At 36.2% G+C, this 131,993-nt stretch overlaps 2 protein-coding genes across 3 annotated transcripts; both read right to left on the bottom strand.

Moving 5' to 3' along the window:
- Positions 1–20,789: 20,789 nt before the first annotated feature.
- LOC150100994 (uncharacterized) lies at positions 20,790–101,330 on the bottom strand. 2 transcript variants are annotated; one of them, XM_090401573.1, is made up of 43 exons: positions 101,243–101,330; positions 101,008–101,113; positions 100,598–100,761; positions 97,701–97,832; positions 97,511–97,607; positions 96,211–96,362; positions 93,781–93,873; positions 93,173–93,250; positions 90,310–90,433; positions 88,854–88,963; positions 85,717–85,783; positions 80,138–80,244; positions 77,230–77,272; positions 76,787–76,990; positions 76,425–76,555; positions 76,186–76,291; positions 75,822–75,985; positions 72,730–72,861; positions 72,548–72,644; positions 71,376–71,527; positions 70,082–70,174; positions 69,523–69,600; positions 67,364–67,487; positions 63,125–63,234; positions 61,426–61,492; positions 60,436–60,542; positions 59,330–59,369; positions 57,416–57,619; positions 57,073–57,203; positions 56,834–56,939; positions 56,468–56,631; positions 53,392–53,523; positions 53,203–53,299; positions 48,014–48,165; positions 44,026–44,118; positions 43,493–43,570; positions 42,796–42,919; positions 39,900–40,009; positions 34,688–34,754; positions 32,927–33,033; positions 32,556–32,604; positions 27,696–27,743; positions 20,790–21,277 (listed from the first exon to the last, which is right to left on the bottom strand). In XM_090401573.1, exons 1-43 carry the CDS (start codon positions 101,324–101,326, stop codon positions 21,147–21,149), a joined length of 4,755 nt encoding a protein of 1,584 aa, XP_090257699.1. In that variant the 5' UTR covers positions 101,327–101,330; the 3' UTR covers positions 20,790–21,146. The 2 variants fall into 2 exon arrangements, with proteins under 2 accessions (XP_090257699.1, XP_090257700.1); XM_090401574.1 differs by lacking the exon at positions 27,696–27,743.
- Positions 101,331–101,593: 263 nt separating this feature from the next.
- LOC150100993 (uncharacterized) lies at positions 101,594–129,775 on the bottom strand. The gene is made up of 9 exons (XM_090401958.1): positions 129,707–129,775; positions 127,408–127,501; positions 121,610–121,758; positions 119,780–119,863; positions 118,157–118,222; positions 116,718–116,835; positions 111,747–111,871; positions 111,417–111,480; positions 101,594–101,808 (listed from the first exon to the last, which is right to left on the bottom strand). The coding sequence occupies exons 1-9, from the start codon at positions 129,773–129,775 to the stop codon at positions 101,594–101,596; spliced, it is 984 nt and encodes a 327-aa protein (XP_090258084.1).
- Between the last annotated feature and the right edge of the window lie 2,218 nt (positions 129,776–131,993).

Here is a 131,993-nt window from a genome sequence, read left to right as displayed (position 1 = left end):
TCTCTCTTATTCCATATGAATTTATTCAGTTGACTTCCTACCATACCAGCTTTGTTTATTCTGTTGTCTATTTCCATATTTAATTTACCATCTTCACTAAAAATTGTGCCTAAGTAGCTGAAATGTTTTACTTGTTCCACAGGTTCTCCATTCACAATGCAGTTGACATTTTCAACGATTCTGCCTATTTTCATTGTCTTTGTCTTTTTATTGCTGACCTTTATACCATATCTATTACAACAGTTATTCAATTTAGTCAGGGAATCTTGCAGACTTGTAGCAGATTTACTTAGAAGTATAACATCGTCTGCATAAAGCAAAGAGCTGACATTAACATCTCCAATTTTGATATCAGGTTTAATACCACTTTCCTTCATAACATGATCCATATAGATAATGAATAACAGAGGATAATGTACATCCTTGTCTCACACCAGTTTTATTAAACCATCTTCCTCTACTTCCTTCAATCGTAACTGCTGATTTACAACTCAAATAAAGACTAAGTATTGCTTGATATAATGCCTCATTGACACCATATAACTGTAGCCTATTGAATAGCTTCTCTCTTGGCACCTTGTCATATGCCTTTTCAGGATCGACAAAACTTAAATACAGATCTTTGTTATATTCCCATGATTTCTTGACTATTTGTCGTAAAGTGAAGATCTGATTCTGACAGTCTCTATCTGGCCTGAATCCAGCTTGTTCTTCACCAAGCTTTTCTTCCACAATTCTTCTCAACTGTTTCTCAAGTATACTAGCATAAATCTTACCAGGAACACTCAGTAGGGAAATACCTCTTTAATTTTCACATTCAGTTTTATTTCCCTTTTTATATATGTGTACTATGAGAGCACTACTCCAATCATTGGGAATTCATCCCTTTGTCCAGACTTTCTGAACTATGCAGTGCAGCCACTGTAAGACTTTTATACCACCATTCTTCAGCATTTCTGGTCAAATATCATCTACTCCTGCTGCCTTTCCACATTTCAAGCCTTTGACGGCTTTTTCTACTTCAAGTATGGATATGTATTCCTGACTGTATGTCTGTTGAGTGTTTTTTACCACTGTGCTATCACTTTTTATTTAATTTAGCAATTTTTTGAAGTAATTAATCCATACTTCAAGGATATCTTTTTCTCCTGTTTTCATGTCATCTTTATCGTCTCTAACTCCTTTTATAGCACTCTTTCCTCTATTTCAAAGCTTCTTCAACAACCTCCAGAATATCTTACCACCTTCTTGATATTTATTTTCTATGTTCTTACGAAAGTCCTCCCATGACTTTTGTTTAGCTAATTTTACACAGTGTTTAGCTTTCTTACATTTGTCTCTGTATTCTCTAAGAGCACAAGCTGACTTATTTGCCAGGAATTTTTGATATGCTTTCTTCTTTTCCTTCACTTTTACTGCCTCTTTTACTTCCTGTGTCCACCTTGGAGTTCTGATTTTTCTATCCTTGCAGACAACCTCACAACATGCCACTCTGGCTGAATCAATCAAGGTTTTCTTCAAGGTTTTGTTCCTGTTCTCAAACTCTTTCATTTTTCCTTCAATAATCTTTGTGTATTTTAGTCTACAGTTCACATCTGAGAGCTGCTCAACTTTTATTCGCTTTAAAACTTTCTTACATGTTATTCTTTTCACTATGAAATTCAATTTTATCCTGCTGAAGACTAAATAGTGATCACTTCCAACTTCAAATCCTCTGTACACTCTGGTGTCCTGCACCAATGAGAAAACATCACTATCAACAATAACATAGTCAGTGAGACTTTTCTTATTCCTTGCCTCTTCTCTCCATGTGAATTTGTGCACATTTTTATATTGGAACATGGTGTTATTAATAACCAGTCCATGTCCTGAGCAGAAATCCAACAGGTATTTGCCATTATTATTAGCTTTGCTCTTTTCTCCAAATTTTCCCAAAATATTTTTGTATGTCTGACAATCACTTCCTACTCTGCTATTTAGATCCCCAACAAGGACCAACTTTTCCTTTTTCATTGTATCAGTAGGTTTCTCTAGAGCCTCAAAAAATTTTCCCACTTCTACCGTAGTAGAGCCTTCTGTGGGACCATAGGCACAAATAAGTCTCATTGTCCAGTTTCCCATTCTGATATTTGCCCACATCACTCTACTTGAGATTGCCTGCCATTCAAGAAGATTAGCCTCGTATTTAGTGTTGAATACTATGGCTGCTACTCCTTTTCCTTGATTGTCATTGCCTGAATATAACATTTTGTATTTATTGCTCAGAAAGATCTCACCAGTTTTTGTCTTTTTTGTTTCAGTCACCCCTATTATGTCGATCTGGTATTTATCTGATTCCTCAGCTAGCTCCATTTGTTTGCCATTCAGGTTTCTTATATTGATAGTACCGATCTTCAACTCTGGTGATATTGAGTTGGGGTGTGTTTTAGGGTTTGTTCCAGTAGCTTACTTTTCGCTGTTCGCCCTGGTTCCCTGGCAAAAACAACGGGGGCCTTGTTTAACCGGGTGGTGCCCCAGCTGACTTGAAATCTTGTCATGTTGTACCATCATTTTGTATTTTGGTTTAAGTCAATAAGAATACAATTTGGTCGTCTAAATCCCAAATTGCCAGCTTATCCTCGTTCGTTCAATATCCAGGTAGATACCCAACAGGGTGCATCACTGCCGTTCTTAGACATCATAATTAAGAAACAAATTAATGGCCATATAAACCTATCAGTTTACAGGAAACCTACAAATACAGTTCGCTATCTACATTTCAGCTTCTCAAATTTTTCAATAACTCGGCGTAGTTCACATGTTAAAGAAAATAGCTGACATCACAACAGATAACAAGGACCTTCAAGACGAGTTAACATTGATATCTAATAATCTGTACTTGAACTGCTACCCACGAAGACTCGTCAACAAAATCCTTTTCTATGAACCACCACAAAAGAGCAAGAGGATACTCAATATATCAAAACTATCACAATTCCGTATGTGAGTGGCATCTCCAACAAGCTTGCTAGTCTCCTCAAACCACACAAAATAAGAGTGACATTCAAACCTATAGAAACAATTCGTAAACTACTAAGATCTCCTAAAGATAACCACCCTTTCTATAAATATGCTGGAGTTTACAATATTCCATGCTCATGTGGTTCAAGTTACATCAGGCAGACATCAAGAAACCTCGAAATTAGATAGAAGGAGCACATTTGTTACGTCAAAAACAACAGACAAGACATATCAGGCCTGTCATCTCATTTTTCTATAACTAACCATGTCATTGAGTGGGATAAAAGCTGTTCCTCTTACATAGAAGAAGACTATCACTCCCGAATGTTTAAAGAATCAGCTACAGTTGCTCGCTCTGTTCACCTTAACAGGAACCAGGGTTTAATACTCCCAGAGATATGGAAAACCCTAATTAGATCTCTAAACACACAGGAAATGAACTTCAATGCAAACTACAGAATGTTCCTTAGCAACAACTAGTTGATCATGTACACGCAATATGTGTATCATTCACGTTCAATGCTATTTTAGTTTGTAACTATAATCATTAGAATTTTACAGTTATTCATATTTGTGTAATGTTTTTTAACCTAAGTGCTTGTACCCTGAAGATGCCAACAACTAAAGTTTGGTGAAACTAGTAGGTTTAATAAATATTTATTAGTTAACACTTGATCTATTGTCCAAATAATTACTCTAGTTAGATTATCAAGAAAATAAACTTCATTAGTGATATGATAATGTTAAATAATGGTTATCTTACATTTTAAATATAACACACACAACTTGAGAAATGTAAGGTATATTTTCTTATGTTCTTATCTTATTGTCTATGTAAATTTCAGTCTTAATGCACTGACATTGTCACTCATTGCTTATAGCCACAGATAGCACATAGTACAAGTGATCAGTATTCTCAAATATTCTGATTACTTGCAATTAAGGATGCTTAGAGAGATTCTTACTTAAAGATTCTCTTGATACCTAGGGGGCTTGGGGAGAGATCAAACATAGAACTTTTTCCAAGCCACATGGCTTCCAATAAGCAGGGAAGTGGTCTCACACTGGGAAATGAAATTCATCTCTCACTTATTGTGAATGCATATATATATATATATATATATATATATATGCATTCACAACATTACTGTCATTAAAATATATATGAAAAATAAAAGGAAACTTATGGGTGGGGGACTGAAAAGTTCTGATAAACACCTGGAACAAAAATGATATTAAAGCAACTGATATAACCACAAGAAAAAACATATCTTAAAACTCTTTGACCTCCATGTTTCATCAAATTGTAATAATTTGTTCTTTTTCTTTTAGGATAATAAGAAGACGTCAGAGGTTTTGAAGAAATTTGAAAACACAAAGGTGTGGGCTGTCATCAAGTTTTTCATGCTGCAAGAAAAGTCTGTAACTGAGATTCACCAAACTTTGTGTGAGACTTTAGGGGACTGTACCCCCTCAAATTCAACAGTTGCCAGATGGGTGGCCAAGTTTAAAACTGGGCATCCTGAGACAACAGATGCCCCAGGTCAGGAAGATCTTCCACAGCAGTCACACCTGAAAACATCAATATAGTGCATGCCTTGATGATAGATGAATACCAGCCAGAAACATTGCAAAGACTCTGAAGATATTCAGGGAATGAGTTGAGGTCATTATCCACCAACATCCGGACATGCAGAAGCTCTCATTGAAGTGGATCCCCAGTTTGAATGCTGACCAAAAGAGAGAATGTGTGCTGTTATCTTAAGGGATTTTGGGTCATTTTGAGAAATCAGGTACAAATATTTTGGCTTGTATTGTAACTATTGATGAAACATGGCTTCATCATCATGATCTAGAGACCAAAGAACAGTCGATGGAGTTGAGACACAAAGGTTCCCCACTGCCAAAGAGGTTCTGAACCCAAAAGTCAGCAGTGAAGGTTCTTGCCATTGTCTTTTGGGATATGGTTTGTGTAATCCTTACCAAGTACCTTAGAAAAGGTGCAACTGTTACAGCAGCAGTTTATTCAACAGCTCTGAAGGAAAAATGCTGTTGGAACTGAGCAGAGGCGTGTTTATTTTGCAGACAATGCACCTGCTCACACTGCTCGTGAAACCCAACAGACAGTACACAACTTGGGCTTTCAATATCTGCCTCACCTACCATACTTGCTAGACCTGGCCCCATCTGACTATTTCCTATTCCCAAATTTAAAGAAACACTTGAAAGGAACAAAATTTACCACAGATGATGAAGTCATACCTGTGAGGACTGCTTTGTGCAACAAGGAAAATACTTTTTTTTCAGAGGATTGCAAATGATGTCATACACTTGTTACAATGCAGCAACATTGTAACAAGTGTATGACACTTTGTGGAGAATATGTAAAATAATGTGTAAGTTACATGGTTCTGCCTCAATTCCTTCATGGTGATTATCATAACTTTTCAGCACATCCTCATATATAAAATAATGAGTTACTCCACACACTCTTCCATGCCTTAAAACTATTTGAGTCAATAAATTCTTGGTAGCAGTGTTATTAAATTATCAGTTTTTATCGTTGGTTGTCTGAATCTTTGGAGCACCACAGAGATTCAGATAACCAAATCCGTAGATATTTTAGAACGGTTAACTATTAACTGTTCTTACAAATTTAGTTTTTTTTTCTGCAAAATGCAAATTTGACAAAGTTTGTACTAGACTAATTTCAAGAATGTCAAGAAAAAGGAAAAATTCTTTCAAGGCTCTGTACTCTGAAGTCATCTTGAGCATCCAATTAACAGTTTTTCTAGGTGAAAAAAAAGCAGGTGTACTCCTGCACAAAGTAAAGAAGAATAAAATTCCATACCTCAGATATAGAGCATCATTGAATGGAATCGCATCCCCATTATTGAAGCAACTTACATTGTGGCTTCATCATTGAATGGCAGTAACTTTAGAGTTTGTTTAGTCATATACACGTCTTTCTAATGTATTTGTATGTATATATATATATATATACACACACACATATACATTAAGAATACCAAGTAATTTTATAAACTTGGTTTTTTTACTCCTTCTCCCAAGTAAGCAAAACAGTTAAACTTGTGCCTGAACATAGTTCAAGTCTAAAGGTAGTGCAACACTAGGGAAACTCGTTGTAAAGGTGGGTAAAGCTCTGATCACTATTCTTAGTATTTCCCATAATGTAAAACACATCTCACTAAGAGATGTAAAGGTGGGTTAAGCTCTGATCACTATTAGTATTAGTATTTCCCATAATGTAAAACACATCTCACTAAGAGATATTCTTAGTATTTCCCATAATGTAAAACACATCTCACTAAGAGATGTATATATATATATATACTGTTATACATTATGGGTGTGTGTGTGTGGGGGGGGGGGTCACTACCCAGACCGGTTTCAACCTTTTTTGAGGTCTCCTCAGTGAGTAGCTAGACCCTGAAATACAAGGTTTTTAGATACAGTAGAGCCTTATCAACTTTACCTATACAAGTTTTTATAAGGTGCTTTTACTTTGAATAAGAAACTCTGGATGAGATAAAGATGTGAAAAGTTTTTCACCTTGGGGATAATATATATTAAGGATACCAAGTAATTTTATAAACTTGTTTTTTTTACTCCTTCTCCCAAGTAAGCAAAACAGTTAAGTTTGTGCCTGAACGTAGTTCAAGTCTAAAGGTAGTGCAACACCAGGGCAACTCGTTGTAAAGGTGGGTAAAGCTCTGATCACTATTCTTAGTATTTCTGATAATCATTATTCTTAGTATTTCCCACTACCTTTAGACTTGAACTATGTTCAGGTGCAAACTTAACTGTTTTGCTTACTTGGGAGAAGGAGTAAAAAAACCAAGTTTATAAAATTACTTGGTGTCCTTAATATATATTATCCTCAAGGTAAAAAACTTTTCACATCTTTATCTCATCCAGAGTTTCTTATTAAAAGTAAAAGCACCTTATAGCAACTTGTATAGGTAAAGTTGACAAGGCTCTGTATTACTAAAAACCTTGGTATTTCAGGATCTAGCTATTAACTGAGGAGACCTCAAAAAAGGTTGAAACCAGTCTGGGTAGTGACCCCCCACCCATAATGTATAACAGTATACATCTCTTAGTGAGATGTGTTTTATATTATGGGAAATACTAGGAATAGTGATCAGAGCTTTACCCACCTTTACAATGAGTTGCCCTGATGTTGCACCACCTTTAGACTTGAACTACGTTCAGGCACAAACTTAACTGTTTTGCTTACTTGGGAGAAGGTGTGAAAAAAAAACAAGTTTATAAAATTGCTTGGTATCCTTAATAAATATATATTATCCCCAAGGTAAAAAACTTTTCACATATATATATACACACAGGGTGATTCCACTCTCCTATAATAAACTTTTAAGGCATATCTACACCTCTAAACTAGTGAAAAGGTCTCAATAAATATAGGTCTGTGAACTTTTCCCAACATTACTGCATTTCCAAGATACAGCCCTTTCTAGTGGCAGCATAAAGGCTAACCACCACAACAACAACCTGCAGTACAGTTGGAAAGCAAAATGTCAAGAAATAAATATAAATAGTATGGCAACCAGAAAAGAAGCATTGTAGGATGAACTTACCTCATAGCAGTTGTGCAAAATAACCTCTAAATCTAGTCACGCAGCCATCAAGGCATCTCACCTTTGAAAGTTTCACATGCTTGAAAGTTTGTCTCATATCTGATGGCAGTGCTTGTGTGTGTTCAACACATTCCTACAGTTCATCAATATTTTCCAGTGGGATAAAGCACACCAGTGATTTCAAGTGGTCCTACAAATATAAAATTGCAGGATTTAAGTCAAGTGATCAAGGAAGCCATGTAATTAGTCTTCCTCTACCAGTCCATCTTTCAGGAAACTTTCGATCAAGATACTCTTAGGAGTTCTATCATTATGAACCGGGTTTTTCCTTCACTAAGGGAAATCATTGAGCACGCCATGGAAGATGTTTTCAATCCAAATTTTCAAGAAGTCATGATACAAAGGTTCTGTAAAACTGTGTATTAAGGCTTAGGTGCTGGTTTAAATTCATAATTAGGTTTAGTGGAATGAAAATGCACAATAAGTTAGACATTAGACTAAAAGTCCTAATAGTAGTACCCTCTGTGGATGCTGGGAGCTAGCCTTGGCTGTTTATGGGAGATCTAAGAATTAATGTTTTCCAAATCTCAGGAAGTTGAACACATATTTATTTAGATTTAGTAGTTTATTTTTATTTTTTCTATTCGGTTCTCTGCAAGGTATTTAAGTCATAGTCACCTAATCTTGATTGATCATAGTTGTGGCAATTAGATGCATTTCTTCTTCTTCAAGGCAGATGTTTGTAGTTAACACAAGTTCCATTAATAAGGAACATTGTAATCTGAAACAGAGAGGGAAGGATTTGATGTTTAGGAGAGTGGTTAAGGGCAGCAGCAAGCTTCATGTGGGATTTGAAAGCAATGCAGAGATTATATTTCTTTAAAGTTCTGGTTATTTTTTTGAGGCGTCCCAGATATTGGGAATAATAATAGCAGTACTATAATCTGTATGTTGACAGGGATGTGAGTGATGGAAGGAACAACTATATCAATTTTTTTGGCATTGTAGCCATTGAACAGGAAGGCACAGATAATGAAGAGAGTTCAACTGTGAGGAACACCTGTTTAGAACAGAGGTTGGAGGCTCTGTTAACAAGAATTTTTATGATAGAATATTGTTGGGATGAAGGATGATGGGAAAGTTTGCATATTTTGTGTGTTTGCTGTCCTGGTTAACCAAGTGGTCAGCATACCCAATCCAAGGCTGTGGGTTTGAATCCCATCATGAGCACAGATTTTCTGATTGTCTTTATGTGGGAGTTGAATTTCATCATCTGGTGTGAGACCACTGCTCTGCTTATTGGAAGTCTGAAGTGGCTTGAAAAAAGTTCCGTGTTTGGTCTCTAGAGTAGGTTTTTGGACTATGTAAAAATAAGCAAAAATAAAAAAATAAAAAAAGTTGAAAAAAAAAAACCCTTAACCCACCCGCAGTACAAAATGTACTATAGGTTTGAAAATAACCTTTTGTGGGTGGGAGTAACATTAAAATAAATATGGGTAGGCTTTCTATAAACTGAAAGAGAAAGAAAGCTGTTGGGAAGATGTGTGATTATGTGTCTAGAAAAAACAGATTATTGTTATTTTCTTTTTCTGTGAACTGAATTCTGGAGTGCTTGCTGTTGAAGTGGAAGAGGAAAGAGCAATATGTCTGAAGTAGATGGCCAAATGGAGAGCACATCAAGATATCTGAGCCAGATAGAAGATTTGATAAAACAGCAGTATCAAGAGCATGTTTTTTAAAATGCTCCATATAGAAATTGTTAGAGGAGAGGGGGGGGGGGTAGAACCCATGGCTGTATCTACGTGAAGTAACTGGTATGGATGGCAAAATTGAAGGGATCAGTTATATGGTTGGGGGGGGGGGCATTTTAAAGTACAGTGTCAGAAAAGGGTTTAAAACCAGAACTGGTTAAAACAGAATTTTGAATTCAAGATTTGAAGTGGATGGAATTTTTTATATAAGATGAAGTATGGCCAGTAAATGAGGGGGGAGAGAGTTAAAGATTTTAACTAACCATTTGGCGAGTTTAAATGAGGGGGGGAGAGGGGTCAGTATCCTCTATTAGAGGACAAGAGAGGGTATTGGATTTATGAATTTTAGGTAAACCATATATCTATGTGTGAACTAAAATGTTTGAGTTGAGTTTTTTAATTGATTTAGTGGGCTAAGATATGACCTTTTAAGAAGTCTTTCTCTCAGTAACATTGCCCTTATCAGCTCTAGTAATTATTATATTTTTGTCTTTGCATAATTTATAGAGAGTATAGAGTTGGTTGGTGCCAGCAAAGGTTGGTCAATTGGTAGAGTCTCTGCTACTAATGGCTCACGCAAGTTAAGCAAGTCTGAGCACGGTTAGTAGTTGGAAGGGGTCCAATTGTTTGATGCTGTTGGCACTGTGCTGAGAACTGGCCATTCTCACAGGGTTAACTTCGGCCTGTAAACTGATGTATGTCAGACCTCTGTACCCTTGAGGGCATGTGGAGATATGACAAATAGAGTTGGCTGGTGGAGAGTTTTATTTTAGATTTATTAAAGCAATGCTTGCTTTTTAAGGATGTTAGCCACATTGAGCTTGATGTTGGGAATATTTGGAGGTAGATTGCATATCGTACGTTCTCTATGCAACATGAGGTCTAATGTTGGAACTTGATGAGGCTGTTGGAAAGTTGTGGCTGAGGCTAAGGACATTGATGGTTCTTGTGTTAAGTCTTTATGACAGAAAGTTGATAACTTGAAGAGGCTCACTCTGAAGTGAAAAGATCTTCATAGGTTGGCATATTTTTTTGTCTGTATCCTTTATATTTTGAACTTCTTTACTAGCAGATTTATCTGAAATATCAAAGAGATTATTCCCAAGTTCTTGGTTTGAGAATAAAAGAGTTCAGTTTGAAGATTGATAACCTGTAGCATAGTTAGCTTATCTGTAGATTTGGAAGGCTTTAGATGAGTGAAATTTGATTTTAAACTTCATACAGATAGGTATAATTCTTGTGTTCCTTTATATTTTAAAGAAGGCTAGCAGGTTAAGATCCCTAGATAAACAGAGTTTACTTACTCTACTGTTTTAACTTTGCATACTATGCTTACTCCATGAATAATTAGCAAACGTATGATGTATGGATGTGAAAGTTGGACCCCGAGAAAGAGTGAAAGAAGGAAAATAGATGCATTTGAATTATGGGTTTGGAGATGCTTACTATGAATACCATGGACTGCAAAGCAAACCAATAAATCAGTGATAGACAGAATAAAGCCAGATTGCTCCTTCAAAGCTATGATCATCAAGCAAATGACAGTCTGGAGAAGATTGCTAAAGTTGATGGAAGCAGGAGAAGAGAAAGACCAAGAATTAGATGGGTGGATGGAGTTAAAGAAGCAACTGGAGTGCACTTGGAAATTCTGAAAGACATAGGGACAGATCTGAATGGAGAATGTATGTTCATAGGATCACCAGGAGTCAAAAATGACTCGATGGAACATAACAAAAAAAAAATGAAGGATTAGGTACTTGTTTAAGGGAGAAGGAGGCTCCTGTAAACCTGTTGGCCAAAACATACAGTTCTGTTAATCTGTTCCAAATGTACCTGTTCATACTTCAATGGAGCATAGCTGCTGATGTCAATTAAATAATTACATGTCAACATTGCCTCATCTGTGAGGAACACATAAGAGAAAAATTGTTGGTCCTGCACATGCTGTGATAGAAACTGCTGACAGAATACCAATCTACAATGATACTACCTTAGTAAAAATGCTTGAATCTACTGGAAATGGCAGTACACATAAAAACTGATTTTCTCTGTCCTCACTTTTCAGTATCCTCATTGTGCTTGCCCCCCCCCCCCCCCCATTGTGCTACTCTCACAAAGGCAGTAATGAAAGTGAGTGAATTTGAGAGCATGGAATTTGACAACCAAGGAAAGCCTCTTGATAAAGCCAATGTGTTTTGTGTGCATTTCTTTTGGAACATTCATAATAAAAGTACATATCAGCCAGTTTATAAATGTAACCTTCCTCCATTGCAAAATATCAGCATATGACTTAGTTTAAAAAAAAATATGACAATTGCTACTTGCTCAATTGAATGTATTAGACTGAATCAATTCCAGGCACATATCTGATTCTAATTGTTTACAATCAACGTGATTCGTCAATTGCAGCTATCTGTTTTCTATGTTGTTTGCATTCGTAAAACATCTGCTAGTTTCTTAAAGTTGTATGGCATACTTCATTAGGAATATGGTTTTCTCAACATTCGAAAACATATAAAAGTGGAATGATTTTTAAGATGTAAGACAAAGCAGTGTCAATGGAATTGTTAAAATGATAGTTTATATTGTGTTATGTTACATGTATGCTTCGTAATGTTCATCATAACCTAGTTCATTGAATTTCAAGAAATCTTATGTAGGCCAGCAAAGGTTGATTTAGGATAATGCCTTGATATTTATTGCATTGTGTTGGACACAGTGAATAGCACCTATGCCTAGAGAAGAAACATTATTAGTACTAGAAAAGTCATTTCCACAGATTCCATCACACTATTTTCAGACATTGTCTATCCTTCTTTCAATTGTAAGTTAATTACTATTAGCAGAGGTATGATCTAGCCATAGGCTTATCAGCTTTACCTCATTTAGATGAATCTTTTACCTCACAAAAATCACACTGAGCCAAAAATATGCCTACATTATGCCAATGTTTTCCTTGTCTAGCCAAGTTGTGTCTAAATTAAACTCACTAATAGGTTGGTATGATCAAAATGGAGTGTTTTACTGACATGAGTTGTTAGAAATTTTGTTAAATATTTAACAAGTTATGTGTGAAGAACATCTCACATCCACAATTGGTCATAACAAAATATACTCTTTGTGGAGTTTGGGCGCTTTCGCTCTATAGATTCTTGTGACAGCAGGATATTTTAATATTTGATCTTTCATTTCTTTAGGCCAGTTGCAAAGGGTCTTGATCAAGTTGTTCATTTTATTGAGTGCTCCAAGTTGAGTTAGCACCTACAGATGTCTAGAAGTTATCTTTTAGTAGGTCTGTCAACTTGTTGCATTGCCTTTGTTAGCCTTCAGCAATAAAATGTCATTATTATTATTATGAGCATTACCCTCAGCGTTTCTTGTTGGTGGCTTGGAATTGATTAAAATCATAGCTGTTATACATATCCACTGTACATCAATCTGTATATTAATGACATTGGGAAGGATTTGACAGGTGGCATACCTTGCTGATGATGCCAAGATAGGCAAGGTAATCAGGAATGTGGCTGATATGCAGTACATGCAGAATGATTTGAATAAGGTAGAATTGTGGCCATGTGAAAATGGCTATCAGTTCAATGTCAGTAAATGTAAAGTCATGTGCTTTGGTGTGATTAGATATCTAGTGTCATATTATATTGATGGGATTATGCTAGAAGAAACTGATCAGGTTAGGGATCTTGAAGTGTCAATTAATAGGAAATTTAAGTTCAGGATCCATGTAACAAAGATTGCAAATACAACTCAAAAGATAATTGCAATGCTGAAATGAACTTTCACATTTAAAGGATAAGGATGTTTTTTGCTTCTTTACAAAGCCTTGATAAGACCCAACCTGGACTATTGTATGTATGTGGTCTCCTGGTTTCTGTTGTGATTCTGATACACTAGAGACAGAGAGTGCAAAGGAGTGTGTTAAAATGAAGATAGATTGAGAATTTGTATGCTGTAGACACTAGCAAACAGGAGAAAGAACAGTGATATGATTGAGACTTATAAACTTCTGAAAGGGTCGTACAGGATTTCAGTTGATGGAATTTTTCATTTTATGGAGGGTGAGGAAAGGACGAGAGGGCATCCATGGAAGCTGAGTATGAATGCCATCAAGAAAGGGTGAGATCTAGATTTTTCTCTCATAGAGTGGTGTATGATTGGAATGGATTGCCATCGGATGTGGTGTGTGTAAGTAGTGTGAATGAATTCAAGAACAAGTATGACAGCTGGTGTGTGTAGTATATGGTCTACCTCAATGAGTCCCTAACTCCCTGGAGGTCTTTTAATAATAATAGTATTACCTCAGCTAGTTTCTTGGAATTCTGTGAAGATTTTTTCTATATTTGGCATTGTTTACCTTGGGTGTGTTGTTGCACGTTATATGAAGCCTTTTAACAAAATACTCCATTTAGCTTGTGAGAGGTGTCATTTGATGGACTCATCAGTTTCACCTCATCCTGGCTAATATGTATATCGAATCTTTTGAAAAGGTGGCCATTGAAAAATATCACACTGAGTCAAAAATATGGTTATGTGAATGATATTTTCCTCATCTGGCTGGGCTCCAAATAAACACTCACTAGTTTCAGCAGTTTCCAGAACAACTTAAATCCTAATATTCATTTTATAGTAGAAATCAAAGAAAACAAAAAACTTCATTCTTGATATGCATGTTTCAGTTAATGAACAAAGCAGAATAATATCCTCAGTGTACAGAAAAGAAAGATTCAGTACTGATAGTACATGCTGCTTCTCACCATCACCTTGCTCAGTAGTGAGGTGTCATAAAATCCCTTAAAGACAGAGTGTATACTGTATCTAGCAACACTCTGATCATAACAACAAATAAAAGGGAAGAGGGAGAATAGAAATGAATTATCTCAGAGAATTTCTAGTAAAAAATGGCTGCAGTCTAAAAACTATAAATATCATCCTACAGAAGTCACATAATGACTCTGCAAACATGCATGATTAAATTATAAGGGTGTAGCCACTTCACTGTACATTGAGAACATCACAGATAAAATAACTGGTGTGTTGAAAGGATGATTTCAAAGTAACCCTCACACCTGTGAAAATAGTAATCTCTATGATTTTGATTGTCTGTGTGTGTCTGTGAAAATACTAGTGGTTGTTGTCAGTGGTAGATAGCATTGGTGTAGTTGATGAAGGTAGTTGCTGTTGGTGAAATGAGTTGGTGGAGACAGAGAGTTGTAGAGTAGGTGACATCCCTCGATGAGCCTTTGGACTCCCTAGAGGTGTTACGTAATAATAATAATAATGATGATGCTTACATCGCCCAAACAACTTCAAATGTCTCTTGTGTATGTATCATATGTTATGTTGGACATATGGCATATTCTGAAGGGATTCACATGAAAGAACATATTAAGTATGTTGAGAAGAAAAGACCACATGAATCAGGCTTGCTTTATCATACTACAAAAGAAAAACTTTGAGAACGATATGTTGTCCAACACAGTCCAATAAAATTCTAAAATAAAATTTAACTCAAGCCATCTTTGGTTGGCCTACATAAAAGATCTGAAATTCATGCAGGTTATGGATGTTACACAGTATAGCTCAATAAGGTGCAATGGTGACATTCTCATAACATGATATACACTATTATTTTAACAACAATTCCATTATGGTGTATGTTTTATTAATCATTCTGCTATTATATGTTTCAAATTTGAGAAATAACTATATTTTTGATGATGTATGCAATAGAACTAGATAGTAAGAAACTAGTAGAATAAATACTATATTTGTACAGTATTATGATTATACTGGGTGTATTTCAAATTGATAAAATTCCACAGAAAAGTCTGATATCCTTAATTTCATTTCCATTGCAGAAATGGTTATTATTTTTCAGATTTCAGCAATGTTATGAGATAAGTATGCTGATTTTTTTTTTCCACATAAAATCAGATAAGTATGCTGATTTTATGTGGAAAAATTTGTTCTTTTATCAACAACTCAGGCTACCTACACGGCACAATTAGGTTTATTGTCCTTGTTGGTTTGCTGCTGATGTAAAAAATAAAAAATCCCCTTTAAACGATTCTATTTACTTTTGCAGTAGAACAAAATTTGGTGCTAACACAACAGTTCTACAACATTATGGAAATAATGAATTATTATACTTTTTTTTGTTTCAGTAAATGGTCAATATAATGATGAAATTTGTCTCATTATTATGTAAATTATGTAAAGGTGTATTTACTAAAATAATGAGACAAAAGGCTTCAGTTCGGTGATGCAAAATTGTATAAGTAAAGTGGATATTGGATCCAGCATTATTTCAAAGCAAATGTAGAACCTATGAAAGTTTTGTAAAAATAAGTTGACTAGAGAGCTTACAGGAATACACTGCCGGCATTCATGAGTTGCCTTAGTGCAGAACACTATTAGTCCATTTTGATAAGATTTCACTGGCCTGACAGCTGTTTTGAACTGGTTGGTTCTCCTCAGAGATCAGGCCAAAACCTTAAGAGAGCAAAAATTCTCATTAAGTACTAAGAAACTTGAAATGTTGGAGAGGTGTATTTATTGTAAGTGAACTCTCAGTCAGTGTGTAAAAGTATTTACTAAAATAAAGACCTAAAAGGCTTCAGTTTGGCGATGCAAAATTACATAGCAAAGTGGATATTAAATCCAGCATTATTTCAAAGCCGAATGTAGAAACTATGGAAGTTTTTTTATGTAAAGATGTTTAAATGAATTTAGGCATAGGCATCTCTTTTGTCAGATTTAGTCATCTATCAAATTTTGACCCCCTAACTAAAGCAGATAATACCTCATTGAGTGGAAATCCTATCAATTTTGTATTCCAATGTAAATGTATTATATACATGAGTCATCTGGGACTGCAGCTGTGGAAAGAATGTGCTGAGGTATTTGTAAAAAATTACTGTTATTACATGACACCTCATTGAAATCCAAGGACTCATTGTGAAAGACACTACCAGGGCTATCCCTAGGAATTTTGTCTCTCCTTCTCCCTTATTGTTCATATAGTTTATGCCAACTTTGCCGTCCCCAAAAAACTTACCGCCCCGTGCAAATGCACGTCTTGCATCATCGGTAGAGCCAGCCCTGGACACTACATGATACAATCCATCATCTGTGCTACTTAAGCTACTTAATCCTCATCTGTGTATGCTACATAATCTTCCGTGCCCAATTATGGTATTTTTTTGTCTGTTAATAGCATGTGTTGCCTGGCTGATTTGCCTATATGTGGGATGGAAAAACCCAAGTTTACAGGAGTTAAAAATAACTGCTCTCTCCATATGAGATCAGCTAACTCACCTTCATTTGAAAAGAATCCATGTAAAAATTTCTCTCTCATCATGACCAGAATCGAACTCTGGTCTTTTCCAATCAAAGGGCATATTGCCTTGTTGTTCAATCTGCACTATGCAGGTACTTTAAAAATAAGGAATACAAATCTGTTATATCAAAGTTATTTATAATAACAAATTAATGAATATTTTCAGCCAAATTCTCATAGCAATGATGTTAATTTAAGGAAAATTCAATATCATAAATTTTCCACTGCGACAGGCTACTCCTCTGACTTATAAGTTTCCTGTAATGAAAGCATTGTACTGAAAAACAGTTGTACAGAAAAAGAAAACATCTTCACATTAATTTGCTTAAAATAATATATACCAAAAATTACAACACCCTTTTTCCAAAAAAAAAAAATGTTATGCTACCCATGGTATTAATATGCTGTAGGTTTGAGATGTATCCCCATTAATATTATGTATAGTGTATTTCTCGTATAAAGGCTTAGACTTTGGTTAAACATGCTTATTAAATTATTAATTATATAAAGAGCCAAAGGCTTCAATTTGGCGACATATAAACTTATTTAAGTTAAGGGATATTACATCCCATATTGTTTCATAGCCGAATAAGAAACTCAAAGAGTTTCATGCCGAATATAGTAAATATTGGTCTGGGTAGTGACCTTCTTTCACTCATAATGTAGAACAGTAATACAGCTCCTAGGAGCTGGGATTCTGTTCTACAAAAATATGGGGAAATATCAAGAATAGTGATCGGAGCTGGCTCCACCCTTACCATAAGTTGCCTCAGTGTTGCACTCCCTAAAGGGACAGTTGTAACACTATCCAGGTATTTGCTTACGCTTGGACTCGCCGAACTTTATATATTTACTATATTCGGCATGAAACTCTTTGAGTTTCTTATTCGGCTATGAAACAATATGGGATGTAATATCCCTTAACTTAAATATGCTTATTAAATAATTTAAGGAATTTACAATGTACACAGGATATAAATTAAATTAAACTTTAATCTATATTTCCAATATATTTCCTATATTGCCATCTTCACAGGAACTTAAAATAAATACACGTGCACTACACACAATAAATGAGGATGAAGCAGGAAGCTATTGTTTCTCCTAAAAGTCCTGATGGTGCCCCCTAGCAGGCTATGTAGGTATTCTTGGCCGTTGGGCCAAGAAGACCTTCAGTCTTCTGATGTAAGTCCCAAATTTGGGGCAGTTTCAGGTAACCAAATTTGTTGAGGTTTGGAGAGTTTCTTAGGGCTGAGACTGATTCCATGAATAGCCTTTAATCAGCCTCAGCCCTAAGGAACAGTCCAAACCTCAACAAATTTGGTTGCCTGAGACTGCCCCAAATTTGGGAGACTTACATCAGAAGACCTTCCCAATGGCCAAGAATACCTACATATCCCGCTAGGGGGCACCATCAGGATTTTTAGGAGAAACAATAGCTTCCTACTTCGTCCTCATTTACTGTGTGTAGTGCCTGCGTGCATATGTCTTTATTTTAAGTTCCTGTGAAGATGGCAATATAGGAAATATAGATTAAAGTTTAATTTAATTTATATCCTGTGTACGTTGTAAATTCCTTAAATTATTTAATAAGTATGTATAGTGTAAGCAGTGAATAATTCAGAATTTTTGTTTTTAGAGATCAAAAGTGATACTTTTCAAGCTACTTTAGGACTAATAGAAAAGTGATGGTGCCACATTGGATAATGAAAATCATTTACCACCTAAGGGCTGTGCAAACTGAAGATGCTCTCCCCTGCTCATCTGTGCTATCTGGGGGATAGTATCTTGATGTAAATTTTATTTTGGCATGTGGAAGAATCTGTACAGTTTATGGTTAGGGTCACTGTAAGATTATATGATATCTCAAATTTTGTTCTGTTTCATATGCTATTTCATTTGCTCAGTTTTGTTTCTCCTTCCATTTCAGATTTCTAAATAAGTAAGAGTAATGGTGCCACAGATGTGAAAAATCATTTACCACCTGTTTGTTGATATAATGTAACAACTATTACACAACTGAAGATGAACAGAACTTTTGTTTTCTTTATACACTTAGGCTCCAATTAGTACAATGCATACAATACTCATACTCTTATCTCACATGCAAGCACACTTGTGGATTTTCTGCATGATAAGAAAGCTACCATTTGTGTTGCTAACAACTGCAGCTGATATATTCCTGGAGAGGTGAGTTCAAATTAATTATCTCAAATTATATCAGTTAATATGCTGAGTTTAAAGTGTACAGAGAACAGTGTTGGCTAATTCAAGTTTTCACAAGCTTGGAATGCCAGGAACATAAATGCTGGCTCACACGAACATTACTGATTAATATATTTATGCATTTGTATGGCAGTTGATTTTAATGTATACCAAGATACTTATATTAACTTATATCTGAAGCTATATAAGTATCATTAATCACTTAGACACCCTGTTTACTATAATAATTTTCATTATCTAGCTTTTCTATAATTGGAGACCTTTCTCTTTCAGTTGAAATCTCTATAACTGCTTTGAGCTGCAATACTGACATTAGTACTAATATGGTACTTATACCAGATGTGCAATTAATTCATAGAGTAGAGATAGTTATGCAGGACATTCATCTTGTGCTGGATGGATATTCTTATATCCTACACTACTAGCACTGAACGGTAAGTATTAAAGATGTACACTGATTTACAGATCATAGCAAATAAAGCAGAACTTCTTTGACGTATTTCATTGGCACTTTTATATAAAAAAATATTTCTATACACTTTATTAATATGTTTACAGAATGTCAATAGGATGTTACAAAGAAAAAAATTGTATGGTGCAGTATACCCATAGTGGCCACTAATTTGTATTTAATTATCTCTAAGTTGTTGCATGCATCTGCTTCTAATATATTAAAAAATGCTTCATTGTCTGCCTTAAGTTTAAATATATACACTTTCCAGTCAAAACATTATGACCACTGACCTAATAGTCTGTAGGCCATTCCTCTTACTATCAGAACTGCTGCTACACTGCTTGGTATAGACTATATAAGACTTTTGAACATTTCAGGGGTTATGCTGTACCATGCTATCAGGATTGCTTGTAGATCTGTGAGCATTCAGGCTGGAGGATTCAAACATTAGATCTTCTAATCTGCATAATCCCAAAGCTGTTCTGTGGGATTCATATCTGGGAAAATTTTGCAGTCATGGGAGCTATGTTCAGCAAACTACTGCTGAATGCTACTGATAATGAGGCATGGCTCATTATCCTTCTGGAATACACCTGTGCTATCTGAGAAGAGTGTCATTATGAAGGGGTGTACCTGATCAGCCATAGTGGATAGGTACTTTCCCAGGGAGATTCCCAGGGAAACATTCCCCATACCATAACACTGCTGCATTGTGTTCTGTTTCTACTGGACCATGATAACAGAATGACTCTCTCTTTCCAGGTTTGCCTAATCCTCTACCTATTGTCTATATAGCTAGAAATGCAATTCATCTAAACTCCCCCACCTCAGTCTTCAGTTGTTAAATAACATCTTTCAAGTGCAAACTGCAATAGTCATCGACAATTAGGGGTAAATGGGTATTTTTCCTTGACTGGGTGCTTACATCATAGGCTGATACTGAAGAGGATATGTTGGACATCATGGTCTGAAGACACCACATTAATCTCCTGACTTAAAGCCTTAACACACTAATGAGGTGTTGGGTGCTCTTTGTTGGTTCAGTGACTACTGTTCTACCTGGAATCCTTCTACTTTAACTACAGTTCTCCATTAACAGCCTACCCTTCAACCAGTATCCTACAATCATGCATTTTTTTAAATCTGTCAAATCGTATCCATTGCCTATATTGATCAGCACAGAATGAACAATGTCATACATTTCTAGTATCATGTATACTGTCTTTCATCATTATACAAGTGCCATCTGGCTGGTTGGAATGGCTGATGATGAAATAATGGGGATGGTCATAATATATTAACTGGAATGTGTATTCTCAACATGCAGCATAATATATTTGCATTATCATAGTGTGGAGAAAATGAAAAGACATCATGATGGCTCTATAATACCTGCCCTTTATTTTATTTATAGTGACATTGTTACAAAAATTTGAAAAAAAAATGATAAAACACTGTACATAAAATAAATACAGAGATCTAAACATTGTTTTTTGTTGATGACCCACAGTAAAATGAACTGACATATATTTTTAATGAAGCCAAGGAATTTAGATGTGAATCACTAGAGGCAAAATAAAACTTGTGGCATTCTGCAGTACTCAATATTTTTTGGAAGTCTTTCAGTACTTGAATTTGCCCTATGAGGGATTCCTCCTCATTAAAGTGGAGTACTTGCAGACAACATTATCACAGTGGTTTCATGCTTGCTGACTACATATCAGGTGTAGCTCATTGATCTACATCTCAAAAGTAATTCTTTCAGTATCATCTCTATATTTGGATTTTGTATTTGCATATAGAAAATGCATTGCTAGTGTCAATAGTATACCAAGAAATAGCATCCCAATAGCAAGTCCAGCCATTTCAGCTGAAAGAAAAATAGAAGTTATACAGCTTATAGTTACACAATTGGCCATATATCGTTAGTAAAGTAATTTTGCAGTTAACCATATATATGTATTTAGTGAAATGAGACATAAGTATTAGCATTCTTATGTTAATACATATAAAATGTCAAAAATGATTCTTTATCTTTCCACAATTTGAAAGAAATTTTTCAAGTATATAGCTGAGCTTAATATCTCCACTACATAATTTCCCCAAAGAAATCAATCTAGCTTTGTTGAAATGTTATCCTCATAATCAAATTCTTGAAATGTCTCTTTCTCTGCATCTTTTCCTGGCATGCATTGTGTGCACGCACACACAAAAAAACTTCTTTGCTAACCTTTCCTTTCACATTCTGTTTAAGTGACCGTTAGTCATCCTCACACATTCCTGAATGCTAACAGTGGCAAGTTCTTTCCTAATATCTCGTTTTTAATATGATATTGCTAGTAATGCCATCTGTTCATTCCTCTGATCTTTCTTATATCTGTGGTCTCCAGTCTTTGATCAAGAGTTTTATTTCTAACCTAGTTCCATATGCTAAAATTGGTTTGAACACTGTCTTATATACAGCTAGTTGAATGTTTTGACTGATTTCTCTTGTTCCATATAAATTTATTCAGCTGACTTCCTACCATAGGTAAACTTTACTAATTCTGTTGTCTATTTCCATATTTAATTTACCATCTTTACCAAAAATAACTGAAATGCTTTACTTGTTCTATAGGTTCTCAGGATACAGTTGATGTTTTCAATGTTTCTGCCTATTTTCATCGTCTTTTTATTGCTAATTTTCATACCAAATTTTTACAGCAGTTATTCAGTTACAGTGGAATTATAATCTGTATTCTTACCAAAGTTCTTTCCGTGACACTTGTATAGTTGGATTTAGACAGGGCTTTGATTTCTTATAATTTTCTCTGTCTGAAAGTACCAGCTTGCCAGGAACTTTTCTTCTTTTCACTGACAATCTTTAAATTCCCGAGTACCATAGAGTTCTGATTTTTCTATCCTTGCAGATAACCTCACCACATGTCCATCTAGTTGAATTGATCAATGTTTTCATCAGAGTTCGCCATTGAATCTCAGAGGTTTAGTTCACTGATGTCACCTGTTCACTCTACTGATCCTTCTCAGAGCTCTTTGATCAAGTTTTTTATTTCTAATCCAGCTTTCCAATTACAATTTCTAAATTCTTTCTTTTTCCTTGAATAATATTTATGTATTTTAGTATACAGTTCACCTCTGTAAGTTGCTGAACTTTGATTATTTTTAAATCTATCTTATACACTTTTCTGTAGGATGTTCAATATTATCCTGCTGAAAAGTAAATGATCACTTCTGATTTCTTGTTCTCGTAGAAAGGCTTGCATGTTGGTTGCACAGGATTGCTAAATAACGTAAGGAATTCACAACGTATACTGGAATATAAATTAAAATAAACTTTAATATATACTTCCTATATTTCGGCAACGTCACGTCGCCATCTTGATGGGAACATAAGATTATGACACGTGCATGCAGGCACTAAAAACAGCAAATGAGGTCAAAGCGAGGAAACTACTGTTTTTCCTAAAGTCCTGATGGTGTCCCCCTACCGGGCTATATTAGGTATTCTTGGCCGTTGGGCCGAAGTTCTCAAGATGTACGTCTTCCAAATTTGGGGCAGTCTCATGCATCCAAATTTATTGAGGTTTGGCATGTTTCTTGGGGCTGAGGCTGATTCTATGAATAGTCTTTCAAATTTACTTGCTGTGGTGTATTACTGTGGCTTTCTTCCACCGTATTCTGTGGCATGTATCCAGAGCATAGTCTGCAAGCCCAGAGTGGCTGTACTGGTGAAACCAGATGTAGTCCTTGTATTCCAAAATTCTGATACTCACTGTTCTGCCTGTTTGGCCAAAGTAGGACAGCTTACAGCTGCAAGGGACCTGGTATATGGCAAGTAGGTCTAGGGGAAGTGGTTGGTCTTTAGTGGAGCGGATAAGGGATGCCAATTTTCTATATGGTCTGTAACAAGAGGTCAGGGCATGTTTATTCAGGATTTTGGTAATTTTTCCTCAGGTGCCCCAGATGTAGGTAATGGTGATGGATTTAGAGTAATCTTTTTTGTGAAGGGGGAGGGGGGGGGAATGTGGTTTACTGGTTTTATTATTTTTTTTGAATTTTTTGGGGTTGTAGCCATTGGCTGAGAAAGTGTTAAGGATGTGATTTAGTTCAGTGGTTAGGGCATTGTCATTTGAACAGATTAGTTTAGCCCTGTTGTATAGTGTCTTAATAACTCCATATTGTTGTGAGGGGGGGGGGCGGGACTGTTGGTGAATGTACCTGCCTGTATGGATGGTTTTCTATAAACAGAAAACCAAGGTTCCATCAGGCTGGTGGGTGACTAGTGTGTGTCTAGGAAAGGGAGGCTGTTGTTTTCCTCTTTTTCCAGGGTGAACTTGATTCTGGGATGTTGGTTGTTTAAGTGTGTTAAGAAGGAGAGGAGTGTATTAGAGTCGTGACCAAATAGCGAACACATCATCAACGTAGCGAAGCCATATGGTAGGTTTTTGTGGGACAGAGTTTAAGGCTTTCTCTTCAAAAGTCTCCATAAAGAAGTCGGCCAAGGGTGGGGGAGAGTGGTGAACCCATGGCTGTCCCCTCTATCTGTTTGTAGAATTTTCCCTGACAATCGAAATAGCCAGAGTTCATTGTGAACTGAAATAGGACTGAGGTATCGGGGGGAAATTTGGCTTGGATGAGTTCTAAGGTTTCCTTGAGTGGGACATTTGTGAATAAGGAGGAGACGTCAAAACTGACCATTATGTCAGTATGTTGGAGTGTAAGGTTTTCTACACTGGCTTTGAAGTGCGCTGAGTTTTTTGTGTGTGATGGCAGGGCCGCCGTGACAAGTCTGTGGTCCGGGCCCCACTTAAAAAAGTTTTTGTTTAATAAAAAAAAGTCATATAAAACATTAAACATTTATTTAAAAAAAGTGTACAATAAATTTAAAATTCGATACATTACATACCATACAAAATACAAACATTAAATATAAAGAGAATTTTTAAATTTTTATTGCCTCATCCACTTCCTCACTTTATGGTTAGCGAAATCTTTAATCACCTCGTGATAATTAATTTTCATTGCCAGGTCATGTTCTGTTGATAGCAAAGCTAGGCCGTTTAATCTTTCCTGAAACATTGATGATCTACAGAAGCTCTTTATTGCTGAAAGTTTACTAAACGCCCTTTCACTTTCGGCAACTGTTACTGGTATTGTGCAAAAAATTCTGATTGAAGTACATATTTCGGGAAAAACACCGTGAAGTTGAAATTTATAAATGGTATTTAATAAATCTAGTCCTGGTATAACATCTTTAAACGTGGCGTTATAATTTTTTTTTTTTAATGTGATAGATTTCGTCTTTCAGAGATGATGTTAAGTCTTTCGAATATTTATTTATTAAATTATTGCACGAGTCAGAAATTTCTTGATGATTCATTGTTTGAAAATTTAATATTGGTGAAAATAAATTCTGAATGTTTTTTAAAGACGTGAAACGCATGTGAAGTTGGGAAATAATTGTATCCACTGGATACAATTATTTCCCGGGCTCGACCAGCGGGCCCTTTTCGATTTTCAGATGTTACCCGCTCTCGGCGGCCCTGTGTCATGGTGTGTTGCCAGTATAGTGTGTGAGCGCTTTGGCTAAATGTTTGGTTTGGCTAATTTGTACGTGGGAGAATCAATGCCATTCACTATGGGACGTAATGGCACATTTTTTTAATGTATTTTTGGGAGCCCATATATACAGGGGGGGGGGTCTAGAGTTAAAAGGTTTTAATTTGTCAGGCCAAGAAGTGACCTTCTTAAGGAGCCTATGCAGTTTTCTAATTTGTGAGTTGGTGGGATTGTATTCAATGGAGAGGTAAGTAGCCCGATCTAATAATAAAGCATTAAGCTTACCTGTGTAGTCAGTATGATTGAGCACCACGGTGGGGTTCCCCTTATCCGCTTTGGTGATTACTATTTCTTTGTCTTTCTTCATTTCCTGTAGAGCCTTATATTCACTATTGAATATGTTGGTTTCTTTTTGTTACTTTCTGATTTCTTCAATCAACATATATCTTCATTATCACTATTATCATTAACATAGTCAACGATATTTTTAATTTCGTGCATCTTCTTTCCATGTGAATTTGTGCACATCTTTGTTATGACAAGTGATCAATGTCCTGAACAGAAATCCATGAGATGCTTACTGTTATCATTAGTTTTGCTGTTTTCTCCAAATTTCCCAGAAACATTTCTATATTTAACTTGACGGATTGTAAGACATTATAATTAGTTAAACATAACATAATATGAGAGTCATACCAAAGATGCCGTTGTTACTGGGTCGAAAATTTTATGCTAATAAAATATTTACTTAAGTAAAATCCATATTATGTTTAACTAATTTCTATATGTCTGGTAATAGTTTCTTACTCTACTGTTTACGTCTTTTTCTTTGGGTCAGCTGCCTTCTCGCCTCGAAAAATTCCTCCACTTCTTTTATTATTATTATCTGTCACCTCCAGGGAGTCAAAGACTCATCGATGGAGGGCACCTTCTCTACAGCTCTGTCTCCACCACTCAATCCACCAACGAAGCGCAACTACACCAACGCCATCTACCGCCGATCACCACCACCACTAGTATTTTCACAGACAATCACATTCATGTCCACTGCGGGATTCGAACTGAACCTACAGCCTTTTGGCTGGAGAGCGGAAACACTAACCACTCGGCCAACCAGGCCAAGTGGTTAGCGTAGGTTCCTCCTTAGCAGAACCTTCTCTGGGACCATAGGCATATATAAGTCGTTCTGCATTCTGACATTTGCCCACATCACTCTACTTGATATTGCCTGCCTTTCAAGATTATCCTCATATTTAGTGTTGAATTCTATAGCTATTTCTCATCGTTATTGCCTGAATAATCTCACCTGTTTTCGGCTTCTTGCTGGCATTTATTGAATTCCTCTGCTGGTTCCTTTTCGTTTGCGTCTTTTATGGTACCAATCTTGATCTCGGCTGATGTTGAGTTGGGATTCGTTCTAGTATCTGACTTTTCGCTATTCGCCCTGACGAAAACAACGGGGCCCTTGTTTAACCAGGTAACTCCCCAGCCGGCAAGAAATCATATCATGTTGTACCATCATACTGTATTGGTTTTAAGCCAATAAGAATACAATTTGGTCTATTTCCAAATTGCCAGTCTATCCTTGTTCGTTCAGTATCCAGATACCTGCTAACAGGGATCACCACGAGAAGGTGAGATTATATATTATGGCAGAAGTGGTGGTTGATTTTCCGCATTCCTTAGAAGGCTACATGAAGGCTTCCTACTAATTATCTGGCTTTTGATCCTTTAGCACCCCTTGTCGAAACATAGGGAAACAAATACTCAACTATATACTTATATTTATATACAATAATATATAACATATATGTAGGAAATTGTATCACAGAACAGAAATAATGGACATTATTTATTACTCATTTATTTTTATAAGATTTTATCTAACATGCAGTTAGAAAGTTAATTTTTTTTTTTTTTTTTTTTAAACCAGGGAATGTGAATATTCATTGAGTTCCTATAGCCCAGTCGCTTTCGATGAAGTTCTTCGTTTAGAAGGATGTAGGTTGAATAATGTGTAGGACATGGAGATTTTCTCTCGCAACCGACAAACTAGATTGCATGAGGATAAGACTAACCATGTTATCGTAATATGGTTATGAAAACCAATCAGGAAAGGTTTGTAGATTGTGAAAGTACTGCTGATTGTTATTATTATGAGTATGTATTATTATTTTTTTTTAATGTTACTTGTACCCACGAAAGATTACTTGCAAATGTATAGTACATTTCCCACCGTTGGTGGGTTAAGGATTTAAAAAAATTTTTTTTATTAATTTTATATTATGAATGTATATATTTTCCATTTTTTCATTTATTTTTTACGTAGTCCGGAAATCTTGCTGTAGACATCAATCATAGAACTTTTTCAAGTCTCCAATAAGTGTGTGGGGGGGAGGGCGGTCTTACATCGGGCAATAAAATTCGTCACCCAAGTAATTTAGAAAAAAAAAAAATTAGAGGAAAGTATGAAATTCACGTATTGTTAAGGAGGAGAGATGGCAAAATCATTTATAGAAAAAACGCAACTAGGAAAAACTACGAAAATTAATTCCATGCTTTCTAATTTATTTTTTTAATATTATATCTGCATGTTTTATGTCAGGTGACTGAATAGTGAATAATATCCAAAATGAAGAGAAAAAGTGCCGAAAAAATTTAGCGAGTTTCTGGTTTGGTAAAAGGATGTAAAAAAAGAGACTTCAAAATGCTGTAAAATTAAAACTTACCGCTAGTGTAACCTTTACTGTCCTCATTGGTGATTTTCTCCTTGTTATCTGTGTGAAAAATACGCATCATTCAGTGACTCGAACGCAAGTTTTTTTAAATAGTTTAATTATTATATAAGAAAAAAAAATTCCAGTAAGATTCGGCTTCCAAAAAACAATTCCAGTTTTGCCATCTGGCGTGTGTTTATATCATCCTCAGTTTTAGCTGAGAACTCACATTCCAGATGACGCTTCATCTTTTTGAAAACCGGAACACCAGACACTGCTAAATTACAGAATAGCAATTTAGCAGTGTCTAAATAGCAGAATAGCGCTACTAAAATTCTCGCAATTTTAGCAATGCTATTATATCCCCGAAATTTTAGGTTCTTGCCTTTTATGTAAGAAAAATCGATCGTTGATATGTTTTTATACCTGGAAGGCAGTTTCGCTTCCAACGCCTTTAATTCTCTTAAACTTCTAAAAGGATGCCAAATCCTAAACTATAACATTCGCACCATCTGTAATAACGTGAATTCGCTATTGTTTTCTGAGATATCGGGTTAAAAAGGTGTTCCAGAGGAAACCCTATTCGCCTGTGTCAGAGATCGACCAATTCAGGGAACTAACTGACGAAACAGCCCAGGAAAAAAAAAAGTTCCTATAATTGACGACCTGATCGAATATATAACCCTTTCTTTCTTTGTTCTGGCATTTCAGTTTTTGGTACAATAAACGTTTCCAAAAGATGTCCGAGTGGCTATGCGTCTTGCAACCATATGCATAGGAAAGGAATGTCCTGGGTTCAGTTCCCGTCGCTGACGTGAGGCGCTTAGGATCTTTCTCAGACATAGCCAAGTTATCTGGTCTTGGGCGTGGACAGCAGGGTTTTTTTCCAGCAGTTTATCCTGGGGTTTTTCATCCCGCAAGCAGGCAAACCGGCATTGAGAACTCAACGCTTTTACAGACATAGGATACACCTGGAGGCATAGGGCTAACCACCTTATCCTCGAGATACGGTTGCGGTTAAATGAATAAAAAAAAACCTCGACACCGCAAGGTAAAAGACGGAAAAAGGAAGAAGAAATGTTTCTAGAAAACTACAGCAATTTTTGTTATATAAACATCGCCATCATAAAAAAAAAATTCCCAGAGGATATATATATATATATCCTCTGTTAATAAGTCTTTGTAACATGTACTCTTTTGCTCGAGTGTTCCAATACTTTTGCAGCACAGTGTAAATGTGGTTGGGTTATAAGGTTCGATAAAAATACTGCCAGAGGAATTTTTTTTTTTTTTTTTTTTCGAAAATATTTTTTCCTTTTTCATGTTTGAAAACTGTACATTGCATTATGCAAAATTTTAATTACATATACAACACAACACTTACATCGCTCATTTATCTTGATTGGTTTCTAAGTGCAACAATACAAACCCTTCATATGCACAGTTTACGAAGATATTGTCCATTTTCTGTTGAAGCTCAGAGTAAACAATTTTATCTGGAACATTAGATCTCCACGTACATCGTGTTCGAACTTTACTGCTGATAAACTAACAAAAGTTTGCTGATTGGCATCGTGAAATTCGAGTTAAAGTTGTTCATTAAAAGTTCTTCTGCTTTTAATGCACATTTGATGTTTCTTGATTGGAGATTTATGAGGATATGTTCAAACAGTATGCGCGTGATCTGTCTCATAACGAATGGTGAATCTATACACTTTAATTTCATAGCAGATGATAGCGATACATTTATGTTTAAGGCTAAGACGATAAAACCTTAAAGATAAACATAAACCGGCAGTAAAGAATATCTTTCAACTTCTTTCCACTTTTTTCTTTTTTTTAATAAGAAAGGAGAAATACATAATGGGATTCAGATTTAATTGAAGTTCAAACGAGCAAATACAGTACTAAATGAAACTCTGTTATGTCATGCATGTTACAGATATAGTAGAGGGCGATTAATTGACATTCCGTTTTAACCACGAACAATTAGAAAGAACAGTATTTCTTCTTCACTAGTTGCAGAGAATGATAGTATGCCAGATGCGTGATTTTTGGGCACGTTCCTATCATGCTTAATATACTGATACACACTCATTACGTTGTGGATCAGCAGAACAAATCTTAATTCTTTGTTTCTTCAATAATAAATTTTCTACTTTAACTTTTAGAACCACTTCATTCATAGCGAATTTGTATTTGAAATGAATGTACTTTCTGTTACTAATATACACTGCTTGGAAAGAAGTCAACAGACACCATAGTGTCTGTTGAAGACCTCCTTTGGCTACAGACATCGTAGCCAAAGGAGGTCTTCGATGACTGCAGCAATCCTACGGGACATACTTTCCACAAGCGTACGAAAGCGATCAATGGAGATTTGGGCCCATTCTTCCTGCAGTTGTGGAGCGGATGTCCCTTGACCTCACCTGACGCTCCAGTTCATCCCCCAGATGTTCAATAGGGTTGAGATCAGGGCTCCGTGGAGGCCAGTGTTTTGAATTATTTTTTCGTCTTGCGTTATCTTTAATAAATTCGAACAAGAATTCAGTGAAAATGCACTTTGCACGAGATTCTAATCGAATCCCGCCGTGGGCAGGGATGTTTGTGATTGTCTGTGAAGATACTAGTGATGATGGTAGGCAGTAGATGGCGTTGGTGTAATTGCGGTTCGTTGAGTTGTGAATTGAGTGGTGGAAACAGAGAGTTGTAGAGTAGGTGCCCTCCCTCGATGAGTCATTGCACTCCCTGGACGTGTCACGTAATAATAATAATTTCGCATGAGCATAAGTGTGTGTGTGTGTGTGTGTGTGTAGTGCGGCATGAATTGGAAATTTATTCCATTTGATTATAAAATGCAAATTAAGAATTGATATCCCAGACTAAAAGGTAACATGTCTCTATGGTTAGGAACCAAAAAGGTACCATAAGCGTTTGCTCTGCGAAGTTATATATGCGGAGGTTTTAGGAGAAATTAAAGGGCCAAAAATTCGAAAATCACGTCACAAATAAGTGTTGTTCAAATGCTGCTCTAAATAATAATAATAATAAATTTATTTTCATTGCTGTCTTTATGTTCGCATCTCATTGCAAGATCGAAAAAAAAAAAAAACTGATCGAAGGCTATGGCCGACGAAGGAGGGGAGAGAAGCGGTGCAGAAGGGAGGGTTGAGACCGATTGTGCACCATATGTTTTCACCATATGTTTTATATATATATATATATATATATATATATATATATATATATATATATATATATATATATATATATATATATATATTGGCATTATTAGCCTGTTTGCCTTTGTTGGGAGGACGAAAATAATTTTTCTCTCTTGGCCCCGATCCCCTATTTTCAGCCCTTCTAAGGCAGATTACCTTTCTGAGCAAGTTAAGAGTATTTAAAAGCCGACAAACCGATTTTGAAATTGGCTCACGGGAAATACACTTTTATGGTATACTTAAGTAACCGAATGACTACAACGAATATTATTGGTACGTAACGTAGAAAGATGTTTATAAGAATATTACGTATTGATGACTTCCAAATGTCAATAAAGAACATTATAGTTAAAAAGTATTAAATATAAAGAAATAAATCTTCTAACACCTTTTATTTTCCAAAGGGAGAGTAACCAGAGCACTTTTAGCCAGGGGTGTAGTCCTAAAAGAAATAGTGCCAGGGCTCTACCCTGGAAACAAAAATCCAGAGCACGAAGTGGGGCATTATTATTATTATTATTATTATTATTATTATTATTGCGACGGCCATATGGCAGAGAGATTGCCTTGTTTTCTGAAACGAAAATGACAAGAGTGGCAAGCTGCTATTTTTTGACGGAAAGCCGGAAATGCATTATAAGTCTCATTATTATAATTCTTATAATTTATTATAATGAATTTAAAAATTTTGATAGTTTTAAAAAAGTACCAGGGCGTCGCCCTGGCCCGACTACACCCCTGCTTTTAGCTATAAGTAACCTTATTAAAAGAAAAAAAAAAGGTACGCAGCCAGGCTTCAGCCTTCACTGAGTTCAAGCTGTTAATGAACCAAGGATTACGAGAGAGAGAGAGAGAAAGAGCGAGCACAGCAGGCAAACTGTCGCCATTTCGTAGTCCTAAATCTAACACTTGTATTATTGTCTGTATTATTGCGAGTTCTATGGTCGATTTTTAAATATAAATTATATAACATAAAATATGTTATCCTAAGCCATGTGTTGTCTGCAGGATATCGTAACCTACTGCTTGCGAGGTGGCCCCCGAGTTTTTTTCCCCTGCTACGCTAGTGTTTAGAATCGAGACCACAATCTATCCGAAATGCATTTACAAGTCAGTAGAAAGAGAGAACTTACGATAGTAAATCTACTTGTGGACATTTGTTACTTTTTTTATGGTAAAGAATCCAATGGCGCTGTCAAGAACAAATGCGACATCACGTGATCTGGTACGAGCTTAGCTAGTGAATGAGTCGTAATGAGTGTTACAAACATTGCTAATTAACGCTACAGAACGGTCGACTGTACTATTCCCACAACACTTTGAACTAAATGCATAAGGCAGAATGCTATATTTGTACTCTAAGGATAACTAACTCCCTTCCTTTACAAGAAGAGTTAATGAATTGGGTAGAGATTACTAAGAAAAAGAAAAAAAAAAGGAAATCGATTTTATTCCTTTTCCCCTCTCAGAGTTTTAATTACTTTAACCAAGTGAGTATAATATCCTGTGCTATTTTTTTTGCATCCCTGATGCGCAGTATGTGAAAAATAATGTCAATGCAAATATATTTCTACGCTTATAAAAGATAAACTTTTATTATTATTTTAAAGTTAACTTTCAACAAATGCTTACATGGTAATAACCTTACCTGGTAAAATGTGCTGAATACTCACAGCCAAATACTCCTTTGACTGCATCTGTATGAAGAAAAATTACTTCGTGTTACTGTTCCTATTAATATCATATTAATCATAAAGCACATACTCTTATTAATCATGTGTGGGTAAGGTTGTATAAATACTCGTAAACACAAAGACCTTGTGGTTATATCTCATTCTTTCCCTGTTATGCATTTCTGTTATGAGCATGAAGTAAAATATCAATCAAGGATGTTATAACTTTCAACTACAGTGATATTGTAGCCTTATGAAGCAATCAAACAATATTACAACAACCAATCAGCATTCTTGTTATAATAAATCGATACAAACGCCATTTGTTTGACTTTAGTCCACTTACCTCGGCTTCACCAGTAATAGTAAATTTTAATTCTCCGCTTGAAACGATTCTTTTCAGATTTTCGTAAGCCAAAGCTATCGTTGGTTCTTCGGATATTTCTCCATATCCTTGAGTAGGGGAAAAAAAAAGAAGACAATATAATCGATTCTTTAGAAACTCGTACAAATATACGTACATCTTTATGTTTTCTATTGTGCGCAAGCGCTATTATTCGCTTTATTCGTTCCTCCACCTGTAAACAATAGAATTTCTTCCGACTCGACAGATTTTGATGAAATACTACGCAATCCGTTATAATCGATCATGCGCACATTAGAAACAATATTAATTTTAATAAACTAATTAAAAGGTACTTCCCTCAGACCAAATTTCGTTCCAGACGACAAGCATCTCGCAATTCTGTTGTGTGAGATTCTTCTCATCCCACCTCTCTGTCTCTCTCTCTCTCCACCTTATTTTCACTTAGAATTATACTTGAATATTCTTTGTTGTCACGTTTGTAGTGACTACATATTAATTTTTAGGAGCCACGAATAATAAATGTGCTATGGATAATAATACACGTGGATTAATTTGACTCGGATTCCTAAAATGTTTCAGTGACGTGCTTATTTCTTGTTAATTAATTTGAAAATAGGCTACGTAGTTTTAAATATTCGTTGTAGCCGGAAATTAAATTACTTGACAAGATGGATTAATCGTCGATTGGAAGTATTTTTAAATTGTGACGGTTATTGAGGTACTGCGAGTTTTGAAGATTCACAAAGTTCAGTGCCTTAGTCGTCTCTCTGGGTTTTCCAGTCCTAGGGGTAGAGTCGAGTATCCCCTAAAGAGTACGGTACACAGTGAACTCAAACACAAAGTGGAGCAGATGAAGTGCGTGAGAAGCTTAAGTTTGCGCATGTGGGAAGGCCACTTCATGTTTGTCATTTGGGGCTGAAGATTTATTAAGGTTGTCTGTCGAATCTTGCTTACGATAAGACCATCTGCTTTTCTGAAAGTAATTCCAAGCTATCTAAAATAACAATAAAACAATATGAAATGCTAATATCAAGAAATTATTTTGACAAAATCTGTTACGTTCTCTCTCTCTCTGCGTGATGTTTTCTGGATGCTATACTGCATGGTCGAATCTTTCCAATTAGTCACTTTCTTTCTCGTGATTTTCTCCTCATCCTTATGACTTTTCTCATAGCTGTTTAACGAACGCTAGTTATTCTAACACATTCATCTATTATTATCCATTTCAGACCATCCCCAATTGATGCAATAATCTATAATGCTCTATTGTGTTAAAGTCACGATGTCACCACCTTGTAGGACTCAGTTGTCACATTACCAGTATAAATCTCCTTCAACAAAACCGTGCATCCCGTATAAAGTTTCGTGTCGTCTAACCACTGCGAAATTCATCCTATTTTGACCATTAAATCAGTTAATCAGGGCAGGTAACCGTGGTTTGTTTTACAGAATTAATCCCGGTTTATGAGAGGAAAACCCTCCTATTTACGTATAAGGCTAGCTAACTTATCCTCATATATAAAGTTACAAATTTTCAGTTTTCTTCGTAAACTGGATTCCAACCCAGGTCTTCCCAATCAAACGCAGTATCGTTACAGTGCTATGGAGGAGGTTCGCTTAGTTTTACATTTAGTCAAATAAAAAAAATAAAAATAAAAATAACTTTTTCAAAAAAATGCATTTCATAATGTTGTACCGTAATAGGACGCTGTAAGGTTACGTCTTTTTAATTACGCTTACCCAGAACTGTAGGATGCTCCAGTAACACCATGGACACTACAAGCTCTTCGGAGGATGCTTGAAACACCTTCAAAGTTAAAAGAAGCTTATTCAGTGATGGATAATTAGATAATATTAAAAATACTTTTCAAAAAAAGACAACACTTGAATCTGCGAAAAACACACGTAAATTATATCAATCTTCGTTTTTTTTGGCACGAATTGTTCGAGTGCTTATATTATTATGCTTAAACTTTAACCAGCATCTCTTTTTATTTAATTTTTATTTTTTTGAAGAAAACCTGTTGTCTTTTTAAATTCTGATATTAATCTACCATCATGTTGACATCTGTGTCCTTCACGTTTATATTATTTGTGAAAATTTTCACTATTTCTTCGTTCACAGTACCAACATTATCAGAGAAATACTGCGAACGAGAGTGCACGAAATTGCACTTTTAATATCCCATTCCGAATCGGACTTCGTACAAAAGTACAGACTATTTAATATACGAGGGGCTGTACAAAACTACTTCCTTCTATTTTTTTTTCTCAGAAAATGGAATTTATTTAATACTAACTTTCACATGTGTAGTCACAGATGACGGAATTATCCACGTTTCGCGAGCAACGTCATTTTTCAACCAAGTCTCGTCATTCAGTGAACACTTTTGACATTGCTGACGGACATTGTATGCCGACCTCATAGAAGTTTTTCCTGACGTTGAAGAAGCTTTTCTCGAGCAGCTTGGATCAGTTCCTTCCTGTCATCTACGAAATTCTGTCCTCGGAATGCACCCTTCAGAGGGCAAATCGGGTAGTAGTCAGATGCCGGATCCTGGCCATGGGCGAGATGGAGATCATTCCAGCCAAATATTGCATCCGTTGTACTTAAACTGGTGTGAGGCCGCAGTCATGAAGAAGGACGGCGTCGTTCATGTAATTTTAATGCCATTTCATCGACTGTCACTTCATTTTCAGAATTGTAATGCTGAATTGAATCCATATTTAATCGACCTGTGATTATGCGTCTCAGGAGCCTTTCTCCATTCTTGTAGTGCTAGAGAAGTTCCGTGCAGATGACCTATGACTGTCCTAGCTTCTTTGTTCTCATTGGCTGATCCTTTTTGATCAGCGCATCAATGCGACCCTTGTCCTTTGTCTTTGCTCACCAGCTTCTTGTCTCTGCAATCAGTTTCACCGCTCTTAAAGTAGTTGATCCGGAGGCTAACTGTCCTTCCGTCCACAGAATCGCCTGCATACACATTTTTCGGACGGTATGAATTTTCATGGGACTTGCATCTTCCATAGCAACGAATTGAATCACCACTCTCAGCTTGATACGTGAATCTATAACAGCCGCCATTTTGAATTACTTAGGTGTTGCGTTCATGTGAAAGATCGCAGCACCACTCGTCCTGGTGGAAGCAGATACTGTTTCTGTCCCCTCTTTGACGTGTAAATCTTACTGTCGCTCTCCAAGAACAACAAAAAACAGGAGGCATGACTTTCGTACCGCCGTCGTATTCTACCGTATTTAATTCTCGTTTAGTTTCGAATGCCCAATTTTTAGCATGTTAGATACTTTCACAATAAAATCAAAATATTTTACCGATCTTTATTCGAATTTATAAAAGAGCATAATCTTCTTCTTATTGTGCTATCTTCTATCGAAGGTCAGCGACCATCTTGGCGAACAAACTGCGCTCTTGTGCTAATCTGAGCAGTTGTGCACTGCTCTTTCCTGGCCACGTCTTGATGTTGTCAAACCATGATATTCTTTTTCTTCCTCTAGTTCCTTTGCCATCAATTCTTCCTACCAAAATATTTTTTAGAAGTTGGTATTTGCTATTTCTCATGATGTGTCCAAGATATGATGTTTTTCGTTTCTTGATTATTTGTACAAGATGTTTAGCTTTGCCAATGGATTTTAAGACATCTTCATTGGTAATTTTTTCTGTCCATGATATCTTTAGCATTCTTCTGTATATCCACATCTCAAAGGCTTCGATTTTCTTGATGGTTGTCGCCTTCAATGTCCATGTTTCAACTCCATAGAGCAGAATAGACCACACGTAGCATTTCAGCATTCGGCATCTGACTTCCATGTTTAGGTCTTTATTGCAGAATAGTGTTCTCATTTTCATGAAGGACTGCCGTGAAACTTCAATCCTTGTCTTTATATCTATTTCTGGATCCCACCGTTCATTAAGCCAGCAACCAAGATATTTATATCTTGACACTTGATCAATATTTTTCCCATTGAGTGTCAGTTTCATTGATGAGGCTGGATGTTTGCTGATGATCATGTATTTTGTCTTGTTGATGTTTATATTTATTCCCATTCTTTGGCTTTCTATGTATACTCTGTCAACGAGTTTTTGGAGATCCATAATGTTATCTGCAATTAGCACGGTGTCATCTGCATATCGTAGGTTGTTAACAATCTTTCCATTTATTGTGATTCCCTCTGGACATTCTTCCAATGCTTTTGTAAAGATTACCTCTGCATATATGTTGAACAGGAGTGGTGAGAGCACACATCCTTGTCTCACTCCTCTTTCGATGTTAATATCACTGGTGGTAATGTCTAATTGAACGGTAGCTGACTGATTCCAATACAGATTTGTTATTAGTCTTATGTTTTGTTCATCTAGCCTTATTTGTTGAAGGATTTCTATTAAGTTGGTGTGTCTGACTTTGTCGAATGCTTTTTCAAAATCTATGAAACACATAAAGACAGATTTCTGTTTTTCTATGCATTTTTGTATCAATATTTGGGTACAGAAAAGGGCCTCTCTAGTACCAAAACCATTCCGAAAGCCGAATTGTGTTTCACTTAGAGTTTCTTCACTTTTTCTATAAATGCGATTCTGAATTACTTTCAAAAATATTTTTAATGTTTGGCTCATTAGACTAATAAGTCTGAAGTCACCACAGGAATTCTCTTTGGGTTTCTTTGGGACAGTGATAAATGTAGATTTGAGCCAATCTGATGGAAATTCATCACTTTCATATATTTTATTAAATAGTTTTTCAAGAAGTTTGATGTTATCTGGTTCGATTAATTTTAAAAATTCTGTTTGCACACCATCTGGTCCACTGGCTTTTCCTGTTTTACTTGTTTGTATAGCATTCTCTATTTCGCATTTCATGATTGCTGGTCCTTGAATGTTATCTTTTATATTTATAGGCTTCTGTCTAGTAACATTGAAAAGTTCTGTTACATATTTTATCCAAATCTGTGCTTTATTTTCTTCTTCTAGAACTATTTTTCCATTTTCGTCTCTTAGAGACACTATTTGCTTTTTCCTCAGTTTTCCGGAAATTTCGTTGATTTTCTTATACAGATTGAAATTATCATGTTGTTTCTGAAGCAGTTCAATTTCAGTACATAAATTTTTCATCCAATTTTCCTTGGCTTTTATTTTTTTCTTGATGATGTTATGTGTTTCTGTATACCTGGCTAGGTCTTTTCTTTTATACATTCTTCTTGTATCAATAAGAGAAAGAATCTCATCTGTCATCCATTCCTGTTGTTTTATATTATTCACATAACCTACTTCTTCAATACTTGTTGTTACGATGGCATTCTTTAAGCTATTCCAAAGAGATTCCACACTTTTATTTTCTTCTATGTTAATCTGTTGTAATCGCAGGTTAAGCTGTGTCTTGGCACTTTTATTTATGTTCGGGTCTTTCAGTTTTTCTACATCAATTTTCTTTTTCTTCTTTTGTGATTTTTTAGCTGATTTTAATCTAAGACGTACTTCTGCAACTATGGGATTGAGGTCTGATGAGATATCTGCTCCAGGATAAGTCTTTGCACTCTTTATACTACTGTGGATGGAATCTTTTATTTATCAGTATATAATCAATTTGATTTCTGACAATATTATGTTGGTTATCTTGAGGCGATTTCCAAGTGTACAGTCTTCTGGGTGGAAGTTTAAACCAGGTATTTGCTATTGTTAGATCATCTTCCTGACAGAATTGGACTAGGCGATCTCCTCTGTCGTTTCTGGTGCCTAAGCCATGTTCGCCAACAATTTCTCCATCACCCCCTCTTCCCACTTTTGCATTGAAGTCACCCATCACTATGTTTATATCATGTTTCTTTGTTAGGCTTTTAATCTCTTTTAGGTGTTCATAAAACTCTTCAACATCTTCTTCACTTTTGTCAGCTGTGGGTGCATAAGCTTGGATGATATTTATGTTAACGGGGTTTCCCTTAAGTTGTAACAGCATTATCCTTTCAGAAAATGGAATCCAATTTATTACTGATTTATTGATTTCTTCATCTACTATTACAGCTACACCATGTCGATGTTTGTTCTCATCATTCCCAGAGTAATACATTGTCATATTATCTTGTTGACACTTTCCAGATCCTGGCCATCTTGTCTCGCAAATTCCCAAAATCCGGATGCCCAGCCTCATCATTTCTCTTGTGGCATTTCTTAATTTGCCAGCTTCATACAGAGTTCTGACATTCCAAGTTGCAATTTTAAAAGTGGACACCATTTTGAGCCCGGAGATTCTTCGCACCCCTGTCCCATTTAAGGGATTCCGGGAACTTGGGGCCAATTGTAAGGGTTTGCTCACCATGGTGGTTGTTCTGGAGATAAGGTAGAGCAGTAGTTTCTCCGTTTGCTTTCTGCTCTGCAGTATTACAGACGTACACAATATAATCATATTGCCATCTGCAAATCTCTGATCACAAGCTTTTCCGTCATCATTTGGCTTCAACCTTGTGTCAGTACTGACAATGCTGCTTCCCAATGTCAGGGGCGGTGACCCCAGTAGGTACTTATTTAATGGCGGCATTACTCGCCATGTCACCGAGTTGTCATTGGGCTTTGTGAGGTTTTAAGTGAAACAGAGTTGCCACTTCTGCTCCCCCACGCCCTGATAGCTCAGTCGCTGTTGGTCCACGGCTGCTTATTCGCCAGATTGCTCTGCTTATATCGCAGCTAACCTCCATATCTGAAGGCTGTTCCCCGATCCGCCACCTGGGGACGCACCCGGTAGTAGTCAGCTCTGCCCCAGGAAAATAGCATAATAGCCTCTGAAAAATTTGCACGTAAAAAATCGTGTTCACATTTTCTTTCCTGCAAATAGTTAAACGAAGAATGCGATCTGGTTTCGTCAGACACATTGGCGAAGCTCTTTCTTTCTCTCTCTCTCTCTCTCTTAGGCAATCACGCATGCACACTCTAACGGATCTCCTTACCTTCATTTCTCTAAACCGAATAGCTGACAATTTCAGTTTTTCTACGAGCTCCACTTGTAGCTGCTCCACAAAATGTGCAGCAGTTCTCGTTTCTTCCATTAATTGGGGACCTGAAATAATCGAGAAATAATATTACCGTAAAGGTAATCAAGAAAACAAATTAGGTCGTACATTAATTAGAGTTAATGCAGGCAGTAACAGCCTACAATTAACAGTTAGAGTAACTTTATATCAACCGTAATTTCGGAAGAAAGTATTCATCTGTTTTATTGATTATAAGAAAGGCTTTGATTGCGTGGATCACAACAGATTGTGGATTGTAATGAGATCAATGGGAATACCAGAGTGACTAATTTTCTTAAGAGACCTGTACGACAACCAAGACGCTTCAGTATAAACTTGAAGTTACACTTGCTGAAAGAAAGTAAGAGGCCGAGTTGGGATGGAGAGCTTTTGGAAAAACAGACAGTGTTCGAGTGGAAAAGGGGATGCGTAGGATTGTGTACTGTTGCCCTATCTTTTAATATTATATTTATAATGAAAGTATTATGAAAATGATTAACTTAGACACATTGATCCAGCTGGAATTAAGATTGGGGACAGAAAAATAATTTAAGATATTCAGATGATTCACTCTTCAATGAATAAACTGAGAAAAATCTGGAGAGATTGATTCTATTGGTTAAGAGGAATAGTAAGAGGCTAATTTTATGTAAACATCATCAAAACAGAAGTGATGGCCTCTGGCAATTTAGATGAGGTTTATAATAAAGGGAGATAAAATAGAGTTCGATGGTAGTTGTGATTTACTGGGATCCAGAATCTAAAATGATGGTAAATTTGAAGATGAAATTTAAAGAGGGATAGTCACGGGGAAAAAAGGCGATGTTAAACCTGGCAAAAACTATGAGAGATGGATGTGTGAGTAAAGCCACGAAAGTTAGAATTGTGAAAGCAAGCGTATTTCCATTAGTGATGTAGGAATGTGTAAACTGGATTATTAAGAAGAAAGAAAGAAAGCGAATTGAATAATTTGAAATATGGGTGTAGAGGAGACTAGTAAGGATCCCACTGCAAAATGACTACTAGGAAGGTTTGACAGAAGGTCATTAAACAGAAATTGATGCACTTTCGACATATGCGAGAAGATGATTCATTGGAAAAGACAGTTATGTTGTTGAAGACTCAGGGAATGAGAAGAAGAGGAAGACCATAAAAGAGTTGGATGGACAACATGAAAGAACTTGAACTTACAATTAATAAAAGAAAGGACAAGAGGCCTAGTGCGATGGAGAGATTTTGTTCACAGGATCATGAACAGTCGAAAACAACTGGATGGCACATTACAACCACAAGAATACTCTGTTTAAATGTGTTACGTACAAGACGTGATTCCAAGATGGTGGTGGTGAAACTTTCTGTACTGATTATTCTTTCTTTTTATGTCATAACATCGCGAATATAAAACCGTACTTCCATAACGCCCTTTTCTTCTGTGCCTGGGACAAATCCCCTCCCCATGAGGACACGCCCTCTCCTTTGCATGGCTCTGACAGACATTAATTCAGGCTGCAGACAGCAGACTGAATGTGTAATTTCAGACTGCTGTTTGCATTTGTTCCACAGCGCATTTCAGTCTGGTAGTTGTAATGTGCCATCTGCCCAAATGTGGAATTAGGTCATATGAGGGAATGAATGGGATAAAGTAGCTCCACATACAAATAAGAGATTCTCAAATTTCTATTAAAACTGGTCTTTAATCTACTTGTTGCGGGTGACCATATCAAGTGGATGGCATTTTACTTTTGTACATCAATTCAAATGTTAATCCAATTCATCTAATCCTAAATTATTGGCACTCGGCGAGTCTCTTTTCTATTATTTCCCTCCTACATGCACAACAAGGAGCGTTTCGAAAGTAATGTCTCTGTTGTGAGAGCTCAGCTCCTTACCTAAAAGAGCTGCGCCGGTGAAACAAAAATCAAAAGATAGTTTGAAATGTCTACTTTATTTTCGTAAACTATTTCTCCTCTTCAGTCACCTTTTGTTTTGAAAGCGTCATAGTAATCAAAAATTCTCCAGTTGTTTTCGGAACATTTTCCCACCTCTACTTTGACCTGTTCGTCATTTTCAAAATAAATACCGTTCAGATGTGTCGTCAATTTAGGAAATAACTAGAAATCTGATTAGCCAAAGCGGGCGGTAAGGAGGATGTTCCACAACTTCAAATTCCCATCTCTCTGCTACCCTTCAAATCAATTCAATCCTGTATGGCCACGTTTTGTCACTTTGCAAAATCAATCTGTCTCACAACAAAATCACGATCCCTTCGTTTGTTACACCTTTCTCAAGGCCTTCACATAATTCTGTGAATTTCTTGTCGTCCGTTTCGCCATTCAGTACTGGAATGCGACTGTCTTTTAGGACAGTCAGGATGCACTTTCCGAAGGAAGGTTGAATTTTTAACATTTCGCAATCGATAAGGTAACGTGGCGATATTCCGTAGATTGAGATTTCATTTTTCGATCATAACGAAGGAGCTAATTTACGTCCCCAGATACTCATTGCCTTCCATTTGGACTTTGAAGCAATCAGTGTAGTTCTTTTTTATTTCGCCAGCTAACTGACGCGATACCAAAACATGCTCACACTCCATCGAAACAAAATTCTGTTACGATTCGATTAAATCGTTAATCTAGTGTTTAGTTTCAATGCAGTAGCACACGAAAAGATTTGGATCATGCACCACAGTATACTGACCCGAAGCGAAGGATAGAAACAACAAAACAAGATGACACTGTCGAGGCCACTCACACCCCATGCACTACATGCATTGGCATTACTTTCGGAACACCCCTCGCAAGTGTGCAAAATGGAACACAATAAAAAGCTGTACCTTTGAAAATAATTTCAATTCTGAGTTTATTTGATTCTTTAAAGCATTTGGACACGTCGAAAGCCGACCAATCACGAGGAGAAGACCTGAAGTTATTAATTTCTTGACGCTTCGTAACGACAACCTGAAATAATAAAAAAAAAATATACTTTCTTTCATTAACGACTCTCAAAAAATGCCAGTAACTTATTTCTGTTTGTTTCTTTATTTAGATTGAAATGACAATATAGAAAATATCTTCAATGTTCGGCATAGTGACACAAAATAAACATAACAAACAGAAGATATTTAAGAAACAAGCAACTGTTAGGACACTTATACTGATGTCCGAAACCTAAGGACGAACACTATTTATGAAGATTACAACTGACGAATTTACTCTACTCCACCACACACACATACCTAACTCACATAACAGAGGATTAGTACCAACACACACACACACACACACACACACACACACACACACACACACACACACACACACACACACACACACACACACACACACACACACACACACAGTCTCATCTCTCTCCTCATACACCTAACTCGCATAACACTTCCCTGTAGTTAACAGTGGACTAGTAATTAGATCATCTCTTTATGAGAATGAACGGCATATGAACATAGAAATTGGCATTATTAGCTCGCATTTAATTGATATCACAAACATTCACTCAGCGCTTTAACTTACCTTTGGGTCACCTGCAGTACTGTAGTCATAGAAAAACAAATTGATCACTGCAAGGCGCATCTCGGTATTAGGCATATCCTGCAACAGCACATAAAATGAAGTTACATTTGGCATAATTTGAATTCAAATAACATTTATTGATGAAAACTAAATGAGTTCAACTCAGCAGGGACTCATTCATGCTAGGTGTTTAGCATCCATCTGTTACTCCTCAGTATACGTTCCATTCCACTTCTCGAGGGCCGTATCTTTTAAATTGTACGATACTAAAGTATTATGGTATGTTGGAGATCTTAAACATTTTGGTGACCGAAAGGGCAAGGAATTACATATTTATTTATGTATTTTTTTGTTTTGCTTTCAGAGTAATCTGGAGACATTCATACAACCGATACTATTGCGCCAGTTCCATGACCAACATAAAGCTAATTGTATTTGACAATGTTACCATCGAACTAGTCATTTAGACATTGTATTTTAATGTTCTTATTTCTGGAATGGCATGAGAAGAACTGGAAAGAATCCAGGCTTACCTGGACGAAGTGAATATCTTGTACTGTTACTTCTCCATCTTCATGGTTTTCTTTGATAGTCCACACGTCATACTTAGCGGAGCTGATTTGTCTCTGAAAAAAGAAATGTGTACGTTATAACTTAGTTAGCTCTCTCTCTCTCTCTCTCTCTCTCTCTCACACACACACACACACACACACACACACACACACACACACACACACACACACACACACACACACACACACACACACACACACACACACACACACACACACACAAATTTTAGACCTCGTTCAAGACTCTAAATGTTGAAATTTGATTTTCTTCTAACATGGATTCCAACAACATAATACTTCAAAGATATTTCTGAATCTTCCTATAAATCCACTCACAAACATCACATTAAGTCACAAATCTCTACATAAAACTTACCGCATCGATAAAATGCCTTGCTTGTAATGGCTTAGCTGGATGCATATAATTTTCCCACCTGTATGGTTGTTCCCGAACACGTGATAGAATTAGCTTAGCTAAGGATGAGTTCAAGTTGGTGTATCGATCAATCGACAAAAATCCTCTTCCTTGGATGTTATGGATGAATCGATCCTCACAAAATGTAAACTTGAAATACACAAATACCACTGAGTTGTTCGTGATTGAACTGGATTGTGAAAATATTTTGAAACGTCCATTTTAGTTTTCTTTTTTTCTTCTTCTTGTAGATATCATTAAGTTCATTAGTTATATGCAGTCTTTTCTGTTAGAGATCCCCCCCCCCTCTTATATTCGCTTTGAAATGGTAGTCTTAGATATCAGGTTAAAAATTCTCATTACAATATTTATTTATTTATGTATTATTATTTTTATTTGAATTGTCCATTTATAATTTCATTATAGCTTAAACTTTAATAAAATTAGAAATGGGCTGTGTCATCTTACGTATGTGGAATAGCTAAAATTATTTGGGTTGTTTTAGAATTAACATGAAAGTATTAAAAGTTGATTAACTGCTTGTGTTCATCGGTTGAATTGCCTATTTTGTAAGAAGAAAAACTTGGCATTTCCCTGAGGAAAAACCTGTTACTCGGTCTAAAAGAAACACGCTAACCTGTGACACTTTCGTAAATTGGCCTATAAACATTCTTTCTTATTTTTGTTTCCATTTTGGGAACGAAATGGTGGTCAAAGTGACAAAGTCACTCAACCGCCAAGGTGTAATCCATTTACTAGAACATTTTCTCGTAATAGCATTTTCTGAAGATTGTGGATAAGCTTGGAGTGCTTTTAGGGCAATTTTAGTTTCTTGCAGCAGAGCAACAAACAATACGTCCAGGAGCTGAAACTAGTGTTCGTTATTGATGATCATTTCATTAGTTGAAGCTTTTTTCTTTCGTTTTCACTTCCTCCTTGATAATAGAGGATTCTGTTGAACACGCAAAAAAAAAAAAAAAGATTCTATTTTAGAGAATCTCTTAAGTTTTCTTAGTAGTAAAGGAGTCCGTACAAATTGCAGGAGTAATGAAGGAGCTCTTCAGTCATTTCTTCCTGGTAATTGTACAGCTATCCATTTTTAAAATACTCTTCTTATTTACTCTTTCTTATGTCTTATTCTTTTTCTTCTATTTTTCTCTTAAATGAGCGCAATTCAATCAGTGATAAAAAGAAATGTAGTTTGAGAAAGTACCTCAGTACCAGAATTCCCCAATTGGAATGGTCGTTTATTCGATATTTTTAATATTCGAAGCAACTTCGATCGACGTGTAATGTCGATTAACTGTGGTTATTTTTATTCTTCCTTGTTTACTTGTATTGCGGGATGAAAAACTCGATTCCATGAGGGGGGAACCCAACCATATCCGCATGGGACCTGCAAACGCACCTTCAGACGAAAAAACCCTTATCAAGATTCTTCGCGTCATAATCTTTGTAATACAGGAAAACCTCGCTGAACGCGAATTCGATATGCGCGATAATCAGTTAGCACGACTGAGTGAAATTATACCATTTCCCGCTTTAAGCGAGTGATCAATCAGTTAAGGCGATTTTTTTACGTTACGCGAAATTTTTTGTCGCCAATCTGCAGCTAGCGGAAAAGCTGGAAGTCATTAAGAGACATGAAAGTGGCGCTAGTAATACAATGATTAGGTGAGACCTGGGATACAGCGAGTCTACAGTTTGGACTATGTTAAATAAGAGCGAAGAATACAAAGAATAAGGAAAGTTGCTACTGCTTCTTTAAGCATGCAGATCACCCGAAATAGAAGCCATTTAATGATCGAGATGGAGTCTTCTATCTCTCTGTATTAAGGATTATAACCAAAAAAGAATACCTCTTAGTACAGGGAATATTCAGGGAGAAGCTCCCAATATTTTTACCTCATTGTGAGAGACCAAATTTCAAGAGGAATGTGAAAACTTTACTTCGAGCTTAGGATGGTTTGACCGTTTTAAAAATCGAGCTGCACTACATAATGTAAGAATAACTGGGGAATCTGCTTGTGCTGATAAAGATTCTCGGCCAAGTTTCCTGAAAAATTGCAAACGATAATTCAGGAGGGTGATCATGACGATCAGCAAATATTCAACGTCGACGAAATTGGTCTCTTTTGGAAGCGTATGCCAACAAAATCTTTCCTAACTAAAACTGAAGCATCTCAACCACGAAACAAAGTAACTAAAGATCGTCTCACATTAGGAGGCAACGCAGAAGGCCACTTTAAACTCAAGCCTATGTTAGTTTATCATGTGCAAAATTCAAGATCTAACATTATTGAAGAAATCAGCACAATAGGAAAAAATACTTGGATTTAATGAACTGGATAATGAAGTTGTGAGAAACTTGCTCAATTCCCATTCAGAACAGTTAAGCGAGAATGATCGACTTCAACTAGAAGAACAGCTTGCATATGAAGAAGAAGATAATAAGTGCGAACAAGAAGAGTATGTTACGATTAAGAAGATAACTGCAAAAGAACTTGAGCTAGTTTTCAATCACATTGAGCATGCTAAGGACATTTTGTTTGTCGATCCTGATATGGAACGATGCTTCGAAGTCCGCAGAAATCTTGAAAAAGCGATTGCCATCCATGACGAAGTCGAACACGATTCAAACATCTGTACTCAATTATTTTGTAAAAAAGTAGCTCAATCAAATGTTTAGACATTAAATGCAAATTTAAGCAACTGATTTTTATTAACTTTATGATTTTATCCTCTAATATAGCTTATACTGTCATTCCCCCCCCCCATTTACGCTAACTGATGGATGAATTAAAATTATTCCTTAGTTTATGGTATCCGATTAACGCGATTTCGCTTAGCATGCATTAATTGGTGGATTAATTAATCGCGTTAAGCGAGGTTTTCCTGTAAAAGTAGAGGCGCTGTTGAATTGGGAGTTCACTGATATGATTAAAACTAAGTGCAGAAACAAGGAAATACAAAAGAAATAAAGAAAGTGTCATCACAGCTGTATAAAGATAAGATATGAAGCAGATCGAACATTACATCAAGCAATACGCAGAAAAAGTAGAGAATAAGATAATGAAGATTGAAATATGAAAATACAAAGGAAAAAAAAAATCGGAATATCGAAAGAGATTTTAGTTAATAAATCTTTCAAGAAAATGATTTTAACCTTTGTAATAAAAATAGAAATTGTTGTTAGTGTGTTCCAATCTATTATATATAAAACGGAATAATTACGTTTGATGATAACAGATGGCGCAACACACATCCCGACAATTTTTATTATCTCATTAAGACATGAATTTTTCACGAAGAAAATTTTGTATAACACAGAGAAGAAGTAAGTCGAACTTAGCAAGCCTTGCCAAGATGATAGCATAGGAATACCGATGCATAAAGCCATTGAAGCGGCTTCTAAAAAAATGTAAAATGCAAAAGATCTTTTACTCATTCATCCATTTAAATGGACGTAGAATTTCAACAGACGAGAAAGAGAATTGATGAAATGTTGTAATATTTAATCGTTGAGAATGTTACCTGTCCTACATGAACTGGGCTGTCGTGATCCTGATCAGCAAACTGAGGGAAAATCACTGCTGGAAGCAAAGTCATGTTGGCCACTTGGAATTCTCCGGTGATGTTTTGGGTCGTGCAGCTGTCCAGTTCAGGAACCAGAGAGAACACCACCCCTACAATAGTAAAACAATCGTTTAGGAGCGTGTACTCTGTGAAGCAGCAGAAAATAAATAAAATTAAAGAAAATAATTCACATAATTTTTTTAGATCTTCAGCATATCTAAAAATCTATTGAATTTTTTTTTTCCCAGAAAATTCGCTTTCCGAAAAAACATGATATGCTTTCGATCGGACCTCCCCGCAGTTAAAGGACTCATCCCAAAACACACACACACACACACACGCACGCACGCACGCACGCACGCACGCACACGCACGCACGCACGCACACACGTGGAAGATGGAAGAAAATCAGTACCTTGGTGGAACGATGAAGAAAGTGTCCTAAGAACACTCAGACGACTATACCAAAGAACATACAATAACTAAAATTTAAGAGAGAACAGAAGACAGAACTACATGTGAGCCAAATACAGCTTCTTCTTCTTCTTCTTTCACTACGCGTTATTCCCGCTTCCTATGCAGGATCCGCGTGTTACTTAAATGCGACTTCTTTGTTAGTACCAATTCCCAACCGACCTCTCACCTAGTCTGCCGCTGGGAGGGGGGATATATTCTTGACTGTAGAAGCGTATGAGAGTTTATTTTTCACTTGGTTAGACTATAATAAGTTTAGTTTAATCCTTTATCTAAGTGTGAGCAAACAAAGTTTGCGCCTGAAAGTATCTTCAGGACTGAGTGGTGCAATACCAAGGCAACTCGTGGCAACGGTGGAGAAAGCTACCATCACTCGTATCTCAGTATCTCCCATAAGCAAAGCACATCTCCTTGCGGATATGTGAAATGCTATGCATTAAGACAAGGGCCACTACCCAGACCGGTTTCGACCTTTATTCAGGTCTCATCAGTGGGAGCACCACCTTAGCTCAGTCCTGAAGATACTTTCAGGCGCAAACTTTGTTTGGTCACACTTGGATAAAGGAATAAACTAAAGTTATTGTAGAAGCGTATGGTCACGGGGCTTGCGGGACGAAAAACGCCAGATAAACTGGCGGAAAAAATCCTACTGCTCGCGCCCAAGACCGCCTAACTTGGCTATACCTGATAAAAATCCTCAAGTTTCTCACGTCTTCGACGGGAATCGAACCTGGGACACTCATAAAGCCAAATACAGCTATCAGTCCAAAATCACAAATGCGAAAACAGAATCATGGAAAAAATTCTGTGCTGTTTCAACCGTATTGAATTCTTAGAATTGCATATATAAATTAGCAGTAAGTAAGAATAAGACAACACCTATATTATCAACTATCAAGAAAACAGACGGCACCTACACTAGAAACTTAGCAGAAACTCCAGCTATTATGATAAAGAAGTTTATTCACGATGACGATGAATCAACAGATGAAGAAATCCAAAAAACGTACAGACAAAGGATCAAAACAGGCATAGACACTTCTGACGATGACTTATTTGCAGCTAACGAAATCGAGTCGGTATTACGATCAATGGATCCATGAAAATCTCCTGGAGAAGACGGAAAATAACCAGCGATATACTCCTAAGAGCGTTTCTCGAATTCCCCGTATTCATATCAATTTACCACGAATGCCTAAAAAGAGGACGATTTCCTTCAATATGGAAACGCTCAAAAATTATACCCATAATCAAACCAGGAAAAGAAACATCCGACGAAATTAGTAAATACAGACCAATGAGTCTCATAAACATTGCTAGCAAGGTACTAGAAAAAATTTTAATACACCGAATACACCAGCACAGTAGACGCAATTATGGAGGTGAAAGAGTTCGCAGAAGACAGTCTACAGCAAAAAAAAAAAAAAAAACGTACTGCTGATTTCAATCAATGTTCAAGGAGCCTTCGATCCTGCATGGTAGCCAGCCATAATCAATCAATTAACAAATTTAAAATGTCCAATAAACTTACTCTACCTTACAAAAATTATTTTACAGACAGAAGAGCAACCATGACATTAAAAACCACAGCAGTAACGAAAGAAGTCAAACGAGGCTGCTCGCAAGGTTCCTGCTGTGGGCCAGGTTTCTGGAACATCCAGTACGACTCGCTATTAAGACTTTCTTTCACTACTGAAACAAAATCATTGCTTTCGCCGATGATGCGATGATAATGATTCGGGGATGCGATGGCTTACAGTTAGAAGTAACGGCCAACGAAGAACTCTTTAAAATTGCAGAGTGCGCAAGCGAGAAGAAAGTCACCTTCCATAGCACCAAGTCTAAATTGCTCCACATCTCACGCAAAAAATCAAAACAACCTGTAACAGTCTTCCTAAACATAGAAGTTCTAGAGGTCGCCAGTGAGCTAAAATACCTAGGAGTAACAATAGATGAAAAATTTACCTCCAATAAGCACATCTCATATGTTGCCGAAAAAAAGCTTACAAGTAATAAACCTCCTAGCTAAGTCGGCAAGGATTAAGTGGGGATTTGACCAACGAGCGCTGAAAACAATATATACCGGTGCTATACTACCATTAATATCTTATGCTGCACCTGCCTGGAAACATACACTAAAATCAAAGATAAACCGACAAAAACTAAACAGAGTTCAACGGTTGGTCAGTAACTTTAATAAACCATGTAGATTGTAGTGTAACTTGTTTTCTGTATATAGTGCATATGCTCCAGAAGATGACCTTGACATAAAGGTCGAAACGTCGAAAGTGGATTTTAGTTTATATTAAACTAAAGTTTTACTCAAACACGGTAGTTGTTTCCATAATTTTCCAAAATGTATTTGGATCACCGTGTAAGCTTAAAAGAAAATAGTTCAACGCCTTATAGCCATACGTATAATTAAAGGATACAGGACAATATCTTTCGAGGCAGCTTGCGTTATTGCAGCTCTAACACCGATCTGCCTGAAAATACAAGAATTATCTCTTATATATGACGTCACTTCCGGAAGATATAATGAAAGTTGCAACATCGATCCAAATTGTTACGAACGTCCGCTTCACTACAGTAAGTGACCTCACCCAGCAAAGAAAACAAATATTAAGGAGAAGGAAAGCTTTGAAAGTGACGAATTCCAAATATACACTGCCGGAAGCAAAACCGAAAGGAACGTCGGTTGTTCTTTCATTGCATACAACAGACAGTCTATTATACAAGAACGCTGCTCCAGACTGCATCCCTTCTGTTCACAACAACCAAGCAGACAACTTGCTATAGTGACTTGCATATCTCCGGGAATTAGAACTCAACACCTTTCATCAAAAGACAGCAACAATTTGCAGTGATAGTAGAAGCACTATAGACGGCATAAAAACCAGAACAACCATATAACGTTAATAGAACAACAAGGAATCTCACTCTAGATGGATGGCAAATCAAGTTCTGCTGGGTAAACGCGCGTACTGGGGTAGCAGGAAACGAGATAGGGGATCAGTTGACTAATGAAGCAGCTAAAAACGAACGGTTAGAAACAAGTTACTCGAAATCTACTATAAAAACACTTGCAGAAGAGAAAAGCCTAGACCTGTGGGAAGAAGAATGGAAGACATCAAAAAACGGATCGACAACAAAAGAATTCTTACCAAGCATCAGAAACAGACTCCGGCTGAAAAGATACGCCATTTCTCCTGGATTAACCACGCTACTAATGGGACATGGAAAACTAAGACACTACTTACGCAGATTCCATATCCTGGAATCAATATCATGTAATTGTAGTCCACATCTTCAACAGACTGTTGACCACATACTTTACGACTGTCAGCTATTGGACTCCATCCGGATACCCCCTAATACAACACGTCATTACTTCTGGAGACAAGTGGCCAGTGTCAAAACAGAGACTAATCGAAAAGTATTACTCAGAACTAATTAAATTTGCCAATAACATCAACTACCAGTCGTAAAGTAACATAAATTACTATATTGTATGAATTATATAGTGTAAATATATATATATATATATATATATAAATATAAATATAAATATGGATGTAAAGAACGAAATGTGTACATATAGATATAAAATTATAAATGTAAATATAAATATTGATACCAAAATATAAATATAAATGTTAATCAGTACTTGGAAGCTAAATGTAATATAAGCATTGCAATGGAGCATGTAGGAATAAATTACCTCCTGATAGGGTTACTATTGGGTGGACACACGCACGCACGCACGCACGCACGCACGCACACACACACACACACACACACACACACACACACACACACACACACACACACACACACACACACACACACACACACACTCACTCTCTCTCTCTCTCTCTCTCTCTCTCTCTCTCTCTCTCTCTCTCTCTCTCTCTCTCTTTCTTATGGTTTTTTATGTTTTCCTTTTCGATCTTTATTATTATTCGTATGATCTTTCTGTTTTATTTTATAAATGGAACCAAAATAACATTCTGCAAATCTCAGTAATTCTCCAAAGAATGTATTGTTAATATTCGCTTTCAGATCAATAATTTCTTTCTTCCACTAAATAGCATATCGACTGCTAAGAAGTTCTGTATTTGTCAGCTTCTTTAGCGAGTTAACAAGAAGTAAGTTTGTAAGTTTCTCCCGAGGCCATTTCACTGCAGTTAGTCCATTTGGTGTCATCAGGAATTATTGACAGTTCATTGCATTTGTTTCCGATTTACTTTCACCATTTTCCCCTTTATATCATTTCATAGCTGTCGGTAGATTTGCCTAATTTTTCTGTTACATTTTCTCTTGCAGAATTTGTCTGTTCTACAGATTGCATAATTTTCTTTCGTGGTAAAAAGGTTTTTGCTTATTTTACGTGGTAAAATATCATACTTCCAATTGAGTTTTAGGTCTCCAACAAACGCAGTGATAGCATATTTGGCAACGAAATATTTAAAGATTGATAGATCTCCAAGGATACTTGAAAATGAATAGAAAAGGATTATTTATTTTTTGAATTAAGCCACACCAGGAGCATCGAGGACTCGAAAAAGTGTATTTTTATAGCTCGCGGTGTTGTTCGGTAATTTATTTCATTGATCTGTAACAGGCCACTATAATTCTATTATAAGCTAACATCCATGCTCACAGATTCCTACCTGAGTTGAAGTCCCACACTATGGAACGCCTGAGGAAGAGATTGTCGTCATAGTAATCATCCATCTTTATCATCCTGGTGAGTGAGTCGTACCATATCTGTGCGGAAAAGAGGACATCACTTTAAACGTTTTGATGGAGTTGTCTTTTTAGCATTTAAACAAAGCAAAATAAACTTAAATCGGACTTACTTTCTTCTGCACCGAGACCGGGTCTATATCCATCTCCTTCACATAAGTCAAGTAATCGAAGCTGAAATAATGAGGAAGAGTAGGAAAACGTTTCCCTGCAAGGCGTCCTTCACAGTATGTTCCTGGAGGTGGCTGCAAGAATTGCAATTGCAACAAATGAATATTTATTTTTAACAGGAAGAGAGACAGAGAGAAAAACAATTGAAAGTTTTGTATAAACGCTTCTTGCGCAGAAAAGAAGACCGTTCGATTCTAGTCAGCTACCAGAGGAAATTTTTTTTTTTTCTTGTTTCCGCAGGTTCCCAAGTTAGTTAATTGTTGACGAAGACAAGTACGTGTTTTTTACTCCCTCATAATTGGGTTTAACCCCATAAAAACCAACATTTGACTAAAAACTCATACTATATATGAAACAATAATATAAACGTTAAGAGTTTATGACGGCAGTTGACTGCTGTACTCTCTTTCTCCCTGTTGCGTTGCCTTCAAAATCATTGATAGTCATGAACTCAACTATTGGTGACGACAAAGGGCGTACACCGGCTGCTAATCGATTTTCACAGGAGTTACAGCTATAAACATTTCTTTTACTCCTTTATTAATTTATCTAATGCACATCTTGGGATTCCCCTTTCCTATGAATACCCAGTGTATGGAATCACACAATGAGCTACTAAATAAAGCTAAATCGTAGTATAGATTTTGGACCATTTTTACGCAGAACACTTAGTTCGGTCTAAAGCTGATTGATAATGTACAAAGTATTAACGTAACTTTGAATCTCGTATAATAATAATGTTAATTTGCATACTAACAGGCTCTCCAGGACCAAGACCTATCCAGGTTAGCTTTCGTAACCATAATTTTAACCTTTGGCCTCGAGGTCAAAGGTTGAACTAAAGAATTGGTCATTGAAAACTAAAAACATGAATCAAGCATATATTTGTTCCGTTCTCATTCCAGACAGGTTATTAGGATTCATCTTAATAAACTGCGGGAAAAATGTCGTAAAGAAGTTCAAACGATTGTGAACGAATAAGAAATGAGCACATGACTTATTTCCGTAAAGATTTGAAAACTCAACGTCCTGGTTTAACGATTCTCTGCAGACATGCTTAAAATTCGATAACGTAATCAATATATGCCTTCTGGAATCGATTCTCTTTTAGTTTATTAAGCAAACAAATGGAATTTCCAGCGCCTGGACCATCTTTATAGGTTTTTACGTATATGTGGATTAACTGATAATCAGCTGACTATCTTAATATCTTCCATAAGCTCCTTGTTGTTATTTAGAAAATCAACCAAGTTGAATTTCTACCCACTGCCACCACTATTTGCTTTGTCTGTAAATTGCGTGTGTTCTCATGGCCGATTTCGCCGAACGTGGGATACAAAAGCCCAGTTTCCTAAGAAAAACCATTCTGCCTCAGTATGAGATTGCCCAACTCACTTTCAATTGAGAAAGCTCATTACACGTCAGAAGAGCGTGTGTTAAATGAGCGAATGAAAAATTAATTCTGTGATTTACATTTCAAAACTTTGAGAATGGAATCAATCTGACTTTATTTTCAGTTTTTCTTCTTTCCACTGCACGAGTTTCCGAACTTCCAAGACACAGACTGAGAAGTATATGTTATGATTGTAGTCTTCTCTCTCTCTCTCTCTCACTATCTTTTGAGGCTATGCTCACTGCTGCTCTCTATGAATACAAGTTTCGACATCGATCCAAGTGACTGCGCGCACATGCATAGTAGAAAATATTATTCAAAGAAGTGACAAAACTAAAACAAAAATAGGAAAATATAATTTTTATTGTAATTTATTTGCATACTTTCAATGAAATATAGCTTATTTCATTAAATTTTTAAATTCACAAAGACTGGAATATTGGCACTAATATAGGAATCAATTTATCGTTCTAGTACTGAAAACGAGTTTTCCGTAACCAGGAAACTTGTGTATGTGTGCACACGCGATATTGTGATTTAGCTGCACCCTTGATGTGTGAAGTGTGATTCATGCGTGAAGTGTGAGAAGACTTGTGAGGAAAGATGTGAACTGAAATTTCTGGTTGGTGTAAATAGCCGTTCGTATTAGTTATAGACCATTCTAGACATCAATCCGAATATTAGTGTTAGGGTTTCGGATTAGGAGATAGGGAAGTTGTCTGCTCTGTTCCCGATGCCTCTAAAATCGATAGTCTCAAGTTTAAATGATGGCTAAGAGGGGACGCTACTTTCTCTCAACTTTCAGCAGTTAGTTATGGCTAAAAGAGCTCCGCGGATTCCTTTTTTGGAATACAAGGCAATAGAGAGTTATTTACGAGGACTGAATTGTTGTTTGCTAATCAGGGATAAAAACTTATTAATTCCAAAAATAGAAGATAAAATTAACTGATAGCTCGTGCTATAAAATTACTTTAGTAAGCAGAGATTCTTATTGAAATTAACATTATTCAATCATAATAAATGGTCTAATTTTAAGAAACGAGAAGAACACGAAATAAACTGAACTTAACACGATCTATTCACTTAAATTTGCAATCCAAACTCAGGACATCCAACAGTACGTAGTGACCTCCAGTTGAGTTTATATTTGTGACTTGAGGAGGTTGACTAAGTCCAACATTCTGCTTTCTGGGAAACTAAGTCCGACAGGAGATTTCAGAACATTTAATTAATCTTTTATAAAAGGTTTATCAAAATACAGGCGATAGCTTTTCACATTAATTTAGATTTAGTCATTCAAATTGGAAGTACGGTTTTCATTTAACTGGGCTGTCCTATGTCTTGATAGGACACACGAAGACATATGTCGCTCTGAAACCAGTAGCTCAGATCAGTTTCAATCGCATGAGCACTCCAATTATATTTTCCAATATATTTTAAAAGGAGGAAGACAATATTGGCAACAATATTATAAGGTTTTTCCAAGGAAACAGCAAAAAGGGAAAGACTTACTGGGAAGAGGCGTTATTACAAATCTCTTTGTTGGATCTCACCGGGGGAAGCACACTTTTACTCAAACCATGAGCACTTAAGAAATTTCTTGCTTCGAAAAATGGTTTACTCACTTGAAATATTTCCTGATTTTCCAGATATGGCTTGTAGTCGGAAAACTTGTAGAGAATATGTTTTTCATTTACGACATCAGTGGATCGTCTGCACCATCCTTTTAACATCACCGGGGAAGGTTCACAACATTCCGAATTACAACGAAGAACCGACAGTCGTGGATCTGTACACGAAATCAAAAATTCAGATTAATTTTTGTATAACAGAGACGACTAATTCTATTGAACTGAAATTCTCTTTGTGAGTAGATTTATCCAGAAACGAACATTGAGATCACCTTTCGTCAACTGAATAAAGTTGGATGGTTTTGCTAAAGCATTTCATGAAATATTTAAATAGAATAATTATAATCCCATGATACATACCCATGAAGTAATGCTCCAAATAGCAATCTCCTAACTGCTCCACATTGCGATTGCTTGTCCATTGCTGGACAGGAAGGAAGTTTAATAACTCAGATTTTGAAAATTTCTGAAAGAAAGAAAGAAGAAACAATGATATTAAATTACATTTACATAAACAGTTTACTAAAATATTACACCGGAGTCTTAACAAGTTCAAGGAAATCAATGAGTTTGCATAATAAACTTTCTATGATACTCACGGAATCACTTCGTTTGAATAAAATGTAGTCGTTAGGGGGCGCTAATTGCTTCTTTCCTTCAGAATCAGTAGCGTAATGGACCATTGGGTCATTGTTCTGCTCTGGTATTTCCTTGACTGTACATGTTGGACCTGGAATGAATCAGAGGTGGCGAATCCACAGGTGATCGTATAACATAAAATAGCAGATGCAAAATTATTTCATTTACACAAATTTCATAATTGCATGAATGGAATCACCATTGTAAACAAATATCAGCTCGTGGAACAAGTTATATTTCTGTATTAAATATAATCTCTTCTGTTTTCTGGCTGTTGTTGCCGGTAAAGTTACTAAGTCTTACCTGCTATGTTCAGAACTTCGTTGGCATTCAGATTGTATATCGACATCTCTCCATTAGGCTGCACTAAGGCTATTCTGTTGTTAGGTTGGTCATAATGCAAAGTTTGTGCAAAATAACCGTACTCATCTGCATTTATTAATTCGATGTTCAGTTGAAATTGGGATGGTAAGTCTGGTTGGGTATCGCAGTCAGAAGGTTCTGGATCTATAAATAGCAGCAATTATAACAGAAAAATTTTATATCTTTTGAAAAACCAATAGATGAAATTCAGTTAAAGATTTTTGAGTCAAAAATTCACGTGTGAAAATTTAGAGGAGAGAAGAAAAAAAAACTTACTATTTTTATGACTTTTCATTGGCTTTTTACTCAAATTTTAGGACATTACTGATGTTTTATATAGACAGATATATGAAGTATATATAACAGGAATAATTCGGACTTAGCTTTGTAAGATGTTGCTGGCTGTCTTCTTATTTGCTAATCCCGGCGTGTGGCGATATAGATTCATCTGCTGTCAAAGGAAGGAAGTATGACTGAAAAGAAGGGCGAGTTGGAAAATGTAGGGCTGAGAGATGTGGGAGAATAATCGGTGAGGCAAAGGGTATTGGAATTTTTTTGAAAAACCCGTTTTTTTTACTATTATTAAAAGTGAGCAGAGAATACTTTGGAAGTGAGGTACAAATAGAAATTTTTTGGGAAGAGGAAGGATATGATGGAATAAGATCAGGGGTGGGAGTAACGGATTGCGAGCCGTTTAAAAGTGTGTCATCTTCAGAGACGACACCAAGCCGGCATGAAGCTATGTCATGCCGGCTTGGTGTTTCTGTTTTTCGTGTGTCTGTATTGTTTCGTATTGGTCGGAGTTGTGACCTAATTTTTATGTTAAGGAGCTTCCAACTCTCGGAGATTATGCAGGGCAAGTGGACGTTTATTGAATTTTTTTGCTTGTCAGATTTCATGACTGTCGTTTCCGATATTCTAAGCATTCTTTCTTTTTCTTGTATATCTATTATCATGGCCTTGTCGAATTGCGGGTATGTTTTTGTTCAAGGGCGTGGACTGCTATTTCTGTTTTTCCTGTATTTTGTATTTCTTTTGGTTGTTGCGTTTTTTATTGTTTAAATGTTCTGGAATAGGAATGATGCAGCCACGGAAGTGTTCTTGTTGTGCCTATAAAGATCTGATACTAGACCTTGTGTAAGTGAGATCACAATCTTTTTGGCAAGGAAATTTGTGAAATAAATTGGGGTGTTCTAGTATTTCTTTATGTGTGTGAGATTTTGTAGGTTTTAGAAGTGTTGCCAATTTTTGCGTTGTGAACACAAGCTTATAGTCGGTATGTTTGAAAATGTATATGTAGGTTTTGTATGTGTTCTGAATGTATGGCAGTTTGATGATTTTTTTTTTTTCGTTGGGAAGTTTTTTTTTTTTTTTGGTTGTTGGATTGTTTTGACGGGTTTCTGCTGTTTTTTTTGCGTAAAATTTATTAGCTGTGTTGGGTAGTTTCGATTTTGAAAAATCTGTGTTAACTTCTTTATTTGTGTGTTGAGATAATTACCTGTAGTCGAAAACTTGTAAGCATTTATAAACTGTGCTAGGATGACTGATTTCTTAATAGAATAAGGATGGTATGAGTTGAAGTGGAGGTAGTTTCCCATATGTGTGGGTTTGTGGAATATTTTTGTGGCCATTTCGTTGTTTGTTCTAACTAATGTCAGGTTTAGGAAACTGATGGATTCATCATGTTCTGTTTCTATGGTAAATTTTAGTCTGTCGCTGAAGTCGTTAAGGTATTTTCGAAAAAAAGAGTTGTTAAGAAAAAGAACTATAGTTTTTAATATCTTATGCAACAACACAAAGTGGTCTACATGTACAACCAAAATAACTGAAAGTTAAAGTGGGATTAGCACTTACCTGGAACCAAGCGGACAGTCTTCAGACCATAGGCCCGCGCCTGTTACAAAGCAGAAAAAAAAACAAATATTAAGATAGTAACATCTATTATAACATCTAAATTGAAAGATTTAAATGTTATAATAAATATTTCATGCAATAATTACTAAAGGCAATATGTAACAAGTAAGAAAAACGTTTCCAATAATTTTCTGATGGTCGGTCTTTTGAATGAGAAGCATATCCATACATTGGAATACGGTATTTCAACGATTTTTTTTTAAATGTACAGAATAAACTTCGGATAAACAGTATCCCCCTGATATCGTTTATCAGAAGTTTATTCAGTACATGTAAAAAATAGTTTACGTGTTTATTATGGGTACATAATGCCAACCAAATAACATAGATTACGAATTAAGATGCTGAAATATATACGAACTTTATACGGTCAAGCTGGTTTATTGTAGTCTTTTAAATTGTAGATGTGTGGAAATGACGTTTGGATCCATAGCGCTAGGATGTTAGAAGAAAATCGTTGAAGGTTCGATTCTTGTCTCCAAAACTTCTCCAGTAATTTTTTCTGTCTTTCTTCAGCCGCTTCCCCAGGTAGTCAAGTTTTGCAGAGACAGGTAGGAATTTTTTTTCCCATAAACTCAAGTTTTTTAATTATATCTCAAAAATAGACCTCAGAACACACACACTAGTACGGACAATAATAACGTTGTCAGAGTTTAGGGCTACGAGATGGTTACAGTTGTCTTCCATACTCTCTCCCTCTCTCTCTCTCTCTCTCTGTCTCTCTCTCTCTCTCGCCCCTGAAAAGTTTTGTATAGGTTGTAAAAGGTTGTTTTATAGGTTGTTATATAAGATTGTTTTATAAATTGTTGTAAAGGTTGTATAAATACTCTTATAAACACAAAGACCTTGTGGTTATATCTCATTCTTTCCCTGTTATGCATTTCTGTTATGAGCATGAAGTAAAATATCAATCAAGGATGTTATAACTTTCAACTACAGTGATATTGTAGAATTATGAAGCAATCAAACAATATTACGACAACCAGTCAGCATTCCTATTATAATAAATCAGTACAAAGCCATTTGTTTGACTTTAGTCCACTTACCTCGGCTTCACCAGTAATGGTAAATTTTAATTCTCCGCTTGAAACGATTCTTTTCAGATTTTCGTAAGCCGAAGCTATTGTTGGTTCTTCGGATATTTCTCCATATCCTTGAGTAGGGGAAAAAAAAAGAAAATATAATCGATTCTTTAGAAACTTGTGCAAATATACGTACATTATTATTATTATTATTATTATTATTATTATTATTATTATTATTATTATTATTATTATTATTATTCAAATGTGTTTTATATTGTAAGGGCTGTTATTTCGCTTTATTTGTTCTTCCATCTGTAAATAATAGATTTTCTTCCGACTCGACAGATGATGAAATACTACGTAATATGTTATAATTGCTCATGCGCACAGTAGAATACAGTATTAATTTCAATAAACTAATTCAAATTATTAATTTTTAGTAGCCACGAACAATAAATGTGCTATGGATAATAATACACGTCGATTAATTTGGCTTGGGATTCCTAAAGGTTTCAGTGACCTGCTTATTTCTTGTTAATTAATTTTAAAATAGGCTGCGAATAAGAAAAGTCTCATTGACTATGTTTAAAGTTTTGTGTCGTCTATTTACTCTGAAATTCATTTTACATGTTACAACTATGTGTGCCTATTTTGCCAGTTAATTCAGTTAAATAGGCAGGTAACCCTATTTCAAGTCCATTGTCTGCTGTGTCCTTAGTCGCGTGTTCGACAGCTGGTTTGTTTTACAGAATTAAAAACAATCCTGGATTACGAGAGGAAGATCTTTCTATTTACATACGTAAATTATGTAAGTTCTTTTCGTTGTAAACGGGATTCCAACCCAGGTCTTCCTAATCAAACGCAGAATCATTACATTGGTATGGAGGAAGTTCGCTCAATTTTACATTTAGTAAAATAAAAATTAAAAACAACTTTTTTTAAACATGTATTTCATAATGTTGTACGGTAATAGGACATGCTGTAAGATTACTTCTTTTTAATTACACTTACCCAGAACTGTAGGATGCTCCAATAACACCATGGACACTACAAGCTCTTCGGAGGATGCTTGAAACACCTTCAAGGTTAAAAGAGGCTTATTCAGTGATGGATAAGACAATACTTAAAAGAAATTAAGAAAAAGAGACAACAATGAATTTGCGAAAAACATACGTCATTTAAATCACAATCTTCGTTTTTTTTTTTTTTTTTTTGCATGAATTGTTCGACTTTTTATATTAAGAGTATTATGCTTGAACTTTAACCACCATTTTTTTAAAAAAAATATATAATCTGTGTCCTTCGCTTTTATATTATGATGGTGAAAATTTTCACTATTTCTTCGTTCACAGTACCAACATTATCAGAGAAATACTGCGAACGAGAGTGCACGAAATTGCACTTTTAATATCCCATTCCGAATCGGACGTCGTACAAAAGTACAGACTATTTAATATACGAGGGGCTGTACAAAACTACTTCCTTCTATTTTTTTTTCTCAGAAAATGGAATTTATTTAATACTAACTTTTACATGTAAAAGTAATTCTGTCACAAATGACGGAATTATCGATGTTTCGCGAGAGCATTTTTCAAGTTTCCGTCATTCCGGAAACACTTTTGACATTGCTGACGGACATTGTATGCCGAACCCATAAGTTTTTCCTAACGTTGAAGCTTTTCTTGAGCAGCTTGGATCAGTTCCTTCGTGTCATCTACGAAATTCTGTCCTCGGAATGCACCCTTCAGAGGGAAATCGGGTAGTAGTCAGAAGATGCCCGATCCTGGCCATCGGCGAGATGGAGAAGATCATTCCAGCCAAATATCGCATCCCTTGTACTTAAACTGGTGTGAGGCCTTAGTCATGAAGAAGGAAAGCGTCGTTCATGTAATTTTAATGTCATTTCATCGACTGTCACTTCATTTTCAGAATTGTAGCCTCATTAGAGGAGTTTTCCCCCTCATTCTTGTAGTGCTAGAGAAGTTCCGTGCAGATGACATGTGACTGTCCAGGCTTCTTTGTTCTCACTGGATAGTTTTCTCTGCTGTTTGTGCCACGCAGACAGCGCGGCACAAATTCACAAGTTGGGATGCAACGATCCTTCTTGATCAGCGTATCAATGCGACTCTTATTCTTTGTCTTTGCTCACCAGCTTCGAAGCTGGTGAGCTCTGCAATCGGTTTCACCTTCTTAAAGTATTTGATCCGGAGACTAACTGTGCTCACGTCCACATATCGTCTCCATGCATACATTTTTGGGACGGTATGAATTATCATCGGACTTGCATCTTCCATAGCAACGAATTGAATCCCCACTCTCAGTTTCATACATGCATCTCTAAAAGTCGCCATTTTGAACTACTTAAAGTTGCTTTCATGTGAAAGATTGCTGCACCACTCGCCGTGGTGAAAGCAGAGAGTACTACCATTCACTCGTCGACGTATAAAGTTTTCTGCTGCTCTCGAACAACAACTAAAGAGGAAAAAAAAAAAAAACAGGATGCATGACTTTCGTACCGCTGTCGTATTTAATTTTCGTTTAGTTTCGAATGCCCTATTGTTAACATGTTAGATACTTCCACAATAAAATAAATAAAAATATTATACCGATTTTTATTCGAATTTATAATATATTATAATAACCTCTGAAAGTTATTATAATCTTATAATATTAGGCAATCACGCATGCACACTCCAACGGATCTCCTTACCTTCATTTCGCTAAACCGAATAGCTGACAATTTCAGTTTTTCTACGAGCTCCACTTGCAGTTGCTCCACAAAATGCGCAGCAGTTCTCGTTTCTTCTATAAATTGGGGACCTGAAATAACCGAGAAATAATATTACCGTAAAGGAAATCATGAAAACAAGTTATGATGTAGATTAATTAGAGTTAATAGGATAGGTAACAACATATAATATAATCAACAGTTGTAATAACTTTATGTTGTTGTTGTGGTTATAGTCTTTCGGCTGTTTATGGGCAACTAATATATACGCCACCTTCTAGGAAATGACTGTGAGCAAGGTGGTTTTCAGTTGCTTTTCTTGCTGTACTATATCCTATGACTGTAGCCCGTGTGTTCACAAGGCCGGTTTGTCTTTTGCGGGATGAAAAACGCCAGATAAACTGGTGGGAAAAACCTTACTGTTCACGCTCAAGACCCACTAACTTGGATATGGCAGATCCTTAAGCTCCTCACGTCGTCGACGGGAATCGAACCTAGGACACTCCCTCCCCAGGTATAGGGTTGCGAAGCGCAAAGCCACTTGGCTAAAGGCGCGGATAGTAACTTTATATCAACCGTAAGAAAGCTTTTGATTGCGTGGATCACAAGAGACTGTGGGTTATAATGAGATCAATGGGGATCCCCGAGTGACTGATTCTCTTGATAAGAGAACTGTTTGACAACCAAGAGGCTTCAGTATAAACTTACTAACTTGAACTTAAAATTTCTGAAAGAAAGGATGAGGCCGTGTTGGGAGGGAGAGCCTTTGGAGAAACAGACAGCGTTCGAGTGGAAAAAGGGGTGCGGTAGGGTTGTATACTGTTGTGCTCCCTTTTTAATATTTATAATGAATGTGTTATGGGAATGACTAACTTAGAGACCTTGATCCAGCTGGAATTATGACCGGTGACAGAAAAAATAATTTAAGATAAGCAGATGATCCAACCCTCAATGAATAAACTGAGAAAAAGCGATTGATTCTATTGGTTAAGAGGAATAGTAAAAAAAGGCTAATTTAATGCAAACATCAGCAAGGCAAAAGTGATGGCCTCTGGCAATTTAGATGAGTTTATAATAAAGGAAGATAAAATAGAAATAAATCGATGGTAGTTGTGATTTACTGGGATCCAGAATCAGAAATGACAGTAAATTTAAAGACGAAATTAAAAGAAGGATAGTCTAGGGGAGAAAAAACCAATTTCAGCCAGACAAAAAATAATGAAAGATAGAGGTGTGAGTAAGGCCACGAAAGATAGAATTGTCAAAACAATAATATTTCCAGTAGTGATGTATGAATGTATAAACTGGATTATTAAGAAGAAAGATAGAAAGCGAATTGATTCCTTTGAATTATGTGCGTAGAGGAGACTATTAAGAATCCCATGAAAGAATCCCACTGCAAGAATGGCCAATAAGAAGGTTTTAGAGAGCATCGAAAAATAGAATGCTCCTTGGAGGCATTGGTCGCTAAACAGAAGTACTTTGGACATTTCATGCGAGCTGATGATTCAATGGAAAAGACAGTTATGCTGACGGAATGAGAATAAGACCACAAAACAGTTGGATGGACAACATGAAAAAACTTACCAACTTGGACTTACAATTACGGAAAGAAAGGACAAGAGGCCGAATGGAACGGAGAGCCTTTGTTTACAAGATCACCAAGAGTCGAAAACAACTGGATGCTACATTACAACAACAAGAATACTCTGTTTAAATGTGTTATGTACGGGACTTGATTCAGAGATGGTGATGAAACTATTTCTGTACTGATTAGTTCTTTTTTTATGGAAATGAGAATGCAAATATAACGCCCTTTTCTTTGGAGCATGGGAAAAATCCCCTTCCCATGAGGGTACGCCCTCTCCTTTGCATGGCTCTGACAGACATTAATTCAAATTAAGGGGATAAAAATCCCTTATTATTTTACAGCCAGTATGCGAAACTCTGAGATCGAAAACTACCGTCTAAGAGTTTCATGCCGAAGAACTATCGAATCCAAGCGTAAGTGATTTTCGATCTCACAGTTTCGCATACTTGCTACAAAATAATAATTGATTGTTATCCACTTAATTTAATTAAACTTCGCCAGAAAAAATAGCCATTTGGCTTTTTATCTTAGTTATAATATATAGGCACACCTTTCTGGCATTCGTATAGTAAAGGTATGTAAGTTCTTTTCACTTAAACTTTGATATCAGTTCAGGAAAGGAATTGAGGAGGAGACCCTTGGAGGGTAACGGATGGCATTGCTGTAGCCAATGAAGTTCTAACTGAGGCTCGGCTATTGCTGCTACCCTCTTGCCATGATCAGAGTTTTAATAGCTCAATAACACCTTATCCCTACACTGTCCTCTACAGATAACGGGGAAGATGAAAAGCATTCTTGCTTCGCCCCTTTAAGCCAGTACTTATAAGGACTTTGATGTCATCCAGGTCTACCTACTGACTGATGAGATCTCAAAAAAGTTTGAAACCAGTCTGAGTAGTGACCTCTCCTCATATGTAAGGCAGTATTACATCTCCTAGGAGCTGTGTTTTACATTATGAGAAAATATCAAGGATAGTGAGGGAGCTTTCTCCACCTTTGCTTCGAGTTGCCTTGGTGTTGTACTACCAGGTGTTCACTTACGCTTGGATTCGCCGATAGTTCTTCGGCATGAAACTCTTAGATGGTAGTTTTCGATCTCAGAGTTTCGCATACTGGCTGTAAAATAATAAGGGAGTTTTATCCCCTTAATAATTTAATTAAACTACGCCAGAAAAAAATAGCCGTTTGGCTTTTTATCATAGACATTAATTCAGTCTGCAGACAGCAGACTGAATGTGTAATTTCAGACTGCTGTCTGCATTTGTTCCACAGCGCATTTCAGTTTGGTAGTTGCAATGTGCCATCTGCCCAAATACTCTGTGGAATTAGGTCATATGAGGGAATGAATGGAATAAAGTAGCTCCACATACAAATAAGAGATTCTCAAATTTCTATTACAACTGGTCTTTAATCTACTTGTTGCGTGTGACCGTACCAATGGATGATATTTTACTTTTGTATATCAATTCAAATGTTAATCCAATTCATCTAATCCTAATTTTTTGGTACTCAGTTACTCACTGGGTCTGTCTTCTCACAGAGAACTCCCCCCCCCACACACACACATACACATGAACAACAAGGAGCGTTTCGAAAGTAATGTCTCTGTTGTGAGAGCTCAGCTCCTTACCTAAAAGAGCTGCGCCGATGAAACAAAAATCAAAAGATAGTTTGAAATGTCTACTTTATTTTCGTAAACTATTTCTCCACGTTATTCACCTCCTTCAATATATTTGCTCCGCTGTATACTAAGTTTTGAAAGTCGTCATAGTAACAAAAAATTCTCTAGTTGTTTTTGGAACCATTGTCTCACCTCTGCTTTGACCTGTTCGTCATTTTCAAAATAAATACCGTTCAGATGTGTCGTCAATTTAGGAAATAACTAGAAGTCCGATGGGGCCAAGGCAGGCGGTAAGGAGGATGTTCCACAACTTCAAATTCCCATCTCTCCGGTACCCTTCAAATCAATTCAATCCTGTATGGCCTCTTTGCAAAATCAATCTGTCTCACAATAAAATCACGATCCCTTCGTTTGTTTCATCTTTCTCAAGGCCTTTACATATCTCTGTGAATTTCTTGTCGTCCGTTTCGCCATTTAGTGCTGGAATGCGACTGTCTTTTAGGACAGTCAGGATGCACTTTCCGAAGGAAGGTTGAATTTTTAACATTTCGCAATCGATAAGGTAACGTGTCGATATTCCGCAGATTGTGATGTCATTTTCGATCATAACGAAGGATCTAATTTACGTCCCCATTCAAGATATTGTGAAGATACTCATTGCCTTCCATTTGGAATTTGAAGCAATCAGTGACGAATTTCTAGTGTGGTTCGTTTTTTTTTTCGCCAGTCAACTGACGCGATACCAAAACATGCTCACACTCCATCGAAACAAAATTCTGTTATGATTCGATTAAATCGTTAATGTAGTGTTTAGTTGTAATGCAGTAGCACACGAAAACCGATTTCGATCGCGCACCACAGTATACTGACCCGAAGCGAAGGATAGAAACGACAAAACAAGACGACACTGTCGAGGCCATTCACACCGCACTTGCTGTTGTATTCACTGGAATTACTTTCGAAACCCCCCTCGCAAGTGTGCAAAAAGTACCACAATAAGAAGCTGTACCTTTGAAAGTAATTTCAATCCGGAGTTTATTTGATTCGTTAAAGCATTTGGACACGTCAAAAGCCGACCAATCACGAGGAGAAGACCTGAAGTTATTAATTTCTTGACGCTTCGTAACGATAACCTGGAATAAAAAAAAATACTTTCCTTTACTAAAATAATGCCAGTAACTTATTTCTATTTGTTTCTTTATTTAGATAGAAAAAAGAATATAGAAAATATCTTCAATGTTCGGCATAGTGACACAAAATAAACATATCGAACACCAAAGATATTTACGAAACAAGCAACTGTTAGCACACTCACACTGATGTTCGAAACGTAAGGATGAACACTATTTCTGAAGATTACAACTGCAAATTCAGTTGTAATCTTTTCAAACGAATCAGCTTGTGGCAGTTTATATAACTGACGGTTTTCAAAGCGGATACACATTCAAATTTTCTAATCGCGTGCAAACTGATCACGTGCTAGTACTCAGGGAAAAAAGGTTAAAGCCTGCGCGAAGCGAGTTGTGTTCGAAGGAACTCTTTTCGTGAAGGTATAAAGTTACAAACTTGGATGTCCTGTAATGTCTCAAAGACATCGTGTAGATGACTTCACGCGGGAAAGAATTATTGGAAAGCTTAAAAAAGGTCGCAGAATTACGGATAATGCCAGAGAGTTTGGAATTTCACATAGCTTTCTACCCAGGCTCTGGGCAGCATTTCAATCCCATGGAATGTGTTCCAGACGTTTGCTAAGAGGTCTCTCTCGCTTTACTACGGAGCATGAAGACAGATTTTTGGTTATAACAGCAAAACGTAATAGACGCACTACGACAAGTCAGCTTGCGAGTCGGCTTCATTCAAGTATAGTTACGCGTATATCCCGCCAATCTATGGCAAGATGTCTGCGACAAGCAGGCCTACACGCCAGAAGGCCTGTAGTGCCTTTATCCACAGCTGATGTTAGAGCACTTTTTAAGTGGTGTTTTTTATCCGTAAATATTGGACAAGACACCAATGGGCTAATGAACAATACTCTTTACAAATGAGTCAATTTAGTCTTTCCTCCGATTCTAGACGACACTTGATATGGCGTGAATGTGTTACTGCTTACCATTGCAAGAATGGTTTTGAAAGGGACAGCTACGATGGTTTGGGGGGTATGTATAAGGAGGCATTATGCTTAATGAGCGCCCAGAGCTACAGGTGCTGGAAAAAGGGACTATGAGTGGTAAGATATTGCAACGCAGTTCTCCAACTTCATGTTCGATTGTTCCGTGGTGCTGTGGGCGAAGAATTCATTTTTATGGATGACACTCTCACACCACATTGTGCATGAGCAGTAGAGAAACTTCTGGAGACCGAGGATATTAATCGAAACGAGTGGCCAGCACACTCCCTACATCTCAACCCCCATGGAACACGTGCAAAAGAGAGATATTGTTGCTCAAAATTCCCTTCCAGAAAATAAAAAGGCCTTATGCTTGCTGTGATGGAGGAGTGGAGCAGTTTGCATCGAGAACTCCTGAATCGCTTTGTGCTAAGGATGGTACGACTTTGTGAGAGCTGCATCGCAGTTCAGGTGGACATACTGCATACTGAAATGTCTCAGCATAATTTGCTGTACTGTGCATTAATTCCTTAGCTATGTCCTTAAAAGATTTGTAACTTTTGCTAAAAACACATTGAAATATAATTTGTACGAAATTTATAATACATTTTTGTGTAATAGAATTTTTTATTTTTATGCTACAAATTCACAAAATTATTCTTTCTCTGGAGTTTGATTTTTCTCGATTTTTATATTTCTCCAGTCAGTCAGTTTTCTAATACAGGAAAGCTGTATTTTTAAGTCTAATAATATTAATTATCTGCGCATGAGATATACTTCACATTTAACGGTAGGTGGTCTCACAGCAATATAAAAAATTACGACAGAAGTCATTATTATTATTGCCTGATACCTTTAAAGAAACCAAGGACTCATCTAAGGGGGGGTACTGTATACTCTATTCTCATAACTCACATAACAACACTTCCCTGTAGTGAACAGGGGAGTAGTACCAATTAGATCATCTCTTTATGAGAAAGACGGCATATGAACAGAGAAATTGGCATTATTAGCTCGCATTTAATTGATATCACAATCATTCACACAACGCTTTAACTTACCTTTGGGTCACTTGCAGTACTGTAGTCATAGAAAAACAAATTGATCACCGCAAGGCGCATCTCGGTATTAGGCATATCCTGCAACAGCACATACAATGAAGTTACATTTGGCGTAATCTGAACTCAAATAACATTTATTAAAGAAAACTAAATGAGTTCAACTCAGTATTGACTCATCGAAGCTAGGTGTTTAGCACCCACTTTACTTATTACTCCTCAGTATACATTCTATTCAATTAGAACAAATTCCCCATTCATTGAGAACGGACTCTTTCAAATTCCCCAATAAAAAAGCACGTGTATGTCTTCTCGAGGACCTTAAACTTTTTATTGAACAAAAGGGCAAAGAATTACATATTTATTTATTTATTATATTGCTTTACAGTTCAAAGTAATCTGGATACATTCATACAACCGACACTACTGCACAAGTTCCATGACCAACATAAGGTTAATTGTACTTGACTATGTTACCATCGAACTAGTCATTTAGACATTGTATTTTAATGCTCTTATTTCTAGAATGGCATGAGAAGAACTGGAAAGGATCCAGACTTACCTGGACGAAGTGAATATCTTGTACTGTTACTTCTCCATCTTCATGGTTTTCTTTGATAGTCCACACATCATACATAGCGGAGCTGATTTGTCTCTGAAAAAGAAATGTGTACGTTATAACTCTATTAGCTCTCTCTCTTCCTCTTCCTTTTCCTCTTCAAATACAGAAGAAATAACGCGCATTTCCTGTCCCTAATGTACAAGGCATTAGTGAAAGCATTGCAAAAGTTTTAAAACCACTTTAATATTTTTGTTGCCTTTCGACCGTTCAGAAAAATCTCCACCTTTCTCACTTCTCCTAAGGACAGGTTTCCCCATCTTAATTATCCAGGTGTCTACCAGATTCCTTGCTCTTGTGGATTGTTTTATTTCTGACAAACCGGAAGAACTGCCTCTATTCGATTAGAAGAACACCAATCTTATATTGAATACCTTGAACCTGAACAGTCTGGACTTGCAGAACATGCCATCACCACTAGACACAGAGTTCATTGGAAAAAGACAAGAGTTCTCCACAAAAGTCAGTTCCTCATGGAACGCCTTTATAAAGAAACATGTGAAACTCTACTTCATTCTCCTAACTTAAACAGATCCGACGGCTTACTTCTATCCCCCTTATGGGAGATAGTACTTTACAAATCAGCTAATCTTTCCTAACTTTTTATTGTATATATATATATATATTGATTTTTAGTTAAGAAATTTATTCACCTTTTTAGTTATCTTAAATTAGCTACTTAGGTAGCGCTTTTTGGAATTGTCAGTTATTGTTTAATTTGAGCTTAGAATGTACCGAAGATGCCTGTGACACGCAAACGAAAATTATACTATTAAATTAAATAATCTTTTTCCGTGAGTTTTTCCGTTATTAATTTTGTAGTTATATTCATTCTTTGCTCTTCGAGAAACATACCCCTTGTATTCGCTTTGAAATGGGTAGACTTAAATAATATTGTTGTTAGTGTGTTCTGATTTGTTATATATAAGACGGAATAATTACGTTTGATGATAACAGATGGCGCAACACACATCCCGACAATGTTTATTATCTCATTAAGTCATGTGACTTTTTCACGAAGAAAAGTTTGTATAACACAGAGAAGTAAGGTCGAACTTAGCAAGTCGTGCCAAGATGGTAGCTTAGAAATACCGATGCATAAAGCTATTGAAGCGGCTTCGTAAAATGTAAAATATAAAAAAGTGTTCACTCATTCATCCATTTAAATGGACGTGGAATTTCAACAGAGAGAGAGAGAGAATAGAATTTTATAATATTTAATCGTTGAGAATGTTACCTGGCCTACATAAACCGGACTGTCGTGATCCTGATCAGCAAACTGAGGGAAAATCACTGCTGGAAGCAAAGTCATGTTGGCCACTTGGAATTCTCCGGTGATGTTTTGGGGCGTGCAGCTGTCCAGTTCAGGAACCAGAGAGAACACCACCCCTACAATAGTAAAACAATCGTTTAGGAGCGTGTACTCTGAGAAGCAGCAGAAAATAAATAAAATTAAATAAAATAATTCACATAATTATTTTAGATCTTCAGCATATCTAAAAATCTACTGAATTTTCTCCAGAAAGTTCGCTTTCTGAAAAAACATGACATGCTTCCGATCGCACCTCCCCGTAGTTAAGGAATCATCCCAAAACACATCCACCCACCCACACACAAATACATTTCTGGTTTTTTATGTTTTCCTTTTCGATCTTTATTATTATTCATATGATCTTTCTGTTTTATTTTATAAATGGAACCAAAATAACATTCTGCAAATCTCAGTAATTCTCCAAAGAATGGCTTGTTAATATTTGCTTTCGGATCAATAATTTCTTCCTTCCTTTAGCTGACATATCGACTGCTAAGCAGTTCTGTATTTGTCAGCTTCTTTAGCGAGTTAACAAGAAGCAAGTTTCTCCCGAGGCCATTTCGCTCCAGTTAGTCCATTTCATGTCATCAGTAATTATTGACAGTTCATTGCCTTTGTTTCCGATTTACTTTCACCATTTTCCCCTTTATATCACTCCATAGCTCTCGGTAGATTTGCCAAATTTTTCTGTTACATTTTCTCTTGCAGAATTTCTCTGTTCTACAGATTGCATAATTTTCTTTCGTGGTAAAATAAATTTTTGCTTATTTTACGTGGAAAAATATCAGACTTCCAATTGAGTTTTAGGTCTCCAACAAACGCAGGGATAGCATATTACTGCGTTTGTTGAAGAAAAAAAAACGCAGTGATAGCATATTTGGCAACGAAATATTCAAACATTGATTAATCTGCAAGGATACTTGAAAATTACTGGAAAAGGATTATTTATTTTTCGAATTAAGTCACACCAGGAGCATTGGGGAATCGACAAAAGTGTATTTTTATAGCTCGCGGTGTTTCGGTAATTTATTTCATTGATCTGTAACAGGCCACTATAATTCTATTATAAGCTAACATCCATGCTCACAGATTCCTACCTGAGTTGAAGTCCCACACTATGGAACTCCAGAGGAAGAGATTGTCCTCATAGTAATCATCCATCTTTATCATCTTGGTGAGTGAGTCGTACCATATCTGTGCGGAAAAGAGGATATCACTTTAAACGTTTTGATGGAGTTGTCTTTTTAAACAAAGCAAAATAAACTTAAATCGGACTTACCTTCTTGTGCATCGAGACCGGGTCTATATCCATCTCCTTCACATAAGTCAAGTAATCGAAGCTGAAATAATGAGGAAGAGTGGGAAAACCTTTCCCTGAACATCGTCCTTCACAGTATGTTCCTGGAGGTGGCTGCAAGAATTGCAATTGCAACAAATGAATATTTATTTTTAACTGGAAGAAAGGCAGAGAGAAAATAATTGAAAATTTTTTGAAAATTCTTGTCCAGAAAAGAAGCCCGTTATAGGTTCGATTCTAGTCAGCTACCAAAGGAAATTTGTTTTTCTTTTTTCAGCAGGTTCCCCAGTTAATTAATTGTTGACGAAGTCAAGTAAGGTGTTTTTTACTGCCTCATAATTGGGTTTTAATCCCATAAAAATTAACAATTGACTAAAAACGCATATTATTTGATACAATAATATAAAAGTTAAGGATTTAGGAACACGATATGGCGGTAGTTGACTGCCGTATACTCTTTGTCTGTTGCGTTGTCTTCAAAATCATCGACAGTCATGAACTCCACTATTGGTGACGACAAAGGGCGTAGACCGGCTGCTAATCGATTTTCGGAGAAGTTAGAGTCATAATAGTTTTTTTCACACTCTTATTTATTTATACAAAATACATCTTGGGGATTCCGCTTTCTTATGAGCACCCACTGTATCGAATCGCAGAGTGAGCCACCAGCTAAATCGTTGCAATGGTTTCGGACTATTTTAATGCAGAAAACATAGTTTAGTCTAATGATGAATGATAATGTACAAAGTATTAATGTAACTTTAAATCTCTTATAAAAATAATGAAAATTTGCACACTAACAGGCTCTCAAGGTCCAAGACCTACCTAGTTTAGGTTTCGTAACCATAATTTTAATACTTGGCCTCGGGTCAAGGGTTGAACTAAAGAATTGGTCATTGAAAACTAAAAACATGAATCAAGCATATATTTGTTCCGTTCACATTCTAGACAGTTTATTAGAATTCATCCTAATAAACTGCGGGAAAAATATCGTAAAGATGTTCAATATATTAATACAAGTGAACAAATATGAAATGAACACATAGCTTATTTCCGTAAAGATTTGAAAACTCAAGATCCTGGTTTGACGATTCTTTGCAGACATGCTTAAAAACGATCAAGTAATTAATATGTGCATTCTGTTCTAACGCAATCGATCTCTTCTTCCTTATTAAGAAAAGCAAATCGAAATAACGGAGTTTGGTCATCTTTATAGGTTTTTAGGTATATGTGGATCAGCTGACCATTTTCCTATCTTCCATTAGCTCCTTGTTATTTAGTAACTCAGCAAAACTTTAATTTCTGCCCATTACACCACTAGTATTTTTTGTTTGTAAGTTGCGTGAGTTTCGAAGGCTGATTTCTGTATGTGGAATGAAAAACCCGAATTTCCGAGAGAAAAAACCTTGCTACTTCAGTATGAGATCAGCCAACTCACGTTCATTCGAAAAAGCCTATAAAAGGTTTATTATACGTCAGAAGAGTGTATTAAATGAGCGAATTAAAAAAAAAATAATTCTGTGATTTAAATTTCAAAACTTTAAGAATGGAACCAATCACTTTTTATTTTCATCTTTTTCTCTTGCACTGCACCAGTTTCTGAACTTCAGACCGAGAAGTATATGTTATGATTTCAATCTCTCAATCTATTGAAGCTACGCGCACTGCTGCCCTCTATGAATACAAGTTTCGACATGAATTCAAGTGACTGCGTGCACATGTATGGGACAAAAAAAGTTTCGAAGAAGCCAACAAGAAAGAGCGAGATAGTGACAAAATTAAGACATAAATAGGAAAATCTTATTTTTTATTTTAATTTATTTGCATACTTTTGTATTACATATAGTTTCATCATTTAATTCATTATTTTTCTAACCACAAAGGCTGGTATATTGGCACTAATATAGGAATCAATTTATCGTTCTAGTACTGAAAACGAGTTTCCCGTAACCCGGAAACTTATATGTGCACACACGCAATATTGTAATTTAGCTGCACCCTTGACGTGTGAAGTGTGATTCATGCGTGAAGTGTCAGAAAACTTGTGAGGAAAGATGTGAACTGAAATTTCTGGTTCGTGTAAATTGCCGTTCGTATTAATTATAGACCATTATAGACATCAATCCGAGTATTAGTGTTAGGGTTTTGGATTAGGAGATGGGGAAGTTGTCTGCTCTCCTCCTGATACTCCTAAAATCGATAGTCTCAAGATTAAATGATAGCTAACATGGACGCTACGTTCCCTTAACTTTCAGCAGTTAGTTATGGCTAAAAGAGCTCCGCGTATTCCTTTTTTTGGAATACAAGGCAATAGAGGGTTATTTACGAGGACTGCATTATTGTTTGTTAATCAGGGATAAAAACTTATATTAATTCCTAAAATAGAAGATAAAATTAACCGATAGTTCGTGCTATAAAACTACTTTAGTAAGCAGAGATTCTTATTAAAATTGACATAATCAATCGCAATAAATGGTCCAGTTTTAAGAAATGAGAAGAACACGAAATAAACTGAATTTAACACGATCTATTAACTTAAATTTGCAAGCCAAACTCAGGACATCCAACAGTAGGTAGCGAGTTGAGTTTATATTTATGACTTGAGGAGGTTGACGAAGTCCAACATTCTGCTTTCTGTGAAACTAAGTCCGACAGGAGATTTCTGAACATATAATTAATCTTTTATAAAAGGTTTATCAAAATGCAGGCGATAGCTTTTCACATTAATTTAGATTTAGTCATTCAGATTGGAAGTACGGTTTTCATTTAACTGGGCTGTCCTATGTCTTGATAGGACACATGAAGACATACGTCGCTCTGAAACGAGTAGCTCAGATCAGTTTTAATCTCATGAGCACTCCAATTATATTTTCCAATATATTTTAAAAGGAGAAAGACAATATTGGCAACAATATTATAAGGTTTTTCCAAGGAAACAGCAAAAAAGGGAAAGACTCTTACTGGGAAGAGACGTTATTACAAATCTCTTTGTTGGATCTCACCGGGGGAAGCACACTTTTACTCAAACCATGAGCACTTAAGAAATTTCTTGCTTCGAAAAATGGTTTACTCACTTGAAATATTTCCTGATTTTCCAGATATGGCTTGTAGTCGGAAAACTTGTAGAGAATATGTTGTTCATTTACGATATCACTGGATCGTCTGCACCATCCTTTTAACATCACCGGGGAAGGTCCACAACATTCGGAATTACAACGAAGAACCGACAATCGTGGATCTGTACATGATAAGAAAAATTCAGATTAATTTCTGTATAACAGAGACGACCAATTCTATTGAACTGAAATTCTCTTTGTGAGTATTTATCCAGAAACGAACATTCAGATCACCTTTCGTCAACTGAATAAAGTTGGATGGTTTTGCTAAAGCATTTCATGAAATATTTAAATAGAATAATTATAATCCCATGATACATACCCATGAAGTAATGCTCCAAATAGCAATCTCCTAACTGCTCCACATTGCGATTGCTTGTCCATTGCTGGACAGGAAGGAAGTTTAATAACTCAGATTTTGAAAATTTCTGAAAGAAAGAAAGAAGAAACAATGAGATTAAATTATATTTACATAAACAGTTTAGTAAAATATTACACTGGAGTCTTAACAAGTTCAAGGAAATCAATGCGATTGCATAATAAACTTTGTATGCTACTCACGGAATTACTTCGGTTAAATAAAATGTACTCGTTAGGGGGCGCTAGTTGCTTCTTTCCTTCAGAATCAGTAGCGTAATGGACCATTGGGTCATCGTTCTGCTCTGGTATTTCCTTGACTGTACATGTTGGACCTGGAATGAATCAGAGGTGGCGGATCCACAGGTGATCGTATAACATAAAATAGCAGATGCAAAATTATTTGACTATTCCTTTTTCATAATTCAAATATCATAATTGTATGAATGGAATCACGATTGTGAACAAAATATCAGCTCGTGGAACGAGTTACATTTCAGTACCAAATCTAACCTCCTCTCTACTCTTTTCTGGTTATTGTTGCAAGTAAAGTTACTAAGTCTTACCTGCTATGTTCAGAACTTCGTTGGCATTTAGATTGTATATCGACATCTCTCCATTAGGCTGCACTAAGGCTATTCTGTTGTTAGGTTGGTCATAATGCAAAGTTTGTGCAAAATAACCGTACTCATCTGCATTTATTAATTCGATGTTCAGTTGAAATTGGGATGGTAAGTCTGGTTGGGTATCGCAGTCAGAAGGTTCTGGATCTATAAATAGCAGCAATTATAACAGAAAAATTTTATATCTTTTGAAAAACCAACAGATGAAATTCAGTTAAAGATTTTTGAGTGAAAAATTCAGAATGTGGGAAAATTTAAAATAGCAAAAAAAAAAAAAAGATAAGAAAAAGTACTATAGTTTTTAATATCTTATACAATACGACAACACAAAGTGGTTTACATGTACTACCAAAATAACTGAAAATAAAAATGGGATTAGCACTTACCTGGAACCGAACGGACCGTCTTCACACCATAGGCCTGCACTTGCTACAAAAAATAGTTTACATATTTATTATAGGGTACTTAATTCCAACCAAATTATTATTATTATTATTATTATTATTAAGAGAGACTTCCAGGGAGTCAGAGACTCATCAAGGAGGCCACATACTACACACACCAGCTACTTATTCTTGAATTCATTCACACTGCTTGTACTCAAAACATCCAATGGCAATCCATTCCAATCCCTCTGGAATCTCTCCGTTCCACCACCCTCTGAGAGAAAAATCTGGACCTTAAACCCTTCTTGGCAGCCTTCATTCCCTACTTCCAAGGATGCCCTCTCGTCCTTTCCCCACCCTCCATATATTGCAAAATTCCCATCAATTGAAATCTTGTATGACTCTTTCAGCAGTTTGTAAGTCTCAATCATATCACCCCTCTTTCTCCTATTTGCTAGTGTCTACAATCTACAAATTCTCAACCTGTCTTCATAATCAGTATTCCATAATCGTGATATCATTTTTAACACTCGCCTTTGTACTCTCTCCAATATATCAGAATTACATCGGAAACCAGGAGACCAGACCTGCGCACAATAGTCCAAGTTAGGTCTTATCAAGGCCTTGTAAGGAGACAAAACGACATCCTTATCTTTACATGTGAATATTTGTTTCAGCATTGCAATCATCTTTTGAGTTGTATTTGCAATCTTTGCCACACGGGCACTGAACTTCAACTTCCTATCTATTAACACTCCAAGATCCCTAGCCTCATCCGTTTCTTCAAGCATAATCCCACCAATATAATATGACAATGGATAGGTAATCATGCCGAAGTGAATGACTTTACATTTACTGACATTGAACTGACACCCATTTTCCCATGCCCACAATTCCAGCTTATTCAAACCATTCTGCAAGGATTGCATATCAGCAGCATTCATGATTACCCTGCCTATCTTTGCATCATCAGCAAATAACTGTATGTCTTTTGTCAAATCCTTCCCAATATCATTAATGTACAGATTGAATAACAGTTTACCAACCACTTGTTACCTTAAACCTTGCAGACTCAGATCCCCGGTGTACCACTTTTTGATATCTGTCAGTCAGATATCAAAAAGTGGTATACTCTTTTTGCATCTCTAATCCATGCTAATGTTGTATAACCCAAACCCATTTTCTCCAATTTATGCAGCAGTCTGTCATATTGTATTCTGTCAAAAGCTTTAGCAAAATCCGAAAATATCATGGTGTATCCATTCCCCTTGTCTAGTTCAATGGTAATATTGTCATGGAATGTAAGCAAGTTGCTAAAACATGACCTTCCCTTAGTAAACCCATGTTGTTCATTGCAAAGTAGAGATTCACTGTCAACCCATTTCTGAATGTGGGCCCTAACTAATTTTTCTAAAATCTTCACCACCACTCCTGAGATACTAAATGGTCGATAGTTTGATACATCTGTCTTCGCACCACCTTTATGCAATGGAATTACCATACATTCCTTCCATTCCTGCGGAATCTTCCCTGTTCTGAGACTCATTAAACATCCTGGTCAAAGGAATGATCAATTCAGCTGAACACTCTTTTAGCACACATGCTGATATTCCATCAGTCTCTATTGCTGAATTCTTATTCAGTTTGTGCACAGCTCTAATACCGCGGCCTTACTCATCTGCGTTTCTTCACCTAGTGAAGAGGTAACAGTAAGTTAAATGTTGTGTTCACTAGGTTGATAGCTTTTAACGAAATGGGCGCTCATTAACTGAACAACCTCTTCTGCATCAGTAACCCTCACTCCATCTGGATTTAGAAGAGTTATTCTTTCATACATTCTTTCTTTTACTTGCAGCATATCGATAGAGTTCTTGTGGGTTGTCTTTCGCACGCAGAGCCAGTTTCGTTTCATAATCAGACTTTGCTTTCCGTACAACAGTTGTGAGTATTCTAGCCTGCTGCTTATAACGTTCATAACGGACGTCATCCTTATGCAAACGGTATTCCTTCCACATCCTCCTTTTCTTACGAATCTCTTGCTTAATAAGATTACACATCCATTTGGCTCCTACTCTATTTATTCTTCGAACTCTCGGGACACATTTTGATATCGCATCAATTAAATATTGTTTAAATGCTTCCTATGCACTGTCGATATCCTTGCTATGTAGCAACCGATCCCATTCCACTGAACTCAGTATACTCCTCAGATAATACAGATTACAAATTAAAATGCTGAAATATATACGAACTTTATACGGTCAAGCTGGTGTAGTGTGGTCTTTTAAATCTTAGATGTGTGGAAATGACGTTTGCATCCATATCGCGGGGATGTCAGAAGAAAATCGTTGTAGGTTCGATTCTTGTCTCCAAAACATCTCGAGTAATTTTTTGTCTTTCTTTAGGCAGTTCCCCAGTTAGTCAAGTTTTGCAGAGACAAGTAGTTATTCCGTCCCCCCCCCCCCAAACTCAGTTTTTTTAATTCAGTATCTCAAAAATAGGCATAAGAATACACACTAGTACGGACAATAATAACATTGTCAGAGTTCATTGCCACGAGATGGTTGCAGTTGTCTTCCATACTCTCTCTCTCTCTCTCGCCCCTGAAAGGTTTTGTATAGGTTGTATAAGGATGTTTTATAGGTTATATAAGATTGTTTTATAGGTAGTTCTAAAGGTTGTATAAATACTCGTATAAACAAAGATCTTGTGGTTATATCTCACTCTTTCCCTGTTATGCATTTCTGTTATGAGCATGAAGTAGAATATCAATCAAGGATGTTATAACTTTCAACTACAGTGATATTCTAGCCTTATGAAGCAATCAAGCAATATTACAACAACCAGTCAGCATTCCTGTTATAATAAATCGATACAAACGCCATTTGTTTGACTTTAGTCCACTTACCTCGGCTTCACCAGTAATATTAAATTTTAATTCTCCGCTTGAAACGATTCTTTTCAGATTTTCGTAAGCCGAAGCTATTGTTGGTTCTTCGGATTTTTCTCCATATCCTTGAGTAGGGGAAAAAAAAAGAAGACAATATAATCGATTCTTCACAAACTTGTACAAATATACGTACATTATTATTATTATTATTATTATTATTATTCAAATGTGTTTTCTATTGTGTGTAAGCGCTATTATTCGCTTTATTTTTTACTCCATCTGTAACCAATAAAATTTCTTCCGACTCTACAGATTGTGATGAAATACTACGCAATCCGTTATAATCGATCATGCGCACAGTAGAATACAACATTAATTTTAATAAACTAATTAAAAGGTACTTCCCTCAGACCAAATTTCGTTCCAGACGACAAGAGTCATGCATTTATGTTGCGTAAGATTCTTCTCACCCAGTCTCACTGTCTCTCTCTCCACCTTATTTTTTCTTAGAACTATAACTTGAACATGCTTTGTTGTCACGTTTGTAGTGACTAAATATTAATTTTTAGGATCCACGCACAATAAATGTACTGTGGATAATAATACACGTGGATTAATTTAGCTTCGGATTCCTAAAGGTTTCAATGACGTGCTTATTTCTTGTTAATTAGCGAATTAAATTAGGCTACGAATAAGAAAAGTCTCATTGAGTATGTCGTTGTTGAGAGTGATGTGTTCTCACTAGAGTGTGCAGAGGATTTGAAATTGGAAGTGATCATCATTTAGTCTCGAGCAGGATAAAATTGAATTTCATATTGAAAAGAAGAAAATGTAAGAAAGTTTTAAAGCGATTGAAAGTTGAGCAACTCTCGGATGCGAACTGTGAATAAAATACAGAAACATTATTCAAGAAAAAATGAAAGAGTTTGAGAAATGGAACAAAACCTTGGAGATTCAGTGGCAATCCCTGAAGAAAACACTGATTGATTCAGCCAGAGAGGCATGTGGTGAGGTTGTCTTCAAGGATAGAAAAATCAGAATTCCATGGTGGACACAGGAAGTTAAAGAGGCAGTGAAGGTAAAGAAGAAAGCATATCAAACGTTCCTGGCAAATAAGTCAGCTTATGCTCTTAGAGAATACAGAGACAAATGCAAGAATGCTAAACACTATGTAAAACTAGCTAAACAAAAGTCATGGGAGGATTTTGGCAAAAACATAGAAAATAAATATCAAGAAGGTGGCAAAATAATCTGGAGGTTGTTGAAGAAGCTTAGGAATGGAGGAAAGAGTGCTGTAAAAGGAGTTAGAGATGATAAAGGTGACATGAAAACGGGAGAAAAAGATATCTTTGAAGTATGGAGTAATTACTTAGAAAAATTGCTGAATGAAACAAGCAGTGATAGCACAGTGGTAAAAAAACACTCAACTGGCATACAGCCAGGAATACATATCCATACTTGAAGTTGAAAAAACCATCAAAGGCTTAAAATGTGGAAAGGCAGCAGGAGTGGATGATATTCGACCAGAAATGCTGAAGTATGGTGATGTAAGTCTTACAGTTGCTGCACTGCATGGTTCAGAAGGCCTGGACAGAGGGACGAATTCCCGATGATTGGAGTAGAGCTCTCATAGTACCCATATATAAAAAGGGAAATAAAACTGAATGTGAGAATTATAGAGGTATTTCCCTACTAAGTTTTCTGGTAAGATTTACGCAAGTATACTTGAGAAACGGGTGAGAGGATTGTAGAAGGGAAGATTGTTGTTCAAACCAGTTTTAAATTATGGATCTGAGAGTTGGGTCAGAAGTAAAACGTTTGACCAAAGACTAGAGACCGCAGATATGAAGTCCTGAGAAAGATTACAGGCGTGAACAGACGGCATCAATGGCAATATCATATTAAAAACGAGGATATTAGGAAAGAACTTGACATTGTCAGCATCCAGGAATGCGTTAGCAGAGCTAATCTCAGGTGGTATGGTCACTTAAACAGAATGGGCGCGGAAAGATTAGCAAAGCAAGTGTTCTCTGCCAGGTTGGCAAGAAAAAGACCAAGATATATTAAACGATATTTTTTCTTGACCACAGAAGCTATGTAAATTGACTATTTGGGAAATGTTGATCAAGTATCTGAGAAAAAACCATTTTAATACCAACTAGTTTCACAAACGTAAGCTGTTGGCATCTTCAGGGAACAGGACTGATGAGAGGAAGTAAAGCTAACAAAACATGTTACAGACTAGACATTAACAGAATTCTAATTATAAGTTACAAAACAACACTGAACGTGTGCAATACACGTGTGGCGCGTACATGATTTCACTTGTTGTTGTTTAGGAACGTTTTATAATTGGTACTAAAGTTCATTTCTTCTTGTGTGTTTAGAGATCTAATTAGGATCTTCCAGATCTCGGATAATTGTTCCTTTTAAAATTTTCTACAGAACCAGCGACTGTTGTGGCTTCTTTAAAAATACGAGAGCGATAATCCTCTTCTGAGAACAGCTTTTATCGCACTCAATGACATGGTTGGTTCTGGAGAAATGGGAAGATAAGCCCGATAAATCTTGTCTGTTGTTTTTGACATATCCGATGTGTTCTCTCTGTCTTATCTCAAGGCTTCTTAAAGTTTGGCCGATGTAACTTAAACCGCACGAGCATGGGATATTGTAAACTCCTGCATATCTAAAGAAAGGATAGAAGTCTTTTGGAGATCTTAAGAGTTTACGAATTGTACCTTTAGGTTTAAAGGTCGCTCTTATTTTATGTGATTTGAGGAGTTTAGCAACCTTGTTAGAGGTTATCCCCACGTATGAAATGACGATTGTGGTAATATGTTAAGTGTCTTCTTGTTATCTTTGTGGTGGATCAGAGAAAAGAATCTTGTTAACAAGTCTCCGGGGGTAGCCATTCAAGATGAGGTTGTTGGATATCAGTGTCAATTCGTCTTGGAGATCTTTTTGGTCTGTTGTAATCCGGACAGCTCTCTTCTTTAGCATATCTACAATGCGGAGTTTTTGAGAAATGTGGTGGGAGTACTTGGCAATGGGTAGCCCCCTCTCACCATCTTTTGCCGATCTTTTCATAGAAGATCTTGAAAATAGAATTTTATCTCAAGTAGACCCCAAACCCACAATATGGTGGAGATATGTGGATGACATTTTCATTGTATGCAACCACAAAAAAAGATGACTTATTTGAATTCCTAAGTAAGATCAACTCCTTTCACCATTCAATCAAATTCACTCTGGACCTTGAAAAAGAAAAACAACTACTCAGTTTACAGAAAATCCCACGAATACAGGACGTTATTTACACTTCAGTTCCTCCCATCACATTTCTCAAAAACTCCGCATTGTAGATATGCTAAAGAAGAGAGCTGTCCGGATTACAACAGACCAAAAAGATCTCCAAGACGAATTGACACTGATATCCAACAACCTCATCTTGAATGGCTACCCTTGGAGACTTGTTAACAAGATAGGACAGCCTCTAACAAGGTTGCTAAACTCCTCAAATCACATAAAATAAGAGCGACCTTTAAACCTAAAGGTACAATTCGAAAACTCTTAAGATCTCCAAAAGACTTCTATCCTTTCTTTAGATATGCAGGAGTTTACAATATCCCATGCTCGTGCGGTTTAAGTTACATCGGCAAAACTTCAAGAAGCCTTGAGATAAGACGGAGAGAACACATCGGATATGTCAAAAACAACAGACAAGATTTATCGGGCTTATCTTACCATTTCTCTCGAACCAACCATGTCATTGAGTGCGATAAAAGCTGTTCTCCTTACATAGAAGAGGATTATCGCTCTCGTATTTTTAAAGAAGCCACAACAGTCGCCTGTTCTGTAGAAAATCTTAAAAGGAACAATTATCCGAGATCTGGAAGATCCTAATTAGATCTCTAAACACACACGAAATGAACTTTAGTACCAACTATAAAACGTTCCTAAACAACAACAAGTGAAATCATGTACGCGCCACACGTGTATTGCACACGTTCAGTGTTGTTTTGTAACTTATAATTAGAATTCTGTTAATGTATAGTCTGTAACATGTTTTGTTAGCTTTACTTCCTCTCCTCAGTCCTGTTCCCTGAAGATGCCAACAGCTTAAGTTGGTGAAACTAGTTGGTATTAAAATGGTTTTTTCTTAGATATTTGATCAACATTTCCCAAGATATAGGTGGTTTGATACAGTAAAAAGTGCCGTAGAAGATAGAAATATAAGAGCTGATAATGTTGGAGTCTTAAGACTGACTTGGAGGAAAATTGTAGATAGGAAGTTAGTAATGATGTATATTTTTCATGTAATACTATCATATCCTTCACACCTCTTGAGGGTAAGAATTTGATGTCAGGAATTTGGTGATGATGAATAGGCTACGTAGTTTTAAATATTCGTTGTAACCGGAAATTAAATGACTTGACAAGATGGATTAATCGTCGATTGGAAGTATTTTTAAATTGTGACGGTTATTGAGGTACTGCGAGTTTTGACGCTTCACAAAGTTCAGTGCCCTAGTCGTCCCCCGTGGTTTTCCAGTCCTAGGGCTAGCATATCTACAATGCGGAGTTTTTGAGAAATGTGGTGGGAGTACTTGGCAATGGGTAGCCCCCTCTCACCATCTTTTGCCGATCTTTTCATAGAAAATCTTAAAAGTAGAATTTTATCTCAAGTAGACCCCTAAATTCGAGTATCCCCTAAAGAGTACGGTACACAGTGAACTCAAACACAAAGTGGAGCAGATGAAGTGCGTGGGAAACTTAAGTTTGCGCATGTGCGAAGGACACTTCATGTTTGTCATTTGGGGCTGAAGATTTATTAAGGCTGTCTGTCGAATCTTGTTTACGATAAGACCATCTGCTTTTCTGAAAGTAATTCCAAGCCATCTAAAATAACAATAGAAAAATCTGAAATGCTAGAATTTATTATCAAGATATTATTTTGACAAAATCTTTTTACGTTCTCTCTCTCTCTCTCTCTCTCTCTCTTTCTGATGTTTTCTGGATGAGTATACTCTATGGTCTAATCTTTCCAAATGGTAACTTTCTTTCTCTTGACTTTCTCCTTATTCCTATGACTTTTCTCATAGCTGTTTAGCATACAAGAATAACGCTAGTTATCGTGACACATCCATCTATTATTATCTATTTCAGACCATCCTAATTTATGCAATAATCTACTATGCTGTATTCTGTTAAAGGCCTTTGCAATATCACGATGTCACCACCTTATCGGACTCAGTTGTCACATTACCAGTATAAATCCCCTTCATCAAAACTGTGCTTTCCGTATAATGTTTCGTGTCGTCTAGCCACTGCGAAATTCATCTTACAAAATATAGCATTTTATGCCTATTTTGGCAATTAAATCAGTTAAATAGGACAGGTGTTTTTAGTCCATTGTCTGCTGTATCGGTTAGTCACGTGATCGACGGCTGGTTTGTGTTTTTTATAATTAAAAACAATACTTTAGTAAAATAAATAAAATAAAAAAATAAAAACAAATTTAAAAAAAAAAATGTATTTCATAATGTTGTACCGTAATAGGACATGGTGTAAGGTTACTTCTTTTTAATTACACTTACCCAGAACTGTAGGATGCTCCAGTAACACCGTTGACACTACAAACTCTTTGGAGGATGCTTGAAACACCTTCAAGGTTAAAAGAGGCTTATTCAGTAAGAGATAATTAGACAATACATGAAATAAATTAAGAAAAAAGAAAAAAGACAACGCTTGAATCTGCGAAAAACATACGTTATTTAAATCACAATCTTCGTTCTTTTTTTTTGCCACGAATTGTTCAACTTCTTATATTATTATGCTTAAACTTTAACGAACTTTTTTTTTTTTTTTAAGGAAAACCTGTTGTCTTTTTAAATTCTGATATTAATATACCATCATGTTGACATCTGCGTCATTCACGGTTATATTATGATGGTGAAAAAGTTTCACTTTATTCTTCGTTCACAGCACCAACATTATCAGAGAAATACTGCGAACGAGAGTGCATGAAATTGCACTTTAATATCCCATTCCGAATCGGACGTCGTACAAAAGTACAGACTATTCAACTCTTGACTGCTCATCTGGTAATTGAACACTATAGGTAATTGAAATTGTTATTGTGTTTAGATAGCCCAAGCTATTAACAGATTTTACCTACTACGATATTTTGAAAGGAGAAAAAGGAAGGGAAAATAAAAAATAAAATACAATATTATGTAATTTTAAATTTTTACTGATATTTACCAAGTGTCATACTTTCTAACGAAAACATAAAAAAAAGAATATATATCGTAATTTTTCTTGTGCAACCGTGTTAAGTTTCAGTTAAAATGTACACGAAGAAAAAAATACCTTAATACAAATGAGTTATTTACACGAAACAAACAATGAGTGTCAAAAATTGTTGTTTGCTTTAGTAATATATTACACAAAAATAAAACATTTTTCTACCATGTGAATGATTTGTAGTTGATAAATCTAATAAAAGTTGAAAATGCATCAAAATCAGTTTATAAACCATGTAGAACATTAATTCTTTCTAACACATTCATCGCAAATGTCTTTCCTGTGATCCCAAAAATGTTACATACTGAACAACGACTTTGGTTTTCCGATCCTTGGCTCGTGGACATATCTGACATCTAGCTTGCTTCTTCACTTTTGGTTCTGGTGGTCCCTCAGCCTCACCAATGCTGAAGTGATGAAGACACCAATGCTGGTCCCTCAGGACCAGCATTGGTGTCTTCATCACCTTGGATGTTCAGAACTTTCTTATGATATTCGTAAGTTCTCTAGACAGTGGCTGAGCCATTCTCCTTTTCATGTGTGGAGTGATTCAAGCCCAAATTCTTCAAGTATTGGCTCCTGATTATTTTCTTAGTTGCTGACTAGAGAATTATCTGCGGGTTGATTCCTTCTTGATCCAGCATCCGATAAAAATAGCGCAGAGGCCATCTTCTGGTTTTGAGGCTTTTTGTGTAGTTGTGAGCCATCTGGTTGAAACTGTGCACCATCTTTTGTGTTGTTATAAAAAAAGTATAACTTCTGGTTGCTTAGAGACCTCATCAACTTTCTTGTCACTGTGCATTGATAGAAACAGCTGTGGTGCCTAACACAAACTTAACACACACTAATGCTCACCGGGGTATGCTATCACCCCAACGGTCTTACAGAACGACACATACTTCATGAACTACACTCACTCATTGACTGATGTAGAGAACGATTGTTGGTTAGAGTACAGCAGGGTGGGGAAAGCGCTGTGCACATCCACTTTGTAGAAGAAAATGAAGTCATCTGGGGTAACGCGTCACCTCGGAGAGCATTGCAGGGTTAATATACGAGGGGCGGTTCTAAACCACTTCATGCTATTTCTTTATCTCGAAAATGGAATTTATTTAATACTAATTTTACATGTATAGTCACAGATGACGGAATTATCCATGTGTCGCGAGTATTGTCATTTTTTCAACAGTCTACGTGATTCCGTAAACACTTTTCACATTGCTGACGGACATTGTATGCGACTCATAAAAGTTTTTCCTAACGTTGAAGAAGCTTTTCTTGAGCAGCTTGGATCAGTTCCTTCCTGTCATCTACGAAATGCTGTCCTCAAAATGCACCCTTCAGAGGGGAAAACAGTTAGTGGTCAGAAGATGCTTGATCCTGGCCATGAGCGAGATGGAGAAGATCATTCCACTCAAATATTGCATCCTTTGTGATAAAACTGGTGTGAGGCCGTAGTCATGAAGAAGGAAGACATCGTTCATGTAATTTTAATGCCATTTCATCGACTGGCACTTCATTTTCAGAACTGCAATGCCGAATCCATATTTAATCGGCCTGTGATTATTGTTACACGGGTCTTCCTCCCCCATTCTTCCAGCGCTTGAGAAGTTCTATACAGATGACCTATGACTCTCCGGACTTCATAGGTCTCATTGGCTAGTTTCCTCTGCTGTCTGCGTTACACACATTCGCAAGTTGGGATGCGACGATCCTTCTTGATCAGCGCATCAATGCGACTCTTGTCCCTTGTCTTTGCTCACCAGCTTCGAAGCTTCTCTTTGCAATCGGTTTCACCGCTCTTAAAGTATTTGATCCGGAGGCCAACTCTCCTTCCGTCCACAGAATCGCCTCCATACAAATTTTTCAGATGGTATGAATTTTCATCGGACTCGCATCTTCCATAGCAACGAATTGACTCATCACTCTCAGCTTGATACGTGCATCTATAACATTCGCCATTTCGAACTACTTAGGTGTTGCGTTCATTTGAATGATCGCAGCACCACTCACCCTGGTGAAAGTAGAGACTATTACTGTCCCCTCATTGACGTGTAAGGGTGTCTTCCGCTCGCGAACAATAACAACAACAACAACAAAAGAATAGAGGCATGAGTTTCGTAACGCGTGGTATTCTATCATATTTAATTGTCGTTAAGTTTAGGATGTTCTCTTTGTTAACATGTTAGATACTTCCACAATAAAACCCAAATATTTTACCGATTTTTATTCCAATTTATAAAAGAGTATAATAGCTTCTAAAAAATTTGCACGTAACAAAAATCGTGTTCGGATTTTCTTCCCTGCAAACAGTTAAAGGAAGAATGCGATCTGGTTTCATCGGACAATTAACAGAAGCATTCTGGAAGCTCTCTCTCTCTCTCTTTCTTAGACCAGCACACATTCATACCCCAACGAATCTCCTTACCTCCATTTCGCTAAACCGAATAGCCGACAATTTCAGTTTTTCTACGAGCTCCACTTGCAGTTGCTCCAGAAAATGTGCAGCAGCTCTGGTTTCGTCTATAAATTGGGGACCTGAAATAACCGAGAAATAATATTACCTAAAAGAAATCAAGAAAACAAGTTATGACGTACATTAATTAGAGTTAATGCAGGCAGGAACAACCTGCAATTAACAGTTAGAGTAACTTTATATCAACTGTAATATCAGAAGAAAGTATTCATCTGTTTATTGATTGCAAGAAAGCCTTTGATTGCGTGGATCACAACAGAAAGTGGATTGTAATGAGATCAGTGGGAATACCAGAGTGACTAATTTTCTTAAGAGACCTGTACGATAACCAAGACGCTTCAGTATAAACTTGAAGTTACAATTGCTGAAAGAAAGTAAGAGGCCGAGTTGGGATGGAGAGCCTTTGGAGAAACAGACAGCATTCAAGTGGAAAAGGGGGTGCGTACGATTGTGTACTGTTGCCCAATTTTTTTAATATTCATAATGAATGTATGATGAGAATGACTAACTTAGACACATTGATCCAGCTGGAATTAAGATTGGGGATAGAAAAATAATTTAAGATATTCAGATGATCCACCCCTCAATGAATAAACTGAGAAAAATCTGAAGAGATTGATTCTATTGGTTAAGAGGAATAGTAAGAAAGGCTAATTTTATGTAAACATCAGCAAAACAGAAGTGATAGCCTCTGGCAATTTAGATGAGGTTTATAATAAAAAGAGATAAAATAGAAATCGATGGTAGTTGTGATTTACTAGGATCCAGAATCTGAAATGATGGTAAATTTGAAGATGAAATTAAGAGAGGGATAGTCACGGGGGGAAAAGGCGATGTTAAACCTGGCAAGAACTGTGAAAGATGGAGGTGTGAGTAAGGCCACGAAAGTTAGAATTGTGAAAGCAAGGGCATTTGAAGTGTATTAATGTGAAACCTGGAATGTTAAGAAGAAAGAGAGAAAGCGAATTAATTGATTTATTTGAATTATGGGTGGGGAGGAGACTATTAAGAATCCTATGAAAGAATCCCACTTCAAGAATGACCAATAAGAAAGTTTTAGAGAGCATCGAAAAATAGAATGCTCCTTGGAGGTATTGATCGCTAAACAGAAATTGATGTACTTTGGATATGTTATACTGAAAGAAAGGACAAGTGGCCGAGTGCGATGGAGAGCCTTTGTTCTCAGGATCACCAAGACTCGAAAACTTGGCACATTACAACAACAGGACTCCTCGTTTCAATGTGTTACGTACGGGACGTGATTTAAAGATGGCGGTGAAACTATTTCTGTATACTGATTACTTCTTTTTTTGTGTAATATCGTGACTTTTGTTTTATGGAAGCACTGGAATTACTTTCAGAACACCCCTCGCAAGTGTGCAAAAAGTAACACAATAAAAAGCTGTACCTTTGAAAATAATTTCAATCCGGAGTTTATTTGATTCATTAAAGCATTTGGACACGTCAAACGCCGACCAATCACGAGGAGAAGACCGGAAGTTATTAATTTCTTGACGCTTCGTAACGACAACCTGAAATAATAAAAAAAACTTCCCTTTACTAAAATAATGCCAGTAACTTATTTCTATTTGTTATTTTTTTTTTAGATAGAAAAAAATATACAAAATATGTTCGATGTTTGGCATACTGACACAAAATAAACACACTGAACACGGAAGATATTTACGTAACAAGCAACTGACACTTATACTGATGTCCGAAACCTAAGGACGAACTCTATTTATGAAGATTACAACTGCTGCAAATTCAGACAAATCAGCTTGTGGCAATTTGTATAAATGACGATTTCGAGTAGAACGGAGTACACATTCGAAGTTTCGAATTGTGCACAAAGGGCCACGCTCTCAATAGGATAAAAGGCAAAAGGCTGCGCGAAGCGAATTGTGTTTTTAGGAACTCTTTTCGTGGAGGAATAAAGTTGCAAACTTGGATGTCTTCCAATGTCTCAAAGACGTCATCTAGACGATTTCATGAGTGGAGGAATTATTCGAAAGCTTAAAGAAGGCCGCAGAATTTCGGATAATACCTGAGATTTTTTAATGTTTTATAGCGTTGCATCCAGATTTTGGGCAGCCTTTCAAACCAATAGAATGTGTTCCAGACGTTTGCTAAGAGGTCGCCCTCGCTCTTCCACGGAGCAGGAAGATGTATTTTTATAATAGCAAAACGTAATCGCCGCACCATGGCAGGTCAGCGTGCAAGTAAGCTCCATTCAAGCACAGGCGCGCACGGATATCTCGACAAACTGTGGCAAGACGTCTGCGACAAGTAGGCCTATACGTCAGAAGGCGTGTAGTCTGCGTTCCTGTATCCACAGCTCATCGAAGAGTACTTTTTAAGTGACGTTGAATCCATAAAATTGGACAAGACACCAATGGACTAATGTACGTTGAGTCTTTCCTCCGAATCTAGGTGACACTTGATCTGGCATGAACATGGCACTACTTACCATCGCAAGAATGGTTTGAAAGGGACAGATATGATGGTTCTGGGTTCATGGTGTGGAGAAGCATTATGCTTACTGGACGCACCGAGCTACAAGTGCTGGGAAAAGGGACTATGACTGGCGAACGTTATTGCAAGAAAGTTCTTCTACCTCATGTTCGACTGTTCGGGGTGCTGTAGGCGAAGAATTTATTTTTTATCGCTGACAATGCCACACCACATCATGAGGTAGAAGAACTTTGGTTGAAGAAGCAGTGAGATAGTTGTACAGATAGAGGATATTAATCGAATCGAGTGGTCAGCACGCTCCACAGATCTCAACCTCAGTGAACACATTTGGGAAGCAATAGGGAGACGCACTGCTGCTTGAAATTACCCTCCAGAAAATAGAAAGGCCTTATCCTTGCTCTGAAGGAGGAGTGGAGCGGTTTGCCTCAAGAATGCCCGAATCACTTGGTGCTAAACATGATACGACGTTGTGAGAGCTGCATCGTAGTTCAGATGGACATATTGTACACTGAAATGCTCTCTCAGCTAGATTTATGTAAGAACTAAATTAATTCCTTAAGTACGTCCTTAAAAGATTTGTAACTTTTGCCAAAAACGCACTGCAGTTTAATTTGTACGAAATTAATAACACATTTTTGTGTAATAGAATGTATTAGTATGTTAGCAATAAATTTATGTCCACCTTTAGCTGTCGTCATGAGAATTTTTTGATAAACAGGTAAAAATGCAGTTCGAACGCTGTGGTTGGCGAAGTACTGCACCTGTTTTGGTTTATTTACTTTCTGTTGCGTGAATGAATCGCATAATATAGCCTTTTTTTTGTTATCATACGCTATGTCGTATTCTTTCGCCGTCTGGAAATAGTTTGGTACGCTGAGTGGTTAGCGTATCGGATCTCCAGCAAAGAACTTGAAGGTTCGAATTCCGCCGTGGGCATGAATGTTTGTGGCCTGTGAAAATACTTATGGGGTGGTGGGCTTTAGATGGCGTTGGTATAGTTGCGGGTCATTATAGTTGTGGATTGAGTTGTAGAGTAGGTTCCCTCCTTCGATGAGTCCTTGAGCTCCCTGGAGGAGGCACGTAATAAAAATAATACTTATCGCCATCTACCATTTACTAATAGTATTTTTTGCCTGTAAATTGTGGGTTCTTTCATGCTAATAAACCCTACAAAGAGTAGGGATTTATCAGCATTTTTATTTTTATGCTACAAATCCACAAAATTATTCTTTCAATTGAGTTTGATTTTTCACGATTTTTTATATTTATATTTACCTTTCCTTCTATTTCTGCAGTTTTCTAATACGAGAAAGCTGTGTTTTAAAGTCTAATAATATTAATCATCTACTCTTGAAATATATTTAGCATTTTACTCTGCCAGTCCGGTAGGTGGCCTCACAGCAATATAAACAATTACAACATAAGTCGTTATTATTATTATTACGTGATACTTTCAAGGAGTCCAAATACTCATCGCAGGAGGGCGCTCTGCTGAACTCTACTCCACTACACGCACGCACGCACGCACGCACGCACGCACACACACACACACACACACACACACACACACACACACACACACACACACACACACACACACACACACACACACACACACATCTCACCTCTCTCCCCATACACCTAACTCACATAACAACACTTCCCTGTAGTTAACAGGGGACTAGTACCAATTAAATCATCTCTTTATGAGAAAGACGGCATATGAACAGAGAAATGGGCATTATTAGCTCTCATTTAATTGATATCACAAACATTCACTCAGCGCTTTAACTTACCTTTGGGTCACCTGCAGTACTGTAGTCGTAGAAAAACAAATTGATCACCGCAAGGCGCAACTCGGTATTAGGCATATCCTGCAACAGCACATAAAATGAAGTTACATTTGGCGTAATCCGAATTCAAATAACATTTATTAAAGAAAACTGAACGAGTTCAACTCAGTATTGACTCATTGAAGCTAGGTGTTTAGCACCCACTTTACTTATTACTCCTCAGTATACATTCTATTCAATTAGAACAAATTACCCACCCATTGAGAACGGACTCTTTCAAATACACTAATAAAAAAGCACATGTATGGATTCTCGAGAACCGTGTCTTTTAAATTGTACGATACTAAAGTATTATTGTATATTGGAGATCTTAAACCTCTTGTTGACCGAAAGGGCAAAGAATTACATATTTATTTATTTATTGTATTGCTTTAGAGTTCAAAGTAATCTGGAGACATTCATACAACCGACACTACTGCGCAAGTTCCATGACCAACATAAAGCTAATTGTATTTGACAATGTTACCATCGAACTAGTCATTTAGACATTGTATTTTAATGTTCTTATTTCTGGAATGGCATGAGAAGAACTGGAAAGAATCCAGACTTACCTGGACGAAGTGAATATCTTGTACTGTTACTTCTCCATCTTCATGGTTTTCTTCGATTGTCCACACATCATACTTAGCGGAGCTGATTTGTCTCTGAAAAAGAAATGTGTACGTTATAACTCTATTAGCTCTCTCTCTCTCTCTCTCTCTCTCTCTCTCTCTCTCTCTCTCTCTCTCTCACACACACACACACACACACACACACACACACACACACACACACACACACACACACACACACACACACACACACACACACACACACACACACACACACACACACATTTTTTAAACTCATTCGAGACTCTAAATTTTGAAATTTGATTTTCATCTAACATGGATTCCAACAACATAATACTTCAAAGACATGTTTCTCAATTTGCCTATAAATCCACTCATAAGCATGAATTAAATCGCAGATCTCTTCAAAAATTTGCCCCATCGATAAAATGCCTTTCTTGTAATGGCTTAGCTGGATGTACATAATTTCCCCACTTGTATGGTTGTTTCTGAACACGTGATAGAATTAGCTTAGCTAAGGATGAGTTCAAGTTGGTGTATCGATCAATCGACCAAAATCCTCTTCCTTGGATGTCAGGGACGAATCGATCCTCACAAAATGCCAACTTGAAATACATCCCATACAACTGAATTGTTTGTGTTTGAATTTGATTGTGAAAATATTTTGAAACGTCCATTTTAGTTTTTTTTTTCATGTAGATAGCATTAATTAATATCATTAGTTATATGCACTCTTTCCTCTTAGAGGAACTCCCCTTCCTTATTTTCACTTTGAAATGGTAGTCATAGATATCAGGATAAAAATTCTCATTATTATATATATATATATATATATATAGTTTTGTCCATTTCTAATTCTAATTTTATTAGAAATGGACAAAGCTTAAACTGTAATTAAATAAGAAATGAGAAATGGGCTGTGTCATTTGCGCACATGTGAAATAGCTAAAAATTCTTTCCCATTTTTGTTTCCATTTTTGGGAACAAAATGGTGGTCAGAGTGACAAAGGCATTCAAACTCCAAGGTGTAACCAATTTACTAGAACGTTTTATCGTAATAGCATTTTCACCAATGCACCTTTCTCGCCGTTTTTGTCTAAAGATTACGATAAGCTTGGAGTTCTTTTGTGGGAATTTTATTTTCTTGCAGCAGAACGACAAAAAATACCTCTGGGAGCTGAAACTTGTGTTCGTTATTAAAGATCATTTCATTAGCTGAAGCTTTTTTTTTTTCCTATCCTTTTCACTTCCACCCTGATAATAGAGGATTCTACTGAACACGAAAATAAGAACATTTCTCTTTTAGAGAATCTCTTAGGTTTCCTTAGTGGTAAAGGAGTCCGTCCAAGTTGCAGGAGTAACGAAGGAGCTCTTCAGTCATTTCTTCCTGGTAATTGTACAGCTATCCGTTTTTAAAATACTTTTCTTATTTACTCTTTCTTATGTCTTATTATTTTTCTTCTATTTTTCTCTTAAATGAGCGCAATTCAATCAGTGATAAAAAGAAATGTAGTTTGAGAAAGTCCCTCACTACCAGAATTCCCCAATTGGAATGGTCGTTTATTCGATATTTTTAATATTCGAAGCAACTTAGATCGGCGTGTAATGTCGATTAACTGTGGTTATTGTTATTCTTATGGCCTGTTTACTTGTCTTGCGGAATGAAAAACTCGAATCCAGGAGGGGAAAACTCTGCCATATCCATATGAGAGCTGCAAACTCATCTTCAGACGAAAAAGCCCTTATCAAGATTCTTCGCGTTATAATCTTTGTAATAAAAGTAGAGGCGCTGTTGAATTGGGAGTTCACTGATATGATTAAAACTAAGCAGAAACAAGGAAATACAAAAGAAATAAAGAAAGTAAAACAGCTGCATAAAGATAAGATATGAAGCAGGTCGAACATTCCATCAAGCATTTTATCTGTTGTAATAAAACAATACGAAGAACAGAACAGAATAAGATAATGGAGATTGAAATGTGAAAACACAAAAGAAAAAATTTAGGAATATCTAAAGCGATTTTAGTTGATAAATCTTTCAAGAAAATGCTTTTAACCTTTGTAATAAAAATAGAAATTGTTGTTAGTGTGTTCTGATCTGTTATATATAAAACGGAATAATTATGTTTGATGATAACAGATGGCGCAACACACATTCCGACAATTTTTATTATCTCATTAAGTCATGTGACTTTCTCACGAATAAAATTTTGTATAATAGAGAGAAGAAGTAAGTCGAACTTAGCAAGCCTTGCCAAGAAATACCGATGCATAAAGCCATTGAAGCGGCTTCTAAAAAATGTAAAATGCAAAAGATCTTTTACTCATTCATCCATTTAAATGGACGTGGAATTTCAACAGAGAGAGAGAGAATAGAATTTTATAATATTTAATCGTTGAGAATGTTACCTGTCCTACATAAACCGGACTGTCGTGATCCTGATCAGCAAACTGAGGGAAAATCACTGCTGGAAGCAAAGTCATGTCGGCCACTTGGAATTCTCCGGTGATGTTTTGGGTCGTGCAACTATCCAGTTCAGGAACCAGAGAGAACACCACCCCTACAATAGTAAAACAATCGTTTAGGAGCGTGTACTCTGTGGAGCAGCAGAAAATAAATAAAATTAAATAAAATAATTCACATAATTTTTTTAGGCATATCTAAAAATTAATTAAAATTTTTTTCTCAGTTTTTTCTTTAGAAAATTCACCTTCCGAAAACATATGACATCCTTCATAGATTAGGACACACACACTCTCTCTCTCTCTCTCTCTCTCTTCTGGTTTCTTATGCTTCCCTTTTAGATTTCTCTTATTATATATGATCTTTCAGTTTCATTTTGTAAATGGGACTACAATATTATTTTGCAAATCTTTGTGATATTCGAAACAATATCTTGTTAATATTTGCTTTCAGATCAATAATTTCTTTCTTCCACTAAATAACATATCGAATGATAAGAGGTTCTGTATTTGCCTGCTTCTTTAGCGAGTTAACAAGAAGCAAGTTTCTCCCGAGGTCATTTCGCTGCAGTTAGTCCATTTGGTGTCATCAGTAATTATTGACAGTTCATTGCATTTGTTTCCGATTTACTTTCACCATTTTCCCTTTATATCCTTTCATAATTCTCGGTAGATTTGCCTAATTTTTCTGTTATATTTTCTCTTGCAGATTTTGTCTTTTCTACAGATTTCATAATTTTCTTTCGTGGTAAAATATGTTTTTGGTTATTTTTCATGTAAGGTATATTCAGAGTGGGTTCAATACATCAGAATAACTCAGCTTAGAGTATTTATTATTGATTAATAATTTTTTATGTGTCATGATGTGTTCTTGTTAGATGCATCAAAATTAATTAAACAAATTAAGGGAGAAAGCACTTTAGTTGTTAGATTCCATAAGTAAAATTTTACCGTTTTGAAGCACGTGGAAAATATCAGACTTCCAGTTGGATTTTAGGTCTCCAACAAACGCAGTGATAGCATATTTGGCAACGAAATATTTAAAGATTGAGAGATATCCAAGGATACTTGAAAATTAATAGAAAAGGATTATTTATTTTTCGAATTAAGTCACACCAGGAACATTGGGGAATCGAAAAAGTGTATTTATATAGCTCGCGGTGTTGTTCGGTAATTTATTTCATTGACCTGTAACAAGTCACTATAATTCTATTATAAGCTAACATCCATGCTCACAGATTCCTACCTGAGTTGAAGTCCCACACTATGGAACGCCTGAGGAAGAGATTGTCGTCATAGTAATCATCCATCTTTATCATCCTGGTGAGTGAGTCGTACCATATCTGTGCGGAAAAGAGGATATCACTTTAAACGTTTTGATGGAGTTCTCTTTTTAACATTTAAATCAAAGCAAAATAAACTTAAATCGGACTTACTTTCTTCTGCACCGAGACCGGGTCTATATCCATCTCCTTCACATAAGTCAAGTAATCGAAGCTGAAATAATGAGGAAGAGTGGGGAAACTTTTCCCTGAACGTCGTCCTTCACAGTATGTTCCTGGAGGTGGCTGCAAGAATTGCAATTGCAACAAATGAATATTTATTTTTAACAGGAAGAGAGACAGAGAGAAAGACAAATGAAAGTTTTGTATAAACGCTTCTTGTCCAGAAAAGAAGACCATCATAAGTTCGATTCTAGTCTGCTACCAGGGGAAATGTTTTTTCTTGTTTCAGCAGGTTCCCAAGTTAGTTAATTGTTGGTGAAGAAAAGTAGGTGTTTTTTACTTCCTGATAATTAGGTTTTTAATCCCACAAAAATCAACAAGTGACTAAAAATTCATATTGTATGACACAATAATATTAAAGTTAAGAGTTTAGGAACACAATATGATGGCAGGTGACTGCTGTACTCCATCTCTCCCTGTTGCCTTGTCTTCAAAATCATCGATAGTCATGAACTCAACAGTCGGTGACGACAAAGGGTGTAGATCGACTACTAATCGATTTTCACAGAAGTTAGAGCTATAAGCATTTTCTTTTACTCCTTTATTAATTTATCTAATATACATTTCACTATCTTATGAACACCCAGTGTATGGAATCACGCAATGAGCCACTAAATAAAGCTAAATCGTAGTATAGATTTCGGACCATTTTTACGCAGAAAACTTAGTTGGGTCCAAAGCTGATTGATAATGTCCAAAGTATTAACGTAACTTTGAATCTCGTATAATAATGATGTTCAGTTTCGTACTAACATGCTCTCAAGGACCAAGATCTAACCAGATTAGCTTTTGTAACCATAATTTTAACCTTCGGCCTCGAGGTCAAGGGTTGAACTAAAGAATTGTTTATTGAAAACTAAAAACATGAATCAAGCATATATTTGTTCCGTTCTCATTCCAGACAGTTTATTTAGATTCATCCTAATTGCTGATAATCAGCTGACTGTCTTCCTATCTTCCATAAGCTCTTTGGTGTTATTTAGAAACTCAAGCAAAGTTGAATTTCTTCCCACTGTCACCATTAGTTACTTTGTCTGTAAATTGAGTGTGTTCTCATGGCCGATTTCGCCGTATGTGGGATGTAAAATCCGAATTTCTTAAGAAAAAAACCATTTTGACTCAGTATGAGATCGCCCAACTCACTTTCAATTGAAAAAGTCCATAAAAAGCTGATTACACGTCAGAATAGCGTGTGTTAAATGAATGAATGAATGAAAAATTAATTCTGTGATTTAAATTTATAGACTTTCGGAATGGAACCTATGAGAACTTTATTTTTAGCTTTTTCTTTTTTTCTCCATTGCACAAGTTTCCGAACTTCCAAGACACACTGAGAAGTGTATATTATGATTTCAGTCTCTCTCTCTCTCTCTCTTTTCTGAGGAAAGGCACACTGCTGCCCTCTATGAATACAAGTTTCGACATCGATCCAAAGGACTACGCGCACATGCATAGTGCAAAAAATTATTCAAAGTAGTGACAAAATTAAGACAAAAATAAGAAAATATTATTTTTTTTATTGTAATTTATTTGCATACTTTTGTATGAAATATAGCTTATTTAATTAAATGTTTTTCTCTTCACAAAGGCTGCAATATTGGTACTAATGTAGGAATCAATTTATCATTCTAGTACTGAAAACGAATTTTCCGTAACCTTGTGTTCGTGTGCACACGCGATATTGTGATTTAGCTGCAGGCTTGATGTGTGAAGTGTGATTCATGCGTGAAGTGTGAGAAGACTTGTGAGGAAAGATGTGAAATGAAATTTCTGGTTCACACAAATGGCTAATTAATTATACGAGTATTAGTGTTAGGGTTTTGGATTAGGAGATGGGGAAGTTGTCTGCTGTATTCCTGATGCCCCTAAAATTAATAATCTCAAGTATAAATGACAGCTAAGGGTGGACACTTTGAAAAGTTAGTTTTGTCTAAAAGAACTCCGCCTATTCCTTTTCTTTTTTGGAATACGAGGCATTAGAGGGTTATTTATTTTATTTATTTCGCAAACAGGACTGAATTATTGTTTGCTAACCAGGAATGAAAACTTACCATACTACTTTCAAAAATAGAAGATAAAATTAACTCATAGTTCGAGCTGTAAAACTAACTTTAGTAAGAAGAGATTCTTATTACATTTACGATTATTAAACGCAACGGTCGCATAATAGAAGATGTTATAGCAATAAATAGTCTAGTGTTAAGAAATGAGAAGAACACGAAATAAACTGAACTTAAGACAATCTATTAACCTTCAGGTAATCTGATAATTTGTTAATCTGATTTCTGAGTTTGCAATCCAAACTCAGGACGTCCAACAGTAGGTAGTGACCTCCAGTTGAGTTTATATTTGTGACTTGAGGAGGTTGACTAAGTCCAACATTCTGCTTTCTGGGAAACTAAGTCCGACAGGAGATTTCAGAACATTTAATTAATCTTTTAATAAAAGGTTTATCAAAATACAGGCGATAGCTTTTCACATTAATTTAGATTTAATCATTCAGATTGGAAGTACGGTTTTCATTTAACTGGGCTGTCCTATGTCTTGATAGGACACATGAAGACATATGTCGCTCTGAAACGAGTAGCTCAGATCAGTTTCAATCGCACGAGCACTCCAATTATATTTTCCAATATATTTTAAAAGGAGAAAGACAATATTGGCAACAATATTATAAGGTTTTTCCAAGGAAACAGCAAAAAGGGAAAGACTTACTGGGAAGAGGCGTTATTACAAATCTCTTTGTTGGATCTCACCGGGGGAAGCACACTTTTACTCAAACCATGAGCACTTAAGAAATTTCTTGCTTCGAAAAATGGTTTACTCACTTGAAATATTTCCTGATTTTCCAGATATGGCTTGTAGTCGGAAAACTTGTAGAGAATATGTTGTTCATTTACGACATCACTGGATTGTCTGCACCATCCTTTTAACATCACCGGGGAAGGTTCACAACATTCCGAATTACAACGAAGAATCGACAATCGTGGATCTGTACATGAAATCAAAAATTCAGATTCATTTCTGTATAACAGAGACGACCATATAGTTAATATAAAGTTTTTTTTCATTACCTTGAATTTTTGAAACATTTATTTTCAAGCAATTCTACTGAGCTGAAATTCTCTTTGTGTACAAAAATGAACATTTAGATCATCTTTTGCCAACTGAATAAAGGTAGATGGTTTTGGTAAATCATTTCATGAAATATTCAAATATTGTAGAATAATTATTATACCCATGAAGTAATGCTCCAAATAGCAATCTCCTAACTGCTCCACATTGCGATTGCTTGTCCATTGCTGGACAGGAAGGAAATTTAATAACTCAGATTTTGAAAATTCCTGAAAGAAATAAGAAACACGAGATTAAATTACATTTACATAAACAGTTTAGTAAAAATATTACACTGGAGACTTAACATGTTCAAGAAAATCAATGCAATTGCATAATAAACTTTGTATGCTACTCACGGAATCACTTCGGTTAAATAAAATATAGTCGTTAGGGGGCGCTAGTTGCTTCTTTCCTTCAGAATCAGTACTGTAATGGACCATTAGGTCATCGTTCTGCTCTGGTATTTCCTTGACTGTACATGTTGGACCTGGAATGAATCAGAGGTGGCGAATCCACAGGTGATCGTATAACATAAAATAGCAAATGCAAAATTATTTGACTATTCATTTTTCATAATTCAAATATCATAATTGTATGAATGGAATCACGATTGTGAACAAAATATCAGCTCGTGGAACGAGTTACATTTCAGTACCAAATCTAACCTCCTCTCTACTTTTTTCTGGCTATTGTTGCAAGTAAAGTTACTAAGTCTTACCTGCTATGTTCAGAACTTCGTTGGCATTCAGATTGTATATCGACATCTCTCCATTAGGCTGCACTAAGGCTATTCTGTTGTTAGGTTGGTCATAATGCAAAGTTTGTGCAAAATAACCGTACTCATCTGCATTTATTAATTCGATATTCAGTTGAAATTGGGATGGTAAGTCTGGTTGGGTATCGCAGTCAGAAGGTTCTGGATCTATAAATAGCAGCAATTATAATAGAAAAATTTTATATCTTTTGAAAAACCAACAGATGAAATTCAGTTAAAGATTTTTGAGTCAAAAATGTAGAATATGTGAAAATTTTAAATAGCAAAAAAAAAAAAAAGATAAGATAAAGTACTATAGTTTTTAATATCTCTTACAATATAATACAACAACACAAAGTGGTTTACATGTACTACCAAAATAATCGAAAATAAAAATGGGATTAGCACTTACCTGGAACCAAACGGACCGTCTTCAGCCCATAGGCCTGCTCCTGCTACAATACAGAAAAAACAACTACTAAGATAGCAATATGTGATAAACCCTCAAATCTTCCTAAATCGAAATACTTCATACAATAATTACTGTTCTAAAGGCAATTAAGTAAGGAAAACGTTTCGAATAATTTTATGATGGTCAATCTTTTGAATGAGAAGTATATCGATACGTTGATATCGTATTTGAAACGACAAATTCGAAAAATCACAGGAGGTTACTGAGTTACATTCAATTACTTATCATTTAAACTAGTAAAATGAATTGTAGTAAAGTGTTTGAATGTTTTCTGAGCATTCTTCTTCGGGGATACTGTGCTAAATTATCTCCTCCTCTGTTCAACTGGTGGTGGATATGCCGGGGATCCTGTTTATCAGAAGTTTATTCAGTTTATGTAAAAAAATAGTTTACATATTTATTATGGTGTGCATAATGTCAGCTAAATAACATAAATTACAAATTAAAATGCCGAAATGTATACGAACTTTATACAGTCAAGCTGGTGTAGTGTTGTCTTTTAAATTGTAGGTATGTGGAAATGACGTTTGCATCCATAGCGCTAGGTCGTCAGGAGAAAATAGTTGTAGGTTCGATTTTTCAAGACGAGGAATTGTTCCCCATAAACTCAGGTTTTTAATTCGGTATCTCAAAAATAGACCTCAGAACACACACTAGTACGGAAAATATTACAGTGTCAGAGTTTAGCCAGGAGATGACTGCAGTTGTCTCTCATACTCTCTCTCTCTCTCTCGCCCCTGAAAAGTCTTGATTCAGTAATAGATTAGGCTCACCATCAGTAAAGGCCAGAAGAATGAGGAGAGAATCAGGCTGTATCCCTGTCTTCAAAAAATTAGTTTGGGCTAATGAAATAACTGCACGACTGCCTTCATTAAATAAATAAATAAAAAATACATGAAATAAATAAAATAAAAACACCAGATGATTTTTGTTATTTATACGAGTGCTAAAAGTTTTTATGGTTTGATACCAGTTAACTGATTTAATTTTCAGATTGAAGGCCTGCCTCGTATTTCAGGACTGAAATCAGGTTTCCATTTGTGGCTTGGTTGAAGCGGGTGCCTTATACGAGTGCGCAGATAATGTTGACTTAAATGCGAATCATGGGAATTTCCCAAGGCTATTTTATTGCGATTATGTTCATCAAAGAAACATCATCCATGAGGACTTCTCTTAGCGATAAAAAGTAGATCTGATAAAATATTACCAAAAAAAGCGAGCAACGGCCTTAAATCCTTATCCACCCACCCACATTCATACCCACATATACCAATCCACCCAAACTAAATCTGTGATTTGATTGATAAGAGTGATACATAAATAATTTCATTTCCACTTCTGCCGCTTACGAATTCATATTTCACGTTTATTTTATTGCTGGATGCGAATTTTTTAAGTTAACGAGATGTCCTGGTGGCTCTCTATTAGCTTAAAAGTAGCTTATCCGCCGTTTATTTATGACAGAAGTTATAGGTTCGAATCCAGGATAATGTATAAATGTTTGAAAATGTGTTGTACCTCGAGGTGTTTGGTGTCATATCAAAAATTTTCAATTTAAAATTTTAAAAAATTGTTTTTTAAAATTGTAAAACTTAAAATGTAAAAGATTCGATCACTCACCTCTGCTTGAGACAGGTATTTTACCACGAAGGTCAAACCACTTTCTGCTTTTCTCAACAAAGTTGCATAGGCTTGAATTATTGTAGAGTTAGCTTTGGAACATGTATCAAAGAAACCAAATTAAATAAAATGGATGATATTCTTTTTTTTTTAATTAATTTGCACATATAATATTTCTGCAGAACTATCGTTCTAATATTAGAAGGTTCATCAAGTTTCATAGGACACATAATTATCACCACTTAACCAAGTAGACCTGTCCATTGACCTGTTACCAATTGCTTTGCACAAGTAATGTGTAAGTCAGCATACCGGAGGCACAAGAGTCATTTTAATGAAATGAAAATCTATTTAAACTATTTCAATAACTAATAATAGCTATTTTATAATATGGTATAAAATATGAGTAAGATACAAATGAATATGCAACTTCATTCTGATTTTGTCCGCGCGGTTAGCGTAGTGGCTTTGCCCTTCGAAACCATATGCCTGGAGAAGGAGTGTCCTAGGTTCGATTCCCGTCAACGACGTGAGGAGCTTACGGATCTTCCTCAGCCATGGCCAAGTTAGCCGGTCTTGGGCGTGGACAGCAGGGTTTTTTCCGCCAGTTTATCTGGTGTTTTTCATCCCGCAAACTCTGAGGACACACGGATTACAGTCAGGAATACTGATCCAGGCATAGGTCTGATTCGTCAGCCTATGCCGGTTCCGGAGCCCGGATAAAATTTATGGGGGGGGGGGGGGCTAGATGGTACTGTGAACTCCCGTAAAAAGGGAGAACGCAGTATCATCACACGAAATTTATTTTTTTATTCTGATATTTCGTCTGTTTTAATATCCGCGATATGAATCAGAGAATAGGAGAATTTAAGCAATGCTAATAATATTCATCTTGTATCAGCCAAATCACAGTTCGGAGAGGTAAAGCGTATGTTTCAGAATAACGTAAGACACGTGATCCTGAGGAAAGGCAGGACCGGTAAGGATATTTTGAAGGTAATAGGAGAAACTGCTAAAAAAAAAAAAAAAAAGTTATGAAACCGTTGAGGAGGTGAAGGTAAGTTAATTTGGATGCTATTCATTGTTTTAAACATAGTTTTAACTGTAACGTGTTTCTTACCCCCCCCCCCCAACTCCGCAGGCCGAAAATGTTGATTTTCTCAAGATTATTATTACTTCTCTCCTCTATGGTTAGTATGCCAGATATTTTAACGAGGAAAACATTGACCTCTGCAACCAACCGTTCACTGCATATTTCTGTGTCAGTAATGATGATGACCTTGCAGAAATTGCACGTTCATTTTCCACGGCATGTACAGACACACTGTAAAGACACTAACATTTATTTACTGCAATACTGAAGCAAATTCTTAGGGCTTAATATTTAAGCCATAAATGTATTAAATACTATTTAACGTATTCATTTCGGAAGCAATTTGAAGTCAATATTATTATCTAGTTTAAAAGGAATGCTAATGTATTTGTGCGAAATTCTAAAGGTAGAGCAATTGTTTTTTATCCAAAACTTAAAAAAAATATATCAACATTTTGTATTTTGAAAATTACGTTAAATTCTATTTACGCAAGAATGCAAAATTTGAAAGAACATTTCCGTTAGTTCATTTGTAATATTTCTGAGGGGAGACAGGTTTCCAGCGAAAGTTGTTTTCGTAAATGCTCGGTATAGCAATTAGGAGAAAAGCGAGGAAAGATTTATATGCTTATTAATTAATACGTAGTTCCTATTAAAATTAATTTTTGTTACATGAAATTAAAATAACGGAGAAATTTTAATATTTCTTTCGTTTTTGAAAATCTATTGGTTTATCTTTGTTATTTACAACACTAGCAAATTAACTGTTCACCCAGAGGGCGCACACTTTAATTTGTTGTTTCAGAAATGAGGTGTATCGTCTGCACCGATTGTAGTTGCAGTTTGGGGAATATTGGTTGCTTTTAGTAGTTAAATATTTATAAATAAATATAAATGTGAGTGACTGCTGTTTCCTTTGTGCTGAAATTTAACTAAAATGAAGATATTCGTGGTTCTGTGCATCAGTAATTTTGATATCCAAGAAGTAAGATTCATAGCCCTTATTTTAGCGTTTTTGTTTCATTGTAAAATAGATATTCTAATTACGATACATATTCATGCATTCCTCTGGAAAATAGCCCAGTCATGAAACGATTCTCACAAAAATAACGTAAAAAGAAATGTCTGAAACTTAATAAGATTTGCAGATTTTACATACTTCCCCTTGTCTCCTGTCATTGAAGAATATTCGTTGTAATGCTATTACAGGCTTTCTTTTCGTCCAAAGTATATAAGAATATTTCTAAAGTTGTCTAGGAGTCTTAAAGCAGACCAGAAAGTTTTATTTATTCCTTAACCTCTCATTTTTTAACTTGCTTCAGTATTATCAAAATCTGGAATATACAATGACGTAACCAGTATTGCAAACTACGCAATATATGGGTGGGGTGGGTGGAGGAAGAGCTTACTAGACATGGATAGTGCGCATGAGCTATGTTCTAAAAAGCTGTAAACCGTTAAGAGATTTAATCAAAGCTTGCTGAGTGGTAGAAAAATTGCATTTGGTTCGCTAGTTGAAATACGCTATCATGTATAATGACACCCCCCCCCCTTCAGATATCAGGCCAAGAAAATCCAAGCGAACTACATCAAAAACCAAATAAGACTTCCCAGTTTTTTCCATTATTATGCAAATTATTTCTAATTAATCAGCCAACAAAGCACTTATTTTACGGCAGAACGTATACTATTCTCGTAGTGGTAAAAATTATCTTTTCATTTAAGTATTTGGTTATCATTTTTCAGTTTGTGTTTTGCAAGTATCGTGCGTGATGTAATCAAAAGACTGAGCTCTCTCCGAAGGCATAGCACTCTGCTCAGATGCTCGCGAATGCTTATACCCAGCGGCGGACTGGCGAACACAGTAGGGCCCGGAAATTACTTGAATCATCCCACGAACCCTGCATTTTATTATAGAACGTATTTTTTAAATGCCTTTTGACGTTAGTTCATTAAGAACACCCTTATTGTATTATTTTATCAAATCTTTTTCGCATGGCATTAATATGATAGCGTGTAGTTTTTACGTGACTCCCTGCCCAAGAAAGATACATTAACGTAGGAGGGCTAAGGCATTTTTTAATCATGCTATATTTTTGTAAAGATACTTTTTACCATCAATTTCCTGATATGTATCCTCAAGGGGTGTACAGGATGCTATGACATTACTTCATGATCGCTTCCTTACAAGTTTTACATTCTTACTAATCTTCTGTAAGCAGGTTTACTATTTTTTCGATTAGTCTACTTGTCAGCACTCCAATATCGTCAATATTATTTACAATAAAATATTATTTTACATTTTAATTTTATATTTTTGACAGCAAGACTTGCAGGATTTACAGTTTTTAATACCAGTAATAATTTATTCGCAATTATCATTGTCCGTTTTAATATTTTCATACCATACATTCCAAGCAAGAGGCGAATTGAATTTGCTCCATTTTCATGCAAAATCCACCAGATTTCCTTGTAATATTTCTTTTGTGATATTATTGCTACTTTTTAATAACTTGCTTAGTTTTATAAGGGAATTCTCTTGGACGATTTTGAATATTTTCAAAATTCAGCATAAAAATTCTTCATAGAGATTACGGTATTTTAAAACCTTCGATTAAAACAGTTAAGTGTGGGTAATATAACGATGGACAGAATACTTAAGTTCTTTCCTAATTTTGATGTATACTATTAAGAGAGACCTTCAGGGACTCATCGAGGGAGGCCCTACTACCGGCATCAGCTGTTGTACATGTTCTTGAATTCATTTACACTAATTGCTCGCGCGCGTACACACACACACACATCCGATGGCAATCCATTCCAATCAAGCACAACTCCGTGAGAGAAGAATCTACTCTCACTCCCTTCTTGATAGCATTCATTTTCAACATCCAAGGATGTCTTATTGTCCTTTTCCTACCCTCCATAAAATTTTAAAAAAAATATTCCATCTACTGAAATTCTGCATAACCCTTTCAGAAGTTTGCAAGCCTCAACATATCACCCCTATTTCTCCTGTTTGCTAATATCTGCAGTCTACAAATTCTCAATCTGCCTTCATAATCAGTATTCCACAATCCTAATATCATTTTTAACACTTCTTTGTACTCTTTTCACTGTATCAAATTACCACGTAAACCAGACCTGCGCACAATAATTCAAGTGAGGTCTTACCAAGAGACAAATGTCAAGATTCGTTTCAGCACTGTAATTATTATTATTACGTGACACCTCCCGATGGAGGACACCTACTCTACATCTTTCTTCACCACTCAATCTCCCAACTACACCAACGCCATCTACCGCTAGTATTTCCACAGACAATCACAAACATCCATGCCCACTGCAGGATTCGAACCCACAGCCTTTTGGTTGGAGAGCAGATACGGTAACCGCTCGGCCAACCAGGGCGGCAAATCCTCTGAGTTGTATTTGCAATCATTACTATATGGCCGTCCTATCTACTACAACTCTAAGAACCTTACGTGATACGTTTCTTTTAGCATAATCCCACCAATATAACATTGGATATATCATCACGCCAAAGTGCACGACTTTATTAATGTTGAGCTGATGGAATATTTTCATATGCCCACAATTCCAGATATTCAAATCATTCTGCAAGTACTACATATCAGCCGCATTACTGATTACTTGCCAATCTTTGCATCATCAGAAAATTGCTGTATGTGACCTTTCAAATTCTTCCCAATGTCATTAATGTATAGATTTAATAACAATGGACCAAGAACTGAACCTTTTGATGCACCACTAGTTTCCTTAAATACGCATATTCCCCATATACTACTTTTTGATATCTGTCAGTCGGCCATCCTCTTATCCACACTAATATTTTATAATCCAATCCCATATTCTCCAATGTATGCAACAGGCTTCCATTTTGAATTATGTCAAAAGACTTAGCAAAATTCAAAAGTATCACAGTGTATATATTTCCCTTGTCTAGTTCAGTTATAGCATGTGATATACTGTAGTTGCTAAAACATGACCTTCCCTTAGTAAGCTAATGCTGTCATTGCAAAGTAGAGATTCTCTGTTAATCCATTTCTGAATGAGTCCTAACCAATTTTTCCAAAATCTTCACCACCACTCCTGAGATACTAATTGGTCGATAGTTGGATACATCGGTTTTGGCACCACCTTTGTGCAGTGGGATTATCATACATTCTTTTCACTCCTGTGGAATCTTCCCTGTTCTGAGATTCAAATTATATAGCTGGTCAAGGGAATAGCCAGTTCAGCTAAACAGTCTTGTAGGATCCATAATGATATTCCATCAGTCTTTATTTCAGACTTATTCAGTTTGTGCAACACCTCTAGTACCTCCTCCTCATACACCTGAGTTTCATCCACTGAAGGGGTGGCAGTAAAAACCGAGGAGTACGCTCACGCAGAACCCAGTATACTCCTAAGTTTGTCATAATTTTCTGCTTTGTAGTTCAACATGTAACATTTTCTGAATGGAACATTCATAAACTTACCACTTTCCAAGTGAGTAGAGCATGATGATTATCAACAATCGGAGGCAGAATAGTTACGTCTTTAACTGAAACCACCTCCTCCTCTAACATCATAATCAGATAAAACGCGAGTTTATGTCATCACATGCTACTTGAGGAAGGTGTCTGACAACAATTCATTAAATTCAGTTTCATTCTTCTCATGAGATTTCATTGCTACCCAATCAATGTTCGAATGATTAAAGTTCCTATTATGATTACTCTTTTCGCACCATCGCATTTATTTGGTGATGCATTTCTTCGTCACTAGCAGTCGATCCACTAGGATTGTAACAACTCCCCACCGTTTATTTAATCTTGTTAGACTCGGCCTCCCGCCAGGTGGCTTGAGACTCACTGTTACTGGTGCTGCAGTCATAGGTATAATTGGATCGAAGTCATCCAAAATCATTAGCACCCACACCCTCTCTTGCATCCTATCTGTCTTTCCCAAAAATACTATATCCTTTACACTTGATAATATCAAGTGTAAAGGATATAGTATCAGAAGGGCACACACCACTTTGTGTGTGTGTGTGTGTGTGTGTGCTCTTCTGATAACCAGGTCTCATGAATGCCTACAGTCTTGAGTTTCAAACGTATTGATCAAGGCAGCAAACTCCATCTGTTTTGGTTCTTATATTCCTAATATTCGTGTACAGACATAAGTTATGTGGATGATTTTTTTTTTCGTATACTGTTTTCCATAGTCTGTGCGCCACAGTTGGACAGCTTCAGTTCTTATCTAGTGCCTTACTTATGCAGACATTCTTATGAGTGTTAAGTCTGATCCGAAAGGACACAAACTCGTGCTCTCCTCATATTCATTTCTATTATGATGCCTATTTCCATAATTAAAACAGCTACATAACATTGTCGCTCTTACACCCAGATTCCCACCTTTCCTCGCACCATAATTCAGTTTCCCTGACTGTGTTTGGTTTTATACCGATTAATTTCTAAACAATCCTGATACTAAGCCCATTCAATTGTAGGAACCAGTGGAACTTCCGTGGAACCATTTACTCCAGGTTTTAGTTCTAGTCCGCATATTTTTAAAATCTGAAATTCATAAAATCTTATTTCATGAATAAAAATGATTGCAAAAAAAAAAAAAAAAAAAACCACCATGGCAGATGTTTAGCCGAACTCGCGCTCGAACCCGGTGACCAGCTCACCGGGAAATTCTAGGTAGCTTTCCAGATCAGTCCGTCCTGCTTATACTACACAGTTCTTTCTTATATCTGTGCGGTATAACATTTCAGAAAGCTTCGTTTATAAAGCAGACGAATCCTTTTAAGAATATTTGTTGAGGCTTCTACAGAATCTAATCGACATTTTTTCATAACCTCCTACACATATATCATAATTTTAGCCTGGATCCTGTGGGCAAAGAGATATAGGTTCGAATGCTGTCTGGGACGCAAAGAACTTCTGTATGTAAGTCAGTGAGCGTCCTGTCTCATATGGAGGTGGCAAGCATTTTCCTTTTGGAAAGGCGATTTTTTCGTCTCACAAACAAGCAAATGGCCACAAAACCAATTCACAGACATTATGTACTGGCTTTATCAACTTAGCTACTTCGCAGGTACAATCAGCAAAAAGCTGTCTAGACCAGCAAAAATATATTGGGTTGCTTTTAGCACTAACAATGAAGTCATTGTGACAACTTTGCTACCACCCGCTTTTCTCCGACTTGGAACCGGTTGCTTCTTAGGAATGTAAATCACCCGATGGATGACGTAAACGTTGCTGCAAATTAGAACTACAAATAATACAGTATGAAGCACCAAAAGCCAACCATGGTAACTATTTGAATAATATTTATTAATGTTTTGGATAATATGGGTTTGTGCGATATTCCAGTTGATAATATCAACAGAAAGCACTGTTCCTGATGAAATGAGTGTAGTTTCGTCAATAAGCGAAAGAATATTAGGAACCTATAGCAACCCGTCCTAGCACTTGGTGGTGCAACCAACATTCACGATTTTTACTATGACAATTGAATCTTCTGCTTATCTTTAGGAATACCGCATTGTATTATATGAAATAACGACACAGTACTTACCTTGGGTGCTGGAAAGCTCGAGTAATGTTGCAGAGAGGACTACTCCTTTGTTCACCTCTGAAATCTAATAATAAAAGTTGCTGTTAGTCTTGAAAATTGCCATTTATATTTTAATAATCTTCTAGTAATCTTAAGTAACAGAATCAACATCATTTAAAACAATTGAATGTTTAAAGATTTCTTAGTAAGCTGAAGTATATATGAAATGGATTAAATATTTGATTTACTTCAATTGAAGCTCTGTTATTTTCATCTAGTTTAATGACAGTATCGAATCTTAAGAAATGTGTGAGAAAGAAAAAGAATTCTAATGCTGATGCTCGAACTTACTCGTAATCCAGTAAGCACAATGGGTGAGACGTGTGGCATCTCTGACTGCAGCGCTAACTGTAATACCTTGTGGGTGGTTCCCAAAAGGTAGGCCTCGTCTTTTGTTCCTTGTATTATTGGCATTCCTATTAAAACAAATGAAAAGCTTTTTATATCGCATTTACTTTTTCTTCAATGAATAAGTTTAGGTATTGATATTCGTAACTGAAGTTTCTATTAATAAAATATAATCAGTGTTTGAAGAGGGATAAGTTTCTGAAATGATTTTACCTAGAAGGCATTTGATCTTGTGGCTTAAGATGTTTTATCTGGAAAAAAAAAGTGGGGTGGTAACCTTACCCTTTCGAACACCGAGTATAATATGTGTGTGTGTTTAATCCTTGCCTGGCAAACGGATGAGACAATCAGAACTGAATGAGAAAATAGCCACTCGCATCAGTCCTCTCTATAATATGGTGCTAAACAGCTTAAAAACTTTGTTATCCAGTGGGCTTAATAATCTGGTGAGGCTATGCAAATGATGGTGTGTAATGCTCTTGCAGAGTTATGTCTTTAATTTTCTAGCCTTTTACATCTTTGAGCACTAATTTTAGCCACGATTGACGCACTCAAAATATCTCATTAAATTCCATTTAAATCTTCCCCCGGACACGACATGCATGAGATATATGAACCTATGTACGTCAAGGTCATCCTAATAGATGCTAGCATGCAAAGTGAACCGAAAAATATGTACTTTCTTTTATTTTTTGTCAACGCTGCTATTCACTTGGTCGAAGAGAAATAAACTCCAACATTCATTTAATTTTACTACCTGGGGTGGGGATAGAAGAAACAAAAACACGCGATAATACTACTGAGTGATCTTGTGGCTTAAGATGCCTTATATATATATTAATAAGCACTCTATATAATTGTTTTATTAAATTTTATATAAATAAAATGCACTTTAAATCCAACTTGAAATCGGTTGTCCTTATCCGTACATGTAAGGACCCACCCTCTTTCCCGATATATAAATTTCTTTGTTCTCCCTGCAAGTCTAGCCTACTATGGATTACATTGTGCCGTGTTCATTCCTTTAAACATCTAACAGGAGCTCACATAAAGTAAGTTTAGAGCCGCCCTGTTGCTTACGTGTAGTGAACTTTTCAAGAGGAGAACCCGATCATGAACTTTAATGTCAGTCCCCTCAGGACTTCACATCAGTGGGCTGAGAGAAAAGTTTTCGAGTCCACTTGACACTCGTCTTATTAAAGTGATATTTTGATAACGGTGCTGCTTGCAATGATTACTTTAATTACGTTGGCTGTCGAGCGGAATAATTATAGCGATTATCTCACATTTACTGCATTCTATAAGGGTGTCATATCATGTGTGAATTTCAGTAATTGTCCGTCTTCATCTTCAGACACCCAATTATGAAAATAGAGTGTCGCAATGCGAGAATTAAGGTTCAATTTCCTGAAGTTATTTACTAGGGAAAAACGGACAAAGTATTAATACTTTACGGACTTGAATATATTTTTCAGTGGCGTCAAAATCGTGCAATCCTTGCACCGGTGCTGTATTTCAACACGGCATCCTCCCACAAACTCGACAAGTGAACAAAAACATTTGATTAGGTGTTAAGTTGAAGTGTTATGACGTCTTTTGTTAATGCTGAACTTTGGGGACTTCGTTGACAAAGAAAGCGATCCAAGCGAATATTGGTTGGAAGATGTGCAGCGACCATTGCGAGAAATTCGGTTGCGTTTCTTGATGTGGGTATTTTTGGTCATAAACGACACAACGGTTGTTATACATCCTCTTATTCCGTATCTTTTATTTTATTTTATTTTTTTTTTATATAATGATCCCACACATGAAATGTGACACCTCTAACATGCTAGTGCCATGTGTGCGCTATTAATGTTTCTTAAAGAGTGGGAGGTTTTACTCAGTGTAAAAGACAGTACGTGGGAGATTGTTCCAAAGATTGAAGTGGATGGAATGAAGGAAGATTAGTTATTTGGTACGTATTGGTGTTGGCCAGCGGCTACTCTAATTCTTACATGAAATCTGACACTCCACGACTCCCCGCCCCCTCAAAAGTTGGTAACCTTAAATCGGCGATGACGGGAAGGCGATTTGATTTCATTCACAATTTATATATGCCGATTCAAAAAAGAAAATATCCCCATATTCTGTACAGTTTCTGATTCCCACCCACAAAAAGACTGTAAACCTGTAGTACATTAGAAACACAGATAGACCAAGGATTTCTCTTTTGTTGCGTAATCCAAAAGCCATGCTCTAGAGACCAAATATGGAACTTTTTTTCAAGCCTCCAGTAAGCGAATGGTCTTACTTACTGGTGGGTGATGAAATTCATCACCCACCTAAAGACCGTGCCAGGGATTCGATGTGAGTGGATACGCTAACCACTTGGCGACCGAGACCGACAAGAATCTATTCTCATTTGCCGTTTTCAGTCGCTGTTTTAGTCAGTTCACCGTTTCTAGTAGAAACAACATTATTGCAAAGAGACCCCTCCCTTCAAATTCTGCCGATTACAGCTCTTACGAAAGAGGGAACACAACTTGAAACGTGTAAGCCATTCTTTCATTTGATCGAAATATTTTATATCCAACGCACTTAGGGAGCTCTGTCTTTCATCCGCATACTTTTTTTTAAACGACCGTGTTCTCGTCAATCATCTAAAAATAATCGTGCATGTTTTATTTGATTTCCAACATTTTATATATTTTTTTATAATTTTATATTTATTTATTGCATCTCTAAGGGGATGGTGTGACTGATTTTGCGTGTTGTAGCTTTAGAGTTGAACAATAGTACGTGCGGGGTCAATTTTTCTACACAAATTAAAAAAATCTAGTTTTCTTATTAAGAAACGAACGATTTTTAGCATCAGGGTTGTGTGTTTAGAATAAATGGAATGGAATTAGTGATTAAGGATATTCTGGTTTCGAAATGGGTGTGGAGATGGCAGGTTTACTAATAAGTGTGACTACAGTTATGCTCATTCGTTATTCATCAGCGCTGTCACGGAGGTGACAGATTTCAAATAGGATTTGCGTAGAAGCGGTAATCACTTCAGCCGTATAACAGAGCAGTAGGCGGTGGTGGTCGTCTGCGAAGTATTCCGGTCGACTAAGCCAAGGTGTTTATTTGGTAGTTTCCGGTTTGAAACGTTGACTGGACAGATGCTTCTCGGTTGTCTCTGAAACGTTGTTTGAGTGGATGTGGATTTGGGTTACAGCGAGCGCTCTAAGCTTGTGCTCGAGTTGTTTTCGTGCAGTGACAATACTACATGAAATTTGCGTAACTACTGCATAGGTCAACGAGACGGTGAGTGGTTATTGTAGGCGTAGTTCGTATTGAAAATTTTCAGTTATAATAGTAGCATTTCCCTGGACTTTTTTTCCCCGGGGGGGGGGGGGGAACTTGGTAATACGCAATGTTTCGTTGAAACTCATGGTCACTACTACCAGAATTCAATAAAAATAATAGAACTTAAGATCCGTATTGCAATTGGCTTGAACGAGAAAGAAGTGAAGCAATGCAAGAGTAAGTATGAGAGTATTGTATCGGAGAATCATTGACACGCCATATTTTGATAATTTTCTTATTTGTTTTCATTTAGAGTGTAAGTTGAGACAGAACTTGATTTTCGAGATTCCCCCCCCCCCAATAATTTCTCTAACACTGCTTACAACTTGGCATTGTGAAAGTGGAATAACTTGGGCATGTGCTGTGTGTTTTGATAATGTTAAATATATTTCATCGACTTTCCTATATTTGGAAGATAGCTTTTTAACGTGGAATGCATATTTTGTTCTTTCGTATGGTATGGAGTCCTCCTTCCTTGGGAAACTGCATGAGAAGTAGAAAAACACTTGTAAGATGCTTAGTCGGAACAATGCTTGCCAGCATTTGTTCCTTCTCCCTTAGCCCTACAGAATTCTTTCAGTGCATACACAAGATTAGCATTCCATCCGGCAGAAATGTGCGATACTTAACTGCTACAGTTGATTGCCCCACTCTTGATTTTACACAGTTCTAAGACTCATCGCTGGAGATCCAACTTTCTACATACCAAAATATATTTAATTTATAAGTGCTTTATTTTGCGAATTGCAACCAATACTTTTTCAGTTTTTGTGCAATTCCTCAAGAAGGATAATCGAACTTAAACTAGCAAAACGTAAGTAAATATTCAAAGTAATAACATGAAAGCGATCGGCGATGTACCCTCGAATGTTCTTTTATGTTTTTGTGGTGTGGGTGGATTAATTAAGAATTGCAATCAGTGGTGTTTACTAGGATTTTCTTTTCTAAATGGACGCTGTATTTATTAGGGTGATTTTATTTGTATGGTAGGATAATATTTTAGCTTTCATCATAAAGCATTAGGCATTCGTGCTAATGTCTGTGAAGAAATGCTGCCTAAATTCATTTTCTAAGAAAACTTGCAAAAAAGGTCTTAAAATCAACCTTAAAATATCCGCATTTTTATGAAAAAAACGTTAAGTACGTATTTAACATACGATTGGGCAAATGTTTAATGCTATTCAAAATATAAAATTCAGCTCACTGTTTTTTATTAGAATAATCCAAATGCTGATAAAGCGAGCATTACACTAGTAGGAGGTTGGAAATAAAGAAGACAAATCCTGTGGCTTTTTTTTTTATATATATATCCAAAGTGAGTAGACACTCTCTTTCATTCTAAATGATTTCTGAAAATCGGTGGGCAGCCGGACTTCATATTTTAGTTGTAACCAACTGAACCATCTCTGTCTCGTGATCCTAAATCCTAACTGGTGCGAGTTTTGCGGTCGATTTTTGACTTCAATATTGCTAATTGCAATACTGAGATACTGTTGCTTAATCGATAAAAATTAACCAATGGAAAGTGTGGAATTTATAAAAGCAAAGGCAACCGAAACGGTCACAAAAGTATCCTACCTTTCAAGACGATTTCTAACTTCAGTGTTTTTTTAGAGCAGTCCTGTATGTCGAAGGCTGATGGGTCCCTTGGTATCTGGGGTTTGAGACTTTGCACTTGGATGCGGAATGAAATCTCCTGCAAAAGTTTCGAAAAAAATATTTTATCATTTGGTGGCAGATTTTTGAACAAACTTCTATTAATTAATAACAGAAAATGGAATTTGCGCTGGTCGTTTCAAATATTCTGTGTTTCAAAAACTCTTGTTGTTAAATCAAATCTCCATTTTTCCGTATCACTGCCTCTTAACGTATTCCTGCGAGAAAACAGTTTTTGCTGATGTATTTTGAGTCGGATCACTTCAATGGTAATCTTGTAGGTGACGACACTAAAGTATTTCCCACGAATTGGTTCATTCAAATTAGTGAATAGATCCAAGTCTGGAATAACACGTCTTTTACATTGTCCTATTGGCTTTGCATGCGCAGTGTGCAGGACTTTTGAAATAATCTTATGTTACGTTGAATTTACAACCTGCGGATTTCGGTTCATAGGATAAGATCCTATGATGATATGGGATTATAAAACACATTGAAGAGTACAAAAGCGTTTGATTTCGCAACTAAAGTTTTAAAAAAAAAAATTTTTTTTAATAGATAGAATATAAGCATGTGCATTACAGAGAGTTTCGTCTAACATTTGTATAAAAGCAATGAAACTTTGTCCACACAGTTGTGACTATATATCGGAAACTATACAATGATGGAATATACTGAAAATGATGCTGTTTTGCTTTATTCATGCATTGAGCAACAGTCCCGAACCGAAACCTGGGCGTTGCTACTTCCTTTAATTCAATTAATTTTTTAAAATATTTTTAACTAATTCTTATTGAAGAAATTAATTATTTTATCAAATCTGACAATTTATCAGAATCAACTATTTGACTATTTAAATATGATCTATATCGGTCCATTTGTGTACGAAGTTTCAAGTGATGGAAAGTGTTTTTTAAAACTCAAAAAGGCGTTTTAACGTCTATCAGTGTTTTCAAAGGAAAATAAAACATAACTTCAGCAAATTAATCTAATCTTATAAGCCAAAAAAAAGAAAAGAAAGAAAAATAGCATAATAGTAGTGGGTACTTGATCAGTAGGGCAGAAGTTCTAAATTTTGACTCACCCCATCGAGCGCAAATGTAAATGTAGCCTAGTTTTTCACCAGTGAATTGGAAAGACCATGTAAAAATACTCCCAGCATCGGCGATTTGTTTATCGCTATACAAACTAGCTTTTGACTTATCTTATGCTAATTTCTTTCTATTTTAAAATATTCCGATGAAGGGTGGACTTAAATATAGAATTCGCTAACTTAAATTTTCTGGTTCGGCACTTTCATAGCTGTTTTAAAGATTTAAACTATTTTCTTCGTAAACATCATTGAACACAATTTTGCTTACCTGATTACCCTCTTCATTCTTGCTGATATGTTCAATAACGGACAGTTGAAATGCGCCGCTATATTCCTGAAAGATCAAAGAAATGACAATATTATCCTTCAGTGATTAAATATCTTCGAATATGGTTGGAACATGTTAATGAATACCAGGAAATGAACTTGAGTTTTTCCAAACGGGAGAGAGTAAATCCAGATGTTGAATTACGTAGAATTTTTTAGAATAACCTTCCCTTTTCATTGGTGTTTGAAATAATATTTACCTTTTTTTACTTCCAATGAAAGAGAATAAAGTCTTATGTTAGTAAAGTATAACTACTTATTTTTATATAGAATAAAAAGATTAATGCTGGAACTATTCTAACTGGAATAATCCTGAAGATGAGACGCTAATCCAGGAAATAGTTTCACAAACATAAATTGAATTTAAGTTGTTGTTGGTCGCAGTAAGATGCTCCTGATTCTCAACTTCTTTTCTTGGACTTTCTAACAGGTGACGTTATTGTAATAATTCAAATAACTGCACAAATATATTCTGTTCAGTCAAGTACTAATTTGAGTTTGCTCCTAAATATATCCCAAATTACTGATAAGCCAATACGCAAACAGTATTATTTGGTAACACGTTTTACATAAATCGAAAGGAGATAATGAATTGTTTGCTTGAACATGCTTTGAATTTTTTAAATATGATATGGGATAGTTTTGGTCGCTTGATTGACGTATGCCATTTTTTTTTTTTGTTCAAAATGTTTCTTCCATGTTTCCATTCATTTAGAACTATTCGAAAAGTAAACCCACTCCTTGAGACTCCCATAGTTTTGTGTTCATTTTCTTGGTTCTATATGGGAAGAAAATAGAATTGAGGATTCATATCTTGAATTCAAATAGAAAACTGAAGTTTAGTTTAGAAAGTCCTCAGGAAAATACACACAAATAATATTTCTTACAATCCATTAGAATAACATAAACATGCCCGCGGAACTTGACACCTTAATGGCAGTGCATTCAAAAATCCTGATCTATCATAAAACTCCTACCTTACGTACAAATGGGCTAGTGTAGCCTTTCAGTTATTGATGATAGGATTGCCTCCTCTCTTAAAAATGAGAATCGTTTCACTAATAAAAACAAAACAATAAAAATTATGGGTGTTATCTAGTTGATGACGATCGTAATCTCCCATTTGTTATTATTTTAATACGTCAAAATACTATGCTTGAAATTGTAAATGCAGCGTTAGTCATGCTGTAGGAGTAACTTGAGAACAAGGATATTAATCCTTGCGCGGTGCTAATACCCTTTAAGAGTAGATACTGGCAACACCGTCCTTTGCTTCGCTATCAGCAGGACAAAAACCTATGAAAAAGCATTAACCTTGTTACTTTTTTTTCAGCTTTACAAACATTGATTTTTTTTAAATCGAAAATCAAAGATTTAAAATTATATAAAAAAACAGAATGAATATTAGAATATCCACTGCGGGTTACGTAAAAGAATTCGTTGAACTCGAATGCTCAAAAGTTTAAGAGAATATATTTAAGATAACAATTTGAATATTTTCATTTTTTGTTGTTTTTTTCGAAAGAAACATTAATTAACTGGGCTATTCAGTTAACCTTCTTACCTGTAAGAAATAGATATCAATTACTTCTTCATTGGAGGAATGTTGGATGCTCCAAACGTCATATGTGACAGAGGCCCGAATTCTCTGAAAAAAAAATTTATTTTTACAGTTTAAAAACATTGTAGGGAAAGAAAGACGAATGAGAAGCAATATTAGATATGAATAAAAATATAAGTTTAAAAACGCACATCTCAACCGTAGGTTTTAAACATGACGATTAAAATATTAGGAGAGCCTGTGTAGCTCAGTGGATGTGGCGTTTGCATACCACCGCGCTTGGCCGCACGAAGGAAGTCTTGGTTTCGAGTCTAGTCGGCGACTAGAGGAAATTTTTCTAAGCCTTTTTTCGACCGGTTCCCGAGTTAGTCGATCTCTGGCACGGGCAAGCAGGTTTTTCCTCCCGGAAACTCGGGTTTTTCGTCCTGTAAACTCAAGAAAATCGACCGTAGAACCCACATTATTTCAGACATTAAATATATTGTGTTAGGGTTAGGAACCACGAGATGGCGGCACATTTGAGCCGTCTCTCTTCACTGCGTACTGCTTAATTAGTGATAGCCTTGGGCCATCTGTCTCTGATTGGGTACCAGTGGAGATTGAACTGCCCACTCAGTCTCCAAAAAGTTAGATAGGGCTAAATGGCCTCGCCTACTCCCGTATATACGGGAATAAAAAAGGCGTTAGCTGATTTGTTTTGTTTGTTTTGATTAAAATATTAAAAAAAAAATTACAAAAAAGCTGTTTCCAAGAAGGATGTAAAATATTGCAATGCAGAAATAGATGTATGCGCATTTTAAAGCGAGATTTTAATTGTCAGAGCAACGTAAAACTAAGGATATTAGAAAGGTTCTTAAGTACATCTGCTGTTAACGCATTTTGTCCGAAACCTCTGTAATCATGTATGACCCGTAAATCATATAGCGGTGTTTTATTGCTAATATGGTCTTATGGTTTTGGTCAAGTTTTAGGACTGAGTGACATACAAGAGATAGCACCAGTCTTATATCAAAATCGATTTCCTAAAATGACTAATAGTGTAGTCTACCTTTTTAATAGCATAAATTTTACTTTGATTTTGGGAAGGAAGAGAATCTGATCTTTAAGTTAAGTACAGTATTTAAAATTTATTATTAAATCAATATTACTATTTAAATATGGAATTAGAATTCCTTTATTACCTTAGCAGCAGTTACTAGTTGCAACGACTCTAAAGTGGCTTCTTCAAACAACTCGCATAACACTAGTAAATTCTATGTATTTTTTTTTTTTTTTTTTGGTTAGGGATTCCTACCTAAGGAGTGTTGTCAACTTACTAATTAACATTGCTATGGGTATGCTAAAGTTTATTGTTTTATATATTTTTTCATCAAGTGGAATCCACTTCAGGCCTCCAATAAGCGGGGTGGTGGTCTGAAACCAGAAAAAATTCGTCTTTCACCTCAGGACGATCATAATATTCATACTTGCATCGCGATTCGGATCCATGGTTGGAGATGGACCACCCCACCCGGGCTGGCCAAATATAATTTAGGATGTGCAACTGAAAACAAGAGTGGACAAATTTTCGTAAAATATAACTACCAAATCTCATCAAACCTGTCCAAACATAATGGTTCTGTTCTTATGGTGATAAGATGCTAATATATGTTTGCTTATTATGATTTTGTGTATTTCTTTCTTTTTTTCTCCCTTTCAACTTCGGATTATCTTTGATAATTCCTTGACCTGAAACCTAAATAAAGAGGTTTCTTATGTGTTTAATATCAACTCTATACCTAGCATTTTGATGTAATTGCAAATATTCATTGGTAAAGAAAAAAGAAAAGTTACCTTGCCTGAGTGTACTAGCGGTCTTGCATCTCTTACAGAAGTCCAAGGAAATAATTCTCTGGGAAGCATTGTCATATCCTCAAGTGGAAAATTCTTGATGTTTTGATGACTACATTGGTCATCATCGTAAAATTTTGAATAAAAATCATCTAAAAATAAAGCAGACAGTTTAACTACACTATCATATCCTTTTGTTTCAATCACTTAAATTAAAACTAAGTTAAGATATTATTCGATCTGTACAGATCTGATGATGTAGAATTCATTTTATTTTACCTGGGAGCAACAGAAACGATGATTTCAGGTATATCAGCTATCTATAAACAGTAGATAATTCTAGTAATAGTACTTGTCCTACTAAGCTGCAATAACAGTGGGATGACGTAATGAGTGCGTTAACGTAGGGAAATACGTCGCAACTAAATGCAGAATTAACAACAAACAAATCTTACATAAACATAGTTCAGTGGTAGGGCTGCTACCTTAAGGCTTCTGAACTCGCCTTCTTCCGAATTTAAACCCATAGGAGGAATAGGGTATATTGAAGGGGAAAGGGTAGATTATAGAAGAAATATAGTAAGGTTTATAGAGAGGACATAGTTGTAAGGCCAGAAATGAAAAGACCCCATGGCCCTCGAGTACTCTAATAGCACAAGGGTCATAAAGTAAGAAGAGTTGGCTGATAAGGCCTTATAGGAAAGATTAAAGTAAGTGGGTCTTCCTCAAAGTAGAAGAAGGAGAGGATAGATCCAGCTAGGGGTCCATGGGAGTGCCGCTTCCCTTACAATCAAGATGATTGCCCCTGTTGGTCCACGAGTCCTTATTCAGTATATTCAGACCACCCCACCATATATATATATATATATATATGGTGGGGTGGTCCGATATATATATATATATATATACACACACACACGCACGCACGCACACACACACATGGTGGGCTTCCCTATCCGCCACCCAGGGGACGCATTCTCTAGGGGTTACAGGGTCATGTACAGTTCGTATAGACTCTACTACATTTTTGTTACATTTGCTGCATATCTTCGTGTTTCGTTCAGCTTTACCATTATTAGCATACTCTTTACAAAGAGCAAATTTCATTTACCTTAATTGCTCATTAGGTTTCGAAATTCCAGTTGAAATTATGTGCTGTTACATGACAGTAATCTGCAGTGGATTTAGTAGCAAATGACTTCCAGAAATGAATAGATTTTTATTACTTTATTTGTGGTTAGATACGCTCATTAGTTTAATTATTTCCTGTATTACATAACTTAATAAGAAGGTAATTAGAAGAAAAGAAACGGGCTGTTATCAGAATAGTGCCGGTTGTTGCCGTATATAGGTACTTGGCCAACGTTAGCATTCTTTGCTAATGCTATCTGATTGGCTCCAGAGTTACGTGTGGCAACCATACTTCTCTCATTGCAATCCGCATACAGATTAACATGAGTTAAAATTCGATGAGAAACGTTCTTTTGAAGAACGCAATGGATCTTTTCTTAGTTAAAATAATCCGACCTTCAGATCATGTGTCGAGCTATTGATCAACAATCTCGTGAAGGTCTGGTTTGAATTCCTCTCTTTAAAACAAATTCTTAAGCCCAGTTCTTCTCCAAATTTTCCAACTAATCACAAACTGTAACATCTTGTACAAAATAATTTGTGTTCTGAAAGCGTGTTCTAAAAAACTGGTCTCCCTGATGCGATTTTTTAAAAAAATCATATCGCTGAAGAATGAAATGATGTAGAAGAAAATGTCTCATTTGCAATTTTTGTCGCATAAAAAATTTCAAAACTTCTATCTGAGTAGTGACATTCCATCTCACATTCAACGGTTACAGGTATTTGGCCATTGTTTTGGATGAGCTGCGCGGTATACATCATGAATCCAGTTTAAATGTCGCGAATTGTATTCGTGCAAAAGCAGTTACATATAATCTAATTAAAGAACTGGATAAAATGTTCTTTTGCCAACTTGCCAGTTCACTACACGCTACGACGACATCTTGAGCAGTAGCGTTATTTCCATTTTCGTACTCCCTCTTTTCTCCAAGCCTCTTGAACTAGTAATATTTACCTAAAAAATCGAGCATGCTCACAGAAAAACGAATTTTGAATGAATTATAGATTCAACATTTTTTCCCCATTAAAAGTAGGATTGCAAGAGAATTTGAAACTGCTGTGCCTTATTTAGTGCAAATGAATTTGCTTGCCTCACCTTCAATCATATTCAAATACCTAAAGGTGAAGTATAGACTTTTTTTTTAAAGAGTATTACAGTATACAAATATTAAAGACATGAAGACTGTTTTTGACCAAAGGAAGAACAGTGCTTATAAAACGGAGGAGAAGCTCTGGATAAATTAATAGATAAATTAATTTTTGTGTTTGTCTTAACTTTACAATTTCATTAGCAGTGTTTTGATTTAACACTGCTGATCTTTTGACAAGAAACAAAAAGACTGAGCGATACCAAAACTGATTACCATCCAAACTTTAAGAAAATTGTTGGGCCATGAGTATTTGTTTCTGTCATCAACAGTAATACACAAATATGTAGTGACAAGTTTCATCGAATGGACTTTCTTTATACAAGGATTTCTTCAAAGGACAGGCTATAAAACTAACGTGATTATAGAAAGAGGCGAGTTCGGTCTTGTGGGAAAATGAAGTGCTCCAATTCGCCAAGTTGCTGTAGTTTATATCCATGGATCTGAGTATTCAGTCTCACTACACTTAGAGAGGTTTAAACAAGCATATGTCAATCCAAAAGTGGCTTCTGTTGATGGTTGGATTTCAGCACTTCATTTTATAAAACAAATGTATATTATTAACATTTGCCGTGGGATACAACAAAAACTCCACTATCGGGAATTCGTCTTTTCATCATGCAAAACAGAACACACGCAATTAACTCACATAATACGCTAGTTACATCTATCGTAATTCAAAAACCACCATCTCCAACAAATCTTAGTTCATAGGATATTGCTCGCCGTGAGATGAGACGGCCGTCCTGCTTATTGGAATCCATAATTTGTTGTAGAACATTCCGATTATCCAATTCTTAGCAGATATTCCTATTCCATGCACCGAAACGTGATAATCCCACTCACGAATGCATGAACATTTTATCAGAACAGCTACACATTAATAATTTACATCACATGCATAATAAATCTTTAATTATCTCTTTGACAATGCCCACAGTATTATGGTTCCTCTTCCGTTCCAGGATATGAAGCGACCTTTATTGCGAGGCAGATAACAAAACTCTTCAGAATATGGATTAGAGCTTAACCATCTTATCTTTCTACTGTATAATAAAGATAGTGTTCCTTTGGCTTTCAAATATCCTACATCCTCTGTAGTTCGCAATGTTGGGTTATTTAAATCAGTGGTGGTTTTTTTTTTTTGCAACCTTTTAAGAACCATAAGGTCGAATTTATTATCTGCTGTCTTAAAAAAAGGTCAGTGGTTAATTTCTTAAGTATTAACAATTTTGGCGCATACTATCCAGGAAACTTAGTCACGTTATACAATGACATATGTCGAACAAAGGATATATATGAAAAAATAAATTTCAGACAAAGTAGGGGAACAATTAAAAGGACACTCAATAAAAAAATGAGAAACCCAACTTAAATTCTATAGATGGTCTCTTTGGTTGGGAAGACCCGAGTTCGAATCTCGTCTATGACGAGAAGAATCTTTATCGGATGTTTTCAGTCAAAGATAAGTTAGTTTTGTCTCATACGGAAGTGGAGGATTTTTTTCTCCCGGAAACTGTTTTTTTGTCCCTCAAAACAAGCAAACGCCTCGTGGGAAAAACACATACACCTATAGACGGGATATTAACTGCGAGGTGGAAGAGATTAGAACCTAACAATTTATCTTTCTACTGTACATTGATCTCAGTAGAGATCAATGTACAGTAGAAAAATAAAAATATTTCATCCTCCTGGATGAAATGACACTTGAGGATAATTTAATTGAAAATATTAATGAAATAGAAGAAAATGGAAAGATCATTTATGTAGAATGGAAAGACATATTGACTTCAAAAATTGTAGAAATATAGACTGAAGAGAAAGGAGGGAAATTATCAATCGTGCAAGATGGAAAGACCAATCAACATGCATTTATCTGCATAAATTGATACGCCTTTGTCCTCTGTAGCTAAAACTCAAAAGAAGGGATTTTTCACATAAATGTTAATACATTGAATATGTTTAATATTTATTGAATTAATATTTACTACACCACTAAGGTCCAGTTAACAAAACCCACTTGCAAGAATTGTCAGTCGGAAAGTTGATCACCTTGAATCATCTACCAGTTTGGTATTGTTAGCTGAAGAAGGGGAAAACTGAGAACTGTCAGCAAATGATACTTTTTAACTTTCCCTGAATAGAACTCCTGAGTAAAATTTTCTGCTAGAAACAAATTAAAAAAAAATGAGGTTTTTGTTGATTGTATAAAATATCGAAACGGCAATTAAACCTACTTTCTGCGTAGGTACTATTTCATTTATATTGAGCGATTATAAGTTGGATTAAATGTTTCAGGTTTTCTGAAGGACCTTAAGTAAACGTGATCTCGGTCAGTACTTAGGAGGGTGACTACCTGGGAATAATGAAGAAATATAAAGAGGCAATTTCTTTTGCTGGCCTGGCTGGCCGAGTGTAGTGCGTCCCACTCCCCAACTAACAGGAAGTAGGTTCGAATCCCACCTTGGGCATGGATGTTTGTGAAAGTCTAAGTTGATTTTCTTCGTCTAGTGTAAGACCCCCATCCTGCTTATTAGAGATCTGAAACGGCTTGAGATAAGTACCATGTCCAGTCTCTAGAGCCATTGTTTCTGGATATCTAATAATCTTAGCTCACTTACGGTACTAATGTGCTTTTCGTGTGCGGAATTCATGTAAAAATTAGACTTAAAAGTTACATCCTGTAATGAGCATGGAGAGAAATAACAATGCGTATCGTACATGAATATTTCAATCATTTGAAACATTCATCATCATTTTGATTTTAGCATCTAAAAATTGTATAATGTTTGTCAGGTGTTCTTGGGCCATATGAAGAGACCCACTCCGAATGTGCCATTGGGATAAAATACAATTTAAAGCATTAGCATTCACAAATAACAGTATTCTCGTGTATTTGTAACAAAAAATATGAATTTTCAATTTTTCTAGTATCTTAAAAACTAAGTACTGTACAGCAATTTAGTTGGCACGTCGTGTTATAGAATGTCTTATTTCATTACAGTAATGAAATAAGTGTTCAGAAATTAGTGTTCAGCGTCTGATGAAACTTGTATCTTTTACGTCAGTAACATTTTTAAGCTGTTTTTCCCAATAAAAACTATTTTTTTTATTAAGGTTCTCATACTAAGGTGCCATAGATTTATAACCTTTCGTGGATGGGATTTACATAAAAAGTATGCTATAGCTATTTGTGAACATCTTTAGATGGTAGAAAAATCACATTTGTCCAATGTGAGACCACCACACTGCTTAATAGAGCCTCAAATGTTTTTCTAGAGCAGAATTTCCGGATAATCTAATTCTTACCTCGAGGACTTGCTATATTAATATTGATGTGCTATAGGCTAACAACTTTTCACGAGTGAAATTCACATACTTGAACTTGATGACTTTTATCTTCTGCTGTTTTATATTCGTGGACGATGCAAATTTTTTTAAAGTCAACTCGACACCGACTATGCAACTAATATTTGGCATCACTTTAAAGAAAGAAAATGCGATTTATCGAAACAGACTTACCTGCATTGAAATCCAGCACATGAATTGTTTCAAGATTCTGGTCGACATCAAATTTGTCCAGTCTGATTAGTTTCAGTTCGGCATCATACCATATCTAAAGTAAAATAAATATTTCTTGATAAATCGTACTTTTCGCATGCTCGTCATAAACAAGAACATAAGCATATCATATGGATTACAGATGCAGTGATTTAGTTACTATAACTTCGTCGTAACTGTCTCTACCTTGTGATATTTCTTGGCACGGAAATGTTAAGAATTTAAATTTAGTGTTTGTAGTAAGTTGGGAAGAAGAAAGAGCACTGACACATCAGAGTATTATTTTTGTACAATAAATGGAGAAAAACATGGTTTGTTTTAACATGATGTTAGTGGAAGGTAATGATTAGATTTCTGAGCCATTCAGAACACAAAGAAATGTTGTAACCAATATTGACATTTATCTGGACAAAAATATTACAAAAACGACGTAGTATATAGATAATTAAACCAGTATCTGTCCACCTACCATCTTCATGCCCAATGACAAATAAGGCCGAGATCCGATCCGTCTTCTCCACTTAATTCTGTGTTTTGTTTTGGGAAGAGTCGTAGGGTTTCAGCAGCCAGCAGAAAATATTGGGCGAAATGTTCAAACTTGGCAAGAACTGTTTCACCACTGGGAAAGGTGCAAGCACAAAATCTGCAAACAGTTCTAGTGGCAAACAAAAGCATTTTTTGTACTTTTCAAACAAAGCGAAGCACGTAGCAATGTATGAACTCAAACGTTCTTTTATTGTGCATAGTTTTTCTTTATTATTCGGCAATTATTCTTGTAATTTCAAACAAGAATACATGCAAACTAATTTTTCGCTTTCAGTATGTATAAAGCAGCATTTATTTCAAGTATTTAGCTTCATGACGCCGAAAATTTAAACATTCTTCAGTTAACAAATTTATTAACTGAATTTTTCAGCGATTCTAATTTATTGTCGATTCACTGCGAGAAAATTCTTAACGACGGTCAGGAGAACACTCGAAATTTACACACAAAATATATATAATTAGGCATAAGATGTTCTAAAATTACAGCTATGAAAACCGATCTGTACGGGCGTAGATCTTAAAGGCCTGTGCTTAACACAGGTTATTATGCCTCCCAAGATTTACCGTGCTGACCTCTTGGAGACTTCTCAGAAGTTGGCACTGGGAGGTACGGTCTTCTCAACAGGCAAAACGAAAAAAAAAAGATACGGATTAAGGTTAGTTAATTATGTGCAATTAAATCGGCGTTCAGAAGTGGACTAAATATCTCGAGTCCCTCAGGGATAACTCCACTACGTGCATCACCAGTGCACTGAAAAACACATTTTAGTCTTCTTGTACAGCAGTACTTGCTATTGTCGGATTTTAACAAATTCAAATTACACATTTTTCATTAAAACAAAACAGTTCACCAATCATTTAGAGTTTCTGCGCGCACACATGGACACTAGCAGAATTCTTTAAAAATTAACTGTTTGTGGGATATAAAATGTTGTCAGTACAGGGTGTCAGAAAAAGAACTCCGGGGTTTTCAATGAAATTTATGTTATGACATTTTGAAGCAGAACTGTATGTAGCGTATATTATCAAAGTAAAATGTCACAAGTTGATTACCTGTTAGGGTAACTCAATGGGTGTCCCATTTACAGCCCTACAGACATCAAAACGGAATTCCACCTTCAGACCACATTCGGGTAAGTATAACCATAGGAATTGCTTCTATGGGTGCTATTACTCTATGGCGTAGTGGAAAAGGAACTGGATTTTTTCTTGATAGACAGTGTCTTTTATGTAGCCCTATAAGAAGAAATCCATTGGAGTCAAATCGGGATTGCGAGGTGGCCTAGCAATGGAACCTCCTCCAGCCTGTCATTTGCGTAGCCACAAGAGAAAGCACAGTGCATATTATGGTTCGCAGAAACGAATCAGACAATTCACCAAGTAGGCCTGCAACAAAGGCGAAAAACGTGGAACGAATTCGATTGTCTTTCCAGCGTAACCCGAAACGTTCGGTTCGTAGTATGAGTCGTCAATTAAACATTTCTAAAAGCACAGTGCGTGACGTTGTTCACAAGAGATTGAAACTTCTTCATGCTTATAAATTGCAGTTTGTTCATCATATCCAGCCTAATAATAGGACACAAAAAGTTCAGTTTGTGACCATGTTAAGCCTCATTGCTGAACATAGCTACCTCCAGAGCGTTTTATTTTCCAATGAAACAACGTTTCGGGTGCATAAAGTTGTAAATCTCCATAATTGTCGGGTGGGTCATACAATCCGCATGAACTGGTGGAGTTCATCTGTAACAGTCTGAAGATCAATGTCTGGTTTGGCATCATGCATAATCGCATTGCTGAGCCATTTTTTTCCATGAGGAGACGATTACCAGTGTGGCATACCTGGATATGCTAGAGAACTTTGTTTCCCAAGATTGAGAATGTGGAGGGACTCATCTAGGAAAATGAATAGACAGAGGATGGGCCCATTGCTTAGCTACCGCGCAGTCCCGATTTGACTCCAATGGATTTCTTCTTTTGCGGCTATGTAAACGACATTATATATCAAGAAAAAAATTACCACACTGGTAATTTTTTTCTTGATATATAATGTCGTTTACCTTGGATATGCTTATCCGAGTGTGGTCTGAGGTGGAATTCCATTTTGATGTCCGTAGGGCTGTAAATGGCGCACACATTGCGTTACACAACAGGTAATCACTTGTGACATTGTACTTTGATAATATATGCATTTCTGCTCCAAAATGTCATAAAATGAATTTCATTGAAAACCCAGGAGTTCTTTTTCGGACACCTTGCAATTCATAGTACGGTAAATGCACCTAGATTTCAAGTGTATTAAACACTTATAATATCTTTAATAATACTTTCAAAAAGGGAATACATGTCTGGATTATCCCCAGTCACTGTTAAAACTTATTCCGCCTCTATGAGACAAAATATCACGAACAAAATCAGTTAGTTCCCTTTATGTGGTAGGGAACGATTAAAATAAAGCCTCCAATAAGATTTTTTAAAAGTTTTTCTAAAGGGAGGTACTTGCTGAAAACGCCAATTATAATGCTCAGTTGAGAGTTTCTGCTTTGAAAGATTTTCCCAAGTTGGAACTTTCAATAGAATGAAGTCGATTTTTCTAGTTGAAAAAATTGTATTATTGGTTGGTTAATCCGCCTCAACATGAAATGGTGGATTTTGGCTAAAAAATAGAAGTAGAAAGTTAAGGTGGAGGCCTATATCCAGCAATGGATGAAATAAGGCTAAGTAAAAGAAGGTTAGCTAGGAGAAAAATATTTCAAATATTTTATTTATTTTTATAAATCTTAGATGAGACAAGGAATCATCCAGTACATATGATATTTTTGAACTTCATCGTAAAATAAATGGCGATGAGAATTGAAGGAATAATTCGAATTAAAGTGTTGCGAAGTTTAACAAAGTTTCGGATCTAATGGGAATGCCTGATGATATGAATTTAATTATTTGAGATGGATTTTGAACTTCATGTTTACATCGACGATACAAACTTAACAGATGGATTGCACGATCATGTCATATAAGTCTTATGATAGAAAAACTATGGTTAGGAATGATATTCCTAAGATTTTTTTTATTTTTATTTCAAAGGATCTAACTGCAATTTACATACAGGATCGCAGTTAGCAATAAATAATCGATATACACATAGGATTTAATTAAAATTTCTTCGCCTTGGCAATAATGTTGTCTTCTACGACAATATTTTTTTAAATTTAATGTGTGTGCTTTCTTGAACAAACGTAATTTGTTTAACGCACGCACCCTAGTAGAGTAATATTCTTATAATATTCTTATTTTTGATTTAACATGAATGAACTAGGATATAAACTTGCCTTGTTTCTATCCATGAGCATGAGTTCGTTAGATTTCGTATTTGTTTCGTACAAGTCCCATTCCATGATAAAGTCTTTGGGTAGAGAAGGGAGTGGCCTGCTTTTCTGATTTTCACAAAAAGCTCCGGGAGGAACCTGCGTGGATAATAAGACATATAATGCAATATTTGAATATTAATAATCCCACTTACAAATGCTATTCGCTAGCGTCTGGAAAAAGGAATAATTTTTTTTATCCCCCCTGCGATGTAATATGTAGATTAGTCCTAACACCGTGACTTAGTATATTAAGAACTAAATACTACTTACTTCAAATACTTCTGGATTAGCGATGTACGATTTGAAATCAGAGAATTGGTAATCAATGTCGACTTCGTACTCCTCTGGGCTACCGTCTTGGCCTGGTAAGCTGCATGTTCCTGACACTTGAAGTAAGACTGGGGAACAGCAAAGTGATCCCCAGCATCGAACTTTTGTGGTATCTGGAAAACAAAACGGTTAGTTGCCATCTAGTTAAGAGTTTATTGCAGTATTTCGGAAACGTTCTTTAAAATTTAATTTTCGCAAACCTCACGTTTTTAATAAGGACTTAGAAGATTCCCCTCCATAAGAAACACTTCTCGTTTCATATCCTATTTTAATATCAATAGGAGGTAGGATGCCTCGTCTTGTTCA

Source organism: Typopeltis vanoorti, chromosome 12 (genome assembly GCF_054136105.1).
Source record: "Typopeltis vanoorti isolate ZY-2024b chromosome 12, IOZ_Tvanoo_1.0, whole genome shotgun sequence".
Lineage (NCBI taxonomy): Eukaryota > Metazoa > Arthropoda > Arachnida > Uropygi > Thelyphonidae > Typopeltis > Typopeltis vanoorti.
The sequence above is the reverse complement of the archived record's forward strand: the minus strand, read 5'-3'. Positions and strand labels throughout refer to the sequence as shown.

What these genes read in the sequence shown, in the direction of transcription:
- LOC150100994 (XM_090401573.1), bottom strand. Translation starts at nt 101,326, where the DNA reads ATGGTCCATTACAGTACTGATTCTGAAGGAAAGAAGCAACTAGCGCCC. An exon ending in TATTTAACCGAAGTGATTCC is followed by an intron (nt 101,114 to 101,242) that starts GTGAGTAGCATA and finishes TATTTCTTTCAG; the next exon opens with GAATTTTCAAAATCTGAGTT. An exon ending in GTACTGCAGGTGACCCAAAG is followed by an intron (nt 42,920 to 43,492) that starts GTAAGTTAAAGC and finishes TTATTATTTCAG; the next exon opens with GTTGTCGTTACGAAGCGTCA.
- LOC150100993 (XM_090401958.1), bottom strand. Translation starts at nt 129,775, where the DNA reads ATGCATGATGCCAAACCAGACATTGATCTTCAGACTGTTACAGATGAA. An exon ending in CGCTAGTACACTCAGGCAAG is followed by an intron (nt 119,864 to 121,609) that starts GTAACTTTTCTT and finishes TTTTTTTTTCAG; the next exon opens with AGAATTCGGGCCTCTGTCAC. An exon ending in GTTAGAAATCGTCTTGAAAG is followed by an intron (nt 111,872 to 116,717) that starts GTAGGATACTTT and finishes TTGTTTTAATAG; the next exon opens with GAATGCCAATAATACAAGGA.